The 122,503-nt window shown below is 33.3% G+C and overlaps 8 protein-coding genes across 9 annotated transcripts; 4 read left to right on the top strand and 4 right to left on the bottom strand.

The window, feature by feature from the left end:
• The first annotated feature begins 12,224 nt into the window (after nucleotides 1-12,224).
• Nucleotides 12,225-39,377, top strand: LOC125063619 (protein obstructor-E-like). The gene is made up of 6 exons (XM_047670156.1): nucleotides 12,225-12,328; nucleotides 20,441-20,482; nucleotides 30,196-30,435; nucleotides 32,161-32,349; nucleotides 37,198-37,412; nucleotides 38,700-39,377. Exons 2-6 carry the CDS (start codon nucleotides 20,449-20,451, stop codon nucleotides 38,772-38,774), a joined length of 753 nt encoding a protein of 250 aa, XP_047526112.1. The 5' UTR covers nucleotides 12,225-12,328; nucleotides 20,441-20,448; the 3' UTR covers nucleotides 38,775-39,377.
• A 4,059-nt stretch (nucleotides 39,378-43,436) lies between these two features.
• Nucleotides 43,437-46,997, top strand: LOC125063823 (chymotrypsin-1-like). Its single transcript, XM_047670472.1, has 5 exons — nucleotides 43,437-43,565; nucleotides 44,466-44,625; nucleotides 45,543-45,795; nucleotides 45,877-46,044; nucleotides 46,317-46,997. Exons 1-5 carry the CDS (start codon nucleotides 43,520-43,522, stop codon nucleotides 46,461-46,463), a joined length of 774 nt encoding a protein of 257 aa, XP_047526428.1. The 5' UTR covers nucleotides 43,437-43,519; the 3' UTR covers nucleotides 46,464-46,997.
• A 2,559-nt stretch (nucleotides 46,998-49,556) lies between these two features.
• On the bottom strand, nucleotides 49,557-69,844 carry LOC125063830 (phosrestin-2-like). Its single transcript, XM_047670480.1, has 10 exons — nucleotides 69,804-69,844; nucleotides 67,611-67,775; nucleotides 62,946-63,066; nucleotides 60,303-60,450; nucleotides 58,180-58,327; nucleotides 55,772-55,830; nucleotides 55,317-55,380; nucleotides 53,901-54,009; nucleotides 51,402-51,543; nucleotides 49,557-51,103 (listed from the first exon to the last, which is right to left on the bottom strand). Exons 1-10 carry the CDS (start codon nucleotides 69,833-69,835, stop codon nucleotides 50,685-50,687), a joined length of 1,407 nt encoding a protein of 468 aa, XP_047526436.1. The 5' UTR covers nucleotides 69,836-69,844; the 3' UTR covers nucleotides 49,557-50,684.
• Nucleotides 69,845-77,053: 7,209 nt separating this feature from the next.
• LOC125063820 (chymotrypsin-2-like) lies at nucleotides 77,054-81,498 on the bottom strand. Its single transcript, XM_047670465.1, has 5 exons — nucleotides 81,326-81,498; nucleotides 80,949-81,126; nucleotides 79,398-79,644; nucleotides 78,854-79,012; nucleotides 77,054-77,238 (listed from the first exon to the last, which is right to left on the bottom strand). Exons 1-5 carry the CDS (start codon nucleotides 81,372-81,374, stop codon nucleotides 77,092-77,094), a joined length of 780 nt encoding a protein of 259 aa, XP_047526421.1. The 5' UTR covers nucleotides 81,375-81,498; the 3' UTR covers nucleotides 77,054-77,091.
• A 6,286-nt stretch (nucleotides 81,499-87,784) lies between these two features.
• On the bottom strand, nucleotides 87,785-90,488 carry LOC125063825 (chymotrypsin-1-like). The gene is made up of 5 exons (XM_047670474.1): nucleotides 90,356-90,488; nucleotides 89,789-89,951; nucleotides 89,138-89,387; nucleotides 88,335-88,490; nucleotides 87,785-88,041 (listed from the first exon to the last, which is right to left on the bottom strand). The coding sequence occupies exons 1-5, from the start codon at nucleotides 90,402-90,404 to the stop codon at nucleotides 87,901-87,903; spliced, it is 759 nt and encodes a 252-aa protein (XP_047526430.1). The 5' UTR covers nucleotides 90,405-90,488; the 3' UTR covers nucleotides 87,785-87,900.
• A 3,720-nt stretch (nucleotides 90,489-94,208) lies between these two features.
• LOC125063811 (chymotrypsin-2-like) lies at nucleotides 94,209-106,843 on the top strand. Of its 2 annotated transcripts, none has more exons than XM_047670454.1 (5): nucleotides 94,209-94,281; nucleotides 94,558-94,744; nucleotides 104,893-105,142; nucleotides 106,082-106,243; nucleotides 106,627-106,843. In XM_047670454.1, exons 1-5 carry the CDS (start codon nucleotides 94,224-94,226, stop codon nucleotides 106,780-106,782), a joined length of 813 nt encoding a protein of 270 aa, XP_047526410.1. In that variant the 5' UTR covers nucleotides 94,209-94,223; the 3' UTR covers nucleotides 106,783-106,843. The 2 variants fall into 2 exon arrangements, with proteins under 2 accessions (XP_047526410.1, XP_047526411.1); XM_047670455.1 differs by lacking the exons at nucleotides 94,209-94,281; nucleotides 94,558-94,744 and adding exons at nucleotides 104,049-104,173; nucleotides 104,473-104,659.
• A 1,833-nt stretch (nucleotides 106,844-108,676) lies between these two features.
• Nucleotides 108,677-111,745, bottom strand: LOC125063829 (chymotrypsin-2-like; the record flags this gene model as incomplete). The annotated part of the gene is made up of 4 exons (XM_047670479.1): nucleotides 108,677-108,904; nucleotides 109,545-109,700; nucleotides 110,203-110,452; nucleotides 111,522-111,745. Coding segments are annotated over 4 exons (768 nt in total), but the record flags the coding sequence as incomplete, so codon positions are not given.
• A 5,737-nt stretch (nucleotides 111,746-117,482) lies between these two features.
• Nucleotides 117,483-121,625, top strand: LOC125063815 (chymotrypsin-2-like). The gene is made up of 5 exons (XM_047670460.1): nucleotides 117,483-117,585; nucleotides 118,277-118,451; nucleotides 118,959-119,205; nucleotides 119,960-120,106; nucleotides 121,397-121,625. Exons 1-5 carry the CDS (start codon nucleotides 117,537-117,539, stop codon nucleotides 121,565-121,567), a joined length of 789 nt encoding a protein of 262 aa, XP_047526416.1. The 5' UTR covers nucleotides 117,483-117,536; the 3' UTR covers nucleotides 121,568-121,625.
• The last annotated feature ends 878 nt before the right edge of the window (nucleotides 121,626-122,503 follow it).

The following is a 122,503-nucleotide window of genomic DNA, read 5'->3' as shown; positions in this document are numbered from 1 at the left end:
AGTAGGTTTCTTTGCCTCAAAGGCGCTATAGATTTTTGGGGTCTATGACATGCCGGTTTCCTTTCGATGTTTTCCTTTATCTTCGATAATTGCACGTACAGAAAAGTCCCTTGCATAGTCAATAGTCAATAGTCATGCTTCATAAGCATCAGGCTTGACGTACACAAGTCAGTAGGCCAAAACTGCTTTCAATGTCAAACTATCCAGATACAAACTAGCAAATCACTTAAAAATACTTCAGCAGAATTGGATTTCGAATCTACATAGTATATACTACGTATGGCATGACTCTAAGTAGCAACAAACAGACACAGCGCACGCTTATAACAACTCTTAGCTACACTCTCAAATACATGCGCACATAAACCAATCAACAAACTCACACATTAACACACACTTAATGTCTTATAAGACTTGTGTTTGATTAGTTGTAACACTAATCCTACTTTTTCTCTAAAAACTGTTTTAAACATGTACCATGTACTACTGACTAATTGTTATATAGTTATGTAAGTGCGTACTCCTATTTCACCATGCCTCCTGCTGAAAGAGGACAAGTCTTTTTTTTTTTAATTCAAGTTATTATTATTAATTACTTGATATGTCATGTGGAACATGGTGTAATGGCTGCAGCTCCTTACAAACGTTGTGTAAAAAAATGGCGATTAAAAAGAGTGGCGGAGAGTTTATTGCCAGTTCTTCTCTCCCGTTCTACGCCCTTGATTTGAGAACTGGCAGTAAATGTAAAATAAGAAGCAAATTATGTTACCTATTTGATTAAATGATTTTTTACTTTACTTTACCCACAACACAGGAACTGCTTAGTATTAGGACTAGCGATAGATGAATTTTGTCACAATCCTTTTATCATTAATAAATTTTTTACTATCTATATTATTATAATTGTAGGAACGAAGATAAACTGGAAGGAGGTTTCTGATTAATACCTTTAATCACTAGTTGTTAAGACTTAACGAAATCTTTAGATAGATTCTTATATGAAAAGAATGGATGCTTTGTAGTATTCAGAAATACATTTACAAATTATTAAGGTAGCGAAAATGAGTTGCGAAATTTCAGCCAACACAAAACACAACCATTAGTTTGCCTCATAACAATGGATGGGATTTTACAAGGCCTTAAATATGTCTTTTGCAATATATATTATGTACTTTTTAATTTCGTAGATATACCTAATGGAGAATGCTCCTAATGTTTCCAATTAGGAGCATTCATGAACGATTTCTTGCTACTTATAACAAATTATTTAAAATATAAATTTTTGTTTTACGATACAAGTTTTGGTCTAAGTTCGGATTGTTTTTTAATAATTTTGATGAAAGCAGTAATTTTAATAAAACACTATTTTGACCGGATTGAAGTTATGTATTATTATAAATTTACAACTATTTAACATAATTTTAAATTTATCCGACGTTTCGCGTGCTTTACAGCGTGCGTGGTCACGGTGACTGAAGACAAAAGATGTTGAATGTCAAAAAGTATCACAGCTGCAGAGAAAGTAATTAATAATAAAATTAGCAGTAATTTTACTTTTATTTTTAATGACGATCGAAATTAAAATTGTAATAGTAACTTTTTTATTTACTGTTTTAATTATTGACGTCGTTTTAATGGTAAAAAAAGTCCTTAAAATTATGAAGAATGGTCTAGATCGACACGGAGCTAGCTACCTATCACGATCACTCGTATGTAAATACCTAGGTAACACTGAAGATGTTAAGAAAATGAAAAACGGCTTAATGTAGAAAGTTGGCAATACTTTTATTGTTTTTCGAAGTAATTTCTGTTCCTCTCTACACATCGTCGCATTCGATGGAACCAGTGGGCCCAGTCTTCCTTAGGGGTCTTCTGTGGCATTTTCGTACGCTTTCACCGCATCTTCAGGGCTCGTAAAGCGAATACCTCGAATTTTATCTTTAGTTTTAGGTTCGTAGCAATATTGCGTCGTCTTCGTAGTTTTCTTCACTTTTGACGATGTCAAATACAGCATTTGAGTCACCGCCGTTGAACTTATCTAACATTTGGCGACACCACTCCATGTGAAGGTGTTTCTGGTCGTTGGTTAAAGTATGGGGAATCCATCTGGTACAAAGCTTCCTGACGCCTAAATGTTCGTGTAATAATTTTTGAACTTGACTCATACCAATGCCTAGGCTTGCCTTATCTGCTGATAGGTCTTTTATCTTCCTCTATCATGCGTCGCATAGCACTGATGTTATCTTCAGTAGTCGCTATTAGAGGACGTCCCTCACGTGGATCATAATTGAGATTGCTACGTCCACGCTCAACTCGTTAAACCAATTTTAACGAGATGGGGCCTTCAATAAGAAATGCAAATCGCAGCCTATCATAGCGTTGTTGTTGAGTAAGCCCACAATGAAAGTCATAATAAATAATTGGCCGAAAATTTTGTTTTTGATTTGACAAGAGTTTTTGATTTGCCGTCAATTCACAAAAACAAATGACAAATTAATGCAATATACTACATTAGGTTACCAACGAGTTCTAAAATTGAAATTCAAAAAGTTTTCATTAGTAACATTTCTAACTGGTTCATTATAAACATTTTCAGTGTTACTCACGTACGAACGACCTTGTGAAGGCTCTCAAGGATAAAACGGAACATTGTGTTTGTATTAATTAATTTGTTTAATACTTACTAAAAGGCAAACAACCGCAGCACACAACAATGGATAACTTTAACGCTCTAAAACTAAAGCGTGACCGGTTTTCTCGGAATTTCTTAGCTATTTTCTCGGACAATTTGGATAAATATGAAGATTAATTAAATGCAAATACATAATATGCGTGTTTTAAATAGGTATTATTTGTGTTTGGAGTTTTTTAATGGCTTGACACAGCCAATCACCATGGCAAAAGTTACAATATTTTTGTTGCTTAACATGGTTTGATTCTCTCGTTGAAATTGTTTTGATATTTGCTGATTTTGTGTTTAATGTACTAATTAGTGTGTATAAATAATTATAATCATTTTTAAATCTAATAGGCAAGTAGGTGATCAGCCTCCAGCGCCTGACGCACGCCGTCGACTTTTAGGGTATTAGACGTTTCGGTTTCCTCACGATGTCATCCTTCACTGTTCGAGCAAATGTTAAATGCGCACATAGAAAGAAAGTCCATTGGTGCACAGCTGGGGATCGAACCTACGACCTCAGGTATGAGAGTCGGACACTGAAACCACAAGGCCAACCCTGCTCTGAGTGTATAAATAGTGTTAATAATATTAATCAAACTTTTTCTTCGTTCCTATTTATTTAATCGCCTTTCAAGCAAGGGCTTAAAATGCAAAAACAATGTGTGTACCTCACCTATCTTATATTTAGATTCTTAACTAAACCTGTATTAATCAGTGTTTCCCCAGCATCAAAGAAGCCGTAAATCTATAAATCATACTTATCGTGGAACACTGTGAATTGGGTCAAGGCAGACGCACAATGGCCTATACGCTATAGTTAAAATGGTGGGAAGCTCACACCGAAGTCATTTTTACGAAAGGTTGGTGTGTGGTGCAAGTAATTAAAATAAGATATATATTTTACTATCACAGTAGTAAACCGGCTGGTTATACCTATAATAGGTGCGGGGCAGCTCCAGCAACATCTTACGGATGATTTACGACACTGCTCCGACATCTCAGCAGGGCTTTGTACCTAATAGTTTTTGTTAAACTACTTTTTTCTTATTTTTACTAATTCTACTAACATCGATGTTAAAAAAACTATTGTTACTAACTTACTAATCAATCAATGAATGATTTGTCTGATGAATAAAATTATTATTACTATTATTTATAATCCCAACAGATAGAAAATAATTAAAATAGTAAGTGCGTAATTACCTGAGTTATTCCGGCCGGTGAAGATATTGTATACAATATCTTGTAATGGCCACAGGAGCTTTTGGGCTAGTCGGTGGACTCATCAAGGATCCTCTCTATAGGAAGAGCTAGGAAAATATAAATCGGTGAATATTATGTTTTTAAATTTGTGAGGAAATATTTTCAAGTTTGTTAATCAATTATTATAGGCAAGTAGGTTTATTTATTTACTTATACAAAACAAAAAGTAAGTAAGTTACATAAGTAATTACGCAACCAGCGGCCTTATCGCTAACAAGCGATTTCTTCCAGGCAACCCTAAAATGGATCAATAGAAAAAAAGAAACACCTACAGAGGGTACATGAGATGCATAATTAATTAACAAAAAGATACTAAAAATAACATGCAACTATAACTAAAGTTAAATCTAAAGAAAAGGTATAAATAAGGTATGTATAAACAGACATGTAAAAGCTCAGCTTAAGGTTAATTGACTCACAATTAATATATAAAGTAGTAGCTAATCACGAGGCAGAAAAAGATGATCAAATATATATAATTTTGGTCACTTTGGTGTACCTTTAAGGTAGCATTTCCTCGCTGTATTGCGATACTTATTCGTTGGGCGAAGAAAGCACCAGCTCTGGTGTCTCCGGTACTGCCTTCCAGGCGCCAGCTTACCCCACGGCCCAAGAGTCTCTACTCCAAAGGGAACCATATCAAAGTTAGAGGAATGACTTATATTTCAGCCGCTTATTATTTAAGAATATTATAAATACTTACTGTTGGAGTTGGAATTAAATATTACTGCCATTTGAAGATATGAAATTTCGTATGGTGAAGGAAACTTCACCATTGGTGTACTGTCGGGAACCGAACCCTAGGGGTACAATTGCACGCTTAGCCACTAGCCTGATACTGATACTTCTTCTTCAACCAAGGCCAACTCTAATTTCAGTTTGCTCGCCAAATCCTTTTTTTTTTTTTTTTTTTCGTGGGGAAATGCGTTACGCATACCCTCCCGCGGCACGGTTGACCTTGGTGGGGAAGGGTTATGTGGGACTCGCACAACAGTGCATACCCACTAAAACCCCACGGCGCCACCAGCAATCGCCCGGGGCAGGACACGGTAACAGCGTAGCCTTGTCCGCATCCAGCCACGCGATCAGCCGTTAGTATCACGGTCCTCTACGGCCACAAATGATATGGAATGGACCTTGGCACAGCAAGGGCCTTTCACATCGGCCAATTCACCCTGTTTATAAAGCTGGGGGAGGTCGGGCACGATGCTTGCAGGGATGCGTCAGCATCCCTTCTTTTCGACGCATGAACCCCTGTTCCCCCGCTGGAGCAACTGCGTGCCCAGGATTACACACGGGGTTGCACGGTGCAACGGCGGCGCTGTGGTCTCCTACGGCGACGCGGGTGGGCTGCAGGATCATCAGGTGTGGTGCCGGCTATAACACACGCTGCGTCATACGCAACCGTGCTCGCCAAATCCAATTCAAGCATAGATAAGACACGAAAACACTTAAAAATAGCAGTAACATACTAACTTTTTACACGCTTTATATTAGCTTCACCTGTATGTATGTATGTATGTAACCGACTCCTTCGGACTCGATTTTGACCCACTTCAAACGGACGATGACAATGCAATAATCCGAAAAAAAAAATTAACTAAAAAATCCAAAATTTATAATAGTTTAAAAAAACTAAAACGCCCCACGCTTTTTCACAATAATACCAGTATTTTTTGTTCATTACCATTTTCAGCCTAAATTAGGAATTATTTTTCACTTTTTAGTTTGATGTGCTTTAAAGGCGTGTTTTTTAGTTTTTTTAAACTATTATTTATATTTAGTTAAAGCTTTATCAAAAGAAAATTTGGTCTGACATATCGCTTGTAACTTATGTCCATGTACTTGGTGGACATCGGCGCGGCCTTGTGATGAGCCTGCAGCGTTTAGAAAGGAAGTGAAGGTCCGGTTTCAACCCGCATCCGACGTACAGATTTATAAACTTATATATCTCATACATGTAGGTACCTACTATGGATAATTAGTAATCGTTAAGAGGGTAATACAAATGTGAAATGGGATTCTTGTAAAGATCAATTTGAGTAGTGGGTTTATATTTGAATAGGTACGTATAAAAATTTAAGAAAATTTTAAAAACCTTGGCCAACATCATGAGCAGGGTTGGCCTAGTAGTAGAAGTGGCTTCAGTGTGCGAGTCTCATACCTGATGTCATAGGTTCGATACCCAACTGTGCACCAATGGACTTTCTTTCTATGTGCGCATTTAACATTTGCTTGGTAGGCGAAAGGCGACGGCGTGTGTCAGGCACTGGAGGCTGATCACCTACTTGCCTATTAGATTTAAAAATGATCATAATACAGATTCAGAAATCTGAGGACAAGACCTAAAGAGGTTGTAGTGCCACTGTTTTTTTTTGGCCTTGGCATCAGACGTCCTTAATTGTTGCGTAATCGTTTTTTTTTGTAATAGACAAGTTGTTGTTTTGTGTCTGACACCAACCGTAAACTCTTTGGGTATAAGGCTGCTTACCTTCGTCAGAAAAAAGCCGACTTCAAACATTATTTATTGTCGCCTTATTTGTAAAAATTTATAGAAAAGACAAAAGTTAAAAATGCCTTACATTACATTATCACATTATTGTTTTAGGGCATTAGGATGCCCTGCTTTAGGAAGCAGAAGTGGCAATGGGTGCAACAAATATCGCAAGATGCACAGATAAAAGGTGGACCAAGGAGAAAAAGGAGAAGAGTGCTCTAAAAAAGGTAGAAAGAATAGAAGCGTTAGCGGGAAGCATATAGAGAAAGATATTTGGAAAAGCTGGAGGAAGCACTCGTGAAGAGTTTTCGATGAATGGTGAAGGAAGTAAGGGTAGGATATTAGAGTAACAAGGAAAATATATTTAGCCTAAATCAATCATCTCATTTACAAAAGCAACCCATAACTTCCTTCTTTAAGTGGAATAAAAGGAACACTACAAAGTATCAAGTCGAAAGCTTTGTTTTATGCGTTCCTAGCGATACACCAGTTTGGCAAAGAATATTACATTATACTAAACATAAATTTCATTTTCATATTTACAAAGACAAGGAGTAAACATCTTTTTTTAAACACGACAATCTAAAAATACAATAATCAAACGTTACTAAATATGGTTTTCTTTGTTTTAAAATGAATGATTGCAAGAAAAGTGGCCATTGTCTAGAGATAAATCTAAATAATATCTAGACAAAAAACCAGATGTTAAATATATACTATGAACTATAAATAACCCTGCACCTATGTAATGGAAAAAAGCTTTTACGGCTTAATGCGTCAGCCGATTTCTACCAAATTGATATTAATTTATCTACGGTTGTTTCAAATATTTTCCTCCGTTATCACGGTTAAAACCCTCTTTCTTTATCCGTTCTACCTGTCCTTTACGTATAAAGCTCTATAAAAAAATATTATAATCATGATTTGATGAAATTACCCTTGTGCTGGTCATGGTGCACATTTCTACCACAGTCGTAGATCATAGATCGATAGATCAAGATTTGTTTATTAAATAATTGAATAAATGATACTCCAAATGTGTTGCAGAAAATATTATAGATTTATTCTAACCTTTGTTTTTAAATAATTAATTTTAAAAAAGTCCTAAAAAACATTATTTTTAAATTCTAATTCCTAATTAAACCCGAAAATATGTAACACAATATGCATCTTGTAAAAATTCAAGTGACAAGAGATAAGTTCGGTAGCGGTTGGAGGGATGTTCAAATAAATGAAACCCTTTGTTTGAAGCTAAGTCTCAACTGTCTTAAACAAGTCAAATCGTTTTAAACAAGGGTTTATAAAATTGGGGGTAGTGGGCTTACGTAACTTATTTAAGGGTTCTTAAAACTAAGGGACACAAGGATATAAGGGATGTCAACGAATTTTACATTAACGGAAACGGAAACAGAACCATTTTAGTTAATACTTAATTAGAAGCGCAAATGTTAACAATCATATTACACTTTTTTTCCCCATTTCTTGGCCTAAACGGTTTGTGCGTCAGCCAAAAACAAGTCTTTATAGGTGAGCCATTTTGATAAAATCCCAATCTTACACTTGAAGACAATAAATTGTAAAACGTCAGTTTTGACACAACAGATAATTAACAATATAAATGGAATTATTTCTTTACATACAAGTAAAAAAAACAATAATAATAATAATCTCGTGGCGATACTTATATGGGTCTGGACCTCAGATTGCAACCGTTTCTTTGATATTTTTTTTTAATATACATGTTGGTGACCAAGCTTTAGTCTGAACATAACATTTTTGGATTTAAGACATCCTCACGTTTTCCTTTGTACGAGCAAATGATGCGCAAATAGACAGAAAGTCCTTTGGTCCGGGGTACGTTAAAACCACAACACTTAATTCAAGGTAAACAAATTTATCCTACATTCATGTAATATTAGGAGAGCATAATCACATCGACGACAGACAAACCACAACGCGTTGATTATACAACGGCCACAATTCACAAGATCTGTTTTTGAGCTCTGTGCCTCGTAAATTACAATGAATTTCTATGTAAAATGTGAATCGAAAAACACTATTTAATCAATGACGACCACGGAATTCTTGGTTGAAAAACCTTTATGGAATAGAAGTGTAAAATTATTATGGCTATCTAACTTCAATGTCAGTGAAATCAATAAGTTAGCTGTCAAAAATGTCAATTTTTTTCTAACATCCTTCTAGTAAATCAGAAGATAAATTGTCTGATACGTCACGTCCTGTATTACTAGGCATTGTTATGATGAGGAAATTTTAATTGAAGTTACTCTCACTTGAAACACTTACTAAAGTTATTCTGTATGTGTGTGTCACTGAGTATTAAATATTCCATTCCATTCAAATTTATTTTTAATTTTCTGATTGTAGGTATATTAAATTTTACAATGTTTAAATTACGTGGCACAAGGAACTGTGGAATGAGTACTTATCTGCGGTCTTCCCACAGAAACCCAATCCTATTTCTATATATATCTTATCAAACCTCATATTTCTGTATCATTTTTATACGCTTTCTGTGCCCGCAGATATCATCTGCCAGTTTTCTTTCACCGAACCAGAACGTGCTAGTTGGGCGTCTTTTTTGTGTTAATTAGGTCAGTGGTAAATATTCCGTATCGCGGCACCAGCGATTTTGAGGCTGATTTTTTTTACAGTCTCGTTATGATCTGTAATTATCATAACTAGTATTGTTATGATGGCACATGAAAAAAAAATTCAATTTATTAAAAAAGAATATTAATATACTAATCTAACCTAACCGAACAATATTAATAATAGGTTTTTTGGACAGCTCCGGCGCTGCGGGAAATGCAGTCCTTCCGCCCTTGCGTACCAAAGCACAGGCATTTTTTTCATTTATTACACTCTAGGGGTAAGGCAGACAAGACCACGTGGATAGTGGGGTGCTCTGATTCGGTTTTGGGAACTTTTTGTTTTTTTTTTGGCAAAAAAGGTCATGCGCCATCATAACAACACTAGTTATGGTACTGATAACTAATGACGAAGTCATAAAAAAAATCAGCCTCAAAATCGCTGGTGCCGCGATACGGAATATTTACCGATTAAAGCTAAGCGTTTTACATTATACTCTTCCACATGCAACCTGGATCCTCCAAAGATTTCCTGTGTTTAACGTTACGCGAGAGTGGATGTTAAGATGCGGCGGGTACCTGGTAGTCACCTATTGAACAACGCATGTCGTTTTATATGAATTAAATGAACAAAGCAAGGCAATTAAAACATATGTAAACAGTCAAAGGGACAATAAAATAAATTAGTAATTGAGAGTAATCTATATAAAACAAAGTTGTATGTAAAATAACTCGTAAATAATGAATAATGAATATAATATAAAAAAAACATAATAATAAAATAATATACATTGAAATAAATAACTAACCTTAACATAAACTAAAATATATTATTAAAAGGAGTCCCTTTAGGCAAGGTTCCGAAGATACTGGCAGCGTTCCCCCTTTGAATATATTTTTGTGAGGACAGACAGGTAACACATACGCGTAGTGAATGTGTTTTTAAGTAGGTTAAGAAGTCATTGGTTCTTCGGAGTCTGTCCTTTTCAATTTCCTAGTTATTCGCGCGCCAAGGTTACGACAGGTTTCTCATCTCAATTAAAAAAAAAAAAGTGGTATGTACTAGCAGCAAAACAGCACATTTAGCTTTATTTCTTGTCTCTATAGTTGAATATTTTTACTTACTGATACTAACAAGTCAAAATATAATTTATTTGTATAAGTAAAATGAAAACTAGCGTAACGACATTTACTACTAATGATATAACTGGGAACAACTCTAAAGAGAATAGATGAAAAAATCCCGTAAGAAATAGAATTGATTGCCAAGTTTAGAAGATACAGGAGCTGTATCTATTACACTAAGTTCGGCATAACAATAGCTCACGTTATCATGAAAATGAAAAAGTTAAAAAGATCTAAGCGTACCAACGACGGGAACAAATTTTTATGCTATACAAATTATTATAACATTTTGGCGTATCAGATTTTATTATTTTCTGAGTTAAAGTTATTGAAAAAGGTTTTCAATTTAACGAGTATAGGGAACATTTTTAATGTTGACTTTGCCGCTAGTACAAAAATGATTTTATTATTTTTAATAGTAATGCGAAAAGGCAAGGACGTACTATAATTAGTACAAGGTTGGAGATGTTCGAATTTTTACTTTTTCAATTCTGCTCCTTTTTAAACAATTTTACCTTTTTTATACACATAGACATTATTTAAAATTATGATCCAGCTAATACCTCATTTAAAACTAGTCTTATTTACTAACAATATATTTTACATAAGGAAGTGTCCACCACACTACTAGTGACTTTATTACGGGAAAGACAATCAGTTCTTGTGTACCATTTGTAAGTCTAACGTGCAATAATTCACTATTGGTATTGTTCTTTTCAATCTTCTTACAAGGCCCGTGGTGTCAAGAATTCGTTAACCATCGACACGGACAAGGCTCCAGCAATCTTCTAGATTATTGTGGCGACGTCCTTTACATTAAGGACCCTATAGAGGTCATTATGTGAAAGCACCATTCGCAAAGATGACCTGCAGTTGGATGTTACTTTTTAATTCAATAAAAAATTTTGAACCAATGAAATTGGTAAACCATAGGGACTTATTTTGCATCATTTTAACTAAGTACTCATCTCTTTTTTTATGCATATAAACACAGTTTGACAGACTTTATATAATTTACATAGACAGTTTAATAGACTGCAAAATTATTTTTTCATGAATAAGGAAAAGAACTTAAATGAATTCAAAGTTTCAGCATCTTTGGACTTTTTACTATAATAAATAAAAGCATAAAAATGTAGCTTGGTCTGCTAATGAAACAACAACGCATTGTCAAAATTAGGCAAACAAATTCCAATTATCAAATAATTTATTAAATAATTTGGTTGCAATAACGTTTCATTCTTCTTCTTTTTCGCGACTGAGGCGCAAACTAGCTGCTGTGGTCTCTGGCAGAATGACCAGCGCTGTGGAACATTCTGCTCCTCAGCATAATGCTGAGCCAGGGCCAATTACAAACACAGAACACATGCATTACACACTTGAAACGAACCGAATGGGAAAAGGAAAACAACAATTTCTTTGATAATTGTTATTTTGTGTGTTTATGTGTGTGTATTTTTGTTTCTAATAAATAATATGTCTATGTCTATGAATTTATATTTTTTAAATCTTATTGTATGTACTTAATATAGAATATGAAATTCCATCGAAACTCGTAATGTGCGTAAGCCTTCAAATATAACTAGTAATAAATTCTTATGCGACTTCAAAACCTCAAATGATCATGTTCATTTATTTTTAACATCTGGCAAGGTAGGGGAAAAATCTTATAATTTGTACTTAGTTGGTAATTGCCTAAAAATCATTTTCAATTAGTCAAAAAGTTTCCGCCCCTGGATTGATTAAATGTGTAAATAAATACACATTCACCCATTTTAAACTATAATAAAATATTCAATAAAAATACTTTTACAATAAAATGTTCCCGCTCAATTCATGCGTGAACTTTTCCTCAATGTCACCAACAATGGCAGGATAGTCTATTTTTATTCGGAGAGCTTCTTGAATAATAAAAAGTATTGGTATTCGCGACGCATTGCCTCAAGTCAAATAGACCGCAAAGTTCAACGCACAATAAACCGGTTGATTTGCGGAGGCCAGCGGTCTGTATAAGCCCCAGAGGTTGCAAGGTAAATCCAAATGGTCGGTTAATATGCCAAGTCAAGTGGTAACGCTCACATTCACCTGTGCATGCGACGATTCCCCAGTCTTAGTCAGTGAATCAAGCGTTGCCTACAAAAATTGTGCTGTGTAAGTATCATTTTATTTGTCGAAGATTCTTATTTCTCCGTCGTGCATGTTATGTCATCGTGTGCGGGGTGAAAGTGAGCCTCGTTAGCGATTAAAGATTTTCTTAGATAAGTGGAAAGTTGGTGATGTGACAATTGATTTGATACAGTTTCGATACACGTACTAACGTTTTTAATATACATAATGTCTAACATATTAATGTCAAATTACAAACCCTATATAGAACGATAATTTATATTGAACCTATGTATTTTAAATAGTATCTCTATATAAAAATGTTACTCGAGTGCAAACAACTTTAACATATAAGAATGTCGAGTGCGTCGTACGCTGTAAGCTTAAATATATATATGTAATATGATAAACTGTAATAAATGTTTAATAATTAATTATAATTTTAAATACAACGCGCATAGCAAATCATATAAAACTAGCAGAACCACAAGTTACTTGGCATTGCATATTGCAAAGAATTAATTCTCGCTAGCTTTTGTAGCAGCTTTTCAAGTTAACATATTTTAAGTCTTACTATCTTTAATATAAAAACACTGTGCCGGTGTCTTGCATTGCATTGGCATTTTTTGTATATCATAGAAATAATTAAAGCTTATGTTAGTCATGGATATCTATCTAGTGGCTAAATAATTTGAAATCGTTATATTTTTTGTAGTAAGTTACAAACATACAAACAAACTTAATAGATATAAAAGTTCTCTGAATGATTATTAAAATGCGGTTTGGTAAGCGAAAGTGAGCTACCCTTATCAAGAATACCCACACAATCTTTACGCAGCCCAAACGTTATAAACTAGACGTATTATTCTGTTGTTGTTCGGATAAACACCTGCAGCTGAGTTTCATCATCCGACGTTCGTCTTTCCACAACTGAGCGTTTTTTAAGGGAGACTTTGCCACGCTCCACCACTATGTGGAACCAGCTGCCCACTGAAGTATTTCCGAACCAATTCGGCTTAGGGTCCTTCAAAAAAGAGCATACCAATTCTTAAAAGGCCAGCAACGTACTCGCGAGCCCTCTGAGATGTGGGAGTGTCCACGGGCGGTGGTATCAAAAGATAATCAGCTCAGTGGGTGTTTCCTTTCGAGGATCGACCAACTAAGGTAAAGAAAGGAAGAAGTCAAGGAAAAAAGATGATTTCCTCATTATTTGGTCGGAAAGGTAAATTCGCGACAGTTGTGCTAGAAGGACGGACAGTTACTGCAGACTGGTATGTCAATCGCTGTTTGCCTGTTGTCTTGGAAAAAATTCGACAGCAGCGCCCTCGAAGCAGGATCCTCCTTCACCACGACAATGCTTCAGCGCACTCTTCAAAACGGACTGTTGACTATTTGACTATGGCAGGTGTCGAGATAATGAGTCATCCGTCAGTAATCCATCCATACAGTTTCATTCATTTCACAATCTTGCGACTTTCATTTATTCCCAAGAACTAATGATAAAATTCGAGGTATTCATTTTACGAGCCTAAAGATGCGGTAAAAACGTACGAAAATGCCATAGAAGACACCCCTAAGGAAGAATGGACCCACTGCTTTTCTCAGTGGTTCTTTCGAATGCGATGATGTGTAGAGAGGAACGGAGATTACCTCGAAAAACAATAAAAGTATTGGCAACTTTCTACATTAAGCCGTTTCTCATTTCCTAAACATTTTCAGTGTTACCTAGGTAAGAATAATGTAATAATTAAATTGTACTCTATAACTGTAATAGACATTTATAGTTACGGCAGTATTACATTGGATTGTTATTTATAGATCGACCTTTAAATAACATTGAAATTGGCCTGAATCTAGATTCTAGACCTAGATCCTGTTGTAACTATAAAATCATTTCACGGGTAAAGGCATTCTTCAACTTTTTCCATACATATACATAACGTACATAGCTTTTATTCTCCATTCGCTTCCTGCTAACGCTTCAATTTATTTCTACATTCTTCTATCTATGTTTTTTGGAGCGCTCTCTTCTCCTTCTTCGTTTTGGTCCTTTCCGTATAGTTGTCTGTCCATTATCTATGCATCTCGCTATATTGCTATTAAAAATAGTATATAATAATTGAATATACGGTCTTATTCTGTCGGTCTTGTTTTGTTGAAAGTCTCCGATCTATAAAGCTTTGTGTATCGGAGCACACATTTTTTCTCTATGCCTACAGAGCCACGATTGACGAAGAGTTTCGGAGTATTAATATTAAATAGAGCAATAATAAATGTATCACATTGTCATTAAATAATTATGCTATATATTGCTTGTTATTCTTAGATTGAAATAAATATTAGAGAAGTTCTGTTAGATTAACATACATAATTACGGAAATGAATTAACGAATGTAATCAGGGTTCTTGATTTCAAGTCGTGCGCTTCAACTTATTTTAATTGACAAGACGTGAACTTTCTAACATAATTTAATCTAGCGAACATTACAGATCATATTGTAATTGTGTATTGTATTGATGGGTACGTCAGAAAGCGACATCGTCCACCGTTACTCCATGTGCCCACGGCTAGGACTAACCTTCTGAAAAGGGCACATATGATTCGGTGTATTGGTTTAGTTAATGAACTGCATAGGTTAACGGACCTTTTTCATTCTCAAAACTTTTATTATTTGTTAGTGCCTATACCTAGTGGTTAGTTAATTTTTTTTATTATGTAATTTTGTTTTTCCTGATTGATTTTGTATGTTTGCTTTTTTTGTTTCGTCTGTAAGCTTTTGTTCACTCTTGTCAATTTGGGGTCGCCTGTTAGGGCAGGAGTGTTGTTATAAATAAATAAATAAATAAATATTATCTGAACGGAACCAATAACGTAAAAAACGAGAACGCTATTTAAATGTAATAGGCGTAGTATTAAAACCAAATTTTTCTTTTATATATAACAGGCAGTAAACGGGCAGCCAGTGGCGTAACTATACCATTTGGGGCCCGTGGCAAATTCTTTTGATGGAGCCCTATCAGTAAAAATCGTCAAAGTTTAATAAACTTTGAGATTTTCAGAGTACTCAATTACACGTATATGTACCACTAATGACCATAGGCCTCCTCTTAGGCGAGAGGAAATGGTCTGTAGTCCCCACGCTAGCCCAATATCCCCTAGCTAGCGTATTAGGAGACTTCACATTCATCCATTGAATGTGAAGTCAATAATATATCTTGGGCAGGGGCCCTCTGGTGTCGGGGGCCCGTGGCATTTTGCCAGCCCTGCCACCCTATTGTCACGCCACTGCGGGCAGCCTCACTTGATAGTTAAGTGACTTTCACATTGCCAGAAGGCTCGCAAGTGCGTTGGTACGTTCTTTTCTTGAAGGATATGATTTGGAAACTTCAACATTTATTGAGGTTTTGCAGGTTACTTAAAAGTAACTTTTATAGTCGCTAACCAAAATCTTACATCTTTTTTTGCGTAGTCTAAATGCTCTCAAATTATTCGTTCTTATGTGAATTTATTGAAAAACTATTAATATACTGTAATCAAATATACCAGGTAGAGTTAATTTAGGTCAAATTTATGACCGTCGTTATTCTAATCACATATTTATGTAAATACCTGAATGAACGATTGGGCTTAAACGACGTGATCGAAATTTTTTTGTCCAGAAACATTGCACACTAACAAATCTGTATACCATAATCGTTTCGCTGTTTACAAACCATTACTTAAAAAACCGGTCACGCCCAATTTCTATTGAGACTGGCTATCTACAGAAGATATTACAAAACTCCATGATTCATTGCCCGATTGGCGGCATCAGTAGCATCAGGGTGATCATCACCAGTACTCTATAACCCGCAATGATTTCGATTTGAGTTTAATGTTAATATTGACGGAACAATATCGAAATTGTGGTTTTGGAAGTTACTGAGTCATGGCCCAACCGCTATTACGAATTCATCAAACCCGCCTCACAAAGCTAACTGAATATACAGAATACTACTGAACTCTTAAAACGAATTTGAGATCGTGAGCTTTCTGAGAGATATGAACTGGATGTTTGGCTCCAAGAATTAGTATTTTTCGACGTATTAGCGTTACTAAAAGAATAACTTTACTAACACATTACACGCATTCTCAGCCGGTTCCTGCCCCCCCATCTAATTGTGCATATTTTCGAAAATACAGAATATTTGTAATTTTTCGAGTCGTAAATAATAAATTTTAATAGCACAGAATTAAACTGTGAAAACAAAAATTATTAATTCTAAATACACTTGGACGAAAATATTGTGTCGATATTTCCAAAAGACGATATTTTAATTACTTGTTGACGTGAATTTCATTTTAGAAACGCAGAGAGAATCGTTAATAGAATTATTTCCGTCGAAGCCTATTAAGCTTTGACTAAAATTATGACAACCAATTATCCAGGTTTGAACAATATTTTTATCGTATCCTATAGGTATACAGAAGCTAGGATTTAGAGTCAGCTATAAATTCCTCCTATAAGGTCAGGGATACCTTCTTTTTTTTTTTTAATAAATAATACCTATTCTACTCCCCTGCCATAGTGTCCAGGGACTTTTTCTATCTCTAAACTTCACATCACACGTCTCGCGAAATACGCCCCGGCTACATCTGTAATATTTTTGTTTACAATATTCATGGGCGAGCCGGGACGCAATTTCTCGCGAGACCCGTTCTTTCAGTTTTGTTTGCCTCCTTAATATATTTAAAATTTTTTTCGCAGAACCGTTCCAGGCACGATCTGTGCTTTATTTAAACATGTCCTGTAGGCCGTTACGGTCTACAGGTCGTGACTGGACGATGCGAATATAGGGCAATGTAGGAGCACATGTTCAACTGTTTGATCTTCATTACTACAGGCACATGTTGGGCTTGTCCTAATTTTAAACCTATGCAGGTAATGTGCAAAGGCTCCGTGCCCCAGGGATACCTTACTGTGATTGATCTTAATTACTAAAAACTTAACCCCCTAGTACCACCCGATGTCAGAATCAATTTTAGCTAAGTAAATATATTACATCACTTATATTGTAATCCCAAATTTAATAACAGGCGACTTTGTATTCAGTTCCGTCTCGAAACTGTATTTATAAGTAATTAAATTTGGTGCTCAGAAATGTCTTTCCTTATAAAAAATGAGAAAAAGTTTTTAATTTAATTACAAGTGGAAACGTCCTTTGTAACTTAATATATTAATTAACAGTCTCATTACTTATATATTTAAATAAGGTATTTTGTATATATACAAGATATATAATTAAGGACCTTTGTATTTTTTCGTGTTATTTAGGTACAATTTTTCTGTGTTGGTTCTGTTTAGTTCTCTTAATTTTGCACCGTGTTTTTAATTGGGACTTTTACTTTTAATTTTACCTGATTTTATTTTAATAATTAAATTAAATTCCGTCATCTTTCGCATGTCTTGTTGATAGGCACATACGTTCACCTTAATCGCAAATCAACGTTCAGATCTTCGGTGACAAAAATTATAATTCAAACAGACGTAGGAATGTCTGCCCAGTGCCCCATTTTAATATAGGTTTGGAAACCTTAACGAAACAAGCGAATTAAATTACGCGACTTTGAATCTGTAATTAATGAGTACAGCATGAATCAATGTTTCATCACAGTCGCTAAACGTTGTATTTTCTACAGCCTCATTTGATCTGATGCAAGCTCGTGTGAACAGGTTGTCTGCTTTTGCAATCATTTCACTATTGTTTTATTATTGCACTTGGCTTTCGCGTTTTTTATAGTCATCGGAAGTCATTACTGATGGAAAGTTGTACTTCGATTATGACATTTTCACTTCAGTATTGACATTATTTTTTAAAATCTTATATATAAAATAAATAATAGTATAATTATTTTTATAATTTCTTGTTAGGTTAAGAAAATTTGTACTATATACTTGATTATAAATGAAATAAAATATATATTCTATCTTATATATAAAACTCTCGTGTTACTATGTCCGTTCCCATACTCCTCCAAAACAGCTCAATCGATTCTTATGATTTTTTATGCATATTCAGTGAGTCTGAGAATCAGCTACTAGCTATCTTTCAAACCCCTAAGTGATGAGGGGTATCCACCCCAAAAATATTTTTTTCTCTTTTGGATAATATTTTTTTTATATTATGTGGCATTAAAAAACATACAACAATACAAACCTTAATTTTCACCCCTCTATAATCAACCTCTATTTTTTATTTTAGTAGATAGTTATTTTTATTGGACAAAAATATTTTTCCTAGAAATAATATACATGGAAAAAGAAATAGTTTATTTCAGTTCTTCTCTTCCGTTCTTCACCCTTGATTTGAGAACTGGCAGTAAATGTAAAATTAGAGCACAGATTTAGCTAATTAACGATTCATTTAGTGTTTGCACCTAAATGTTTTAGGTCAAAGTCAACACATTGAATAATTCATGAACTGAACTGTGGGTCAAATACATGACTTAATATATTATTTCAAGCAAATTTGACCTGAGTTGAGGGCTAGTTACATCAGACGTTATGTAAGGTTGCCACGTACAGGCTTAAACATTTACATATATGTTTTGGTTATAAGCAAGTTATATATGTCAAAAATATTGTTATAATTACTTAATAAATCTATATATTGGTTACCAATGAAATATTTGTTGAAGTACAAGGAAAATACTAAAAACGACAAATTAAACTTAAACTAATATAGTCACAGTTCTGATATTATTTAATTACTATATTATAATTACTATACTATATTAGTTAATTAGAAATAAGAAATGTTTTTCATATATTTATATAGATGCCTTGAGAAATAATTTTGATAGCTGCAGTAGATCGTTTTGGTCTGTTTTAAAAAATTTGTATGATGTTTTGAAAAACATATGTAGGTGATACGAAGTTCATCGGGTCATTTGTAATTTCAAAATTAAGAAATTTCAAAAAGCGTTTTAAGAATAATAATCGTATTATTCTAAAAAAATAATAACAGTCAATGAATACTGTAAAAATACAATATATATTATATATATATGCTTTCTTATTATTAAAATTATAAGGAAGTAGTATATTGTTTATGTTAATAATATGGATGCTTATAAAATCGCGTAAGTGCGACGAGGGTGAATTGCCGGCATCATTCTTTAGGAGGTGATATTCGTTGTAATGAATTTTGAAATAAAATTAATATGTCTAAATTATTTTAAGGAAAATGTTATTGTTGCTATGATCACGAAGAAACCATTTTAAAATAATAAAGTTTATGAAGAACCGTGGGAATGTTATATTCTGTGTTATTCTTCAACTTTCTATTGCTTTAACAGAGAAAATAAACTTTGAAATACTATTTCGTTTATACTGAAAGTATATATTTTTAGTTCGATAAAGTTTAATGCTATTCTATTCTATCCTAAGATTGTCTATGTACAGTTAAAACCGAAGGCGTTGGCTGTGAGTTTAAGTAGCCGGCAAGTAATTAATCGAATCTTTCATTGAAGCTAGCGAACAAATTTCCATTCATAACACATACTCCCTTAAAAAACGACGGGTTGCACTCCGGGAGTGCCGGCAGAAGTAAAAACTTGAATATTAACGTTGTGCATTTTTGATATTTTGGAATGGTTAGGAAATAATTTTGCACGAATTGCTTTAATTATCAGTATAAAAGTAGTAGTATAAAACAATATATCATTTATGTGGTAGAATACAATATTTATTTATTGCGCTCTCGTACACAAACATGACAATTTACATGACATTAAATACGCCGCGCCAGCTGTCTACTCTTCATTCGTCTTACGAATTTTCGATCAGGTCATGTCCTGACGCGAGTTTAACATTTTTTACCCATTCCAAAAAAAGTGTACAACGCCGCTAAAGAAGTTTTCACTTCAAAAATTAAGCTCATCTTTTTAAACTGTATTTAAATATTTTTTACTCAAAAACCCGATTCAGCGTTGAGATAAGTCAACATTTAAAGAACCTATTGAAAGAATGGGAGCGGATTTTTCAGCTGTTTACTGTTTATTAAAATTCGATTGTAATCTCACAATTAGTATGAGAGTCTCATATTCATATTTCACGAGTATTATATATACCTAAATACAATCAAATTTAACAAAATTATGCTTTATTGTTTCAGAATACAAAATGGCAGCTTGCAGTTATTGGATAAATATTTTCGGTAAGTGTGAATTTGTATTATTTTTTGCAGAGGTTTCACTTAATATACATGGGAATATGATATTTAGAGGTTTAAGTTATTTCATTTTTTTCGTAAAAACATATTTTGAAGGATTAATATGTTTTCATATAAGTAGCGGACCCGACAGGCGTTGTCCTGCCATGATATTTCAAGCGATACTAAACAAAGTATGAAAGTACCGATTGCAGCACCATCTGCCGGACTGATTTGTGAATCTAAACCACAAAAAAATCATTCAAATCAGTCCAGCCGTTTAAGAGGAGTATATATATATATAATGTAAGCGTTGGAGTATATATATAATATATATATATATATATATATATATATACATATTAATGTAAGCGTTGCTGTGGCTAAGGTTTTAGTTATATTACATAGTAGTAAACTAGAAACGGTAGGAGAACACCAGTCATGGGGACCACCATGCATTTTTGGTGGTAATGTCATTAAATTGTAGATTATTTAAAACGTTGGTACTTTCAACACAGCGCCATCTGTTAAAATTGTGACTATCAAATAATAAACAAATATTTTGCAATAAAATAATATTGCGGGTATAAATTGCTAGGTAAGCTATCCTATCTTTTAAGTTGGATCAAACTACACACGGTGTGCAAATTTGATTGATATCGGTTCGGTAGTTTAGGAGTCCATGCGGACAAACAACGTGACTCGTAATTTATATATATAAAGATTAAGATAATCAAAATCAATGTTATGTGATTGTTAAATTTAGAGTGTAGTCATTAAAAATGTGTCTGTATCATGTTCTAGCTACGAAAGGATACGGATTTTCGAAAACTTTCAATTGTTCTTTCCAATTTATTTTATTAAATTTATACAAACTTGAATAAAATTCCCCAGTTTTATAAATATGTAACGATCGGGCAAAGGTCGTATTATGTAATTGCCCCAGGGATTTATCAATCTACGGAACAACCACTTGATATAATCAGTTTGGTCTTAGAATATTGCCAAAACATAATAAATGGCCTACTTTTTCCAAAAATAGCAGGTTCTTTCCCTGTTTTTTACGTAAAATTGCTTTTAATAATAGCGATCAGCTTACGGCATTAAATAGATTACTAACCTTTCAGCTTCCGGTTTAATCTATGAAGAAGATATATACAATATACATCCGTCATACATATATATTACAAAATTTAAGTAAACGTTTTTTTATGTAATAGGCTCATCTGATGTTAAGTGATACCGCCGTCCATGGACACTAACATTGCCAGAAGGCTCGCAAGTGCATCGCCGGCCTTTTAAGAATTGGTACGCCCTTTTCTTGACTTCATTGAATGACCCTATAATTCACCTTTATGAAGTAATTTTTTTTAACAGTTAAACACACACATACCGACAAGATCGTCACCTTTTTTTAAGCAGTGTTTGCCCAGTGGCTTCAGCGTGCGATTCTCATCCCTGTGTTTGTCGGTTCGATCCCCGGCTGTGCACCAATGGTTTTCTTTCTACGTACGCATTTAACATTCGCTTAAACCGTGAATTATAACATCGTGATGAAATTGTCTAAAAACCATAAAATCTACGGCGTGTGTCAGGCACAGGCTGATCACCTACTTGCCTATTAGATTGAAACAGATCTGAGGCCCAGACCTAATAAAAAAATGTAGCGACACTGATTTATTTATTGTATATAAATATAAAACATAACATATTACATTATATTATAAAGTATAATACATAATAAAAATTAAGTAATTTCATTTAATAAAACACAATTTTGACCGGATTGAAGTTATGTATTATTATAAATTTACAACTATTTGACATAATTTTAAATTTATCCGACGTTTCGCGTGCTTTACAGCGTGCGTGGTCACGGTGACAGTCACCGTTAATAATACATAACTTCAATCCGGTCAAAATTGTGTTTTATTAAATGAATAAAAGTTATGTTAATCAAAGACAATACTATAAGTAATTTCACTTGAAAATTCCATTATGTATTTGAATAAGCCGGTCAAACCTTTCTCATCCATTTCATTTCCGCCAAAACAAGTGCTCTGTTACTGAAATCTAATTAATTTTATGTCGTGAGGCAAATTCAATCATACAATGGACAAATAAAGGGAACGGGTTAGTAAAGGTTAAAATAATTTAGACCATAGTTTGTATAGAAGTACGAATCCAATTGTATAATAACTGCAAAAAGTATTTGTCCAGGGTGCCCCTGACGAGAAAACAGTAAGAAATATATTTATTGCAATTTTTGCAACCACACATTCATATTATATTTTCAGAATTTGTCAGTGAATAAAATTATAATTAAACGTTTTTATGGTAAAATCTGAATGAAAATCAACTAAAAGAAAACTTAACGGATTTATTACATAATCAGTCATTAATAGCTTGACTTATTATTATGACATTATGTTAATGTTTTTATTATATGACATACCAAAAATTTATGACATTTGCATGCCTATTTATATAAGGCTGATTGTGCGGATATAAAAAATAAATAAATAAAATCAACATGACTGCGTTATCGTAGCCGAGAGATTGAAAAGCATTTGACAAGAAGATGCGAATTAAACGTTTAATAACGTTTATGTGTATAATTGATACTTGCATCGATAAAATGATAGTTGGTGGTAAAATCAAATGGAACATTACCTCGATTAGTGTAAAGCGAAGTTAACTTAAAACGATTGGATTTTACGTCGTATCAGATTTTATGACAATCGGATACGTGACGCTTTTACAACGGTGTGATAGTGGCGCTGCCATTATCCTGTATGTGGTAGAGATAAGATCATTGAGAGTAATTCAATAATTCAGGGTAACTTTAGCTATAAAAACATTAAATATTTCATACAAATGCTTGTGAAATTTATATTTTATTATATAACTTGTGTAACATTTATTTCCAATACACAAATATACAGTATTTACCATATTCTTAATGTACATAGTAATATTAATAATCATTAATTAACAAATATAAATAGAAATATATTATGGTATATGGTGCTTTCTTCGCCCAACGAATGAGTATTGCATTACTTAATCGAAATTAAAAAGTTTGGACATATCTATCCAAAACTAAAGTGATTATAATCAATAATACAGGAAAGCTCATACGCACTGGTGAACTAAAAGATCTAATATAGATAATAGATAAAAAAAAAAAAAAAAAAAAAAAGAAGAAGACGCCAAAAAGAGAAAAAATTAAAAACTGTTGTGTTTTTGGAAGGACCGGAACATTTCCAAAAAAAGAGGAAATTCTGGTAACTAAAATAATAAATTAAATTTAAATAATTCGGAGACTCTGGTATTACCAATTTTCCTTTATAGGGCTGAATCCTGGACAATACAGACTAGATGTCTGTATTGTGGAGAAAAGTAGATGGTCTGGAAATGTGGTGTTCGAGGTGGATACTAAGGATTCCCTGGACAGATAAGGAAGCAATCGTATTGATACTAAGATGGTTACAAGTAAGAAATAATATTTCGATACACAAAGTATCCTGAGTATTGGATATGTAACACGAAGAGATCTAGAATCCCTAGAAAAACTGATCGTAACTGGCAGAAAGGACCAGACCTCAAGGCCGCTGGAACGATCAAGTAAAGAACGTTACTCGTCTTACTATCATCTAGGCGCAGGGGCTTGCTGTAGACAGGGGAAAGTGGAGGAAGTTGTGCGGCGCCCCTAACACGACCTTCAGAAATGAAATGAATGAAGAAGAAGATAGTGAGAAAATGCTGCCAGAGTCAAAGGCACACTGCAGGGACCAAATTTTTTAAGATTGTTTTAATAATCTATTTATATAAATTAAATTAAGTAATAATTATTAAATTAATTAATTTATAAATCATTTTTCACAGCGTTATACAAGACATCTTGAATATTACAAATTTAGTTTATAACTTGTCTGTAGATCTTTGAAACTATAATATAGTTTCAATTTAATAAATTTGGCCATTTGTAAAAGTATTTTGTGTGGCTTAGTTTAACTTAATTAATAATGTTTACGGGTATAAAGTTCATTTCTACGGTATAAAGCTTTTTACACAAAGCTATCAAATGAATAGGATTAAAAGTTTTCTACGCGAGTTGCACTCGTTGCATCCGAAGGGCTTAAGGCAGAATGCATTTTATCATTCAACGATTTTCATTGAAAAGTTTTCTTTGAACAGAAAATGCAATCATTTAATTAACGTCTGATCTGAATCAATTGTGTAAGAATAGAGAATTAAAAAGTTGCGCTACAACCTGTTGGTTTGGAATATAATACAAGGTGCTTAATGATTACTTAATATACACGTTTGTAATGTAAAAACATTTATTTTACAATAAATAAATAAATACTTTATTTGCGGGAAAGCGGTACTATTAGAAAAAAAAAGTGGCGGAGAGTTTATTGCCAGTTTTTATCTTCCGTTCTACGCCCTTGATTTGAGAACTGTAAATGTAAAATTAGAAGCATTTAATGTATATTTCATTTTTGACGTTCATATGTGTACACTGCATTGTGTTACCTACGTGAATAAATGATTATTGACTTTGACTTTTGACTTAAGATATAATTATTTGAAAAACCCACACAAGCAGCCACATAAAAATAGGCGTGCAAATGTCAGATAAATTATAATAACGTCATGAAAATAATAAATATTATAATAATAAATAGAATAGAATAATAATAGAATTTTATGTTAATACATATTTAAATCCAGTACAGGTTGTTTGTTTGATAGCTGCAATTTCAAATTCATCAGCAAATTCATCTCCCGGATAACCTGTTATTTGTACCTAATTGTTGTATGCTAATAATATAAAAAAGTTAAAATGTTCGTAGAAAAGGCTTTGGCAATTTAGTTTGCCTATTTTGCAAAAGGCTTGTCTGTATGCTTGTCTGTACAAACGACATAAGATTAACACACTTTAGCGCAAATGTGGATGTTGTGATCACATCCCGTTCAACAGCATTAGTAACTCTGTGCAATCTATGTTTATAAGTGATAAGTGAACGCGATTTTATACATTTTGAAAGGCTTCTTCGCGTCGTGCCTCGATATAAAATTGGCTTTAGCGGATTTTAACTTGAGGTTATATACGTTACTAGTAAACTGTGGAATCTACTCCCGGTGGGGGTCTTCCCTGGGAGATACGACCTCCAATTATTTAAAAAAACTATACTCCTCTCTCAAAGGCAAGCAACGGACCCACAAAAATGGGTTTCCATGGGATGCCATGTTCTTCTTTTATTAGTTATTTCTCTCTCTCTTCAATTGGTAGCTCATGTCTGAGCGAGGTAAACAAGGAAATATCTGGAGCAGACAATCTGTTTCCACAGTTTTCTGTCTCCTTAGTTTTGCAGACGACAAGTCTTTCACTTGATCGGTATCTGGTTGGTGAACGGCCTTGTGATCTTAATCCTTCTCTTACCAACCACGATTAGTTTCTCTAAGCTCTCATCTCTGCTTTAATTACTTAACACAGTTAAAAAGTGTTGGCATAACCTCTCACCCCGGTGTGCGTTCAAATTCATTGGACTTTAATAAATAGCCATAGTTACAACATCGTGTAAACAGTCCTACCAACAAACCGTCGACACGTGTTAGGCGAAATTCTGTTATAAAATTCTGCTGTAATCTATGATAAATTAAGAGTTTTATCGCAATTTGATTATCTGCTTAACGCACAACGGACCAAATAAGCATCTTAGTGCGGAAATAGAGTCCACACCACACTACACTATTAAGTGTGCTGTTTGTATAATCTATTTGTGTTAAGAAAATAGTAGCACCTCGTTGACATTCAGTTTTGCTTCTAGACAAATTTTTAGTTATAGATTAGTCATGTTAGCAAAAATAATATCGCTAAAAGTGCCTATCTTACACCATGCCATAGACTCTTACTCTATTACGTGGTCTCGAAAAGGTGCAAACGGGCTTCCTCACATGGTAATGACGGTCCATAATGGGTATTGGCTTACATAACCCGCAAATGTAGAGGAAAAATACATTGTGAGGAAAGAGTCGTGATGTAATTGTCAACTTTTCCATTTCACGCTTTTACTTTGGCCTTTGAGTGTTAGACAAGCTATTTGTTAATGTTTAATGTTTGTGAACAATGTTCATGTATCGACAAATTAAGTGAGCCGTTTAAAACTTTAATAATTATTTAAGATAATTTAAATATAAATCATTACTTTAGAATTTTAATTATAATAAATCCCATATTGACCTTATAAAAGCCTAGAATAACATTCTAGGCCTTTATAAGGTCATTATAATAACTAAATAAAAACTCACAATAGTCTAGAAGGAGAACAAAAAAAGAACATCAAGGAGTTTCCACTATTGTTTTTGGTTGGAGACGCAGATTATAATCTATGGCAAATACATTCATTTATTTGTTTTTTTGGCGCCATTACATTTCATAACATTGATTACAGCGATGAACTAATTGCCTCAGTTTTTTAAGCGGCACCGCAAATGGGCCTTGTTTAATAAAATCTATCTAAGTGATCTGATTTGAAGTTAGCGAAGCCCAATTAATATTCTCTTAGAGAACGTCTTCCTCCAAAAACATGTTTTGCCTTCGTCTTTATGTAAGTGAATGTTTCGAAATGTTGACAGAGCCGTATAGCTAATGTTATGTACAAATTATATAACATATGAGGCGACGAAGCAACGACAACGAATCAATCAAGCAATAATTATAGTTTGTACAACTAAGACTTCGTTTTTATATACAAATTTAAAACTCTTAATCTACTCGTGGTAGGTACAACAAAAATTTTTACACGCTTTATATTAGCTTCACCTGTATGTATGTATGTATGTAACCGACTCCTTCGGACTCGATTTTGACCCATTTTTAACGGAAAGATTTAATTCAAACTTTGTGCACCTGTCAAAGATCGATGACAATGCAATAATCCGAAAAAAAAATTAACTAAAAAATAAATAATAGTTTGTTCTGCTTTGTGCCATATTTTTCGTCTATCGAGCAACCCACGCTTTTTCACAATAATACCAGTATTTTTTGTTCATTACCATTTTCAGCCTAAATTAGGAATTATTTTTCACTTTTTAGTTTGATGTGCTTTAAAAGCGTGTTTTTTAGTTTTTTTGACTATTATTTATTGTTATTAAGTTTAAATGCCTTATGTTGTACACTATTCTAACAGCGATAAACAATGCTAAGTGGATCAAAAATAGCACAAGTATTTTTTCTCCTTAATACTTAATAGAGATTATAAGTGGCTTTGGGCACTTAACATCTGATGAGCCTCCGGCCTGTTTGTAGCCTTTGCTATAAAGAAACTAGACTTAATCGATTGCTAGTTTGTAATGTAGAAGACAGAAAAGAAAGATTCTTAAAAAATACAAAACTCGAAGACTTTGAGAATTATTTGAATCCTCACCGAACATTAGATTATCAGAGGGTTAGATTAAAAATCGAGAAAAATACTTTTTATATTATAGCCACTTAAGCATGCATTGTCTTCGGAAATTATTAACGAGGAAGTCAGTTATTTAATGAAATTGCAGGAGTCATTAAGCAGAGTGCCACGAATAATTTATTAGATACTGCGTGACCTATCACGGAACATTGCCAATTTAATATATCTACTGTTTTTATTTGGTAATTGGGCCAGCTTTACCCTCGTCCTAAGGGGGCTGATTATTCTAAATTTACTATAAAAGTATATCAGTATGGAAATAACCTCTGAAATTTTAAAGTTGAGACTTTTATATTGCTGTTCTTCAAAGTAATAAAAGAAATTCCGTTTCTACTCTTCTCAAAATTTTCGTCAAATTGGAATTCTTTTTATTGAAATGCTTTGATAAAATTAAAGTCAAAGTAAAAAATCATTTGTTCATAAAGGTAAAGACATTGTACACTTATGAATGTAAAAAAAGAAATATATACATTAAACGCTTCTAACTTTACATTTACTGCCAGATCTCAAATCAAGGGCGTAGAACGGAAGAGAATAACTAACAATTAACTCTCCGCCACTCTTTTTAATCGCCATGTTTTTAGTATTACGCAATGTTTGTAAGGAGCAACCATTACACCATGTTCCACATGACATCTTAAGTAATAAATAATAATAAAATAAATTAAAAACAAAGAGTTGGCCTCTATCAGCAGGACGCATAAATTGTACATAACAAAGAAATTTTTCTATTATCTAAACAAAAGTAAACTAAGTTCGTAAAAATAATTATACATTTATTACAATTTAACTTTTATATATATAAGTTAAATTGTAATAAATATATATATAACTGCTGCTTTACTTCACTTGTCAACCCCAAACTACAGATAATACAAAGGATGGAAAAAATTGAAACACGTATAATATTAATACTGACATTGTTTGAGCTTTCACATTTCTTTGTGGAACAGACTGCTTTTTGAGGTATTTTTGAAATTGGCTTACGGCTCTTTTAAGAAGAGCATACCAATTATTATTTAAAGGCTGGCAACGCACAAACATTGCAAGTATCTATAGCTGGTCGTAGCACTTTAGGTTAAAGCCCGTTTGCCCATTAAAATTAATTAATACAAAATAAATTCAAAGACATACATACTCATGAATAAGTTAATATTTTGTCCTTATGAGAAGGCACACTTTCCATCGGTGTCGTTTACTTTTGTCTTATAACTGATTATATTCTCATACAATTACTGTTCTTCAAATATAATTTAACTTACACATTCAAGTAGAGTTAAAGTGATCTTTTCAATTTATAATTCACTAAATAAATCAAGCCTCAGATATACTGTGTGTCTCTTTATATTAATATAATATTAACTAGCTGACCCGGCAAACGTTGTTTTGCAATGTATATTAATTATTTCTAGGAAACATTTTTTTAGTCCAATAAAAATAACTATCTACTATAATAAAAATAGTGGTTGATCGTAGAGGGGTGAAAAATTAAGGGTTATATGTATTTTTGTATGTTGTATCATAAAAAAATAAAAATAAAAATTTAGGGGTTTAAAAGATAGACAGTAGCCGGTTCTCAGACTTACTGAATATTCATAAAAAATTCATAAGAATCGGTCGACCCATTTCGGAGGAGCATGGGAACGAATTGTGACTCGAGAATTTTATATATTAGATACTAAATACACTTTCATTTTATAAAACTTACAAATCAGGTGTGTGTTAGTTTAATTACTACACACTAAGTCTACGTTCGCTATTATTATTTACAATTACTTCGTGTTCTGCAGTATGGATCACTTTGGATAAAGGCCGGCCTCTGAACTTTCCAATTGGAATATAGATTAAAAGTTGTTTAACAGCTTAGCTAAAGCCATGTATGTATTCGATCATAGATAAAAAAGATCATACTTTCCTATGCATTATACAATTTTGACATTAAATTTGCTTGAGCAGCAAGATTAAAGGCCTGCCTATAGATATAATTTATTCGAGGACTGTTAGTATAGCCGTAACATATTTGTATTATTGCAAAAGCAATATTAAATTTCAGATTATAATACTTTTCGTCTAAAAGTAAAGTAAATCCCTCTGGAAATGGAAAGCTAAAATTTACGGTTTCGTTGATTAGTCATTCTTTAACGATAATAACGTTTGGTAACATCGTTGATGTAAAATCAGTAAGTTAAATGTCAACTGTCATCACGAAATAACCTAACTTAAAATTGTATCTTTTTTCAGCGTTCTGCGTAAGTTTCGCGGTCATCTCTTGCGTGCAAGTAGAAGACCCATGCAAGATTAAGTCCCGCGTTGCTGCAGACGACAAGTACTGTGACAAATATTGGGAGTGCGATGGTGGTCAGCCGGTGCAGTACGACTGCCCTAATGGCCTGGTCTTTGCGGGCAAACACAGAGGTGTGACTGAAGGATGTGACTACCCCTGGAGGTCTAACTACTGCGAATATCCTAAAGTGCAAATAAGTAAGTAAACTTAAAACTCTTAACTAAACAGCGCCGTTTAACTAGCGACCTAAAAGATGTTCAGCCAGTTGATTAAACAGCTAGGCAAATGAAAATCGTTGACGTTTCATTACTTGCCTAGCCTGTTGACTGTTAATTTAAATTTAGTTCCACTTAGCGGCTGGCGTCAAAACTCTTCAAACTATGGAAGAGTTAGTACCAAATATAATGTGAATTTAGCTTTGAGTGACCCAAGCAATTTAATTTATTAAGAAATTATTTTTTATGTCATATGTTTTATTTCTGTCATAGAGTCACTCTATCGTACGATTGGCCTAAGTCCTTTATTAAATGATGATATAAACGCTTACGGCTGTATATGTTTCAGGCTGCTAGTAAAATGCGCAGTTTAGTGAAAATTCAGCTAGTTGGCTGCGGATTATAAATTCGAATAATCTGTATTTGTCTCCTTGGCTGAAATCATCAGACGCTCAGATCTTTCAGAAAATAATACTCTAATTGCCGTTGTTAATAGTTACCTTTTTTTCCTCGATTTTTGTCACCATTCGCATTTTATAATCGCTAAAGATTAGACCTATTTTTTGTATAAGACAGTTTTTGTTATAACAACATCCCAAACAAAAAAATAAAAAAAACATGTGTGTAATTCACACAGGTTATTAGTAAAACCTTCAAAAGTTTTGGTTTTTAGATAGTGAATGTAATTGTATTTTTTATGTTTAATATCAATTTTTATAAAAAGTACAATGATCAAAACAAATTTTATAATTAATACTATGTAAATTAGATTTTTTCACTATCTAAATTTAATGTTAGACAGTGTCTTTGTAATATTTTTTTATTTCAATTTAAATTTTTACCTTTAATGAAAACGTGAAAACTTCTTACTACACTAATTTAAAGTTTATACACTGTACAATGCTTCCTATCTCATTTTCTCCCACGTGAAATCTTATGAATTTATGTGTCTGTCTCTTTTTTCGATCGCATTTTCATTTCATCCACTTTGAAATCACAACGGCGCTTAAGAAGTTTTCACTTCAATATGAAAAATGCAATATTTCGGGTACTTTTAACATTAATTTCAAGATATATTCGTAAAAATATAAATATATTTATGTCAGTTCCAACGCACAGACGTTCCGTATACTTACCTAACTTACGTATACTATCGTGTCCGCTAAGTTCAAGTTTTCTATTAAAAAAAATCGGTTGTCTGTAAAGTTTTACTGACGATAGTTGAACGTGACAACGTCATAAGAAAATACTGATGGAATGGTTCCATTTTTCTAAAGAAAATTTTAATTTGTTTTTGTATGGATTTAGAGAAGGAGGTAAATGGAAATAACAATTGAATTGATCGATTTCAATATAATCGATATATAAGATATATACTTTAGATATATACTTTATATTTACTACTAAAGATGTCGAACACTGCCGAACGCGGACCGGCCGATTGTGTCTCTTTGTCGCTCGTTCCGCGCTCTCGTTTTCACTTCAAGCCTTAAATGGAACGCCTCAGAGGGAACGCCGCGCCGCGAGGTAACGCCGTACGCGTGATGTTTTTTCGTGCGTGCAGCCGGCTCTATCGAATTATAAGTCGTTGTCACGTCAAAAATCTGTTGTTTCTCTAAAGTATTTAACAATTTATTTCATTGCTACACTCCCTTTTCGCTAAACATTATTGGTGCAAGGTTTTGACTAGCTTCAAATACATTTTAGATCCACCGAACGGCGTGGAGCATTGTGATTGGCTGTATGGCATATTCGGGCACGAAACCTCCTGCACAAGATACTGGACTTGCTGGAACGGAACAGCGACTGAACAACTTTGTATTGGTGGCCTCTTGTACAACGAGAACGCTCACTCCTGCGACTGGCCGGAGAATGTAGACGGATGCCAAAAACATCGTAAGTTAAACTATGATGTATGTTTATATTAATTCTGTATTCGTAGACGAAGATTCTTGGCCGAAGATAATGTGAACAGTTCTTAATTATATCTTCAAAGTTCTTTCTCCTTCTTTTATTATTATTTTTAATATCTGATAGTACACGTTAGTGAACACAAGAACAGAGTGTTTACCCCTTAATAGTGTAAATAGTGTTGGACACTTTCTTATGTTAAATATCCTTATTAGTAAATTAGGTTAGACTTAAATTACATATTAGGTTTAAGTTAGGCTTGGTCTTAATTTTCCATGATGACTCAGTATAGAGACGATATAATATTTAAAAAAAAACATTTATTTGTTTATTTTTAAGTCCGGCCCATAACACCTCAAAATGGGCTCAGCGACGATTCTATACGTCGACATAGACAAAGAAATACACGTTTATTTCTTACTCTGAACGCATTTTTAATAAGAGCGGAAATTTATTTGGCAATAGTAGAAGATTTTTAATGAAATCACCAATATTCAGTTGAATACACGTAAAACTAGCTGTTAATTTCCGTCATTCCGTAAAGGTGTAATGAACGTGTTTCATTTGAAAGCTCTATTTCCGATCAATACTCGGTCATACTAGCTCTCACGTACATGAATATATACATTAACTAATCAAACGGAATAACGTGCCCTGGGGAATTTTATGTCTATGAATAAAAAGATCAAATTAAAAGATGGGAGGATCTACCAAAAGGATCGAGAAGGTCTGCCAAGGATAGAGAGAAGTGGAAACAATTGGGGGACAATTATTATTCAACAGACAACCTGACCAAAGTGGTTGCTAATAAATTATTATTTTCGCTATGTAAATTAGATTTAAGAATACTACTGTTAAATAAGAATAGAATATAAGTTAAAAAGGTCAGCGAATTAAAGGCTTTTATTATTATTATTATTATTATATTTACGTAAGTTGCAAATTTAAATACTCACGCTGCCCACTTCCCTGCTCACTAGGCTGAGAGTAAATATAGTATGCATAGTTTTGTCTGATAATTTCGACGCACTTAAGATAAGAATTATTATAGTTCATTTTGATACAAACGTTTAAGTATAATCCTTAATAGGCTGGTTTTATGAACTAAATTAAGTTACAGAGTACGAAATAATGTAATTCGCCCAATAAAGCCTCCAAGACGACATACATAATTGATGAATTATATTTTCGTAAAGGGCCATAATGAATACAAATTTAATATAACTTTCTTGATTAAATCAAATTTTACGTTCCTCATTTTGAGAGCGTCCTTTAGGATTGCGATTCTCTCAATTTAAATTACAAATCAAGTTGCAGTGGCACGCACCACTATGAAGCTTTTGCGCATATTATATGTTGATAAAATATTAATTTATTTTTCCCACATAATTATTATCATAACAGTAACTACTAATACGATAGAACTACATAATAATGACCACCGATAATTCTACAACCATACTACATTTAAATGTGAAATGAAAAAATGAAAGGCGAGGAAATGCTGCCAGCGTTAAAGGTACACTGCCACAGGGAACAAACTTTTTAAATTTGTTTTGTTTTTCTTTCTAATTATTTTTATTACTACTTTGTAGGTTAAGAAAATTGTAAATACACTATACTTGATTGTAAATATGTTTAATAAACATTGAAGCTAATACATTAAAAAACATATATATCTACATACCTAGATATTATAGCTTATAAAATAACAAGCAGCTCTTGTGAACTGTAGAATAACAAAAATGTATAATAACTTGATTTTGTTGAACTTGCAAGAATATTTTCGTTAAACGCGTCGTTAGATGATAATATGATACATATATTATGTCCTTATGACATATAAATAAGCTAAAATTCAGTAATTTCACCAAAAAACTAGTATTAACTATGACTAAACTAAAAGCCAACGACCCATTTACAATATGACTCCATTACTGAAATGGAATTCCTAATGCGTATTGCTAATAATCATAAAACACGAAATCCTTTCAAATAAAGTGGATAAACCTTTCGCATGTATGTTATTAATTTGTCTTAATTAAGTCGTAATTAAGTTTAGAAATAAAGGTGCTCTTTCATGATCAACTTTGATGCTAAAACGAATAATATCGATATTGAGTCTACAGATCAAAACTGCCGTTTTTGAAGTTAAAGTCGGCAAAAACCAACCTAGGAGTTTAGGCACCTCTCATTTGAATTCTTCGCTTATAACAGAATTAACACTACTTATCTTGACATATTCGGTAATGGGCAATAAAAAAAAATCAAATCTAGTTTTACTATTGATGTTACTGGTGATGTTAATTATTTCGACTATGTGTTTGCGTGTTGTTCCCACGAGAATGTAAGTGCGTGCTCCTAATTCACCATGCCTCCTGCTGATAGGGGACAAGTCTTTGTTTTTATTTATGTTCTTATTATTAATTACTTAAAATGTCATGTGGAACATGGTGTAATGGTTGCAGCTCCTTACAAACGTTGTGTAAAAAAAAAAAAAAAAAACATGGCGATTAAAAAGAGTGGCGGAGAGTTTATTGCCAGTTCTTCTCTTCCGTTCTACGCCCTTGATTTGAGAACTGGCAGTAAATGTAAAATTAGAAGCATTAATATTTATTTCTTTAATGACGAATCACAAGTGTACATTGTGTTACCTACGTGAATAACAGATTTTTGAATTTTGAATTTTTCTAGTAGTTTTTATTTTTCATAGGGGCCATCCATAAAGTACGTCACACGTTAATGGGGAGGGAGGGTATCACCGAAGTGTGACATCGTGTGACAAGGGGCATGGGGGGTCAATACTTTTGTGACGTCACATGTTAAAATTTAAAATACTAAAACGCAAAGTTTGGATGTGAATTAAAATTTTTAAAAATTTACGAACTTCATCTAAATTTACATTGATATACAAAAAATATAAATATTTTTATCTTTAATTAATATAATTAATCGTTTATTATTTTCTAACTAGTCGTTTGTTTTTCGGTTTTATGAAATGTTGGACTTTATGTTGATTTTATTAGATTATTATTTAATAAAAATAAGTAAAAAATGAAAATAGCTGTTTTCTCGATTATTTTTAAATACATACATGAATTTAAAAAATGTGTAATGTCACATCAGGAGGGGGGGGGGGGTTATAAAAATGTGACAACCTGTGACAAGGACGGGGGGAGGGGTTCAAAAGTCCTAAAATTCGTGTGACGTACTTTATGGATGGCCCCTAATTTGAATATTTTTATTTTTTGTAACATAATAATTGTCATGTATTTTATAGCTTGTAACATATACTGTAGGTAGATATAGCATTATGTATATTGCGGTGAACTTTAATACATAAATAGAATAAGTTAGAAAGTTTCTAAACAAAACAGCCACTTCCATTCAATAAATGAAAGAATGCTTTTAAGTCCCTAGAGCTTAGGATTTACATACAAATGTTCTAGAAACGACATTCCTTAAAGGGTTTGTGTGCATGTATTTAAATTAAATTTATTTGCATTGGATAAAAGAGATTTGATATATAGTCCGCACGTTTCGCGTTCGTTCACCTGCATACAGAAACTAGTTGAGTAACGTGGGTATATGTATTTTACCTGACAGTTTATATTTATTTACGAGTAACTGAGAAGTTTTTTGTATTATTGAATCTGGTCAAAATAAATCTATTTAGAAGTTGACGTTGAGAATCATTTACTATGAAGAAAATAATGTTAGAGAGACTTCTAAGAGTACACCTTAATAGGTGTTTAGTGCACTTTATATGTTATGAGTTTACTTTTGGCATTAGCGCAAAAATCACAGTTTTCTTTGACTTTGCTTTCTATGTTTCACATTATAATTTTATTAACATTATAAGAGCTTCTTGAAATGCCATAATAACGCCATTATTGTCAAGTTGATTTTTGCAATATTTATATTTTTTAATATAAAGTTCACGTACCTAGTGGTTTATTAGCTGCAATAATATTAACAGCAGTGTTAATCTAAGAGTGTATAAATGAAATCGCTTGAAAATAATGTTTATTTCTTAAAATATTGTATCGTTTTGATTTAATAACATTCTGAGAGAAACCAAACTACATTTTAGGAACAATGCTTTTTCTTACATCTGAAATTCGTAGAAATGTAATATAAATTGAAATGATTATTTTTCCGACCCAAATATCGGCCAATAGAATTGCACCATTCGACGTCACGTGGTACAACCTACATGGTATTATACTGATAATTTTTTGTGAAAATTTTCTCTGGTCGTTGCTTCAAGAAAAGTATTAAGTAGTTGTTTTATTCATTATGAAATTCTTATTTGTTAACTGTACATTTCGTCTCATGGTGCAATTCTATTGGCCGACATTTGGGTCGGAAAAATAATCCCCCGAATACCACACGAGCTTCAAAATTATCGGGCATTTCCCGATAGGTTCGTTGCAAACAATTAATATAGTCGTCATGACGACTATATTTGTTTGCAGGGAACCTTGAGGGAATACTTGTGGTATTATAAGTGAATATTTGCGTTGGTGAAATAAATTATAGTAATTCGAAAGAAAATTTGTCAACATAAATTTATTAAAAAAAAAAATCTTGTTATTATGTCACATAAATTAGTTAATTAAAATATAATTTATTCATGTTGCTAATAAACAATTAAATGAATACTGCCAGATTTCAAATCAAGGACAAGAACGGGCGAGAAGAACATTTTAATACCTACATTTTATTTTTTGCAAAGTTGTTACAAGCTGCAAGCAATTACACTATGTTCCACATGACATAATATATATAAGCCGAGTAAATAATATTTTTAACATTATACTCTCATTCCAGCCCTCTGTAACGAAGATCCTAATGGCAACGTTCCTCTTGGCAAGTCCTGCAACAGGTACTGGCAGTGCCAGGGGGGATACCCTCGCCTGCAGAGGTGTCCCGCAATGTTGGTCTTCGATAGACGCTCGCTGAGGTGCGTGGTACCTCCCACAGAGGAGTGTGACGTCCCCACTACCACTCCTCCTCCACCAGAAGAGATCCAGGAGGAAAGACAGGTTAGTTTCACGGTATTATAAACACTATTCAACTATATTTACAATCTTAGCTGGTACATGGTAAATAAATAAGAAAAACTCGAATGAGTGCGTAAATTCACAGGTATATATATATATACTAGTGGAGCCCACAGACGTTGTCCTGCACGATATTTCAACCTATTAGGATATTAAAGTATGAAAGTACCGACTGCAGCGCCACCTGCCGGGCTGATTTGTGAATCTAAACCATTCCCAGATCCCCTTGAACACACACAAAAAATTTCATCAAAATCGGTCCAGTCGTTTAGGAGGAGTTCAGTCACATACACACGCACACAAGAAATATATATATTAAGATAAATAAATACTTTAGGTATCCCTAAAGTATTTATTTATTTATTAAAGTTCACCACGTTACATAACGCCTTATATACAGTAAATGTTACAAGCTATATTTTCTATAATATATGACAAATAATAAAAACACATAAAAATTTACTAGCAAACAGCGGATTAGCCTAATCAAATAGGCACTTAACAATGTTTTTTTTTAAATTGATAAGCCCACTACCGAATATTCAAGCTCTGGATAGGGAGTGTTAATTCTTTGGTAATAGTGAAGAATTCGAATGAGATGTACCTGAAACTAGGTTGGTTTCTGCAGACGGAATATATTCTGCTGATTTTAAACCCTGGACATCATATTAATCTGCATTTGACCATTTATCAATTTGTATAATAACGTAACACCGGCTAGAGTTCTCCGGTCGTACAGTGACATCATTTTAAGTATCCTAAGTCGCGAAGTTTAGTTTATTACTTAAACCTGGCCTCGAGAGATTCTTCAGTTTGTTCTCAGTTTGAAAAGGCAAGGTATATATTACGAGGCATAATCAATATCAGCGTCCTGTCCATTATCGGAATTAGGGCGCATCAAGGCTACATATAAAAGGCTTCAATGCGATCGATAGACTACAAAGTCTTCAAGAGCCTTTCATTGTCAAGGAGATGATCGGGCAGGATTACGTCTGTAAAGATAAAGAAGTTATATCTTATGTAATGTAATCGTTATGGCCGTTGGCAAACCTTTTTAGTAAATAAATAAACATCATACATATTACTAACTAGGTAACATTTGCTTTTATATTTATTATAAAAGGGTTGTTATTTTCTTCCATATATTATTTTTCGAATTTACGATCTTCACACAAACAAGAAATAAAGAAAGTAAAAGTGGCTAATGTTAGCAATAAACATAGACATATAATTCCATAACAAATACAAGTTTTGAACTTCCTCTTTCAGCAAGTGCCGCACAAATCCCACCGACCGAGCCAAGAGTACCAAGATCCCCAAGGGCGTACGCGACCTCGGAACTAGGATAGGCATTGAATTGTCGAATTAGTAAAACCCCATATTGTATAAACCCACTCAAGCGCAGTTGATCGTCGTTAAATCTACTCGCTAATTGTCAAGTCACGTGTCACGAAAAACAGGTTGGTAACCAATGTTTCAGAAAAAATATTACTGAAACAATATCAATACAGAAAATTTCTTTTACAATGTGAAAGTTCAGGGAAGCCTAGTAAAGTTTCAAAAGGTTAGTCTATCTAATAATTTGGATTTTATGTCTTCTCTTGCTTAAACTCAACAGAAAGTTTCTTGGAATTCAAAGAATGAAGCATATTTTGAAAAAACAAACTTCAAAGTCGTTTCTTTTTCCTTTTTTATAACTTTCCCGTTGGTCCAAAGTTTCGTCTTTAGTTGTCAGGCATTAATTATCGTAGTAAAACATATAACCTAAAGCTAAATATAAGTTAGACCGTAATTACATATTTTGAGGCACTTAATTAGGAGTTCCATTAGATTTAGAATTAAATTTGTATGAGTATCATAGAAATATCAAAGAAATACTCAATGTTCTCCAATGTATGTAGATTAATAAGTTAAATAGTATTAAGGAAATAAAATATTTTGAATAAATATCTTTAATTTTATTAAACTCATTATTTAGTTTTTAAAAGATTCCTCAATGCAAAGTTTAAAAGTGCCTAAAGGGTAAAGTAGTAGTTTTGCGTGCGACTATTAACCCTGAGGTCGTACGTTCAAATCCCGGCACCAAACATTTTTTTCTTAATATGTGCGCAATTAATACCTGCTCGGACCGTTATGGTAATTGTTGAAAGGACTGGTATGTCGTGGCATGTCATGCTCATTGCTCAGTCGCAGAAGAACTTTTCCATAAGAAATAAAAGATATTAAAGAAACGGATTTGAAATAGGGCCAACGCCAACTTCGAGTTGAAACGCCACTTGAATATTATTATTCCGAAGTGAAAGACAATTTTATTTAATAAATAAAGTTTAATCGAAACGTAATTTTTTCTTTATTGAACAAAAATATAACAATAAAATGCTTTTAAATGTAATTATTTATTTCACGTAAGGGGGTAATACCCTTGTAAAAACATCAGGTTTCCCCTTGGGCACAAGGAAAACCTCAAGAGACGATGCCAACTTGTACAATGTACCCCATTACTAATGAGGGGTCCACCAGAGTCTTCCTGAAAAAGAAACCTTGATTGAACCAGAAAAACTATTGAAAACAAAATTTACTACGATGTGTCTTCGTCTATGACTGCTAGATACAGTAAACAGATGCAACACGCCAAATCTCATTTATAATATAAATCATAATAAAAGTGTTTTGATATGGTGTCATGTAAGGGCACAACATTTATTTAGGCGCTAGACGGAACAAGCAACAAGCAGACTGCGTACAAACTTAATCTTCGTAAGTTACACTCGAACTACTGCTTCATCACAAAAGCTGTTCTGGCGAAATTCGTTTGTAACAACTCATAAATTATATCAAGAGAACCACAAGTATTTACAAATTAATCAAAAACTGAAATACCTACATACTGATAAAAAAAATCCAATTTTTTTTTACTTGAAGTTCAGTAAAGACCATTGGACTGTAGAACAACTTAGTAAAACAACTAAAACACAGAGGGCACTTTTCTAAAATGTCAGATTCAGAAATATTAAGTATTAATAATTGTCGTTTGTTTAGTGTTAAAATTCAGTTTTCATTAATTTTTTTCTTTTTTTCAAATGTACATATGTTTTCTTGTTTATCAATGTAATCTGCTTTGGCTTTGTATATTGTCTAAGTGTTTGGTTTTATAATATGTATTATAGCTGTAAGATTACTAATAAATACATAAATAAAGAGTTATATCACTTTGTAATTCAAATTTTTGATCCAACTTTGTGGCAATAAATGGCGTTAGTATTGTGATGAGCTGAAATCACGAATATGAAGTCATTAAGTCATTATTCATTATTATAACTTAATAATTTATTGAAATGTCTTAATAAAACAATGTATACTAGTATCTAGAAAATACAGTTCTAGGCTTAAATAAAGAAACAACTGATATGATAGGTTTTGTTACTTGTACTATTTATATAATATCTTTTACGATATCTAGCAATCAGAACCGTTCGATAATGAAAACTTTGCCAAGCTTTTTATAATGCAAGGATAAAAATAAATACATTTTATTTGGATTTTTATTAGATGTTGGTAAATAGTTGTATTTGATAGCTGGTAACTGACAATATCAGTCTGACATTTCAAAATGGCGACGGTGGTACCAATTTCAGCCGCCGCCGGTCAAGAAAAGTATGCGGCACTGTACAAACATTTATGACGCCACGTTATGGCTACTAGCGCTGTACCCTTACTCTGTAGACCTCAATACCGAAACTAACAATAAAGTAATATAATTGACAAAATTCAATCCAACCTTGTGTTAGAAACAGACGAAGTTAGCTAATGCTATGCATAGATGGCGCACTTATTAATAAAAATAATAATTTTAAATCGCTCTTTTTACTGAGAGTTCATTACTTACTTGGCACGAGCCCTTCCCTTCCTCAGTTAATGTGCAAAGCTGTTTGTCAATGATTGGAAGAAATTCCTCAGAAACGTTAGCAAGCCTTCTATTGCACTCTTCCACAGATATTGTAGTTAAATTATAGACCACTTGAAGGTTTTCAGGAGCTGCCTGTGTCTGAAATGATTCAACAAATACCATCATTGGCTTTGTGTTAAATATTTATTTTAATTGTGTTAGTGAGTTCTCTCATCAATGAAAAATATATGAGTAGTGTTCTTAGAGATCTGTTTAAAAGTCCCAAAATCCAGGAGTGCAACATCTGCCACTTCTAAAACTTTCAGTATTTGGACATTTCAAATGACTTTGCTCTTGCGCCTTCAATATAAATGAAATTACGTATTTTTTATAATAAACCAGTTCTTATAAGAATGCGTTTTGATTGATCGATCTGTAACAGGAATTCCATTTCATTGCGTTGACTAACCACAATCACACAACAGACTGAAACACATTAACACTTTGATCAAATTAAAATATAAATTAGAAAACTTATACGCACATCAGTCTTACCCCATACCGTTAGTTTGCACATTACTCCAGGGCCTATATTACTCGTTGGTAGCTTTATTGGTTGAATGTTAGTATCAAACTTGATAGAACCAAAGATCTTAAGAAGTGAGATGTCATTCTTCATCGTATTTGCATTGAAATTCTCGTGAATGACGATGGAATGTACGCCGTACCAGTTCCCACCAGAAGTGCGTTTTTTTTGTGCCAATCCTTACAAAGATAATGTGTGTTAGGATATTAGGATGACATGAAAAAAAATTATAAAACAAAGCTGTATATTAAACTTTTGTAAACATTGGAAATTGAACGGGCTTTATTATAATTATAAATCAAATATTGTCGAATATCATAATATCTCGAGTATCGAATTGAGTAGGGGAGGTCAGGAAATGATGAATGAGCGATGATGTAATTGTCTGCTAACTCAAGGCACAAGAAATATATTTGAGCACATTTCATACGGTTTTATTCCATATATTAAAGGTTATTTATTTTTAAGCCCGCTTAAGCCTCTCTAAACAGCCCTCAAAGTTCGATAAGCCATTCTATTAAAAGGGCCTAGTTATACAACTTTTAAGGGAAGTTCTCAGTTCCCTTTACTAAAATAATTCACTTTTATTTGATACCTGAAGAGACCAGCACTTAAAATCCATTTCTGAGTTAAGATGGCCATCACAGACATGCACGCGTCCCTGGCCGCGAATAAAACGTCTGAGCGATGCTATAATCGGGGCAGTGCCTTCAGCTGCGTCCTCCCCACCAATCACGCGGGAATCCAGGTCATTATTTGTTTCCCCTTTAAAAAGAGGTGATCTATCGAGACGTGGTTCGTCACTGGTGCAATAAACAGTTGCCGAGGTTGTTTTTTTTATTGAGAAAAAGCTTGCCAACGCTCGGCACACTGGCACATTGGTAAAAACAAAGACAAAATACAATGTTTAGTGTGACAAGCACTTAAAGGCAAAGACTTAAAAATATATAGAGATCATAACCTATTACAACACAACATAACATTACAAAAAAGAATACAATTACTAATCAAAGAAAAAATTCAAATTACAGAAAACTAAACAAAAATCCATTTAATAGTGTGAGGGGAGTAATTATGTAAATCCAGACCTAGCTCGTTTATAAGAATGCTTAATCTGGACATCGGTGAGCTTTGACCAAAACGCGTTCTACGGAAAGGAGGGACAAATGGAATAATGGGATGCCTGGGGTATCGAGATTCTTCGATTCCTGAGGCAATCAGTCAGATTATTGAATATCTTAACTGCAAACCACGAAAATCACCATGCAATACTTTTTTCAACAGACTTTTACAGACCCTGTATGATCAGAAATAGAAGTCTGATGATGCCTCGTGTGGGGAAAAAATTGGGGATTTTTTTTGCATATTTTCTGCATATTAACAGCGACAACTCTTGATGACAGATATAAACGCGAAAAGGAATTTTAACTTTTAATTAAAAATGACTAACGTCTACGATAACTTAAATTTTGCAAAAGAAAACAATTAAAACAAAACTATCGTTTTACGGAAATACTTAATTACATACAACATTTTAATTAGAAAATTTTGTATAAATACCGTCTGAAATCGATACCGAAGCATTCTCAAGACAATCATCACCAGGGGAGCAAAAACATGAAAAAGATCTTCCTATTTTTAGTCCTCATCGGAGTGACTGTGGGTGAGCCAACATATGTTAATTATTATGTATTCTTCACTTTGTTCCTTGTATGTCAATTGCATGAACTTTTAAGGACTCTTTGCGTTAAAAATATGAATTCTTCTTTAAGCCACAGCCAGCATTGGAATACTTGGCGTTGACATATCGAACGACGTTCAGTTTCGCGGTCACTTGGAGGGAAAGGCTAAATTAGCCTCCAAAAAGCTTGGTGTGCTCAGCAAGGCGAGGCGGTACTTCACTCCGGGCCACCGCATGCAACTATATAAAGCGCAAATTCGGCCCCACATGGAGTACTGCTCTCACCTCTGGGCGGGGGCTCCCCAGTACCAGCTCCTTCCACTTGACCGTATACAACGTAGAGCGGTTCGAATCGTCGACGACCAATCCCTCTCCGAGCGGCTTGATCCTTTGGCATTGCGTAGAGATGTGGGGTCACTCTGCATCTTCTACCGCATTTACCATGGAGAGTGTTCAGAGGAGTTGTTCGAATTAATACCTGCAGCTGAGTTTCATCATCGGACGTCGAGACAATACGAAATTCCACCCGTATCACCTCGACGTCCGCCGTTCCACAACTGAGAGTTTTTCAAGGCAGTTTTTGCCGTCACCACCACTATGTGGAACCAGCTGCCCACTGAAGTATTTCCGAACCAATTCGACTGAGGGTCCTTCAAGAAAAGAGCGTACCAATTCTTGAAAGGCTGGCAACGCACTCGTGAGCCCTCTGGCAGGAGAGTGTCCATGGGCGGCGGTATCACTTAACATCAGGTGAGCCTCCTGCCCGTTTGCCCCCCGTTCTATAAAAAAAAAATGAATTGTTGATACACAGTGTATAATGTATATAGCACTAGGTGGCTGACATAATTGCAAAAGTCGGCGTAATGTTTATATTTTTTTAAGGCAAAAGTGATATAGAACCAACAATCCTTCGCGGTCAGGATGCACCCGAAGGATTAGCTAAGTGGGGAGCGTCTATAAGATCCGACTATTGGCAACACATTTGCGGCGCTAGTATCCTAAATGAAAGATGGCTTTTAACTGCTGCTCACTGCATGAACAGGTAAATGGGAAAACGCCATTATCAAACTTAAGCATTACTCTCCTAAGTTCTGGGTCAAGAATCGGCAATTTTAATGCTACAGCAATTGATGTTGGTACTTAATCGCTTGTGGTGTATAGATACAATGAATTCGCATTCCAGATTGCGTTCAAAATAGAAAAAGGAGTAAGGAGTTACCTCAATTTTAATATACAAAATTATTAACAAATTAATTCATACAAATCTATCCTTTACACAAAAATCTGATACAAAATATTCATTAAGAAATATTGATACATTATGTTTAATACAACCAAGGACTAATTACGGAAAACTTAATATTATGTATCAAGGCGCACAAATATTTAATACATTGCCACCCAGATTAAAAGAAATAAAACCTTTTTACAAATTTAAAATCTTTTAAAAGTACATATAATTAACAACATACTTATAAAATAACAAAAATAAAAATAACCATATCCTATATCTGTGTCGTACAATCGTAAAAGTTTAATATGAATTAATGGAATAATTAATGTATTTACAAAACATCAAAAAGGCTATTCTAGCATTTACTTATGTCTGCGAACGAGCGTCTTAGAAATTATTACTATTCATTGTCACATAATGCCTGTTGTAACATCGATGCGACCTACCTGCACTTTTGTAACAAATATGGTACATATTGTTAGAAACTAATATTTTTATTTTATATAGTGTAATTTCAAAAAATTTCATAACACGATGTAGGTACATAACTAACTAACTCTAAATTTTCTCGCTAAGTAAATGTAATTCTTTGAGAAATAAAGTATCTCTGAACCTAAAAAGGAGTAAATTTATTAAAGCAGAAACTCTTGATCTAATATACTGCATATTGTTCTTTGAAATTCATTAAAGTTATTCGTAATTTTGGAAATATACCCCCTTTTCAGTTACTGGCTATATCTACCGACGTTGAGCGTGGTGGTCGGTACCAACCAACTTCGATCGGGAGGTCAAAGATACAACCTTCAGACGTACATACTTCACGAGGATTACGACCCTACGACTCAGGAAAACGACCTGTGTTTATTAAAAACAACTACACCAATCGTTTACAACGATAAAGTTCAACCAGCCGTAATGCCAACCCAGGAAACGCCACCCGGCTCAAACCTCATGTTGACTGGATGGGGAGAAATGGGAGTGAGTTGCAAATTTAATTGTTATTTTTTTTCAATTCCAGGGCAACATAAAATTAAAATGTATTAACGAAACATATTTCAGACCGATGGCGATATTCCGGACAATCTGCAAATGTTAAACTTCACATCTATAGGCACCCAGGAATGCGATCAAAAATACAAGGAATTCTACGGAAAACGTGGAACGTCTTTCCCCATCACTGACAAACAGCTCTGTGTGACTGCCAAGAAAGGAACCGGAGGATGTAAGGTAATAAAGCAGGATTAAAATTAACTAAAGAAAGCTTAATCCTTCTTTTTTGGATGATGAGATAAGATGAATTAAAACGGAAAACGATGACGCGTTCTGTTAAATTGTAATTGGTCAACAGGATCTTAAGTTTAACACGCATTGACACGTGACATGACATTTCATTCCATTTGCCCAATCACAACCAAACGCACCTCTTCATCACTTATTTCCCTTTTCATCGACAGAATATTCTCTGTAGATCAAAATTAAATAGCATTGTTTATTTGCAGGGAGACTCTGGTGGTCCCATCGTCAGAGATTTATCCTTAGTTGGTGTCATGTCTGTTGATGTTGTACCCTGCGGGTATGGTGTACCAGAAGTGTCGACTAATGTGATCAAATACATTCCTTGGATCAAGCTTTATACAGGATTGTAAATTTCATTATTTTAGATAAGCTTTAATGACATCATTAATATAGTGCGTGAGCCTGTTTATACAGCCTATTTTTAATGACATTGTTAAATTACGGTAGGCTGTACTCACGCAGTTTTTGAGCCTTAAAATAACAGAAATTTGTGGATTTAGTACCTACTGATTACATACATCAGCACAATGTTCTAAAAATAGGAGAATATGTTATAATCCTATGGAATGTAATTAAAATAAATCACTAGCGAAATGGCATAGCTTTTTGTCAGTTCTCGGCCTAGATTTAAGAACTGTTATTAAACAAGAGTAATTTAATTTTTTTAAAGTTCACACATGTACAAAAGTTAACAGAATTCTTAAAGTAATAATTGTTTAAATTCAAACAGTTGTTCATATATTGTTTGTGGAGTAAAGCCATTATTATTGTTTAGCGGCCAAAATTAATAATGTATCCTCAATTTATGATTATAACCAATCTTGGACTGATTCATATCTAAAGACCGATCTCCAATCTGCATGCCAATAAACATTTCTGCTATCCGATTGTTTATTTGATAAAAGATTGACAGCAATCTTTTGCGAGATCCTTCCCTCTCGACCGCGTTTCGTTCAATGTTGTGTTCAAGCATACCAAAAGTTTGCTGTTTTTGGAACGAAATAAAATAAGTAAGACTTAGGGTCTGTTTCACAATGTATGGATAAAGAAGCAAATAGCTATGCAACGTTTTTGTTTGTTTTTTTGTTACGAACAAATAAAGTTACAAAATTCTATAGAAAAACATAGAACCTTAACCTTTTTGTTGGTCATTTAATATTACTTGTAACGAAACGGGCTGTCATTTTCTTATGGTATTTTTGTTTCTTAGGTTATCGAGTATTTTAGTACATATTATTACAAATATTAATTTTCTCTGAGTAGTTTGTGTATGTTGTTTTTGTGATTCGAGGTTGGTTCTTTAACTTAAAAAAATGTCTACGCAAAAACGAGAAAGAATTTTTCAATTTCAGCCGGGAAGAAGTTGACCTTCTAACTTCGCTTGTTGCTGACCATAAAAATATATTAGAAAATAAAAAGAGTGACTCAGTCACCTGGCAGGAGACAGAGCAGTGCTGGAAGACGCTGGAGGCGCTGTTTAATAGCACAAGTGGGGTAAACTTTCGCAGTGCTAAAGCTTAAAGAGGGCTACAAGAAAAAAGTCTGCCTTGATACATGCTGAAACATATCGTACAGGAGGTGGTCCTAGTGCTGCTACTCCTCTTACTCCCTATCGAGGAAAAAGTCAAAGACATGATATTGTTGTCTGTCGAAGGAATTGAAAGTCAATTGAAAGGAAGAGCTTCTAAATAAGAGAGAGCAATGGGCATTTAAAGAGGAAGAAAGAGAGCATAAAAGAGAATTATGGGCCATAGAAAAACATATATTGTTAAATAAATTAGAAAAATAATAGATTTTGTGCCTGGAGCGAGGATGTATTGTAATAAAATTTGTATTTTTATTTATATAAAAGCATTGAATTTTTATTTAATTTATCTCAAAAATGTTGTAATTTATAAAATATTATAGGAATAAAGCAAAATAATCACTTATAAGATTACTTCGCACACTTGCATTTCCCACGTTGTCAATTGCGCTTTGATCAATATCATCAGCTGGTTCATCTACTTGTTGCAGTAGTTCAAAATGTTCATCTCGCATATCAATAGCAATATTGTGCAACACTGCACATGCCACTATCACGGCTTGTACACGAGATACTTGAAGCAAAACCTTTTTTGACAAACTGATTTTGGGGAACCGATTTATTCCAAACACCATAATATGTCCTTTCCACCACATTTCTGCTTCGTATTTGAGATTCGTTATAAAGATGTTCTGCTGGAGTCTTGAGGTTTTGAAGTGGAGTTAGTAGGTAGTATCTATAGTAACAAATATTTTTGGTTGTAGCTAATATTTAAAAAAAAGTTACAAAAGTTGATGAAAAGATGAAACCTGCAAGAAGTCATATATGATAGACATCACTTTGTGTAAAAGTGTCTCCAAAGCTTCTTTTGTTAACCTATATCTAAATGTGAATTCGGCGTCATTCAGGCTCTGGATATAATTAATTCTTGTCTTCTTATGTCTTCGCACAGAAGTACGTTGTCTTCTTCCAGCTTCAGAATTACTATCCCAATCGGATAATTGCATTTAAACTTCCAAATCACTATCACTAGAACTGGACGATGACGAAGATGAATAAATTTTCCCAATGAATATTAAGTTAGGTCGCAATCCCAAACCCAAATCATACCAGTTTCACCGATAGCAATCCGAGATTGATTTGGCCAATCGAAGCAACTGTCAAAATGGACAGATAGGTTGTTGGCATGAGTAAACATTCATTTTCATACAGAGGGCAATCTTCAATCTCTTATCCGCCCTCTGAACGATTAGTTGAATAATTAGATTGGTATCTCAGTCCATGTATTGAATATTGGCATGCTTTTCTTTAGAAACAGTTACAGTTTATTCAAATTAGTGCAGACAAGCTTAATTGTTATTAAAAGCTGGCCCTGTATAGATACAGTTTTCTCACTCGTAGTAGTGAATATGTTAAAGCATTTAACTGAACATTATCGCACACTTAGCGTCGTTCTTTCAACGATTACATATTATAAGATAAGTTTTATTTAGATCCGATCAGAAACTAAATACTTTAAACTAAATACTTTAATCAGGTAACTAATAGGGTAATAGATGATTAGGAGAGTTTTATTGATAGATAGTATAACTAAAGTAAATAGATAAAATAATATAAAGGTCTATTTTGATTGCGGCTGTTCTTCATATAATATTTAAAAAAAATACAATTTGTTGTTTATTATTGAGAACCTTAATACATTTTTTTTATATTTACAAATATCTAACTAACTAACTTGCAAAACATTTTAGGTTATATATTTCTTTTTATGTGCCTGATATAAATTAAGTCAATTATTATCAAACATAATATAAGGATTCTTAAAGAAATTTTATAAACAACTACTAAAACGATAGTAACAGTATATTTTTTTTTTGAATGGAATGTAGCTGTTGGCCTTAAGGGCCTTTACAGCTCAGCTCGGGCTGTTTTGGCGAGCGTAGCTCGGCCAGAATGGGCGTTTTTCCCGCGACTAGCGCAAGGGCGTCTCCTGCGAGACTCGAACCTCGGCTTGGGCCGTCACGGGGTGGTCAATCAGGCGATTATTTATATATGACGTAAAATATGTATGAACATAATCTATTGAGACTTTCTAAGCGCAAGATTTTAACTTAGGACTGAATTCTTAATATAATTTAATAAGCGAAGAAGTTTCGACGATTTTTATCTGTATTGATTCCAAATAATAATTCTCTTATTCAAATTTTTTTACTATACTATAATACAATACAATATCAATTTCTAAGTATATATATAAATGAAAAGTATTTATATATATACAGTACCTACAGTTTTGTGATTTTAGGCTAAATTGTAGATAATTGTTGATAAAATTATCTAATAAACCATAATATCTAAGTTACGCTTTTAATAACTTTGGTTAACGAATGTTTTGTTAAGTTGCTATTCAAACTATTTCTTTGTACTTTCTACAGGTGTGGAAAATTTACGATTCGAAATTTTTAAGATGTTTGCCATATTTGAACTTGTTTTTCAGTTTAAGTCCAATACTATATACAAATTTTAAAGGACGCAACCCCGTAAATCGGTTCCCAAATTGCAAAATTTATGCGCCGTGTATAAAAAAAACGACTACAATATTTTTCTTAAATCTACAATACTTATTATACTAAAATAACTTAAGCCTATGATTGACTTTCGTTTCGTCTTTCAAATTTTTCAAAAGCTTTGGATCAATATAATTTTTCTATATAGTTTTCAATATTTTAAACATTGAATGGAATGAGTTCTTTTAGAAGTGAATCAAAATCGAATTTTGTTACCCAGTAGAACAATAAAATTTTGTCGCATTAAACAGCACAATATATTAACTGCTTCTATCAATACAACAGACAGCTTTTTTCAAATTCTCTGCAAAACTACCTTTCATTTGTGATTTGGACCTCATTACACGACTTAAACTAATTCAGTACATTCGATTCAACTTTAATTATTTCATCGGATCACGTATCTGGGCCGGGATATTTATCTATGAAATCTAATTCTTCATTATTAAATTTGACAATCGACGTTTCTCACTATCCAGTCACATTTTGGTCTTTTGATTCTCAATATTTACCAGCACATCCGCAATGCATCTAGTATTATCTGGCGATGGTTCATCCTCTTCATGAATTATTTCTTTGTTGCTGTTCTGGTTGTATTTTGCTTCTGTTTTCTCTTCTTTACCTTTTAGAATCATTTTATGGGCTGCTTCTTCTGTTACGCTATCATTTGGGGTTTCATTGATGCAGGAGTGGGTTAGAGTGAACGGTAGTTTGACGAAAACATCACCCGTTTCGCCCATTTCGCTAAGTGATAACTTAACTTTCACATAGTAGGACACGTGAATAGCGAACTCGTTAAGCTCATCTTTAGATTCGGGGTTACATAGAACAGTTGATGCTAGAGTTGCGCCAGGTTTTGTATATGAATCCTGGAGTGCTATCCAATTGTTGATGACTCCTGTAATGTGTAAACTGATATCATCATCATAATATCAAGATATTGTCTAGTTTGTATCTGATACAATACTTAAATGGTAGCAGATTAATGTAGGTCAATTTATTTGTTAATTATTAACTCATTTTCAGGTTTTAATCAATAAATAATATTTTTTTTATTAAAAAGCTCATCAAAAACGGTATGGAAGGTATGAAAGCAGTGCTGTATTAGGATATTATCACTCATCTATCCTTAAACGACCTTCGCCGACTTCATCCGAGCCAACCACATGAAGTCGCGTTGTATTAGAGCAACTTACCTCTGTGAGGTTTCAGTAAATACAAATTATTTTGGGTTTTCCCAGGAAGAATAAATTGGCCAGATTCTTCTAGGAATGCCACTATATTTTTGAACTTCCCATTTGAGTACATGCAAACGTCCATATGCTGTATGACTAGGATCTGAAACTAATTGGTTAGAAAACTCAGTAGAGGGAATAAGCTTCAACGAAATTTAAAAAACTTATTATTCATTCTTTTTTTATTATTATTATTTTGTGTGTTTCTGTGTGTATGTTTCGTTAGTAATAAATTTTATGTCTATGTCTTTGTATATTACTATATAGAACCAACACTCGCACTATACAAAACCTAATAATTAGGATTGCACAATAAATAAAAATGAATTAGCAGTCAAATTTCATTTACTTTATCTCACCCCGTCGGTAAATACAATGGAAAGTAAATATCAATCGCTTGTTTGTTAAAGTTTCCTATTTTGTAAACAAACTTAATTGCTTAAACGATTCGTGTTGACGGGCATTAAGACTTATCTTTGACGTTCTTGATATATTTGACGGCCTTATAGGGTAACACGGCCAAAACTTTTGTCAAAATATGCATATTACTAAATGATAGATTGTTGGAATAAACGTATAGTAGACCATTAGTGTAAGTATCTAATTGATTGATTTTTCCTTACACCATGACAGATTTGGTATTATTTAGTCTGGCTATAAACACTGGCTGTTACAATTAAAAATAAACAAAATGTTACATTTGAATTTGGAATCTGTCGTTTCTATATGAGTTTTCTCATTTTGGCACCAAACATTGTACAATATTTTGCGATATTAAAATGGAGTGGGGTGATAAAGAGAACCGAACCGCTGTGATTGCATTACACAAAGTAGGTATGGAGCCAAATGCAATTTATTGTTTATGCGTATTACGCTTGTGAAGTATTTGTGTACCGTGATATTAATAGGTACAATGAGACCTCTTCTGTTTGTCACAGAAAAAGATCCGGCCGTCCACATAGTGTTCGTATGAAAAAGGTGGTCAAAGCAGTAAGGGAAAGAATTCCAAGAAATCCTATCCGAAAGCCAAAGAATTTATCTCGGGAGATGAAGATAGCACCATGTCGCATATTTTAAAAGATGATTTAGAACTTTAAGCCTATAAGAGACGTACTGGTCATTTCTTAACTGATAATTATTTAAAAAAGAATAGGATTGTCAAATCGAAACAAGTTGTTGCGGTACGCAAAGGGAGGTCACAGAAAAAATTTGAGCAACATTTTAACAAACAAAATTACCGTATTTATGCTCAAAGCTCTAAGGAAGCTTCCCAATTCGTCGACAAAGTGCAAAGTGGGCACTATCCGACTTCAGTTATGGTTTGGTGGGGTATAGCTATGAAGGACTTACTGAGTCATACTTTTGTGAGAACGGTATCAAAACATAGGCATAAGTGTATCAAGATACCATTCTTGAGAAGATAGTGAAGCCCCTTAACAACACCATGTTCAATAAGCAAGGATCATCCTTCCAGCAAGACTCAGCTTTGGGTCATAAAACTCGGTCTACGCAGTCTTGGTTGGAAACGAACGTTTCGGACTTTATCAGAACTGAAGACTGGTCGTCGTCTATTCCCGATCTTAATCCGCTGGATTATGTTAGTTTTAGAGAGTACGGCTTGCTCTAAACGCCATGATAATTTGGAGTCCCTAAAAAAATCCGTAGGATTGCCATTTTGACCGTGAATTTATGAATGAAATATGAAATTATTTACAAAAAATTAAATATGTAACGGTTTGATGAATGTAATATTTTTTAGCGTAAATACAATTTGACAGAATGGCACTGTTTTTAAGTGACGTTTACGTTCTACGATGAGTGAATGTTTTTTTTTATTATGAACTAAATAAATAATATTAAAATAACTCATTATTACTTAAACAGTTTAGTCATTTTGTATGATATAAAGTAGAAAGCCACGCAACCTTGTCTTGCAAATGAAACTCTTTATGAAGTGCATAAAGCCTTCATGACTCAGAGGTCTAGATTCTTTAGCTAATCAATACGTTGAAAGTTGAACGCATCTAACGCTGAACAATAATTTCAGTTTGCAACGCACAACGTTCATTAAAAGGAAAGTCTTAAAAAAATTGATGATTTTATAGCTTTAGTGTACGCTAGTTCAACAAATAATAAAAGAATACTAACCTACCCGGTGATAACTAAAGAATGGTCATACAAAAGTATAATTCAAGAAACCTTAAAGCTTACTGATGATCTTATCCTAAATAAACAAGGCTAGGTAAATATTATTTAATATTTTTTAAAATAGCAGTAATAATAAATAATAAGCCTTTATCCACATCTTATTGACACACATTATATAAAATTAAATATATATACAATTTTATTACTCTTATTACTTCATATTTTTCAACCCTATTTAATTTCTAGCCGTCGTCATCTAATTTTATTAATAAAATAGAAAAGCAGCTTAAAATTATAAATGTGTAAATAAACCTTTATCCGTCTCATAACTGTTGGCGAGTGGTTTGTGATCAGTACGCTGACATTTAATTTTTCGCCGTGGAAATATGTCGCCTTGTCGAGCCACGCTTCCAGTTTCGCCCTGGAAACATTGGAATATTACAATATTTCAGTTCTAGGTGTCATGCATTTACCGAACACGACATAATGTCGCTTAGAAATCAACGTGCCGCCCCAATTGATTTTACTTTATTTAAACACTCAATCTTACGGCGAAACAAGTAAAGAAGATCACCTACTTGTTAATAAAAAAGAAAAATGGTCAAGAAATAGATTCAGAAAAACAAGGTCAAAAGTTGAAAAATATACACAGTGAGACTACTTACTACTTTTTGATTGATTTCAAAACGGGCAGCACTTCTGACCCCACAAATTTTAGACCCATATCTGTGCTGTGAGTAAAATCTTTGAAAAAATTATTCTTGACCAATTATTGATACATTTTAGTAATAATAAACTTATGCATAGCCAGCATGGTTTTACAAGAGGTCGCTCCACAGCCGGTGCTGGCATTTAATTAATTTCCAAGATTTTAAATTCTTGGGAAAATTCTCGTAATGCCATTGGAGTTTTTTGCGATTTATAAAAGGCTTTTGACCGTGTCCATCACGAAATCCTTATCAAAAAACTTCAACACTATGGCATTGGCGAAAAAGCACCAAATCTTATGGAATCATACCTGAGCGATAGAATTCAAAAGGTAAATGTAAATGGAGCTATATCACAGGGATTCTCTGTTACTATGAGAGTACCGCAAGGCTCCAATATAGAGAACTAAACTATCCGAAAATTATAAGTAAAATGTTATTTTGAAAGACAAGTAAGAACCAAGAAAGATTTTTTTATAAAATAGGAGGTAAATGGGCAGGAGGCTCTATTATTGTTTGTATAATTGCTTTTGGTCACTTGATTGTCTTTAATATGTGATTCTCTAAAACACATTACATTTGTGTGGTAATTTTTCAAATAAATAGTTTAATGGAGTAACAATCACGACTTTTTTTATAATAATATGGTAGTATTACTAAACTGTTATGAGAGAAAGTCACATTTAAAATAAACTAATGTCTAATGCATAAAAATGTGCCTAAATTATCACGTTTTTCAATAATAATAATTCGTCAGTTGACACGTTTACGAGCCAAGGCTCTTCAGTAATATAAGCATAGCAATTCAATTTAAAAATAATATCCTCTATTATTTGAAGCATCCCGTTGACTCAGAAATTGTCTTAGTTAAATTAATGTATTAATATATACTTTTTATATGAATAAGGTTAGATTTAAAGTGACAATCGATGTATGATCCTATGAATATAATAATTACTTAAGTCTTTCGTAACTTCACTATCCACATATATGACGTAATATATGACGTATTAATATTCACCTGCCGTGAGAAAGTAGAAAAGGCTTTTCGATCGTGACGCGAGGTGGCGGTGGGTCCTCGAACTCTGAAAATATTTTGAAATTATTCACTGGAGAATTCGTTATGAACTTCTTTGATGAATTCCTCATTAGCTAATGAACCATGTATTTGTATTTCTTATACCTTAAAAGTATGAATTTTAGAAGGAGAAGATTTAGAGTAGGTACCTATAGATATTAAAGTTTTCTTTACTTTCTTCATACTCTTCAATGGGACATGACTAATTAAATTAATTAAGTTTACATAAATCTAACCCGCCGTTAACATGTCATCCCACCAAATGTCGAGTTCCATGTTTGCCTAAGTGACTGCCTTTTATGGCTGACTACCCTCCACTTATAAAAAAGTTACGTTAATTTAAATTAAAGCTTGTGAAGTCCATTGAATGTGTTTGTCGGAGTTGAATCTCAACTTACCGATTTCCTCTTTCTGTCGACTGCTTTGGTCCGGTTGCAATTTTGTTTTTCCTTTAAGTCTGTAAAAGTGCAGAACATTTTTAATTAAGTTTTAAATGTTTATATGTTCAAAGATACTCTTAGAGAGCATACAAAGAAAAGTCAGTTAAATGAAAACAGATTTAATGTTATTCAATACATATTTAATCATTTTTAAAAAGTTTATTTTAGTACAAGAACTAAGTAAGATTGACGACTCAATGGTCTAGTGGTTAGTACCCCTGACTGCGAATCCATGGGTCCCGGGTACGATCCCCGGCTGAGACGAACATCGATGTGATGAGCATTTGGTGATGTGCTTAGGTCTTGGGTGTTTAAATATGTATTAAATGTCTATCTATCTATAATATGTATGTATATCCGTTGCCTAGTACCCATAACACAAGCTTCACCAGCTTAGCATGGGACTAGGTCAATTGGTGTGAATTGTCTTAAAAAAAAAAGTCTTTATAAATACAGTGTAAACTCTTTATAACGAATTTCAAGGGACAGAGCATTACTTTTTTGTTATAGAGAGTTTTACGGAGAAGAGAAAAAAACCAAATATAACCAATTACAATAATATCTAATTTTATTACTATCAATAGGTAAAATATTCTAAATACATATTCTGTTAACTTTGCCTGACGTAATACACGATATTTGACGATGGTGCGTTTAGTAACTGAGACCAAACTGAGAACTGCGGGTACCTCGGCATAGTCAAAGTCGCCTCGGTATAATTTTTGTGATTAAAAATAGAATAAGTGGATAAAAAAGTTCAATAAAGGAATTATGAAAAGCTAAGCTATCGCCTACAATATAATATATAATGTAGAAGCAAGCAAAGATATATGTTTATACTTAGATATTGCATTAAGCGGAAGGAGAATACATAGGAGTGGAGCAAAGATGAGAAATGTTGCAAAAACGGGAATATCACCTTATTGTAAAATTATGTGTGACAGTCTGACTTTTTTTGAGAAAAGCGATCATCATCATAATATGTCTATCTTTTCAGCGTTACTCGCAGAAACCATAATATTAAAACTATAATGCATTATTTTTGATTAATTTGATAATAATAAACGGTTAGATCAAAAGTTCAGTCACAAAAGTTTTTTTTTTCAATATTACTTTTCGTACTTTTTAAAACTTTGTGCCACGTGCCACTTGAAGCTGAGTTATAAACGGTAATATTATGAAAAGAAGACCCTAAGGCCCTTTCTCCACTGCTCCGGTCCGGCAAACGTTAATTACCGATCCGATTTAGAAACTCACAACAGTACTTACTACTACGTATTTCTTGACTACTCCGACATTCGGTTTTTAACGATCCGATTTGCTAGATCTTAACGCGATATTTTATCGGTCTGTAGTGATCGACAGTGATGCCAACTTGGGTGTTTTCCCCTCAAATTTAGGGGGAAACAAGATGTCCAAGGGTTTTTTCAGTGGGTACATTTATTTAGGGGAATTTTGATTCTATACAATTTATATTAAGCTTCAAACGCAATCAACAAACTAAACCAAATATAAACGCCAAGCCTGGCTACAGCTTAAATATCGAAAAACAATAATTTAATACGAACGAATAATGGCTAAATAATGTATGAAAAGAAAATAACGAAAAGGCAAAAAATTGTCTGCGAAGAAACGTTAAGAAAAACTGAATTCGAAGAAAGAAGAAATAAATAAAAAATAAGAATCGTTTCATCTCATTGTTATTATAATTAGCCGAGGTATTTTAATAATAATGCGTTACGTCCGTTGGGACGGGGTGCCTTATACTGATCGATTATTGTCGGATATAGTGGAGAGTGGATATTTTTCTCATGACTCATTCCGGTTTCCGACGCCGGACCGGAGCAGTGGAGAAAGGGCCTTAGTCCGAATTTCAAAGTAACGAAGAAACGTGACTCCATACAATAAAATGTATTGTATTTTTATTCAATCTATTTAAAAACATGGCGTTACCATTTTTCTACAATGTATCTTATCGTGTCACAAATTGAACGGGGCCATTTTAGGCTAACATCATGGCATTTGATGTTTATATTGATGCATGTCTTACAGTATAGCGTACGCTCTCATCTTAAATTACTTAGTGAAAAATACCCAGCGTACAGACGGTGGCAAAAATATTTTAAACAGCCGTCGGTGTGTCGCATCTTCATCTATTAATGTTTAGAACATCCACGTGCTCACGTGTACAACGTAGTACATAACAATGTATGTCAATTTTCTTTAGGTTATATTATTTTTGTTCTGGTGGTGGCTTTTAATACACCGATAATTTTAACATCTGATCTATACCTGTATACTTGATGTCTGTTTCGTTGCCTTGCAAAATAAAATAATCAAATGTGATTTTGGACAATATAGTATACCCGATTACGTTGTGATGTGCCAGCGCGCTCTGGGCGTGTGCGGTGTGGGGAGGCAAAACAGGTGGCTGGGGTCTACCTTGACCTTGAAACACTCGTATTCCCATACGGACTGTATTACGATGGGAAATTTTGTCATGTTTTTGATTAGCTGAAAATAAAATCGTATTAAAGTGCGTGGCCATGCATGGAATGGAATTTATTATAACATTTTTGACTCTGTAAATGTTTATAATTTTTTTTTTTGAGGTTATACTTCTTTTGGCGCGATGGAGAAAAATGATAAGAGTGAATTTTACGATGCGCGCGCACACCGACACCTAAATTCTGCATCGTTAAGTTAGTTCTAGGTGGCATGAAAGTCGATGGTAACAGTACAATTAAACAGTGTGAATAAATAAATATGTTTTATTATTTATTAGTATATCTATATATATTGAATATTAGTGATAAAACTGATTTGAATAAACGCTTTTGAGTGCATTTATAGATTTGAGATTAATTGTCGGTATGTATAATTTTAATTATTGCTTCTGTTGATTCCAAATTTGTTGTTCCAAAGAAGTATAACTTCTCACGCGTGTACATAAGTACACACACTCTTTTTTTAATTATATATCCTACCCATCAATACAAAACTAATTCAACAGTTCAAAATCAATCCTCTTTTCTAATTCGAAATATTTTTGTGATAATAGAGCCTTTATTAAAAACGCTATAACACCTATACCTAGTCATTTACATTTGAACTCATAATTATAATTAATATGTAGTAAAATTGTCTATTAGTGATTTGGACATAAATTATATACCTAAATGGGAGTAGAACGGAAAATATTTTTTTGAAGAATTAACTAAATTAAATTAAATTATCCATTAATATTCTTTATCAACTGAATTTTGTAAACAGTTCATAATATTCGTTTTATGTCACCTAGATTTTGTATTTTAGAATTTAAGGCTTTTGTTCGGCAGAGATGAAAGAGCCTCTGGGATTTTATTAAAGAAGAGTATCCCTTTTCCCAAAAAAGAATTACTAACTTTAGATAGACTAGTACGGGGAAATTGCAGCCTGCGTTTGTTCCGTGTATTAACATTGTGCGTATGTTCTATTCTAGTAAAATTATCACTATTTTTGTATACATGCATAATATTTACATAAATATATTGCGAGGGAAATGTAAGTATATTAATTTCCTTAAATTTATCTCTAAGAGATTCCCTACATTTTAAATTATAGATTGCACGAATAGCCCTCTTCTGCAGGATGAAAATAGTTTCGACATCAGCAGCATGACCCCATAATAATAAGCCATAAGTCATTAAGCTATGAAAGTAACTAAAATAAACAAGTCTAGCTGTATCGACATCAGCTGTTAAGGCCGATTTACATTATCTTAGTGTTTAGGAGAGTGCTTTAGTACAACTTGAAAGGCAAGTTCTTTAGCGTAGCGTTTACTAAAGCAAGTAGCGTTTACAACTAAAGTACTATCCTAAAGCTCTCTCCTAAACACTAAGATAATGTAAATCGGCCTTTACTGAGCGAATTTTTTTAACCGCGTAGGCTGCAGAACTAAGTCTCTTCGCCAATCCGTTAATATGAGGGGACCACAGAAGATTTGAATCCATGGTGATTCCGAGAAATACAGTTGTATCATCCAGATTTAATTCCTCACCGTTTATAATTAGTCTAGTATCCATTTTGCACAAAATTTAATGCATTTTGTCTTTTTTGCATTAAGTAGAAGGTTATTCATACTAAACCAATGGACAATCGAAGATAGAGCATTGTTCTCATCGTCAAAATTTGTTATTTGTCGTTTGATTTTAAAAATCAAGGACGTGTCATCAGCAAACAAAACTATCTGATGTTTTCTCTCTACCATGAAAGGTAGATCATTTATATAAATGTTTCGTTGATATGTTTGTTTCGTTGTCGAATAAAAAGAGTGGCAGACAGTGTTTTGGCAGTTCTTTTAGAATGGCCTTTGATTTGAGAACTGGTAAATCAAAATTTAGAATAAATAATTTTATAGACATAAGTGTTAAATATTACCTCCATTGTAATTTTAATCATAATAAACAGTTCAAAGAAAAAAAAAACAAATTATTAATAATAATCTTACCTATATAAGCCCGAACTTCGTATGAGGTCCCCATATGGGGACCGTGGTATTGCTTAGTTGGCACTAATTGGATGCTAGGTGGCATTAGGTGGCTTAATTCCAAGTGGAACGGAAACGCATTGTCTCCTAAACGATTTATAAGTTCCTCCTGAGAAATATCACTTCAATATTAGAATCAATCGTGAGTAAAATGATAATTACATACATACATTTTCAACTTAGTTATCCATTATATAAACATTTCAAATGGAAAGAAAAATAAATGGAGGAAAAAAGTGGGTAGTGCAAACGTGTATTTGTACAAAAATAAAATAGTATTTCGGTTTGAACTTTATTACTTACGGTTCCAGTGATGAACTAGTATCCCACAGAACATTAATCGCTATTTTCTTAAATAATATCCTTTATTTAACTACATTGTATAATAACTTAAAGATTAATAATCACTTAATTAATTACCTTCACTTGAACTATTAATTTTTCACTGTCACCTTATTATGGAGGATCTTAAAAAGTCTTTAAGGGATGTATCCGAGATAGTGTCAAAATGGAAGAGTTTCAGTTTCAGCAGCGCCTTAATTCAACACAGAATAGGTCTCCCTCGCTGGAACAAACTCCACTACTAGGGAGTTTAAAACATTTCAAAGTTCTGTTCTCTTCTACCTGGCTCAAATGGCGATTCTATTAAGAGTGCATCATCCTGCTCATCAGCAGGAGATGCGCTGTAGGCGAAAGTGTCTGTTGCTGCATGGAGTTAATGAAGCAAAGGATGAAAGTATCCGTCCTGTTAAAGTGTCCTAATGTAACGGAGCAGTGCCTTACCCGTTGTCATCGAGTGGGAATAAGATCCAATGAGAAGCCTAGGCCTATATTAATAAAGCTTCGTGAGCATGCATAAGTGATATTTTAAGGATCTGAACTGCCAAAACTAGCCTAAAAGGCACAGGCATAACCTTATCTGAGTTCCTAGCTAAATCAAGGCAATTTCTATGACCTTCAAATCTACGTTTAATCAAGTCTCAATGATCTCCCGCAAGCCATACAATCTACTTAATATGAGCTGGCAAAGATAGTTGACTGGAATAAAAATTTTGGTTCCCTCTACAACTAAAACCTCACTGGCACAATATCTCCTCCTGCCATTGTTGGACTACGATTCTTGCTCCTCCGATTTAAACAAGGAATTGTTAAATAAATGGGATCGTCTCCAAAATTTCTGTATCCACTTTATATTCGGTCTAAAAAAGTACGACCATATCTCTGCATTCCGTAAGCGACTAGGTTGCGTACCCATTCATCAGCGACGTTATGCTCACGTTCTCTCTTTTATTGCATCCTGTTCAACCATAAAACTCCTTCCTATCTCAAAAACTATTTTAAATTTTTGGGATATAGCTATATCTTGCTGGGCTATAGCTTACGGTCTTCCGAAAACTATATCCTTGAAATGCCATCTCATAACTCCTCTTTTCTTGGCGAATCCTTTAATTTCTCTGCAGTTAGGCTATGGAATTCACTTCCCGTCCCTATTCGCTTAGCTCCTTATCTATCTTCCTTTAAATTTCTACTCTACAAATATCACTTGTCCACGTCGTATTCCTAACTCAAACTTATTAATTGAAAAAATTTTACTAAACATTTCCTTAATAGTTTTAAATTCCAATTTAACTACCATTTTATGAAAACATTCATTGCGCATGTAAGAAAAAATTATGTATTATGTTTATTAATTATTTATAAATTATTTATTATTTATATGAGTGAAACTTATTTTAATTCCTTTCAAAATTTTAAATTAAATATATAGAAACCAAACTTGGTTGAGACACGCGTTTAGACGCTGTTTATATATTTTCCAATATCTAATGAAGAAATTGAGGTGTTACAAGATCAACTAGTTTCTCGAAAATTTAAATAAATAAAAAAAATGTAAATTCTTCCAGTTAATTTTTCAAACAAACTTTAACATTCAACCTTGGCCTTGGCCTGGACGTTTTCGGGGTAATAGGGGTTATTTTAAAACATTTTGGAAAATCGAGTAGCCTTTTTTCATCGTTTTTCTATAGAAAAGAACGATTTATCAACCGATGTCAATGGATAAAACATTTCAATCCTGTACTAATTAGTTTGAAATACGCTACGATTTCCTTTAATACGTAGATTAAAAGACGAGTAGAAAAAGTTTCGGGCTCCGTTTAAATTGATTGATCGTAGCCTCCATATTACATTAATAATTGACATCCTTATTTTTTACTTTTCAGTATAGATTTTTTGGAGTTAGTTCTTTGACTGTTTAAATAAAACGTCAATATCACCAGCAGAGTTTTAACTATATTTAAAAAATTAAAGATAAAATTTGTTAAGCAATCAAAAACGCTTATTTTTATACTACCAATGTTTTTTTTTTAATTTACATAAATCCATTACACATAAAAAACTTCCCTAGGTTAATTTTGACCGGAGAAAAATGTCATCTTTTTGAAGTAAAATTTAAATCTGATTTTCTTACATCTTTACACATTGTTTTGTGCCAATAAAACTACATCAAAAGTGCAAAGTAGTGTGCTAAAGATAATTGTTATTGTTATTTGACTAGACTACCAACAATTCAGGACTACTACTACTAAAAAGGAAAGCAATTACCTGAAATGCTGAAGTCGGTTGCTTGTCGTGATTGCAATCCACAGGCCAGATCTGAGTGAGACTCATTATTGCTTCATTCCAAGATTTGATTCCCATTACTTCTTCGTCGTCGCGACCGTATCTGTTGATTAATAACACAGGGGAACTATATAATATATATATAATTATATATATATATTTATATGTATACAGTATACACCTATCAGACATATTTTTGTACTAGTCACATTTAAACTTCAGATCAATCAAGCTGTTTTTTTTAGATTTTTGTGTAACATTATCCACGACGAAAAATATCTATGAAAATGTGATATTTCAAGATTATAATAATTATATATAAAAATTATACAACTAATTTATTAATTTGAATCACTTTATGATTGAAAACAAATGGCGTTTCTTTTAACTTATTTGGAGAAGCATGGTGTCCGCAGGATGTACACGAATAGTGCATTTACAGAAATACATGCGCATTTTTTATAATTTTTTTTCAAATGTATATTCCAAATTTTAACCACACCTCACCCTTATGAAACACATTAAATTACAATTTTAATTAAATATAACAGGACAAACGGACATGAGGCTCATCTGATGTTAAGTGATGCCGCCGCCCATGGACACTCACACCACCAGAATGCTGGCAAGTGCGTTGCCTGCCTTTTCTAGAAAGACCCTATGTCGAAATTGTTCGGAAATATTTCAGTGGGCAGCCGATTCCACATAGTCGGGATACGCGGCAAAAACTGCCTCTAGAATCGCTCAGTTGTGGTACGACGGACGTCGAGGTGATATGCTATAGATGCTATACGTATATAGTATACTGCCTTGACGTCCGATAGTGAAACTCAGCTGCAGGTATTAATCCGAACAACTCCTCTGAACACTCTTAAGGGTAAAGGAGGAGTTTTTAACCCATGAAACCCACTTTTCTATTTGCTCTTAACATTAGCTCATACTGCGAAGGAAACTGACATCTTTAAGTATTTATGAAGATATTAATATTTTACACCTTACCAAAGAGGGAAGAATATATGAAGAAGTGAAAACTTTGTCTTTGTTTAGCAGTCGATTTTTTTTTAAATTTTAAGTATTAATTGTCGGTTGTTTAAGGTTTAATTAATGTTTTTTTGTGTCTTTGTCTACTAATGTATGTAATTATTTTTTCTGTTTCATTTATTTTGTTTAATGTAATCTGTTTTGGCTTTGTGTATTATCTACGTGTTTTCTTCTATAATTTGGAAATGTGCTGTAAGATTATAAATAGATAAATAAATATTCAACTCAGTACGAACGTAGGTAAGTAGATAAACAGAACGTAGATAAGCAGAAACAGTAGATAAACCACTCCTTATATGGAAATTGTATTCGTGTTTACAACAAACTCCCAAGCGAAATTAGAGAATTATCACTAAATAAATTCAAAGCCCTCGTTAAACGAAAATTAATCAACAAAGCTTTTTATAAATTTGAGGACTACTTAAATGATCCTAATCCTTGGGATTGATTTGCTCCAGTTCAATCAATTTGTATGACAATACTTGGCGATTAAAAAGAGTGGCGGAAAGTTTCTTGCCAGTTCTTCTTACCCGCTCTACGCCCTTGACTTGCGAACTGGTAGTAAATGTAAATTTACAATCAATTTAACTTCTTTCTGACAATACATAAGTGTACTAATTGTTTACCTACATGAATAAATATATTTTGAGTTTGAGTTTGTAGGCAAAAAGCTTTTGGTTTCTGTTATGAATTCTACAAAATGTGTTAGGTATACGTTAGAAAGTTAATCTATTTGCTCACTGCGAAAAACACCTTTAAAAGGTTTTTGCGGTATTAATGTGTATGTATTATTTATAATTGTGTAAATGCACGTCACTAAAACACATTCACTGAGTGTTATTTAATCTACCGACTAGTTTCCTCAATAAGTGGATTACACAGCTTTTATACTCAAGTACAACCCTAATTTTCCGACTAAAGATGGAAATTTTAATTTATTTCTTATAATTAATCACATAACTAATCGATGGTTCGTTTTGATTAGGACGCATTGGTATTTTAGTATTGACATTTTGTATGAAGAAAACAAATCTAATTATCAATTTTAAAATATTGAACCGCCCTAATGAACCGATCGCATGACATCTAAATTGGAAAATAGGTCCTTCAAACGGGAAATTGCTGAGGGAACTCGAGCCTTCTTGTCTCTTGCCAAAGCTGTCCAAAGGAATTTCTGTCAGCCCTCCATTCCACCACTGCACAGGGAGGATGAGTCACTGGTCCATACCGCGTAGGAGAAGGCCGATCTTCTAGGCGGGCTCTTTGCGTCGAACTCCGCTTTGGATGACCAAGGGAAGGAACCACCGACATTAGTGCGGTGTGATAATGCCTGAAGTTATATTCCGGCATCGTGCTATCCGCAAAGCTTTATCCTCCTTGGACATCCATAAGTCGAGCGGGCCTGAAGGCATCCCCCCCAATTGTGCTGCGTACTTGTCCTAACGCGCCTTTTCTGGTACCTGTACTTGCTCGGCACTGTCCCGAAGTGCTGGAAGACCGCTTCGATATATCCGATCCCTACCGCATCTCCTACCGCATGCGATTGCCATGGAGAGTGTTCAGAGGAGTTGTTCAAACTAAAACCTGCAGCTGAGTTTCATCATCGGACGTCAAGGCAGACTGAGTGATTCTTAAGGCAATTTCTGCCGCGCACCACCACGGACACTTTGTGGAACCAGCTGCCCACTGAAGTATTTCCAAACCAATTCGACTTAGGCCTCTTCAAGAAAAGAGCGTACCAATTCTTAAAAGGCCGGCAGTGCGCTTGCGAGCCTTCTGGTAGTGCGAGTGTCCATGGGCGGCGCTATTACTTAATGTCAGATGAGCCTCCTGCCCGTCTGCCTTCTGTATCATAAAAAAAATCTAAGTTCATTAATCTGTAGCCGGTGGGACATTAATTAATAAAGCAACACTTCGCTTTATTTTCTCAAATTAATACCTTATTTTTCGTAATAAGCCACAAATATGGAATAAGACTGTTTCCAGACTTGGCCCCTAACGAATTTTTCCTGAGAACAGAATCTCAAAAGAATGGTCGCTGGACAGAAATTTTTCTCTGATGAAGAGGTAATGGTCGAAACTGAGCCTTTTTTGAGGCTAAAGATAAATAGTACCTACTATAAAAATGGTATCGGAAAATTGTATGACCGTTATAATCGATGTATCGCTCTCGAAAACTATTGAATAATTACATCAAATTTTATTAAAAGAAAAGATTTTTTCGATTAGCATACGCACTTTTCAGTCCACCTAATAGATAGTGGGCAATAGTGATAACCGAGAGACTTTGACGTTACCCCTGTAAGCGCTCACGCAGGGTTGTAGTTGTCCCTCTGCCATTCTTCTGCGATTCTGTACTCACTTTTCGAACTCTCACAGCGGATTTCGCAACGAGTTCGAAAAGTGAGTTACAGAATCGCAAGGCTGATGTTACAATAAGCTGACCGCCTTTTGATTTTAGAGGCTTTTTACGCTGACTTATAGTTCCCTAAAAAGCGAACTTCAATCGACTTTTTATTAAAGTTTATTCAACATTCGTTTTTGTTAAGAAAATATCTGGGTTGTATGCCTATCATAACAGCTTAAATAAATATACATTTATCAATTTCAGAATTCATTCCCTACCATAAATTTTAGTTATGTATTTATAACTTTGTCTAAGTTTAAACTTAAATATTTGTCACAAATTAACTCGTCGCAAAGGTTTCAGCGATATCATAAATAGGTATCAATATAAAAAGAAAACCAGATTGTGTAAACTTATTGTTTCATATATCAGCAATATTCAGTTTTTGCTTATTCCTGTGAAACTGAACGCAACCACTTAACATTATGTAGTCTATATCTGTCAGTGTAGTCTGTGATAATAATTGTATCGTCCCTGTCTGTATTAAGAATTATAGCGGCCCGCATCATTGTCTAACTCAGCTGTTTTATTTATTTCTTTTTACTAACTTCCTCTCTAAAATAGTTTGTAACAATTCCTACATTATCACGTCCGCTTTTACTATTTTTACTTATTAGTTAAGTGGTCAACTAACGGCTTCCTAAGCCCCCTTTAACTCGCAAAAAAGTACTATTAATAATTAAATATTATAGGATGAAAGAAAGTTTACTAAATGTCTTAACTATTTGTTATTTTTTAACGAACGATTCTTAGTATGGCTTTAAACTAAGGAGCCATTGAACCTTTAAAATTCACTGTTAAATTATATGTATGACAATTTGGGAATTATAATGTTAATCTTGCTCAAAGGAGATCCTTACAAATGCGAAATTAGTTGTAGGCAGTTGAATTGAGTAAAATTTTACCCATTTGATGATTTTACACATTTTACTCCATAAAGTTTTAAGAGGCGACCGCGCCCGTGTGTTACGAATGTGTTTACACAGAAAACTTCAAGACACGGAAGTCTTTAATAGAACTAACTGCTAAATTTATTTTTATTTAATTGTTTAATTCAGAAAACAGGGTTCCATAACAATGTAAGCTAAAGCGTTATCTTTGTATTTCTTTATCCAGGTCGCTCCTGGCACCTGCGACCTCTGGTAATTCCAGAATAATGAAGGTGTTTCATTTCATATAAAATATTTGGTTAAACTTACCTAAAGGTCAGCGTAACTTGTGCGATTAGCTTCTTGTTTTCCAAATTGCCCGACTCCACGTGTAGAACGCCCTGTATTTTATCGATACTCCCTTTTTCCACCACAAAGTCACGTGACTCCAGGTACATTGTCAGCTTGTAGTTGGGCGATGACCTTTTGAACATCCTGTAAACAGTTAAATTAATAAAATTAATCTACGTTTAGAAGAAATAAATAGACGGCTTTGAGTGTTTCATAAATAAAACAACAAAAACTAAACGGTTGCATACAATGCAATACGAAATGTGTCCATGGTTACGCACTTTTTGACTATAAAGCAATAATATACACCAAACCTTTGTCGTGGTAAAATGGACCCAACTAAAAAAATAGAGTAGTTGAATAGGAAATAACCTTTAATTATTACTGCAGCGGACGGGGCGGGACGGCGACGCGGCATGATTTCTCGAGCATTTTGAAACAAGCTCTTTGAGCTTCCTTCCTATTCGCATTGGGAATGGCTCAAATCATACATCCAGTCCATACAGTCCAATGTTTGTACTTGCAGACAAAGCTGGCGTCACGTCGGGCGCGACGTCTCCCTTCTCGCTATCTGTTTGACTACTACAACGAATACCCATATACAACACAACGTGTAGCGTCAAGCTCACGCCCCGTTCGCGCCCTGTCTCGCCGTGCTTTTCTTGTATTACCGTTGGGCGCGACGGTGACGTGACGCGAAGGCTAATGGTCAAGCGCCGAGCGCGACGGCTCTGTGTGACATTTCCTATATTAAATAGAACATTACAATTCGCATCGCGTCGCCGTCCCGCCCCGTCCGCTGTTTGACCAAAACTTAAGATATTTCAATATATTAGTAGTAATATCATATATAATATCTAGTAATTGTAAAATGGTTAAATACAGAACAGTAACCTCCAGGTCCAGGTTTAAAATCAGAGGAGTTCAGGTGCCTGCCTCATTCAAATTCTTCACAATTTTTGCAAAATAAACACTTATTCAGAGCATGACATATTAACTGTTAAGTGCCTATCTGATACCTAATCCGTTGTTTTGCTAGTAATTTGTATTTAACTATTTATTTTATGATATAATATGTATATTTTAATTTTTTGTAACGTGTAATGCACGTTCGAGATGTTGATTTTTTTTATATAATAAGTCTAAAATACTTTTTACTCATTAGAAATTTTAAAGGAGATTTATACCTTCCGTTCTGTTACCGTTCGTTCGATTTCTGTATCTGTTTCTTGATTTAGTTCTTATGTCCAAAGCCGCAAAGAACTTGAATGATTTTAGATAAATATTTAATTACCACTGTTTGAATACACAAATTATTAGTACCATGTATTGATGCTATATACATTTTTGTCAATGGTCAATATTATAATAATTAAGAGAGAAATGTGTTTTCATTTTTAATCATATTAATAATAATTACATTATACTTAAGAGTCAAATTATCATCATTTAAATTATAGCGCCATTGACATTGGGCATATAGTGTGATCGCACGGACCAATAATTTTAAAGTAATTACCTACTGAAAATACCAAAGCTAGTTTAAATACTACTACTAGGACCACACAGTAACTATTATCTTCTTCTAAAATATGATTATATATCCACGTACATTGAACTTAGTAGAAGTTAGCACTCTTAAAACAGCGATGCCCCCTCAGTAAAATAATTTAAACAAAAAATAGAATATACTGTACTTAATAAGGTTTCACAATAAATTATTTATTGGAAAACTCGACTGAAGAAATCGTCCATTTTATTGGGGTAAGGAAGCCACTCCTTTGTGGGCCTTGAGATTTTTTTTTAGAACCAAAACGGTCAGGAGACATATATTAAATGATACCTATGGAAACTCTGAATGCCAAAGGTATCGCGAGTGCGTTGCCGACCTTTAATTATGTTTTAATAATGTTTACATAATAGCTCTTTTGGTAAGTGTATTGTTATGTTATAATAAATATTGTATTAATATTAAGTTTTGACTCATTCCTATTGTATTATATTTTAGTATCGCACTCTTTACTTTTTGGCAATTATTTTTTATTTGTTTTCTTTTATTTCCCTGGAAAAAATTGCTTAATAGCAATAAGGTGGTCGATTGCACTATGTTTTTTTACGTTTTCACTATTATATGTATAAGTAAATAAAGTCTAAGAAAATAAGACAGCATACCTTTCGGAGATCAAAGCGTTGTCTGAAGTCATCTTACGGTCAACCTGTAACAAAAAAATACAGTTATTATAAAAAAATACTGACAACACATTGCGCTTCCGCACACAATGCTATGTGAATTTTATTTTAACAGAGTTCCCTTTATGTTAAAAGTATTGTTGCATCTAAGTACTGGAAGACCATCCTGAAATCTCTTCCTACTATAAACCGGCTGGCCAGTTAGGGGTTGGATTGGTCTTCTATTCACATTGGGAAACACATTTCCTACCTCTTACCCTACAAATTCTTATAGAAGTTAAGTATTACTGACCACAAACTAGTTTAAAAGTTATATATATTAATAAATTAAATATTTAGCTAAAATTTTTAACCACAGACTAATAGAAGTAACCAAAATTATGACGATTAAACAACTATAAGTTTATGACACCTGTATCTTTATTTAAAAAAAACGACGGGTTGCACTCCGGGAGTGCCGACAGAAGTGAAAACTTGAATGTTAACGTTGTGCATTTTTGATATTTTGGAATGGTTAGGAAATAATTTTGCACGAATTGCTTTAATTATCAGTATAAAAGTACTATAATTTATGTGGTAGAATACAATATTTATTTATTGCGCTATCGTACACAAACATGACAATTTATATTACATTAAATACGCCGCGCCAGCTGTCTACTCTCCATCCGTCTTATGAAACCTACACAAAATAATTAAAATTTGTATTAAATATTTTTTATTCGCGTCAGTCTCCAAATCGTTTATAATAAAGCTTTAGATGTTTCGAAAAAATAAACCTTAATGTATTGACTTCAATTTCACGTCTTCCGAATTTGTCCTAACGCGAGTTTAACATTTTTTACCCAATCCAAAAAGTGTACAGCGCCGCTAAAGAAGTTTCCACTCCAATAAAAAAAAATAACTCTCTTCATAGTAGCTTATCATTTTAAAAATTAAGTTAAATTTTATTTAATAATTATACATTATTTTGGCTTTAACCTTTTTTCTATCGTTATTTACGACTTCTGGGAGAGGAAGGATTCTGATAGAGTTTAGTTAATATAATAGTTTTAGAATAAAGCTAAATAGTAATATGTTTGTACTGTATGTAATAGGAATATGTTATCCCTTAGATAATTTCCATATTTTTTAGTTAATAGTTAAATGATTTTTTATTTTAAATCTGTGTTGACTTATCAGAATCTAGAACTAAGTATATATTACGTACATATACCTACACAAGATTGACGATTTGTGTATTTCAATTTCCATTCGAAGTATTTTTTATAGATATGTAATAAAACTAAAATCTAGTGCCTCAACTAAATCTCAATAGATTTAAACAAAAGTCAGTAGAGTATGTATCAGATAATCTACAGCAACAGTTCCCCATTACTCGACTTTATCTATAACAACATAATCTACCCGAAAGTAAAAATAAAATATTCTCAAAATTTCAATCAATTTCCTAAAAAGTGTCAAAACACATCACAATAATTATAATATACCTATAATACTTCACCTTGACCCAAAATCGTATTTAAAATTGAAATTACCTCTAAAGCTTTTCAACAAACAGCGTCCGAATATGCAGGTCACAAAATCTACAAGCACATTATAAACAAAACGCAATAATTTTAAAAACGGACAGTTAGATTTCCGCGGAGTTTCGAACTTGAAGGTTGTATTTTAGGTGCGGGTGCGAGACGTGCACCCTGTTCCTCGTCTTAAAAGCATCTGATGGATTATAAAGCCCGGCCATATAATCAACAGTCACCCATAAAGGGTACGCAACAAGTTCAAGATACAGGAAGCATTTTACAGCTTTTCACGATATTATATGAGCGAGGTAATTCATCTCTTATTTTCTCTATCTATATCTCTATCTATTATTTTCAATGAACAAGTGAAGTTCTATTTTTCACCTCAAATTATATAATCTTCATAGTATATTGAGTAGCTGAATTTTAATTACTATATAATATTCGATGTTACAATATAGTAATTTAAAAGTACAAATACGACGGAAGAGCAGCTTTTTGAACTAATTCATAAATAATGAGTATTATCATATTATTCCTGAGACCATAAACATTACGATCTAGCCTAACTTAAGACTAATAGGTAATTTAAGTCAAACCTTATTTACTAAAAAATATATTAAACATTAGAAAATATCCAATAACACTACTTATCGTACAGTCTCTATTTAGGAGGACACTCTGTTCTTTTGTTCTATTTTTTCACATACCACTGTTTTATACTAACACTAATTTACTAATTCTAATGGTTTTGTCCTTTCCAATATTCTCACTAGGCCCGTGGTGTCAAGAAGTTGAATAGCATTGACGTTCACGCGATAGTGAAGCCTTTGTTCGTGGGCTACTAAAATCTGCATTCGTAAAAACTTTGAACGATGAGAAAAAACACACTATTTTGTGACGGTAAGCCTCGAGACTTGATCCAAAGATCCTTTGTCAATACTATGTGTGTAAATTTATCTTTATTAAAGCTATATATTTTCTATTTTATTTCGAATTTTGTAAGTCAAGATGCAAAACATGCATCATAATTATTTTCATTACTGATAATATTCTAACATAATCTAATACATAAAATTCTCGTGTCACAATGTTCGTTCCCATACTCCTCCGAAACGGCTCGACCGATTCTTTAGATTTTTTTTTTCATCGTCAGTAAGTCTGAGAATCGGACAACATCTATTTTTCATCCTTCTTATTGATAAGGGTACCCCCTAAATTTTTAATTATAGACAAAACTTTTTGTTTTTATGATACAGCATACAAAAATACATATAACCCTTAATTGTCACCCCTCTACGATCAAGCCCTATTTTTTTTGTAGATAGTTATTTTTATAGAACAAAAAAAAAATGTTTTCTAGAAATAATATAATATATATGGCAAAACAACGTTTGCCGGGTCAGCTAGTTTCTTTATAAAAAAGTTTACACCCGTGGTTTCACCAGCAACATGGACATACAATAGTCACTTAGGACGTGACGTAGGAATACGCGTATAGTTCGTTAGTTAGAGACTATTATTTTGTCGCGAAGTTATTAATAAGATAAAGTTATTGAAATTTAATTAAATCAATTTTGCTTACTTGAATAAGGATTTAATAAAAAACCTTCTCAAAAATGTTTTTAGAACAATGATTAATTGATTACAATATTATGAGGATAAATAAATATTTTTCGACACTGACAACAAACAGATGAGATTTGAATTAGTCATTTGCTGAGTACAGACAAAACAATATCAGTAAATACAATTAATATTGAAACCTGGATGCAATCCAGGTTATGTAATTACCATTCAGCCTCAGATTTATGAATATTAAAATGGAAAAGTTGAATCATTGCATCTATAGTGGTACAAATAAAAACTTACTTATGGTTCCACATAGTGATGGTGCGCGGAAAATTAAAAAAACGCTCAGCTGTGAAAAAATATTTAGTTGTGATTAGTTTATTATTTTCAAAATATAATATGATCTTCGTATTGTTTTATTTAATGGACATTTTATACTGCTCCAACCGAAAGTACTTGCGAAAGAAAAAAGATTCTTCCCAAGATTGGTACGCGAAGCCATTGAAATCAAAAAACACCCCAATTTCAAAAGAGAAGACGGCATAAAATTGTCAAACACCTAGGATCCAATAATATCCAAATTAAAATCTCAAGATAAGCAATACAGATAATACAACTTTTTCTACAGCTGTGATACTTTTCGACATTCAACACCTTGTCTTCAGTCACCGTGACCACGCACGCTGTAAAGACGAGAAACGTTGGTTAAATTTAAAATTATGAAAAATAATTGTAAATACATAACTTCAATCCGGTAAAAAATTGTTTTATTATCAAATGAAAGAATGCTTTTAACTCCCTAGATCTTGGGATTTACGTAAAAAAGTTCTAGATATTCCTTACAGGTTTTGTGTGCATGTACCTATTTAAATTAAATTGAGTTTGAATTGGATAAAAGAGATTTGATATTAGGTACTAATATTGATAAGGCGTTTCGCGTTCGTTCGCCTGCATACAGAGTCTAGTTAAGTAACGTGGTTGCACACAGTCAATGACTACCTGGAAGATAAAAATGCTTGGCAATAGTTCTAATTATGTATGAATATGTGTGTAATGGTGAATGTGGTAAATCACAGAACAGATTTTTTTTTTTTTTTTACTTATGTAACTTTAATGACGTTGTGGTTTATGACATTTTCCTTTGAATAATTGTAATGTAAAGGGAGGGCAAAACTAGCTGAGTTTCTTGCCCGTTCTTCTCAGAACAAGGCCTCCTGGTAGTTTTGCGAACGGATGGCGTAGTCCTGCTCTTTCGTGAATTTTGTAAACGTTGTTGACATTCATAAGCATGCTCTAAGAAGCATCTAAATTGAATAAACGTATTTTGATTTGATTTGATTTGATTTGATTTGATGCATGTATTTTTCTTTACAATTAAGTACCTGACAATTAAAGTTTTTATTTTGTATTTTTGAATCTGGTGAAAATAAATCTATTTAGATGTTGATGTTTGAAAGACTCGTAAGAGTACCCCTTAGGGCGTTTAAGTTTATATTTCAAGGCCTGTTTGGCATTAGCGCAAAAATCACCGATTTCTCTGACTATGCTTTGTGCGAATGTTTTACATTAAATTTACCACTCATCCTTTAGTGTTCCCAGCAATTGCGCTCAGAAAGAGACTTCTACTTCAAGTTGATGGATGTTTATAAGAGCTTGTTGCCATAATAACGCCATTATTGTGAAGTTGATATTTTGCAATATTTATATTTTTTAATATAAAGTTCACGTACCTAGTGGTTTATTAGCTGCAATAATATTGACAGCAGTGTTAATCTAAGCGTGTATAAACGAAATTGCTCGAAAATAATCTTAACTTTAAAAAATATATCGTTTTTATTTAATAACGTACGCGACCTCGGACCTAGGATAGGCATTGATATGACGAATAAGTAAAACCCCATATTTTATAAACTCACTCACGCGCAGTTGAAATACTGATCGTCGTTAAATCTGCCGGTTGCCAAGTCACGTGCCACTACCAACAGGTTGGTAACCCACGTTTCAGAAAAATATTACTGAAACAAATATCAATAGAGAACATTTCTTTTAGAATGTGAAAGTTCAGGGAAGCCTAGTAAAGTTTCAAAAGGATATTTTATGTTTTAATTTGGGTTTCGTGACTTCTCTTGCGCAAACTCAGCAGAAATTTTCATAGAATTCAAAGAATAAAGCATATTTTCAATAAACAAACTTCAGAGAAATTAATGGTTTCTTTTAATAAGTTTACCGTTGGTTCCAAAGTTTCGTCATTAGTTGTCATGCATTAAATTTCGTAGTAACATTTTATAATGTAAGATAATTATGATATATTTTGTCTCATTAAAAGAGGCACTTTTAATTTAACAATTAGGAGTTCCATTAGATTTAGGATTCAATTTGTATGATACTTCAAAGAAATACTCAATGTTCTCTAGATTTATTTATAAGTTAAATAGTATTAAGGAAATAAAATATTTTGAATAAATATTAATTTTTCTATTAAACTTATTATTGAGTTTGTAAAAGATTCCTCAATGCAAAGTTTAAAAGTGCCAAAAGGGTAAAGTAGTAGTTTTGCGTGCGACTATTAACCCTGAGGTCGTACGTTCAAATCCCGGCATCTACAATTTTTTCTTTCTATACAATTAATCCTGCTCGGATGGAGAAGGTAATTGTTGAAAGGACTGGTATGTGATGGCATGGCAATCGACGACATTACTCAGTCGCAAAAGTAGGTATGACTTTGCCATAAGAAATAAATATATTAAAGAAACGGATGCAAACTAATATCTTTTAGGGTTGTTACGCCACTGGACTATTATTATCATCCAAAAGGATGTGTGTGATTTATAATATAAATCATAATAAAAGCGTTTTGATTAGGTGTCACAACATTTATTTAGGCGCTAGACGGAACAACACTTCATTTCAGTCTGCATACAAACTTAATCTTCGTAAGTTATCACTTGACTAAGTTACAATCTATACTACTGCTCCATCACAAAACTTGCTTCGGCAAAATTCGTTTGTTCAAGGATGAGCACTTCAGACCATTAATTATATCGAGAGATTTACCACAAGATTTCAAATGAATCAAAAACTGATAAAAATGTTTTTATCTTGAAGTTCAGTAAGGACCATTGGTCTGTAGAACAACTTAGTGAAACAACTTAAACACAGAGGGCACTTTTCTAAAATGTTTGATTCAATAACGGAATTGATTAACGCTCTCTCTTTAGTTTTACTTTGAAATATTAAGAATTAATTGCCGATAAAATGCAGTTTTCTTTAATTTTTATCTTTTTGTCAAATGTACATAATATATGTTTTCTGTTTCATATATTTTGTTTATCACTGTAATCAGTTTTGACTTCGTATATTGTCTAAGTGTTTTGTCAATAAATATATAAATAAAGAATTATATATCACTTTGAGATATTTCAAATGTTAGATTCAACTTTGTGGCAATAAATGGCGTTAGTATTGTGATGAGCCAAAATCACAAATATTAAATTAATATTTGTCAACGGTCTGTCGCTGACGATTATTGTCAAACATTCAAAATCACAAGTTATATGTAATAATAATAGTACATATAATATGATTTTATGATTAAACACACAAGTGAACTTAGCGATATTTGTGTACCGGTAGCAGGTAACCTTTTAATTTCCGTTCCGTTTTTTCTGTGTTAGTACGAGAAGGAAACTACTTCACAAAACATACGAACGATGACAATACTTCCATGGAGTCTCTTCCTGGGATTCTGATGCCGAAAATAGCCTAACTCCTTCCTCATCTTCTCTAGAAATACATGATATCGAAACAAATTTACTTTCGCCACAAGCTGCACGTCTACCCCTACACCATCGCCAGTTACTGAAATAGTATAATAGCAAAATCACGAATCTTCGACACCACAGTTGCTTAAAGAGGTACAAATGAATGATTATCTGCTATAATTCATTCGTTTTCTGATGTCAATTCTATAATGTAATATTAAAGAAAATTTAAATTATAAATGTATATTTTCTTATTTCATGAATCGAAATATTTCCTTTCGAAGAGATTGCTTAGTTAATGTAAGGGGTGTAATGCCACTGGACAATTGTTATTAGTATTGGAAGACAATAGCATTTTGAGTTAAATAAACTTCAATTATAACGTAAATTTTTATTTACACAACAAAACTATAACTATTCATTTGAAATGTAATTATTTATCCATTTCACGTAACTGTATACTCTTGTTAAAACATCAGGTCTTCCTTTAGCACAAGGAACACCCCAAGAGACGATGCCAATTTGTACACCATCACTAATGAGGGGTCCACCAGAGTCTCCCTGCAGAAGAAACCTCGATTAAAGTAAGAGCGTCGCTGTCATAGATATTAGTATTGCCAGTAAATAAAAATTAACCATTATAAGGGGAATAATTTCGTGAAGGAAGTCATGCTGGCTAACTTAATAATTTATTGAAATGTCTTAATAAAACAATGTATACTAGTATCTAGAAAATACAGTTCTAGGCTTAAATAAATGTAACACAAACTTAGAAATAACTGATATGATAGGTTTGTTACATGTACTATTTATATAATATCTTGTAAGCATTAAGATATCTAGCAATCAGAACCGTTCGGTAATGAAAACTTTGCCAAGCTTTTTATAATGCAAGGATAAAAATAAATACATTTTATTTGGATTTTTATTAGATGTTGATAAATAGTTGTATTTTTAATAGCTGGTAACTGACAATATCAGTCTGACATTTCAAAATGGCGACGGTGGTAACACCGAGCAAGAAAAGTATGTGGCACTGTAAAGTGTATAGTGCTTTTCATGAAAGAAGTCCCGCGGCGATTTTTGGAACTAAATTTGACAGGTCGGCAATGTTGTCATTCGTCGATGTTATCTAGTTCGTTTGTTGTGGTAGATTTTTGTGAATTTTTAACTAGCTTAGTGCATTTTAAAGATTGATTACAATGCCAAAAGTTGTAAAAAGTTCGGCTCGAGAAATGATATTAAAGGTGAAAGAGTTTTGTGAAGCGGAACATAAGAATCAAGGTGTTTTAATACCACTAAACAAAGTTCGGAAGAGAGTTACCGCCATAACAGGTACTTTTTAGAGTTGCCATTTAATAATTTTTTGCTGTATTGATGGGACTTTTATGATATAAATTCGTTTTTGCGACAAAATTTAACAAATACATAACGTGATGAAACTAGGTAACTTAAATTAAAACATATATTACATATTACATAAGCATTATAAACTTAAAGTTATTATTTTTTTTAATTGTTCATAATTTAATTGCAGGTGTGTCAGAGAAAACTGTAACAAGAATTACAAACGAAGGTATTGTAACAACAGCGGCGTGTACTTCGAAAAAAATTGTAACCCAACAATTATGCAATAAAACTCTGAATAAAAAATTGTATTGCTTTTCTTTACCCTATTTTCTCATCTTTTCCCTGTAAGTAGATAGAACACCGCTAATATAAGTACATAAAAATATACTTTTTACATAACATAAATATTGTTTCGTCGAAGTATGCAGAAAATAATATTATTTGATAAATTACATCTGCTAAATGTATATAAAATAGGTAAATTTTTTACTCATAAATGGCAACATTACGGCATGCGATTGCAGCGCAGCGTCTGGGGGACTTCTTTCATGAAAAGCACTATACCTACAAACATTTATGTCGGCACGCTATGGCTATTAGCGCTGTACCTTTACTCTGTAGCCCTCAATAACGAAACCAACAATAAAGTAAAAAATACTGGCATAAAGTTAAAACTATTTCCATAATATAAAAAAAAAAGTAAAAATTGACAAAATTCAATTCAACCTTGTTTTAGAAACATACGAAGTTAGTTAGCTAATTCTATGCATAGATGGCGCAATTAATAATTTTAAATCACTTTTTTTACTGAGAGGTCATTACTTACTTGACACGAGCCCATTCCTTCCTTATTTAATGTGCAAAGTTGTTTGTCAATGATTGGAAGAAATTTCTCAGATACGTTATCAAGCCTGTTATTGCACTCTTCCACAGATATTGTAGTTAAATTATAGACCACTTGAAGGTTTTCAGGAAATGTCTGTGACTGAAATCATTCAACAAATACTGACATTGGTTTGGAGTTTTAGGAGTTTTGTGTTAAATATTTATTTTAATTGTTTTAGTGAGTTCTCTCATCAGTGAAAAATATATGTGTAGTGTATAAGAGAGTAATCCGTTTAAACGTCTCCCAACATCCAGGAGTACAACATTCGCCACTTCTAAAATTTAAGATAAATTAAATTACGCATTTTTTATAATAAACCATATCTTATAAGAATACGTTTTGTTTGATCGATCTGTAACCGGAATTCCATTTCATTGCTTTGACTAACCACAATCAATTGAAACGTATCGTCATTTCGATACCTTTAAAAATATTATACACTCTTTGTTCAAATTAAAATATAAATTACAAAACTTATACGCACATCAGTCTTACCCCATCCCGTAAGTTTGCACATTACTCCAGGGCCTATATTACTCGTTGGTAGCTTTATTGGTTGAATGTTAGTATCAAACTCTATAGAACTAAAGATCTTTAGAAGTGAGATGTCATTCTTCAATGTATTTGCATTGAAATTCTCGTGAATGACGATGGAATGTACGCCGTACCAGTTCCCACCAGAAGTGCGTTTGTTTGTGCCAACCCTTACAAAGATATTGTGTGTTGGGACTCTAAAAAAACAAAATACTCTATGTGACATTTTAAATTATTACACTATGGTAAATTAAGTGTTGTCAATCAGTGAGAAAACTGAATGCTTTATATTCAAATATAAAGTATTTACAATAATTTAACCCAGGTAAGTAGTAATAATAATAGTAAAAATATATTATTAAAAGGAGTCCCTTTAGGCAACGTTCCGAAGATACTGGCAGCGTTCCGCCTTACGTATCTATATATATGTATTTCGGGTCTAAGCATATTGCTACGCGGACTATGAATAGTCCATACACATTTCAATAAAACTTCTTAAACGGATATGAACGCGAATTTATTTGCATAACTCGAAGTTGAAGATTAGCAAGAGGGATATAGGGGTTTGACAAATAATATTTGATATTGGCAACATTTCAATAGACTATTTCATCTTATGATTATAATAAAAAGATATTGCCAACTAATTACATTTTTTGTTAACTATTGAAATGTGCGATTTAAACGCCATCATGCACAAATTATGTCTGATATAAATTAAAGATATAAATTATGTCTATATATATATCTCATCATGCACAAAGATAAACTGGAGTAAGGAAAAGACAATATTAGTCACGCCACTATTCTCAAATGTGATTCTTATATAAAGTCAGGAAACAGAAAATTTCGTTATTGAAGACGCTAAATCAAACATTAATAACAAAAAACAAAAGTATTCGATGCCATTAGTCCCTTAAACAAATATGGCAATGGGCATATAGAAAAATGCACAGATGAACTTTTAAGACTCTAGCGAAATTACCAAGGGGAAGGAGGAGAAGAGGGTGCCCCAAAAAAGGCAGAAGAAATAGAAGCGTTAACAGAAAGCGAATGGAGAAAGAAACATGGAAATTTGGAAAAAGCCGGCGTTTACCCGTAAAGGGGTTTCGATTATTATTCAAAAATTCAATCAATGATCAAAACAAAGCTGTATATTATACTTTTGTAAAGATTGAAATTAAACAGGCTTTATTATTATTATCAATCAAACATTGTCGAAGATCATATCTCGAGTATGGGAGGTCAAAAAATCTACTTAACGCTGAGCGATGCTAGAATAGTCTGCCAACACAAGATAGCCCACGAAATATATTTGAGCACATTTCATACGGTTTTATTCCATATATCAAAGGTAATTTATTTTTACCTAAGCCCGCTTAAGCCTCTCTAAACAGCCCTCAAAGTTCGATAAGCCATTCTATTAAAAGGGCCTAGTTATACAACTTTTAAGGCAAGTTCCCAGTTCCTTTTACTAAAATAATTCAGTTTTATTTGTTACCCGAAGGTGCAATGACCAGCGCTTAAAATCCAGTTCTGAGTTAATATGGAGCCACCACAGACATGCACGCGTCCCTGGCCGCGAATAAAACGTCTGAGCGATGCTATAAAGGGTGCAGAGCCTTCAGCTGCGTCCTCCCCACCAATTACGCGGGAATCCAGGTCATTATTTGTTTCTCCTTTAGAAAGAGGTCATCTATTAATAATTATTTTTCCGACGACGAGATATGACGAACCCTTCTGTGGTGCAAAAACCCGTTGCCGAGGTGATTTCTCTAACTCTGCGCTCTATTACTTCACATTTTTAAATAATCAACGAAGTGTATCCAGGATATAAAAATAAATTAAACACACAAAATACACAATTTTAATACATACCTCTCGCCTCCCATAGCAAAAATAAAAATATAACTAGTGCTTTAAACATGGCCTGACAGTGAAGTATTATCTATTTAGAAAGTTGAAACGTATTAAAATATTATTTTAAATTACTTGTCCACAAGGGCCAACAAAAGATACGATTTCTATTTGAAATATGTTTGGTTAAAAAGTAACTAACATTTCCTATATATATCTACACACAAAAACAACGATCAGATCTGTTCTGAAATATGCATAACAAACTCCATTTCACGTTAATACAAAACAAATTTACTTTTTATTACAAACCAAATCAATTTGTTTTCTTATTTTATAATTTAACCATAGAATAAGAAAAATGCTTCTACGTAATTACTTTTTAAAAAAGCAATTTTGTCCTTTATGTAAATTACAATATTGTATTAGAAAGTTTAATTAAAATAAGATTATTTAAATGACAAATATATTTCTCGCACACATTATTTAGTGTCTGCACGTGCCTGCACACACACACACAAACAATGCGTGTGTGTTCATTACAATTAATGATATAGGTATTACTAAAAGGCTTCTAATGTAAATCAGTTACCCGGATTTCGAAGTCTCCGAGGTCTCTATTTGTCTAAACAAAAATGTAAGACAATCGATTTAGCGCCTTAAATGAATGAGCGTACCTAATGAAACTACTAATATACGTATTAAAATAATTCACGCCGTTGTTCTTGATTCCATACGAACTATCGGATGTATTCGGCCATAACTGTTATTATTAATATATTAAAACTACCGCTTTTATCCATTATCATTTCAAACATAAGTATTATTTGTGTTTATTAGTAGTACCTATCTATTATATTGACTTATATAATATATGACAGATTGTATTGACAAATATTAGGAGTAAAAGAACGAAATTATTGATAATAGCTAAATGCATTTTATGATTTGCTACATTCATAGTATAATTCGCTTAGTCTTAGTATATAATATGTACTCTTTTATATTTAAAAAAATTAAATTGAGAACGCAGCTACTCCCTTTTCATTACTTCCCCATATAGGGGGGAAACCAACTTACGGACCATATTATGCAGTTACCGCATGGAAATAATATAGTCTAAAATAATTTATATGACATCTTATCAAACTTATTTTACGACTTTTTCCGAACTATATATGTATTATCTGATTGCGGTAAAAGGTGCTCACTATTAGCTAGAAAATAGGTTGCTAAAGAAAATTAAAATAATTTAGAGAAAAGTACGTTTTCATGATTTAGATCCGAAATATGTAATTTAGACGTTAGATTTATTTTTGTATCATCCTTGGTGGTCTTTGTTAATAATAATAATAATATAGCCTTTAAATTCCGAAACTCTGTCACTTTATATATCTGAACTTTAATATATTTTCACTCCAGTATATCTCGGAGTTCGGTTTGCCTCTTGGCAAAGGCCTCCTCTAACCCTTTCCACTGTTCTCTATCTTTTGCGACTCTTCTCCAGTTGTAGCCTGCTGTTAGTTTCAGTTCGTCCTCCCATCTCTTGCGTGGTCGACCTCTTCTTCGTTTTCCATCTCTAGGGTACCATTCCGTCACTATTTTGCTCCATTTTTCATGAGAGCTCCGTAGCATATGACCCGTCCATCTCCATTTCATTTGGTCAATCTTAGTGAGAATGTCTGTCACACCTGTTCTAGCTCTTATGTCTGCGTTTATTTGTTTATCTAATTTTCTTATGCTCAGCTTGCTTCTTTCCATGGCTCTTTGGCAGTGTGATAGCATATCCCTGTGCTGGTTAGATAGTGCCCAAGTTTCGCAGCCATAGGTAAGGCAGGGTAGGATACATGTGTTAAAGACTTTTCTCTTTATTTTCTTGCTGAAATCTGTTGTTTTCATGATCTCCCTCAGTGACCAATATCTTTTCCATCCATTAGCTATTCTTCTTTTGATCTCTTTGGTGGTTATATCAGTTAGAGAGATAATTTGCCCCAGATAAATGTACTCTTCAACATATTCTAGAGGTTGATTATTAAGTTTTATTTCGTATGGGATTGAATTTGATAGTAGCTTTGTTTTGCTTGTGTTCATTTCCAGGCCTACTTTCTCACTTTCGTTGTTTAAGTCTTGTATCATTTCTTCAAGTTTATGAGGGTTCTCTTCGAACAATACAATGTCGTCTGCAAATCGAAGATGATGTAGTTTTCTCCCATCTATATTTAGTCCAAATTCATTCCATTCTAGTTTTCGGAATATGTTTTCAAGCACAGCAGAAAATAGCTTTGGAGATAATGGGTCCCCTTGTCTGACACCTCTTTCGATTTTAAATGTCTTTCCGAGTGTTTCCATTTGTATTCTTGCATTGCAGTTAGCATATATTTGTTTTATGATGTTTATATAGGCCCCGGATACTCCTTGGTTTTCTAAGCTTTCCCATATCACTTCATGTTTGATGCTGTCAAAAGCTTTGGTGTAATCTATAAAAGCCATATACACTGTTTTGTTATATTCACTGTATTTTTCTATGATTTGTTTGACTGTGTGTATATGATCTATCGTTGCGAAGTTTTTCCTAAATCCAGCCTGTTCCATTGGTTGGCTCTCGTCTAATGTGGTGCTTAATCGATCTAATAATATCTTGGAGAAAACCTTATATATGTTTGACATCAGGCTTATTGGTCTATAGTTGGATAAGTCTTCCTTTGAGCCTTTTTTGTATATAAGAATTATGTGCGAGGTTTGCCATTGTTCAGGAATCTGTTCTGATGTTAGGATGTCGTTGAAGATTTTCGTCAGAATGGGCACCAGTTCTTTTAGGGTTCCTTTCAGTAATCCGTTCGTGATCTTGTCTGGACCTGGTGCCTTATCTGACTTTTGGCTTAATATAGCTTTCCTGACTTCACTTTGTAATATATCTGGTTCTAAGTTTGGAGGGTATATGGTCGTTTTGTAGTTGTTGCACTGTTCGTTTCCTGCGATAGCTGGGTTGGAGTATAGATTTCTGTAAAAATCTGATGCTGTCTTTACTATACTTTTGCGGTTCGTGATGTTAATTGGATTTCTTTTGAGATTAGGTACCCAAGGAGTCGCTTCACGAAGTTCTTTAAAAGCTTTTTTAGTTCCGCCTGATTCAATTATGTGTTTTTCGAGTGTTTGTATTCTCCTTGTTTTCCTGTCCTTGCGTATGCCCTTCCTTATTCCCTTACTTATTTCGGCTATTTCTCTCAGATTCTGTTTGCCGTTTTTGTTCGCAATTAGACTTTTTCTTTTATTTATAAGCTGCATGGTAGAATCACTCAAAATAAATTTTTGTTTCTTATCTTTTCTAGTATTAGCATAGCGAAGTTGATTTTGAAATCTGGTGTATTTGTTTCTTATGTCAAGTCCTTCTGTTACTTCGATTTCTCTGGTCTGAGTTGCTAGTGGGTATGATGTTGTTTCGTTAGTTTCCGCGATATGGGTTCTGCTATGCAAGTTAATGTGCTTTCTACGGATCTTAGGATGCGTCATTTTGAGCAATGTTTAACCATGCGATGGTTAGTATTGAAATTTAACCTAGAAATGACTGTGGTGTCTGTAAATAGTAAATAAATATAATCTATTTCATTTCTGTACTTTCCACCAGGGGAGACCCATGTCCACTTGTTGTTTTTATTCTTCTTGAAGATGCTGTTCATAATTGTAAGATTATGTTCTAGAAGGAGATCTATTGATCGTTGGCCATTGATACTTCTTTTTCCGTAGCCGAATTCTCCCAATATGTATTCGTCATCGTTTTGTCTAGCGCCTACTTGGGCATTGAAATCCCCCATCAGGATAATAATATTGTTAGAGTAGTCATATATGATTTGAGATAGTGAATTATAAAAGGATGTATGTTCTAGTTCATCAGCTTGTTCAGTTGGTGCGTAGACTTGGATGATTGACCATATTTTTTTGAAGCTGGGTATTTTTAAATGCAGTATGGCTATTCTTTCCGTCATACCGATGAAATCTTCTATGGAGTTTTTTAAGTGGGTTTTAACTAAAAAACCAACTCCTCTTTGGCCTCCGATTTCGCCTTTATGGAACATTATATAATCTTCATGTTCTTCGATTGAATTTCCTGGTGTGCGCACTTCACTTAGTCCCAATACGTCCCATTTAAGGTCTTTAAGCGCAACTTCAAGCTCAGATAGTGATTCAGGAGTTCTTAAAGTCCTAGTATTAAGCTTTGCTATATATATATATTATGTTTTTTTGTTAAAGGGTGGTGGTCTGGTCTTCCCGCGGCGACCAACCGTGGTGGGAAGGCTTCTTGATTAGGTTGTTTTAGAATGTGTTTCTTCCATATTTGTTTTGCTTTTCCGGTTTTACTTGTTGTTGTTTTTGTTTTGATAGGTTGCTCGCGTATGTTTGTTAGTTTTTTGAAATGTCGGAGGTCGAAAACGATCTATCTCTTCCTATATATTGTGGTATGTTTGGTTGTAATTTTTCTTTTTGTCCTACATATGGTGGTCTTTGTTAGTAGTAGGTTATTAATTACTCAACAAATAATATAATGTAATAATATAGTGTATAATTATCACATAACATTAATAATGTTTAATAAAGTTTTTAAAACTCTTATAGCGACTGTAAAATAATAAAAAAAGGGCTTAATAAGTTAGAGCAACTCACAATAAATTCTATTTAAAATTTCAGTTTCCACTTCTTAGCAATAGATGGCGTTAGTATTGTGATGATCTAAAATCACAAATATGAAATTAATATCTGTCAATTGTCTATCGCTGTCTGATGACAAACAGTCAAAACGTCAAGTTACCTACGACTGGGTCATAAACATCACTAGGTTTCCAAACATCCATGTACTTTTATCCATATTACAAGTGCACAATTAACGTGTAACGTGTATTTAACCAAATAAACGCAACTTTCAGCTGTGTAATAGTTTAGTTTAGTATAAATTTTTAAAACCAATCAGAAAATGGTCCTTATTTTCTATTCTTAATATCATTAAATATAGATATATGTTTTTAAACACAAGGAACAAGCGGAAGTAAGTGGCGAATACTTGGCCAGTTCTCGCCCTCTCTACGACCTAGATTTGAGAATTTTAAAGTAAATTTAAATCACGCATTACAAATAAGAATAATTACATTTATATTTTTGTATTGATACAATCTGTTACTTTAACTTCTTTTCATCGGTTTGGTGACACATCAGTAGCCAGGGCTTTTGACCCGGCAAGTCAATGGTTGACCTGATTGAAAAACCTCCCTTTAGGTTGTGGGAACAACTTAGGTTTTCCTCTGAAGTTTGAAATTATTTAATTAGTAATTAAATATAAATTGAATTGTAATTTGTTTTTAAATTAAAAGAAATATACATAATTAAAATGTTATCGAAGAAATTTATTAGCAATATTAATTACAAGCTGAAACCTAAATTATTTCGATAACATTATACAATTTAATAAATATATCATTATTTTCTCTTCATTCTTATTTTAATTTTTTGATAATCGAATCAGTTTGAATATAATGATAACGATATGGTGCTGAAAGGGGGGGGGGGGTCACATTATTTTAGCCCTCACTGTAACCACGGATAAACAAAAGAAAGGAGCCTAACCTCCGATTTCTGTGTAAAAGCCACGCCCATTTCTTTACGGCGTACAGAAATAGTCCATTGGTGCAGACCGGGGTTCGAACCTACACCCTCAAGGATGTGATGCAAGCTTAAGCCTAATCCTGCTTGTGGATTTAAGTGAATACTAAATCTATTTTGTACATAATTTCGTCGCATGTTTGCTGATAGCAAAATAGAGCCAAAGTAATTAAAATAATAAAAAAAACGACCTCGCTTCTGTGTTTTTTTCGATTGCGATTCTATGTACGCTGGTGAAGGTATTTGAAATGTGTGTTAAAAAAGAAAGTGTACTAAATTAAAAATCACTTTATTTGACGCAAAATCAATTATATTTTGTACTTACATTCTAAAGGCTATAAACATACATACAACTCATATAGTTGAGTTATACTATTAATTTTGTTTAACCTCGTACATAAAATAATTCTATGAACACTAGATGTTTATTCGGGTTATATGTTTATTGTTTATTAAACAAAATAAGGGTAGAATCTAAATAAGTTGTTGCAATTGGTTAGACGGTAGTAAATGTGAACTTCGACAAAGATTTTTAATTCTTGTGGATGAGAAACTTGAATGAGACTATGAGATTGTACGTTCGAGACAAGTCCAGTGTCGACGAGCTCCCATTCCCTGCTTGATATCGCAGCTCAATAGTTTTCTCGACTCCTAGAGAAACAGCGACCCTTTCGCGTATGGTAGTAAAATACTGTGATTTAAATAGGATTTTGAGAAGATTAATATATATAGCAAAAGGTTTACTGGGAATTGTATAAAAATAACTTTTAATGTTATAATGTTTAATAGTTTTATATTATTTAATTACATTTTGGTATATGTATGTTTAGTAATCGATTAATAAACAGCGCAATAGCCGTGCCAAGAATATAACTGCACAACACTTGCTTCATTAATTATGATAATGCTATAGTGCTTGAAACTTTGGTATGGAAATATGATTTAATTTATTGTATATGCTCATTAATCCAGTCATAGTATGCTGGTACATATACGAATACATCTGGAAAGCCACGAGCACACGGTATTCCCCAGGATACTATGCCCACTTGTTTTCCATTCCTGACTAGAGGTCCGCCAGAGTCACCCTGAAATGTTTTAAATACAGTATTCGAACACCTTAACGATTTAATAATAGTATGCCATATATAACTACGATTATGGCATTATTAAAACGTAATAATACAGTATGTTTCTTCGATGAATTTTATTTAACAATAAGGTAACCTTGGGTGTTAGAGATGCTGGTTTACACACAACATTTACCTACATAGCATGTGTTAATTTGCTCATAGAACGAAAAAAAACACTTCATCTTCGTGAGTGCGTGGCCAGTCTCAATAAAGATAGGCTGTAGCCCGCATTATACCAGTCTACTTACGTTACATGCGCCTTCTGATTCTCTATTCAATGTGCACATTTGGGTTTTTTCAATAGGTGTAAGATCTCTTGTCTGTGCCAGTTTCTCTGAGCATCGCCTATTACTCAATACCGTTACATTTAACACTTGAAGATTGTCCGGTACTGTTCTTTGGTTCTGAAAAATATGTTATTCACTATAAAACCTTTTGGTTCATGCTTTTTTGCGTTTTTTGGAAGACTCGGTTTGCTCACTAACGCGGCGTATGTTTTCATGCAACCAATCGTACACCTTTTATTAAAAAATTAAGAATTGGAAACTTAAGTTTGCTACGTATATAAGACAAATTCCAAAAAAATACTAATAGTCTTTATTTTTAACACACAAAAAAATTCAACATTTACAATCTTCTCTAATCTAATCAGTAATAATGATAATTAAAACTTAGTTTCAGAATATTAAAAACAAAACTATAATAATTTCCTTAAATATCTTTTCAGAAATTAATGTGAAGTTATAAAGTAGTAATAAACATAAAAAGAAAATACAACAAATTTAAAAAGTTTGGTCCCTGTGGCAGTGTACCTTTAACGCTGGCAGCATTTCCTCGCTGTATTGCGAGACTTATTCTTTGAGCCAGGAAAGTGCCAGCTCTGGGGTCATCGGTACTATCTACTAGGCGCCAACTTAAATTTTTAATTAGCGTCTGTGCACTTGAACCCCACGGCCCAAGAGGCTCTACTCCAAAGAGAACAAAATCGAAGTTGGAGGAAAGACTCTTATATTTTTAAACATTTGTTTTGTATATATTTATATGTACTTACATCTGTGAATCCCCACCCTGTCAATACACACCTAGATCCAGGTCTAATTTTAGGTCTCGAAGCTAACCTTATCGGTTTTACCCTATCATTGAAGTTAAATTCGCCTTTTATTTGACACAGTGATATGTCATTCTGGAGACGCTCAGCTACAAAATTCTCGTGAATTATAATTTTATTTATCTCATAATGATCTCCTCCAGATGAAAGTTTGTTTGTTCCTACCACTGCGGCTATCTGGTCTGATTCTAGGCTACAATTATAAAGAAAAAAATGTGCGTCAACGAGTAAATATTTTCAAGCATCTCGATAACACTGGAATTTTAGAAAAATATTACTTAATTTCGTAAATAGAAATACAGCCATTTATTATTGTTTCAGAAAACTTCTCGCTTCATATAACGGCAAATTACAGGCAATTAACTTAAATGAATGAAAACAAAACCAGCTGGGTCCACTTTTAAACTTTTATCATTAGAGGCGTTTATTGTCTTTGTTGGAACTTTGATTAAAAATTCAATTATTTGACAACATTTAACGTATAACCTAGATTAGGTAATAGGTAATTGGTAATAAACAGATAATAAGCTCTCAATGGAGATAGCTGTTATCTCGATGTACCCATCCAAGAATATTTGTCCTATGCCTACGTACCCATTGGTACAATGTGCGGCGGTGAGAATCCAATTTTCGCTTATAATAGAGCCCGCACAGAAGTGATCTTCTGATCCGTCGGTGCTCCTTAATGACACTTGGTATGGAGCCAATGAGTCGGAGGCATCCTTACCGCCTACAATTCTCGATTCCTGCGCGTCACCTGTGGTAATTGTTTTAAAAAATTTCGAAATCCATTTTGAAGTATTAAAAATTCATATGTAGGTATACATATTTATAGTGGGAACTAAGGAATATATTTTTTAAATTTTAATTCCAATTAAGAAATAAAAATGAAAACAAATTTAAACTAGTTGGTCCCTGTGGCAGTCTACCTTTAACATTAAAATACGGCGGATAAACAGATCCTAAATTGAATTCCCGGAATCATTATCAATTAGGTTTGATGGCACAGTCTGAGGCAGATACTTTTTTAATACATTAATATGTTTACTTGAGATTCATTACAAGACATAATTGTCTTATACATAGTCATCAAGGTTACTTTAAATAATTACCCCAATTATTATTTCTAGATTAAAACGTCAACAAAAATTACATACATACCTTGAACAATCCATGATATGACAAACAATTTGACGATATTCAAAAACATTATTATTTAATTTCAATAATCAAATTTCAACTACCGATATGTCACACCCGATGCATTACTTTTGAGAAAGAGGACATTCAGAGTGCATATATATACATATTTATACTACATGTATCTATTATATGTTATTTCCTTCTTTATAGATCAATTGTTAGCACAATTCACGTACAGTGCTCGTAATTATGTGAAAAGGAACATTGTGAGAGAAATATATTTATATATTTTTATTCAACTTCGTTTCATTAAAAGAAAAACAAATAACATAAAAATTATAAGGGATGCAACTTACAGGCAATCCTAGTTATGAAAAATCTAAATAAGATATATTAGGGGAAAGTGCAAAAAGTGCATAACAAAATCAAAAATTACCAAACCAACCTACTCTAAAATACAAAGCAGCCTAATTCACAACTTAATGGCGGAGATCATAAACAAATTGCCTAAAAAACATGAGCTGTGAGATGGAATTTCGTAAGAAGTTTTTTAGTTAGAAGGACCTAAGAATTTGAAATGATCTTTAAGGAGGAAGGAAGTTTGGGATTGAAAAGAATTGAGTATAAACCCCACATGGAGTACTGTTCTCACCTCTGGGTGGGAGCTCTCCAGTACCAGTTCGTTCCGCTTGACCGTATTCAACGAAGAGCGATTCGCATCGTCAACGACCAGTCACTTTCGGTGCGGCTTGATCCCTTGGCGTTGCGTAGAGATGTGGGGTCTCTCTGCATCATCTACCGCATTTACCATGGAGATGTGTTTAGAGGAATTGTTCGGTCTAATAAAGTCAGCTGAGTTTCAGAGAAAAAACCATCCGTATCACCTCGGCAATCTGTTCTGCTTCTGATGTTGTACCTCCATACATCTTGGACTGAATATGACTTTCTTAGACATCCTACGAGTGGAATTTAGTATTAACGAATTTCAAATGCATTAGTAACTTCTCCAAACCATGTAAGGTAGAAGGCACAGAAAAACCCGACCATGTTAGCAGCTTATTTCAGCCTGCGTAACTTTAGCTTTTTTTGTGTGTCTGTTTCCTAAGTATTTTTTCTTAATAGGCTAAGTTAACGCCTATCTAAGACATACAAAAGTCGGGATACAAACGCACGACGCCAAGATTGACCGTCGCGTGCCTACTTTAGAACTTTAGAAGGCAACAGGCTAACACTGGTCAGAGTCAAAAGGATGTCATATTTTTTTTAACAATAGGATACATATATTATATGCAATGAAAATAATAAATAAAACTGCTCCAAAAACAATAAGAACTGAATTGAACATTGTTTTAAGTTAATTTCCATTATAAAGAAATGTCTTGACATCATACAACGTTGGTACATTGTTAATCGGCTGATTCGTGAGATGAACCAAACAATACCTAATGTATATCTAGTCGAGTTTACAAGCCATTTGCCTACCATGTCCATCATAAGGTCTCAGTTAAAATCCGGATAAGGCCAAAAAGCTATACGTCAACTGTGACTAAAAACGTCTAAGTTATTAAACACTTCCAAAAACTTAAGTAATGCTGGAGTAGGTATTTGTCAGAGACGGAAACACATGAAAACTGATTAATAATCACTAGACCATATTATTGCATCTTTTAATATTGATGTAACCTAGTCTCTAGCACGTAGACACATGTATACAATTCTACATTTTAGGAATTAAATTGTTTCACCTAAACTAAACATACAACTTGAATGAGTTAATTTTAAAACATAAAGACGTGAAGGCCAGAATTAATGAAGACTTTCTTACTATGATTATCATTAATTGAATACACGTGTATACATGTGAATATTGTCCATATTCTACAAAAATACCGAAATACTTAAATTCGACTTGCTATATGATGTGTTCACAAGCGTTCCACCGAAAAAGAAATTAGCGTTTTTTCTCACATGTATTCGATACAAACGAAAACACTAAACACAAATCTATTTCTAAGATTTTTATATATAATGTATTTCTAAGGTAAAGAACGATCAAACATTAAAAATGAAACGTGTCTATTAATACGTAATTTGGTGTGCTTATAGGCTAGACATACACTCCAGGATCCATCTACAACTTCTAATATCGACGGCGATACCAATCCCGAAGTTTTTGCATCCAAGTTCGTGTTGACTCACAAAATTGTTCTCACATCTTGGTGGGAGCTTCCCAGTACTAGTTCCCGCACTGCGTTAATCAATAATAATAAAAAAAATCAGTGGCGCTTCAACCTTTTGAGGTACAGATATCTGATGCCCAGATAGATATATGTTATACCGACGTATCTGTTTCATGATCATTTGTAAATCTCGTATGCCTGACACACGCTGTCGACTTTTTGGGTCTAGGGCAAGACTTTTTTCCTTCACCGTTAAATGCCTATGTGCGCATTATGCAGAAAAAGTCCATTGGTGCACTGCCGAGGTACGAACCTACGACCTCAGGTATGAGATTTGCACGCTGAAGCCACTAGGCCAATACTTATGCTATAACTCTAGATAGCTCTAAATTAGCTGTATTCACTACTGCCGACCTTGGATTTTCACAATAATTAGAAACAGACGCCGACATGTTAGGTAATGCTAAGCAATTTGCATATGATATTGATAAAATAATAGCTTTTTTCAACGTCTTTAATTACTATTCTTAATTATCCATAGCTAACTTGACGAATATCCAATTATTGTAAAAACGCTTTACTTACTTTGAAAATCGCAATTGCATAATATGACTTAAAATAAATATTACCAAATTATTGAGTCAGTTATATTGATGGATATTGGTACTAGACTTTTTCCTACTTAAAAGTTTCCGCCATCATGTGTACAATCTCGGCACGTCGTATATTTCGCGCAGGGACTCCACTCCGCTAATGAATACTGTCTCCTATTTTAGCCCACTAGAGCAAGCAAGAGTCTTTGCGGGCTAAAGTATAGGTTAAGCGTAGGCAATCCACTTGAGATTTTACCAGAGATATCACCTTCTTCATAATCATGATAATAATAGTAAAGGCTTGATTCATTTTTATATCGTTAATTTATATTTCAAATGTTGTTGTATCTTTAGTCTACTTATAGATAAATATTGGTAGTAAAATGTTAGTCGTAAAGTAGTTAGTTAGAGTTAGTGGTAATCTATTCTCGAAGACGAAGCCATACTAGATCTATTTTACATTAATTTAACCCTTTATGATTCCAATTAAAAAATTTATCAGAACTTTGTAATTTAAATAATTATTATCACTAACACCTTTCAAATACAATTAAAATACTAATTGCTATGGAAAAATCCAAGAAAGTTAATTAATTTGTTCAAGTAATGTTTATCACGTGGAAAACTTTGTACATTTAAAAATCGTCGGCTGGGTTATGTATTCTAACACTATTCTAAGCAAATCCCGGCCAGTCCGCGTCATCCACGTCCTAGGCTTGGACCTGCTGCCGCCACGCTCATGCGCATTACCTACAGCTGCAGGTGATACAGGGCAAAAGGTGAACATTCTGCGCCTCAAAACAGGTTCCACCTAGTTCTTTTTTTTTCTTTTTAAAGAGAAGACAGAGGCTGGGAATTTCATTCCCTTTGAAATTAGCGTTTACTTCCTTTAATTCTTCAAAATCTTGAAATTTCAATAAGTAACAAACATACAAGTTATACAAAATCGTTTAGATATTTCTAAACGTTTTAATAAGTACCAAAACTAATTATTTGTTTAAAGATAATTTCCGTGCTTACAAAATAAGTATATCTTTGCTAATTTATTCATATTAAATTTAGTATAAATAGGCCGCTGAAAATAAGAAATGTTATACCGAGGACAGGACGGCAATGAACAATATGTTTCTTCATTTTGGAATATTACTTCTTTTGTCCCAAGGACTCTTTGGTAAGATAAACTTCATTTAATTATATCTTTTTTTATACGCAATATTGTCTAGATTTTGTCTCACGAACAGTCATCCTTAGCGCTGTCTCGTCAATAATTATTGTCCCTTATATAAGTCGCTATCCAAAAGAAAGCGCTTAATTGTGAGGAAAATTGTTCGTGGCATCGTTTGATTTTCTCAGAAGATATCATAGTTTTAAAATAATCGCAATAAAATAATTGAAACTCAGATTGACGCGTTTACATGTAGCCCAATAAAGTGAAGTATGTTCACAGGCGAAGTAGAGGTTTCGGAAGCTGTAGATGGAGACAGCCGAATAATAGGTGGCCAAGATGCCACTCCAGGCATGGCTAAGTACCAAGTTTCAATTCGTATTCATGTAGGAGAGAAAGAAGGGCACACTTGCGGAGGATCTATTTTGAATCAACAGTACGTCTTAACTGCCGCGCATTGCATTGTTGGGTAAAATTTTTCATTCCTATTTATATTTTATTTCGTTGTATGTGGTAGCTAAAATATATTTTCCCCTCCTTGCTTGCTCACACCGAGTCGTGGTGTGGCAGATGTCGACAAAGCCGTTTCCATTTACATCTATTTTAATCATTTAAAATGTGTAAAAGTTATCATTTCGTGTGGAACGTAGAACTTTATTGGTATGTTATTGATATTCTTGAAATCACTTATAGGAAACAACCTAACGAGTTGTCTGTAGTAGTTGGCAGTCACCAGATCAAATCAGGTGGCCAGCGTTATAAGATTAAGAAATTGGTGCCTCATGAGAGATTTTCAAAGGGTAAAGGGAAGAATGACATAGGCGTTGTACAAGTCGAAGACAACATCGAATACAACAACAATGTTCAACCAATTTTGTTGTGCAAACGAATGCCACCCTTTGGAAAGAAATCTCTTTTGACCGGTTGGGGACAAATAGACGTCGTGAGTATATTAATTTTGTCATATTCTTCCAACAAGAGACAACTCTTATTTCTCCGGGAATTGTCAGTGAAAACGTAAAAAAATATGGAACACAAACGCCTTTTGGCCTAGTCACCATATATATCAAATTTAAATTTAATAATAATAAAAAGCGATACAAACCTGACCGTTTGAAGAGCGTGCTGATGATTTAAATGAGAAATAACGGTGATGTGTGAGGGTTGCCAGCATAAACCAGAGATGTACTTATAATAAGAGTTAGTAAACTAGGGTTCAATTTTTCTAATTTCAACACATGCATAATTAAGTTTATTTGTATTTCATATTTCTTCCATACTTATAATAAATGTTGATTAATTTTACAGAAAAAGAACCTTTTTCCAAACAATCTTTAAATGTTGTACTTCCAAATTATAAGTAATAACGAGTGCAATCAAAAATTGTATAAAAACGCGGCTTATCGGGGGGGTTTGCCCTTGGATAATGGACAATTATGTGCTACGCGCCCGAACAACCAGGGCATGTGCCATGTAAGTAATGTAACACATAATTATCCTTACTACAACATATTTTCATAAGTATCTGATTGCCCTCCTTGTAACATATGTGATGTTTGGGAGCAAAAATAAAACAAATCAAATGTGAGTTTTAAAAATATTCTTTTTTGATAATATTTTTAGTTTCAACGTATTTCAAAAGTGTTAATGAAGTGCAGATGAAGACATGTGCTAGGAACAGAAGACCAATCACCTACATGCTTGTTGTTATTCTTTAATTCTTATTAAATTTCTCTCGCAGGGTGATTCCGGTGGGCCCCTAGTTTTTGAGGGTAGGAAATATCGTCAAGTAGGAGTCGTGTCCTGGGGAGTTGTTCCCTGCGGCGAAGACTATCCCGATGTATTTGCTTCAGTCCCTGGTCACTACGATTGGATACAGAGCAAAATTAAGTAATTAAATTCATAAATATTCAACATTGTAACATCGGATCTAATTAAATATCATTTGAAATAAAAATATATTTTATTCTATCCAAAGTTTTCTTGATACAATTATATCTAACACCTACGAGCATAGCCCAGTCGATTCTTTTCGACTTAACATTTATTCTAGGTAGAAATTTTAAGTCCAAACTTAAAATGGCAACAAACAACGTTCAGTTCTGTTGACATATGCATAACAAACTCCATTTCACGTTGATATAAAACAAATTTACTCTTGATTGCAAATTAAATCAATTTGTGCTCTTATTTTATAATTTAATCATAGAATATCAAAAATGCTTTTACGTAATTACTTTATGTAAAAGCAATTTTGTCAGTTACAATAATGTATTACAAAGTTTAATTAAAATTAGATTTATCCATTTAAATATCCCACACACATTTTTGTAGTGTTAATGTCCTGTTGTTCATTACAATGACATATATTATGTATAGGTATTATTAGGTAGGTCACTTATGTAAAACAGCTAATGGATACCAGTTACCCCGATTTCGAAGTCTCCGAGGTTCTGTTTGTCTAAACCAAAATGTATAACAATCGATTTGCACTTTAAGCGAATGAGCGTAATGTTATTTTTTTTTTTAATCTTATATTAAAATTATTCATAGAAACAGCCTCTGCAAATGGGGCTATCTGTCGCGCCTAGGACAAATTTTTTACTTATATATTTGTATGTGGCGGAATATTGATAACTATTTATTAATTTTTAATAAATAATTATTAAATTATAAATTATTGATAATAGCGAAATGCATTTTGTGATTTGCTGTTTTCATATAATTAGCTTAGTAATGGATATTATACTCTTTTACATTGAAAAATAAATAAATGGAGAATATAGCGGAGAAACCAACTTACGGGATTATATTATGAAGTTACCGCATACGCCGGAAATGATTTAGACTAAAATAATTTATTTGACAACTATTTTACGCCTTTTTTCGATCTACATAATATTATCTAATTGGGGTATAAGGAGCTCACAACTAGCTACAAAACAGCTTGCTAAAGACAATTTAAATAATTTAGATAAAGTATGTTTTCATAATTTATTTATTTACACTAAATTGTGTATGTTGTAAGATGTAAAATGAGTTTTAGTAATACTATGGAATGATTCAATTTTTTACTTACGTTTAATGATATCAAGGATTTCTACTTATCAGCAACGCCATCCCACCATAGGCAGTGTTTTCGTAAATTGATTTTATACCAACATTGTTGGTATATTACTTTAATTGTCTTTGTTAGTAGTAGGTAATTAATTACACAACAAATAATAACGTATAACAGTGAAGGTGCAACCAACAATTGATTTTATCTGTAAAATATTTCAAATTTCAGTTTACATTTCTTGGCAATAGATGGCGTTAGTATTGGGAAGAGCTAAAATAACAAATGTGAAATTAATGTGTCGCTCACTGATGACCAACAGTCAAAATGTCAAGTTACATGTAAAAAATGATTTATGATTTAAAACAAGTGAACTTAGTTATATTAATGTCCCGATCGTGGGTATCCTATTAAACTCACCGCACTAACACTACTACACAACATTGCTGTTTTTTTTCCTGTCGGATTAGTTGTGAAAGAATTTGCTATGGTGTAAAAATCAACTTTTACTACTGTTACTTTCAATACTTTAATTATAAAACCACCAATCTGAAAATGACCCCTTATTTTGAATACAGTGTATTCATGAGTGATGAGACCAATAATTGTCTAACTAACCGAGCAAATATATAAGCAATACAATGATTTTCATTTGTATATTGTTTTATTTTGTAATGTAGTCAAATGTAAGATAAATTTTTATCATTATCATTTAATCATTTTTTCTTGATAATTAATGTTACATATTTTCGTTGTCATAAATAATTAGTAATTTTGTTTAAAACAGTGTTGGGTAAAACCTTGATTATTATTAATCGAAATGATATGACACTGAACAAAATTTTAGAATATTCGTTATTATTTAGTTTCGATTTATAGAAACTGTCAGCAAACTTATCAGTTATGTCCAAAATTTTATAGACTAAACATATGAATTTTATATATATGGAACTCACTTTTCCAATAAAAGGCAAAAGAAAGAGGGAGGGGGGGGTTAGCAATGCATAAAAGAATTTTGTGCACTGTTCAAAATCTTTCATAATAGTATAACAAACATAACAAATGAGTCAATCTACTTTGTGTTGTATTTTATGTGTGGAAATTATGATTTATTATGCACGAGTTGCATACAATCATACTATTGCGATGTTTCTTTTCCAACAAAAGCGTAACAAAACGGCAATGTCACATCTACTTGCGTCACTTGTCAATGAGAATTAAAACAAATAAATAAAAAACGTGTGGCACTCGGGGACTGCCACGGTAAAGCTATTGCATAGTATTTTTTATCAACTTATGCAGTTCTAATTATTTATTTATTTTTTATTTATGCAGTATTTGTTTTTCTTTGATATTAATTCAAGTTTTTTCTTTGATATTATTTCAATCTACCACTCTACCAGACTCAGATCAAAACGCCTATATAGTCTATCTCACTCTAATGGGCTGCACCGGCCGCGCTTACGCTACGTCACCGATCTCGTCAGAGAGATGGGAATGCCCTGTATGCGTTCTGTCCCACTCTAACGCCTATTTGCCGCACCTATATTACGTCATCGTGTGTTAGGGTTTTTTCGTTACGGAATTTCTTGATTCGGTCGCCGCGCTCAAAGCCCGCGATAAAATCTATGCAATAGCTTAAAATAATTATTGTGACCAAACGGCTTGTCTTCAAATTTTGCAAATTTCAAATTCAAATTTTGAAATCATCGAACACTCCTAATTTATCGAACGACAGGAAAGACGGATACAGGGATGGATTGTTGACAAAGCAACAAACGATAACCTGAACAATGACCCAAAAGCTTGACCTGAATTTTAACAAACACAGAATATGCAAATAAATTATTGAAGATATTTCTTGAACTCGTTCCCCTACCGATTCAAATCAAACTGCAGTCGTAGAAATGAGTGTCAAATGATTACTTTAATAATTAATTTAATTAATTAATATTTATTGTCCGGATGGGATGTCGTTGGCCCCTTGGAGGATGGGGCGGGATTTGGTATGGTATGGTACTTGTGTTGACACGTTATCTCCGTCTCACCTCCCTCGGACAAGAAAAAGAGCTGGGGCGGCCGCAGAGCAGGCGGAAAATAATAAAATAATAAACTGGTGACCCCAGAGCTGGTGATTTCCTCGATCAACGAATAAGAGTCGATATATACAGCGAGTAAATGCTACCAGCGTTAAAGATACGGTGCCCCAGGGACCATTTTAAATTTGCTTTTTATATTTTGATTATTATTATACTATGTAGGTTAAGAATTCTAACTAATTAACATCACATATGTATAACATACGATCTGAAGTAAATGTAAAATAACTAACTAAAATAACTAATAATAATAATGACTATTGAGTGATTATTATTATCGACTATTGAATAGTTGTTCATTTATTGATTTAACAACATTGACATATCAATTAAACGACTAGTATTAACGGTTTTGCACTCATTTAACTTTGATTTTATTAAATTATAATGGCAATGGCAGCTGACACTAACACAATTGCTTCGACATACATAACATTAGTTGTTATTTGTACCATTTTATTTATATATTGAGATTAAGCTGCTCGTTTTTAAAACAATACTTAAACTAGTATTATACTAATTCATCAAGACAAAGCGCCACCATCACGATACATAGATTAATACTTTATCTTCTTCATATTAGACGATTTGTTCTTACAAATCGGTTTGTAGCAAGATTGGATACGGAGCTAAGCCGTCGGTTTTATCTTCAGGTGATTTTAGATCTCGCATCTCCTTATTTATTTTTCCGTTTAAAAATGTTAAACAACAATTCAAAAAAAAATAATGCAGTATGACAAGTGGCGGCCCCTTCTACACTTTGTATTTGTATTTATTTTGTAAAAAAAAAAAAAAATTCTCTATCTGATTTATTGACACAATCTTTAATTAATGCAATAACCGAACTTGTAATTTTATTTTGATATTCATTGGAGATCTGGAATAATATTATATTTTAGAACTATATATTCATCAAAAAAAATATTTACATAAAGAAATAAACATTTTTTATTTCTATTTTCTTACTAAAATATGCTCACGATAAATTCATTGATCTCAATATTGTTGCCATTGTAATCTAATAAGGAATTTTAATTATTAATTAGATTACAATGGCAACAATATTGAGAATTGGTATTTTATGTAGTTTGCAATTTTTATTTAAACAATTTACCTTATAAAACCATTTCTTTTGCTATATTATGTTTCACTTTTTAGAAAATCCGGGCCACAACAATTTATTTATTTATATAGAAAAATTTCTTTTTTTGCTGAAAATGCATCATTTTTAAATTATTTATTCAAAATAATAAATAATTCCTAATATAATAAATAAATCCTCACGTAAATATCTCCCTAATAATATGTAACACTTATGTAATTTAAAAAAAAACTTAAGAAAAAAAATATTGGTTGTTTGTAAAGTAGGTTTACGATCGAGATGTTTACGTGATAACGTCTTATTGTTGATATAAGTTTTTGGGAAGTAAGGAATTAATGAAGATAACAATTTTTTCAAATTTTAAATTACATCTATCGTTTTATTCACACTTTTGATGATAAATTTCGGGTGTAAAATGACAAGTTTACTTATTCGACTATGATATACATTTTTCTTCATACATTCACGGAATGACTGGCAGCGCTCGAGATGAGACGGGAGATCGGTCCGTCTCTCTCTCGTTATACCTGCGATCGCGCTCGTGAGGTTTTGGTGTGACACAAGTTTCTGAACATGTCACCCGACTAAAACGATTTTAAAGACGTTATCACGTCAAAATAAGTTATTGTTTTTACAAAAATCTTTAAATGAGTGTACTGTAAAATTTGGTATTTTCAAATAACGTCACTTTTCTATTTAACCGACGATATGTACATTGTACAATTCTACATTTTAGGAATCAAATTGTTTCACCTAAACTAAACATACAACTTTAATGAGTTCATTTTAATCATTAATTGAATACACGTGTGGACAATCTAATATATAAAATTCTCGTGTCACAATGTTCGTTCCCATACTCCTCCGAAACGGCTCGATCGATTCTTATAAAATTTTTTATGCATATTCAGTAAGTCTGAGAATCGGTTAAGGGTGGTCCCACACCTAAATTTTAATTTTTATTTGTTATCAAAACTTTTTGCTTTTATTTTTTTATGATACAACATACAAAAATACATAAAACCCTTAACCGTCACCGCTCTACAATACCCCTGTTTTTTTATCAATCATTAAAAAATCTAGAACTAAAACAATGATTCCTACAAATAATATACATGGCAAAACAACGTTTGACGGGTCAGCTAGTATTCTAGAAAAATACGGAAATAACGTTTATTTTAAATTTTAAAAGCTCGTTTTATGTTGAATAAAGCAAATTCGCATTGCTATACGATGTCTTTCTTTACAAGCGTTTCGCCGAAAAAGAAATTAGCGTTTTTTCTCACAATGTATTAAACGAAAACACAAATCCATTTCTAAGATATTTTTATATAAAAAGAGATTTTTGACATAGGTTCTTTCAGGTAAAGAATGACAATATCATTTTCATTAAAAGCTGCCGGCATCAAACATTAAAAGTGAAACGGGTAAATTACTATGTAACTTGGTGTGTTTATTGGCCAGACATATTCACTCCAGGGTCAATCTGCAACTTCCAAAATCAACAAAGTCAAAATCATTTATTCATTTAGGTAACACAGTGTAAACTTATGAACGTCAACAGCGATACCGATCCCGACGTTTTTGCATCCAAGTTCGTGTTGACTCACAGAATTGTTCTCACATCTTGGTGGGAGCTTCCCAGTACTAGTTCCCGCACTCCTTAACTCCCAATAAAAATAAAATAAATCAATGGTGCTACAATCCTTTGAGGCACGAGCCTCAGATTTCTGTGTCTGTTTCATTGTCAATCTAACAGGCTAGTGGGTGATCTATGCCTGAAACGCGCTGTAAACTTTTTGGTTCTAGGGCAAGCCTTCCAAGTTAAATGCGAACATAGAAAGAAAGTCCATTTGTGCAGAGCCGGGGATCGAACCTATGACCTCAGGGATGAGATTGGCACGCTGAAGCCAAGGCTGCTGCTGTACCTCTCAATAGCGATTCCAATAATGGAGTTAATGATAATTGGCTGTATTCAATACCGCCGACCTTGGCTTTTATAATAATTACTTTTACAATAATTAAAAACAGACGACGCCGACATGTTAGGTAATGCTAAGCAATTTGCATACGATATGAAGAAAATAATAGCTTTTTTCAATCTCTTTAATTACTAATTCTTAATTATCCTTAGCGAACTTGACGAATATCTAATTATTGTAAAAACCCTTTCAAATGATAAAATTGTCAAAATCTATATTTTTATTACTTTTTGTATTTTAAAAGAACATTTAGTTACTATTTCCTTAACGAGCAGTTTACATATTTTCCTAATCTCCGTTCGCGCCGTTCTGTCAAACGTCAATCTATGACAATAGTTGCCGAGCCGAGCTGGAAGTTCAAGTTATAAATGGAAGAATGATGAAACATTTTTCCAAGTTTGCGATGCAACCGACATTTAAAGAACTACATTGCAAATCGCCATGGCATAACATGGCTAAAAATAAATATTACCAAATTATTGAGTCAGTTATTATAATGGATATTGGTACTAGAGAGTAGATGACGGCGTTTTTTATGTTCTTTTTTTCTTACTTAAAAGTTTCCGCACTTTACGTAGAATCTCGGCACGTCGTATATTTCGCGCAGGGACTCCACTGCGCTAATGAATACTGTCTCCTATTTTAGCCCGCTAGAGCAAGCAAGAGTCTTTGCGGGCTATGGTATACTTTAAGCGTAGGTGGACTAAAGAGCCCTCAGATGTGGTAGTAGGCAATCCACTTAAGATCTTACCAGAAATATCACCTTCTTCATAATAAAGCCTTGATTCATTTTTATATCGTTAATTTATATTTCAAATGTTATTGTATCTTTAGTCTACTTATAATGATGATTCCAATTAAAAATTAATGAGAACTTTGTAATTTAAATAATTATTATCACTAACACCTTTCAAATACAATTAAAATACTAATTGCTATGGAAAAATCCAAGAAAGGTAATTAATTTGTTCAAGTAATGTTTATCACGTGGAAAAGTTTGTACATTTAAAAATCGTCGGCTGGGTTATGTATTCTAACACTATTCTAAGCAAATCCCGGTCAGTCCGCGACCCGCGTCATCCGGACGACGCTCATGCGCATTACCTACAGCTACAGGTGATACAGGGCAAAAGGTGAACATTCTGCGCCTCAAAACAGGTTCCATCTAGTTCCTCCTAGGGAAGCCCGTTGCTCAATATCCGATACCGCTGATATTGACAGTGATCGCCACATGATTGTTGCCGAATTATGCCTTAACTTAAAATGTAAGTTTATTAATTTACCTACCTATTTTCTGTACTTTTTCTGTTTTTAAATTAAAATCTGAGAAGACAGAGGCTGGACATTTCATTCCTGTGTAATTAGCGTTTTCTTCCTTTCTTTCATAAAAATCTTGAAATCCCAATAAGTAACAAACATACAAGTCATACAAAATCGTTTAGATATTTCTAAACGTTGCAATAAGTACCAATACTAATTATGTTTTTTAAGGCAATTTCCGTACTTACCAAAAAAGTATGTTTTTGTGTAAGTTTTTCATATAAAGTTTAGTATAAATAGGCCACTGAAAATAAGAAATGTTACATCGAGGACAGGACTGCAATAAACATGTTTCTTCATTTTGGAATAATACTTCTTTTGTCCCAAGGACTATTTGGTAAGATAAACTTCATTTAATAATATCTTTTTTTCTACGCAATATTGTGTAGATTTTGTCTCACGAACAGTCATCCTTACGCTGTCTCGTCAATAATTGTCCCTTATATAAATCCCTATCCAATAGAATACGCTTTTCTCATCACATTAATTTTGCACAAAAGTGTTCGTAGCATCGTTTGATTTGCTCAGAAGATATCATAGCTTTAAAATAATTCCGCAACAAAATAATTGCAATTTAGATAAACGCGCACGAACCGCGCTGAACATGTAGCCCAATAAAATAAAGTATGTTCACAGGCGAAGTGGATGTTTCGGAAGCTATAGATGGAGACAGCCGAATAATAGGTGGCCAAAATGCCTCTCCAGGCATGGCTAAGTACCAAGTTTCAATTCGTGTTAAAAAAGGAAATCAAGAAATTAACAATTGCGGAGGGTCTATTATAAATCAACAGTACGTCTTAACTGCCGCCCATTGCATTGCTGGGTGAGTAAAATTTTACATTCCTATTTAAATTTCATTTCGTTATATTCGATAGCTAAAATATTTCACATGTACTTGCTTCCTCACACCGAGACGTGATGATCCCGAACCTGGTGTGGCAAATTAGGACAAGCCGTTTCCGTTTACTTCTACTTTAATAATTTAAAATGTGTTTAAGGTAACATTTCAAGTGGAACGACGAACTTTAATGATGATATACTTATAATAACTTATAGGTGGCGTCCCAACGCTATGTCTATAGTAGTTGGCAGTCACCAGATCAAATCAGGTGGCCAGCGTTACAAGATTAAGAGATTGGTGCCTCATGAGCAGTTTTCAAAGGTCACAGCGAAGAATGACGTAGGCGTCATACAAGTCGAAGGCAGCATCCAATACAACAACAATGTTCAACCAATTGGGTTGTCCAACCGTCAGATACCCGCTGGAACGAAATGTCTTTTGACCGGTTGGGGATACGTAAACAAAGTGAGTAGGTATTTAAATTTTGTCATATTCTTCCAACGAGAAATTACTATTGTATCTCCGGTAATAACCGGTGAAAAAGTCAAGAAATATGGAACTCAAAAGCCTTTTGGCCTAGTGACCATATACATTGTTTTAAAATAGATTTTCGCTGTTCGCCTTAAGGGCCTTTACAGCACAGCTCGAGCTGTTTTGGCGAGCGTAGCTCGACCGGAATGGACTTTTACCCACAATTAGAGTGCAGGAGCGTCTCCTGAGAGACTCGGACTTCAGCTCGGGCCGTTGCGGGTCAGTCAATCGCCTGAAGGGCAGGACGGAAGGAATCCCTGGGAATAATTGTGAACGATATTCGAGAACTTTCTGTAGGAGTGGCACTGGGTAGTAGATATTCTATACTTTTTGCACAATTTCAAAACGTACGTGCTCTTTATCCCTCCCGAACATCACTCCGTCCTTGTCGTACTGCATTTAAGAATATTTAGTCTAGCTTCCAGAAGGTTCTGGGCTTCCTTCTCTTTCGTGTATTAGTCCGTCTTTGTCCGACACCTAGAAAGGATACTTCTAGAATGTTCCTTTATCGAAGGGATATAACCGGTCCTAAAAGCGCCTGAATACGGGTTGGTACAGTCCTCAGAACTGTACCAGATAACTATGCTGGCTCTGAAATAGCCTGAAAATGCCACCATCGCAATGATCATTTTGGGAATCTGAAAACGAGGGTAACATTATGTAAATTTCAATTTTCTAGTATGTGTCCGTGCCTATCTTCTAGCTGGCAGTAAACTTCTCTAAATTGTTTCTAAAATCGAGAAAACAATTAGTTCAACCCGTCTTCGTAACAATATTTCAGATTTATATTCATCATTAACAATAAAAGGAGTTACAAAATGACCTTCATGACACGCATTATTTTAACACTTTTAATACAATGTTTGATTACAGGAAAAGACAATTTCTCCGAACAATCTTCAAATGTTGTTCTTCAATACTATAAGTATTAGCGATTGCAATAGACAACTGTCACGCACGTCTGCTAAGAAATTTTTACCCGTGGATAATGGACAAATCTGTGCTAGGCGCCCGACCCACCAAGGCACATGTCAAGTAAGTAAAGTAACAATAAAACTGTGATGAAAAATGACTCGGAGGACATTACAGCTACTCCATGGAGACCTTTCGCCGAGTCGTTTTAGAAACCTTGCTGTGTGTGATCTTGTCTAGCGCCTTCTTATTTCTCATAATATTCTCGCATGTAACGTGTTTCAGAGCTAAAATGAAATAAATCAAATGTGAATTTTAAATGTATTCTTTTGAGATAAAATTTAAATTTCAACGTATTTCAAAAATTGCTGATGTCAACAGAGCGAGAGTCGGGATTATTAAGATCCGAAAATCGACGAAAAAAGTGTTTTAGGAATAGAAGACCGATCACCTACAAACTACGCGTTTGTTTTTATACTTTAATTGTTATTTGACTTCTCTTACAGGGTGATTCCGGTGGGCCCCTCGTTATTAAAGAAGGTAACGATTTTTTGCAAATAGGAATCGTGTCTTGGGCAATAACTCCTTGCGGCGAAAAGTTTCCTGATATATTTGCTTCAGTCAGTGGCAACTACAATTGGATACAGAGCAAAATTAAGTAATTAAATTGATAAATATTCAATATTGTAACATCTGCTCTAAATATAATCAGTTGAAATAAAAGTATATTTTATTGTATCTTAAAATTACATCCAACCCCTTATTTAAAAAATCGATTTAAAAACGTATCCCTACTTCGCACAGGAGCACCTATGAGCCGTAAATAGTAAGAGAAATTAAGAAATTATTTTTGACTTGTCCAGCCTTAGCAATTATTATAGGTTGAAATTTTAAGTCTAAATTAAAAATGGCCACTAAATTATTATAAATATCAATACAATATATTATAATAATCAATTATTTGTAATAATACGTTCCCATATTTTAAATTGACGAAACAACTCGTTTAACTTAACAGAGCATTGATTCAATATACGTATATAATATTAATTATAAATAATTAATAATACGGAAGCACTGATTTTACCAGTCTTCTAATGGAATTCGAAACTATATCTATTGACAAGTGCAAGCAAAACAAGGGTAGAGGATATCGATTCGTGACGGAAGAGACCGTTCGGAGCATCCAAACAATCAAAGCAAATAAAAAAAATAAAAAAAGTTTTACTTTAATAAAATAACCGTTAAGTTAATTGTTACTTGTTGTATCAACGAAAACGTGGAATTTAAATAAATCGAAGGTAACAATACAAATAAAAAACAAATATGAAAGCGTGTTTAGAACGAAGGTTTCTTAATTTTGCGAGTTTGCTTTTTGATGCGGTGATGACCAAATCTCTTCACACCTCACCACCACCAGTCGCCCGAGAACTAGGTCATATGTATTATATGATACCATAACGAAAATATTATATTTATATATCCAATTTAATATATATATTTTGTCACAGTGGTTGCCTGGAAGAGATCGCTCGAAAGCCATATATAGCCATAAGGCCGCCCTACTTTTTATTTAATTTTGTCAATTTTATTATGTTTTTACAACGAAGTATAATTAAATAAAAATAAATTAATTAATGTTAGGTCTGAACAGGATAAGAAACAGTTATATTACTGTTCGTGGCATTTACTACTTGGCGTGGCACTATTATAGTTTTTTATCATATTATTCGGCTGGGAAGAATGTGATAAATAGAGACTGTATAGTGTATACTGTATAGCATAGACGATTGAACATTCTCGATACTATATCGCACTTACCTTACATTCGGTCACATTAAATAAATTTTACTACGAACTTATCTATATATACTATATATACTTTTATTAGCAATTGTATTATTGTCACGGGAATAGCAGGCTTGCTTTTGACACGGTTAGTGTTCTTTCAAGTAAAAAATACTAATTGTCGTTTTACTGTGATAAAAGGCGAGTAAATTCATTTTTTTTTTGGTCTTTGGTGAGTTTGACACCATTATAGGCGAAATTTTAATATTTTTCTACTTTCACACACACTATCATAAATATACGCAGAAGTCGGAAGCCGCCACTGTAGCCACTTTTTAAAACTATATCTGGCCTTTCTAAGAGATTCTCTAATATATACATTCCAGCCAGCTTTTTTTAGACCTTCGAAGGGGTCCCTTTCCCTCCTCACTTGCAGTCCCGTTCCTCCATAGAAGCGATAAGGCCGATACTATGTCAGAGTACATTTTATCACTAAGAACAAAATGATTTGGGTTCTTACAAAGCCGATCCGCATATTTAACAGACTCAGATGGAAAATCAATTAATCTAAGTCCCTTATGACTTTCAGATGTATACAGAGCTATCTGGTCTGGTGTTCAAAATAAAGTAGTTTGGGGAGATAGCTCTTTTCACCCACTGGATCAATGAATGTAAATATGTCAACGTAAAATTGATACCACATTTTTGTTTCGTATTTTCTCAAAAAGTAAGAGAATTTTAATAAAAAATATAATGCATTAAACAATATATTAGACAACAAAAACCACACAATAGTTAACAAAGTTAAAATAAAACTCATGACAACTTTAAAATAAATACTTCTGGTTTAGGTCAGATTCACATTTTCCCACGTATCCAGTCTACGTAAGCGTATACTTTTGTGAATACATCATCATAGCCTTGACCACACGGTATTCCAAAAGAAACCACTCCTATTAATGTTCCGTTAATTACCAATGGACCTCCCGAGTCGCCCTGTAAACAGTTTAAGTAATTACTCAATTAAGTCACTTTAAGTAATTACATAAAATTACAAGGTAAAAATCTAAAATGAAAGTTTTTTTAATATAAAACAAGGAAAGCACTGATATTAAGTGATGCCACCAATGGATACACACTGATGGAGCTGGTACTGTCCTCAGTCCTCAGTCCCGCCCAGCGGTAAGAATTTAGAGGAGAGAATTTGAATTAAAAAAAAAATATAATGAAAGTTAAAACTGCCTCCAATGGAAGATCAATAAGTTGTAACTTTATTATCTTTATACAAGTCGGAGAAATGACAATGACAGCTGACAGTAACGCCATTGCTCCGACATCACACGGTTTAAAAAATCTTAAAGATTTTAATTCATCTCTTTCTCTTCGTTCTCTCTTGTCTTCATTACTGAAATATATTTAACTAAGAACCAATAAAACTAATGAAAAACTGTTTTTATGTTATTTTATGACTATCACCTTCCATAGATATAGCCAAACATTCAAGGAACTTTTATTTATAGCTAATAAGCAATATAAAATTTGTTCAAAACAAAATAACAAATGTCAATATTATTTTGGAGTCTATGTCTTATTTCTAGATTCGTTATTGTTTTGAATTTTTATATAATATACTTACTGGGCATCCTCCTGTTCCTCTGCCAGCGTATGCGCAGACTTGCCTTTCACCAATCGGTAGGATCGTTTTGAAATCTCTCAAGTTTCGATTGCATTTCTTCAGAGTTTGAGTTGTAAGTATCGCTTTTTGGAGATTATCAGGAGCTCTCCTGGCTTCCTATTATAATCAAACGTCTATTATATGTTATAAAATTATCTACATTGGAAGAATTTGGTTGTCTAAAAAAAATATTTAAATATATTCTTCTCGACTAGAGTTGGACCAGTCTGTCATTTTACGGCGATCAAATATACGTGACTAAAATGTTGAACCATTATTCGCTTTTCTCTTAAATTTCTAGTCTTCATTTGTTTTCTTTATTGGCAAGCAGGTGATAGACTTTTAAAAGTTACAACTTATTAACCGCTATACTAATAAACCACTCATAACACAAAATTAGTCTAGTTCTCACAACTTTTACGCTGTTTGTTAATTTGTTTTTAAACAAATTGGTAGAAATAATAGTTTAGTTAAAAGAGTGCAATTTGGATTTCATGTACAGGCGATATAGGGCGAAGATATCGTATGTTTATCGTTTTTTTTTTTTGTAAGATGTATTAAGTATTGAAAATTATTTGAGATGTTATTTCCCTTCAAATACTAAAAAAAGTATACGTACGAAATTAGTATAGCCCCATCCCGTGAGCAAAGCTTTTTTTCCAGCTTTGACATCGCTCGAAGGCAATTTTATTGGTTGAATTTTCTCACCATAAGTAATGTTCGTAGACACTTTACATATGCCTATATCATTTTTCACGGTTTCCCTTGAGAAGTTTTCATGTGAGATGCACTTTTGAAGTTCGTAACGTTGACCATCATTAGAAAGTGAATTCGTTCCTACGACTATTGTCAAATTTTCAGTGGGAACTCTGAAAATATTATGTACTGTATTAATTATTCAATTTATTATACATTGTCTTTGGTTTAGGCGAAAAGGCGTTTATACATTTTGAATTAAATTTCGTAAGTTATAAACGCGAACTATTCAACAGTCCTGTTCAGTAATAGATATTTTTATTATTACTTAAATCATACTTCGATATTCTGCTATTAAATAATATAAAGAAGTTTATTTAATTATAAATACATTAAATTTATTTATTGGTAAGGTAACAGGGGTTATTTAAAACAGATAAAAATCTTGCTTACAAAAACCTAAAAGTAATAAAAAATGGCCTAACATTGCGGAATATGGTTGGTAGATCGTTAATGTAAACGTTAAACAGCGTAGGACCCAATTAAGGACCTTGTGGGACCCTAGATGTTATTGAATTAACAAAATCAAAATAATTCTGCACAACATTAATATATCCTGAATAATCTTCTAATTTTAACGCTAACAAAGAATGGGAAACCTTGTCAAACGCTTTGCTAGGATCACAATAAACAACATCAATCTGGTTTTTGTTATCAATACAAATGAAAATATCAGTAAAATCCAATACATTAGTAGCAGTCGAGTGACGTGAGACAAAACCACGTGGGTAGACAGTATACATTTTTTAAATTGTCGTAAGCAAATGAGGAATTTAAAGACTTTGGCGAAGGTAAAATCGATATCGAGCAATAGTTGCTAACAAGAGTGGCCTCACCTTCCTTGAAAGGGGAAAGAAGAAGAAGAGTATACATAAAGGCTATAAGTACATAATATTATGTCTTTGTCACAGATTCGATTACTATTTTCAAAGTTGTGGTCACTATCAACTCAACAATCTCACTATCAACCAACTCAACTCAACGATCGATTCAGCCCACTACTGACAAATTGACTTTGACACATTGACACCTTACAACCTGTATGTTGTCTATGATATTGCGTGGTGTTGCCAATCTAATAAAACAAAAAAATATCATGTTATCTTATTATATATTATAACATGATATTCTTATTTATATCATTTGTATAAATAATATTAAAATTAAAACTATTATACTAACTCGTCAATACAATGCGCCGCGGTTACAATCCACTGGTCACTTATAATGGATCCTCCGCATATATGAAGATTATTTCCTAACAAGTCGGTTTGAAGTGAGATTTGATATGGAGCCAATGCGTCGATAGCGTCATCACCACCCACAATCCGCCCGCTGATTTTAGATCTGGCATCTCCTGTTTTAATATAATAACTCCATATTTGACAGAAATATGGTTGTGACAAAATTCATCTATCGCTATCCCTGTGTGTGTGTGTGTGTGGTAACTAGATAACAATTACTCCATGGTGCATGTTTCAAACAATTTTTTAAGATAAAGTAGTCTTAGTGTTATAACTAATCAAACATAAGTCGTATAAGACATATTATTAAGTATGCCTGAATGTATAAGTATGTGAGTGTAGCTGAGTTGTTATACGTGTGCACTGTGTATATAATAATAATAATATGAAGTGTATGTTATTATTATATCTAGAGAAGAAAAAAAAGTAATACAATACAGACGAAATATTTTAACCGGATATAATATATTATTAAAGAAATACAACTAATCCCAAAGATACCATTTAACCAGTACTTACATATTATCTCCAAGAATTACTTGCTAGAATCCCTGGCAACTTGTGCAACGTTTCAGTCGGTTTCATAGTTGTTTAAAGAACGGTTCGGTCGCAATAAATACTAAACCCTCTTATCACAAAAATAGGCACTATCGTCAGTCGTAGAGATATGAAGACCATTAGTATAGGAATAATGAGAGGATTGATAACAATTACTTTGCCTTTAAATAAAACCACAAATAATCCCAAAGATACCATTTAACTGGTACTTACATATTATCTCCAAGAATTACTTGCTAGAATCCCTGGCAACTTGTGCAAAGTTTCAGTCGGTTTCACAGTTGTTTAAAGAACGGTTCGGTGGCAATAAATACTAAACCCTCTTATCACAAAAATAGGCACTATTGTCAGTCGTAGAGATATGAAGACCATTAGTATAGGAATAATGAGAGGATTGGTAACAATTACTTTGCCTTTAAATAAAACCACAAATAGTTCATACACACAGAAACTCAATAAACAATATATGATTGAGGGCGTAATTAGATAAGTTAAATTGGCTAAAATCTAATTAATTTCAAATGCATCTGAACTAATGTTTTATCAAAACCACAGCGAATTGCAAAATAATTTCAAAACAAATGTAATTGTCAAAAATATTATTGATCCCTTAACAAAATGTATAAAATAAATGTTCTTCTATAATAAAAATAGAACTCACCGCAACTGCTCAGTGCAAGGAAAAGAAATGTTACAAACAGGCTATTCATAATGAATCTAAAAGATAACACAGAAGAAACCTTATTTATACTCAAGACAAAACTTTAATTTACATTAAAAACCGATATTTAAGCATAAATATTACACTACTTAGTTAGACAATATAATTTTACCTGACTTATTTATATAAATACAACAAAAGTACGTATAGATTTAATGTAAAAAGTAAAATAAATCAGTGGTGCTACAACCTTTTTAGGCCTGGGACTCAGATTTATGTATCCGATTCATCTAATAGGCTTGGGTCTAAGGCAAGCCGGTTTCCTCACGACGCTTTCCTTTACCGTTCGAGCGAATGTTAAATGTGCACATAGAAAGGTCCAAGTCCATTGGTGCAAAGCCGGGGATCGAACCAACGACTTCAGGGAAGAGAGTAGCCCGTTGAAGCCATTAGGCCAAGACTGCTGCACGACATCACATGAAAACGGCTCGACCGATTTGTCTGATTTTTTTTTTGTTGTGTTTGTAATTGTCAGGAGAAGGTTCTTATAAAAGAAAAAAAGAAAAAAATTGCGCGGAAAATTAGAAAATTCAAGAATACTTAACCACCATACAATTCGAACTTTTTGGTGTAACCTTATGGCGTTTGACATAACACAACATTGACAGAATGCGTGCTGCAAATATCGTCAGAGGATGTAAGAATAATGAATATCGTTCAAAATAAATGCTTCGATCGGAGTTATTATATTGATAATATAATAATATGCGAGCCAGAAAAACAAACAAAGAATGTTGTATAACATAAAGCATTAGAATAATAAACACTTTGTTTCTGAAATATTTTTTAATTCATTATACCAATTTGAAATCAATATTCATAGTTAAGACAGGACAACGTCTGTCGGGTCCGCTAGTTTAATATATATATTAAAATCAGTGCACTGGGATGAACTCTCGGCCCTAAATAATCTAGCCCATCACTTACATAGGAGTAATATTTGCCAGCCATTAAAAATAAAACGCGGGTGCTACTAATAAACTCCGACCGCCGAAGCTGATGCACGGGCAATTCAAACCTTCGTTTGGTTTCGCAAACCTTCAGTTTAGGTTTAAGAACTACTTTAAGGAATCAATTGTAGTTTCACTTCTCTCTCACTAAAGTCTTCATAGGTTGGGCTATGAATCACTGGAACTACGGAGAGAGCACTCGGATCTATAATCTGCACTAATTGTTTTCAGGGTTAGAACAGACTGCTTGTGGCTGCTTTCGGAATTGCTTACACTAAAGTGTTTCAGATCCCGGAGGCAGACCCTGCTTTCTGAAAGGAACTCACGAGTTGTCACCAATTCCTCTAATGATTTCGCTGCATATCCGTTCTGCACCAGAACCGGATATATTTGTGATAGATTTGGAAAGACTGTGAGATGAATTTAAGTTGTTTTTATTTTTTAAGTAGACATACAATTTATTAGTAGATTAAGTTAGTATTTATGTTAGTCTATATATATTATAATTATTGTGTAGCATCTGGTTATGTTTAATACAACAAAATTTAATAAATAAATAGGCATTTTATAAAAAATTGTTTTACAGATCTCAAATTCAAAATTCAAAAAATCATTTATTCACGTAGGTAACACAATGTACACTTGTGATTCGTCATTAAAGATATAAATATTAATGCTTCTAATTTTACATTTACTGCCAGTTCTCAAATCAAGGGCGTAGAACGGAAGAGAAGAACTGGCAATAAACTCTCCGCCACTCTTTTTAATCGCCATGTTTTTTTTTTTTTTTACACAAGGGTTGTAAGGAGCTGCAACCATTACACCATGTTCCACATGACATTTTAAGTAATTAATAATAAGAACATAAATAAAAACAAAGACTTGTCCCCTATCAGCAGGAGGCATGGTGAAATAGGAGCACGCACTTACATTCTCGTGGGAACAACACGCAAACATATCATATCTCATATCATATTATAGGTAAAATTTTCGGGTTATTGTTTTAATTTTTTAAGGAAAAATGTATATTTTGGTCATTTTAGACATGATGATAGCCGAATTTTGTAAGCGAAGATAGAAAAATCAGAACTAGAACCAATACGTTTTGGATCGACAACAGCCTTCCTTAGACTGGTCGAGGGTTTCTACTTGTTTAAGGGAACTTCTTTCTATCTGTGATCTGTGGTACCTTCCACAGGTAGAAATTGTTAAGGCTATATGGTAAGTGATTTTCCTTAATAAAATCGTATTATTCATTGATGTTTTTTAAGAAGCCAACACGTTAACCACTAAACCGTGGCGATTGTCTATTACAATCAAAAACTATCAATAAGAATTTATTTTAATGGCAACTCTGCGAGCAAAATTGGGGTGATTAAACATTAATTGACTTGTAAATTTGTACGAAATACATAATTACAATGTTATCGGTGACTTTTATAGCTAATATAATTACAATAAATTATTTTGATAGCAATATGGAAGTACCTAGACAATATAGTTAAAAGTATAAATGATTTACCACAAGCCCCAAGGCAGCCACGTTGGCCTGGTAAATAAACTTCTGATTATTAGCTCAATCTTTTTTTGTACAGAATTGTTTGGCCACAATCCCGTTTGATGTTAAGTGCGATGCGGCCTATCGGAGGGCACGCCTATACAGGAGAGGCCTTATTTAGCCGCTGCTTGAATGAACCTAATGTTATAATGTATTGAAGATTAGATTGAAGGGAAAGTTCCACTCCATTGCTGTTACAAGAAACGAGAATCCAAATCGTGTAGTGCACTGGGTATAACAACAAAGAAAGCTACAATGGGCAATATAATAGACAATTTACACAATGTATCACAAATAACGGTTCGGTTGGCCATTAATACACAATTATAACTTAAAAAATGAGCCCTGAGTACATACCTCGTTTTGATCAATTCTTAACATGAAGAAAGGCACACAATTGTCCGTCGTAAAGATAAAATTATTATGGGAATAATGAGAGAGAGAAAAAAAATATATTTTGAACATTCATTATCATGAGTTTATATATTCCTTGTTTCATATATATCAACATAGTTGATAAAGTTTTTAAAATATACTTTTAGATTAAGTGATACTGTTGTCTTGTACGGAGTGAGTACAATAATTTTGTACTCTTATTTATAAAGAGCTGTGGCTCATCCCTGAGGTCGTAGATTCGATCCCATACTATGCACCAATGGAGTTTCTTTCTATGTGCGCATTTAAAATTCGCTGGAACAGTGAAGGGAAACCTCGTGAGGAAACCGGCTTGCCATAACCCCAAAAAGTCGACGGCGTGTGTCAGGCACAGGAGGCTGTTGTTTGCCCAATAGATTGTCAAATAATCATGAAACATATACCCCAGTCTGAGGTCTGAAGCCCAGACCTAAAATGCTTGTAGCGCCACAGATATTTTTTATTGTTTATTTATGCCTAAATAATTATGCGAGACAATGTTAACTGAGGTTCTTGAAACATTCAAGCGTGTCCTTTATTGAGGTCACGTTTTATTGTATCGGATTAGTACATACAATAACAATTATTCAAGTGGCTACGATTGTCAGATTATACAGTAGCTGACCCTTCAGACAATAGGCTATGTTGTACGTCACTCCACGGGGCTTATAGCTAACATAGATCTGGAGTGGTTGTGTGAGGAGATGATAAATGTTAATTTCCAGAAGCACATGATGTGTTATACAACAATAATAAAGTATTGTAACGTGTATTTTTCTAAAAATATGTAATGCTTCTTATTTTTTACTTAATATACTTATAGCATCTGTCACAAGAGATAGGGGCTTTCAAGTGAAAAGAACAAGGTTTTTTATTAAATATCATACTATTTAAAAAAAAATTAATCAAGATTTTATATCGATTTTGACGTGATAACGTCTTTAAAATCGTTTTAGTCGGGTGACATGTTCAGAAACTTGTGTCACACCAAAACCTCACGAGCGCGATCGCAGGTATAACGAGAGAGAGACGGACCGATCTCCCGTCTCATCTCGAGCGCTGCCAGTCATTCCGTGAATGTATGAAGAAAAATGTATATCATAGTCGAATAAGTAAACTTGTCATTTTACACCCGAAATTTATCATCAAAAGTGTGAATAAAACGATAGATGTAATTTAAAATTTGAAAAAATTGTTACCTTCATTAATTCCTTACTTCCCAAAAACTTATATCACCAATAAGACGTTATCACGTAAACATCTCGATCGTAAACCTACTTTACAAACAACCAATTTTTTTTTATTGACCAACCGAAGGCGGTTTATTTAAACAAATCGACTTGAGGCTTGATACAAAATTAGTTAGATTTCTAGTTTTTTTTCACGCCCTTGATCTTTTAGTTTAAATACTCAACTCATTTATATCAATCCCTTGCAAACCAAAGAAATATATTTCTTTTCATAAACGCAACATAAGATAAACATCTCTATCATTTAAAAATTATTCTCTTCCGGCAACAATTTTCTAACATTATAAATTAATATATATGTTTTAAAGATATTTGTTAACCTATTCAACATACAGCATAATAAACTAAGAAGGGTTTTATATGTCGTTTAACCACTCCAACTTGAGTAGGGTATTTTGGTTTATAACAAGTGTCGACCCGATTGATAACAAGAAAACAACTATATAAGGCCAATAATTTATTAAATCATTATTATCAGTATACATTTTGTAATATTATTACGATGTTCCTAAAACGGCTAATTTTATTTCTTGCGTTTTGTGCAGTGCAAGGCAAGTTTTGAATTGAATGTATTAAAAAAAAGCCAAGATCGTGTATTATAATTAATACCATTATTTTCTGAGACGTAAAAAAATCGTTCGAATCAAATTTGATTGAAAAGGGGTTCAAGTATAAAAAATTAGGCTTACGTTACAGTGTAGCAATTGATAAAGAATCACCCTATAGCTTTGGACATTTGTTTAACAAAGCTCAGCCTTGCGATTCTGAAACTCACTTTTCGAACTCTCACAGCGGTTTTCGCAGCGGCGGTCGCGCTCAAATCAGTGGTGAAGCAGTCATTTTACGATTTGGCATTCTGATAAACAATAAACTACAAGCTCCCTCCGCTTCTCAAGACGTAATGTGAAATTGCTTAACAGAATACCATGAGATTCCAAAAATGACGTGAGTGACGAAGGGAGCGTTGTTAGTGCGTGGTGAACTCACGGATTAACAGATTCGCACGGCTGATATTTAGAATAAAAATTAAAGACAAAATAGGCTGTTGTTTTGCCTGTATGTTCGATGGCATGGGAAGTGTAATAATAATGTTTTCATAACGATCTTGCTTAAGATGGTGTAAACCTATTTTACTGTGACATTTCCTAGCAAAAGCCTCTCAGTTGAAAATGGGAGCTAATGTTAGGCAATCTTAGTTATCATTGTAAAAATGTACTACACTAATAACAGTTTAATTTACAGGTGCAAATCTTCGGTTTTACCCTGAACATATAACTAGAATTGTCGGAGGTAAAGATGTACCTGATGGTGGAATACCATATCAGGTTTCGTTGAGGAGTATATACGGCTCTCACTTTTGTGGAGGTTCTATATTAGATAAAAGGTGGATTTTGACAGCTGCTCACTGTACTGTTGGGTATGGTACTCTTTTTTTCTTATTATATTAATCTACAATAGATAGTCTCACAAGCTCTGTATATATACTAGATATGCATCTCCAAATCAAATAAATGAATAAGGTTCTCCTCGACGTAAGAGAAGGAGAGAACATTGAAAATATAGTTCTACAATTGACATTATTACAGTAAAATAACTGGGACACGGCCCGATCATTTGAAGCAGTTTAGACTATTTTCGACCCCCTATAACTTCGTTGTGTATAAAATTAGAAACCTAAATTTTCAGTTACCAAGCAAGCATTGTATAAACACAATATACTTTAAATTTCGTTCAGTTTGAACCAGTAGATTAACTTTATGTAGTAAAAATTGTGATTCTTGCCTTACACTTAGACGTGTGCTATATGTATACATATTTAAAAGTATATAAACCCGATCGTAGACACACAAATGAGATGACCTAATTATAAACAATTATATCTGTATTGAATTGAGTAATTCTAAAGAAAATTGCCAATTTACAGTTCATCAACAAGCAGCGTGAAAGTTGTGGTCGGTACAAACAGTCTTGTCGATGGTGGAGAGAATTACTCGGTGGAGAAAATTGTTGTCCACGAAGGTTATGATGGTGGTTTGATCTTCAACGACATTAGCCTCGTAAAGGTCACGAAGGATATCGTGTTCGGTGACAGAGTAAAACCTATATCACTTCCGGCATTGAATACAGAAGCTGACGCAGAACTACTTTTAACGGGATGGGGAAGATTATCAGTAAGTGTAACATAAAGTGTGTGTGAGTAGTTTTGGCCCAGTGTCTTCAGCGAGCGACTCTCATCCCTGAGGTCGTAGGTTCGATCCCCGGCTGTGCACCAATAGATTCTTTCTATGTGCGCATTTAACATTCGCTCGAACGGTGAAGAAAAAACCTCGTGAACCGGCTTGCCTCAGACCCAAGTCGACGGCGTGCGTCAGGCATAGGAGGCTGATCACCTAGTTGCTTATTAGATTGACTAATGATCATAAAACAGATACAGAAATCTAAGGCTCAAACTGAAAAGGTTATAGCGTATTATAATTATGTAGTATGTATACGCTGTCAATAGCTTAAATCGTCGGAATTTAAGTTATCGACAGCGTTCTCTCTCTCTCTAACATAGCATTCATTTAGCTTCGAATTTTAATAAACATATAACTACGAGTATGTAGCATTAAATCATTTGTAATAACCCTCTGACCCAGGAACTACATAAATATTGATTCGTTTAATTATTATGATATTTATGGGCACAGTTTTTCACGTCGGAGATTTTGTTAAGGTACAGAGGCCTTAGGTCTTTCGGCGGTTAGTCGTGTCTCATGATTCTCATCTACACTTATATTTTAAACAGAAAACATTTAACGTTTATTTGTTTGCTTTGAATACACTCCAGAACTACTGGAATTGGATTCTTTCACCATTAGAATCCTACATTGTCTCTGAGGAACATTGGCTGTATAGTATATATTATGAATCAATGATTTTCAGTACCCCGGTAATTTGCCCGATACGCTACAAATGATTAATGTAACAGCCTTGAGTGTGGATGAATGCCAGAGGCTATTCAGTGGGATTAATCCTGTATTTGAGTCCCAAATTTGCTCTCTTACAAAAGCGGGAGAAGGAGCGTGTCACGTAAGTATTTTAAAACGACAAAGAACTAGTAATTTCATAAAATCGTTATTATTTATTTAACCCTGGCTAAAACTATTAAAGTATTATTCTGATTATATTGCTAATGTAAGATTCGGTAAAACATCGATATGGCATATATAAAAAAATTAACCACGGTCACTTAATCAAGAGCTTCGCAACTTATCCAACCTGTAATGTATTTGTCTACTCCTAACGTTTTACCAAAACTAAACTAATATTTGTTGCTGTATCATTAAGTGGCTATACGTTTTGCTGTTTATTTACCTGACTTGGATAGCACCATATAGATAAAATTATAAATATATAATTATTGTGCGAAATTATAATAGTAGAAGTAAATTTAAAAATAAGTATAAAACATAGAATATTTCTCGCACCAAAAATTAATTTGAATAATTGCCTGTCAGCTCTCATTGTATTTAGAGGATTATACAATTCACAATAGCATTTGTAAGCAGCCTGCACAGAGATAACAGGATTATAATCCTATAGGATACGTATAAGGGTTGAATAATGTGTTAATTGTTAGAAAGAGAAATTCAGAGTAGAATAAATATTGAAAAAATAAAACATGATAAGAATTCCTTTGCATGCAAGCCTTTTTAACACACAATTGAAAAGGGTACCAGTTCGCCATTTCTATTTCTTTAATACCTCTGCTTTGGAGGAGCATGTCAGTCTCGCAATGCTCTGGTAATGCCCAAAAAGAACCCTTGAATTCTTTAGTATTTTTGTACTGAATGCTGTGCTCATTCTTCTGCGCTCAAAGTGACGCGCTGTAGAGACGCGATCCATAAAGTGATGTGCCACTATGTAATTGTAAACTTCATTTATTTTATAACAGAGCTACGCCATAACTTTTGCACCACCTCATGCAAAGCTATAAAGCTAATTTTCAAAAAAATCTGATTAATTGCACCGTTTCAACTAAAGTATTCATTTGTCTTTTTTCATCACAGCGTTAATACAATTTGACAGAAAGAGGCGAAAGAGTACCTACTGCAGAACGACTACTTAAAGAGTAATCCCTTAAGGATTGCTGTAAGACTTCTTTAGTTTAGAAACCCCTTCCAGGCTTAACCAAGCTTGTGGCTAAAGCGTTATGGATGGATAGAACTAAATTGATGTTGCACACAAAAACAACGGGATTGCTATCACTGTCCATATTGGAATTTATAGAGTACGGGTGCAGTGTATACTCCTCTCAAATCATGTGCTAGCTCTGTGTGTCTTGCAATAAGCAAGTTTTATTCAGTTGACATCTTTCAGGGTGATTCTGGAGGTCCTCTGGTTGAGGAAGATCGGGTCGTGGGCATCGTCTCCTGGGGCATGCCATGCGCCAGGGGATACCCTGATGTCTACACTAGGGTTTACTCTTTCCTAGAATGGATACAGGCCAATATAAATGATGAAGAAAATGAGAAGTCAAAGACAAAATAACCAGTCACATCACATTATTGTACTGTGTGTTTTATATACAATATAAATTATTTATCAATGGTGTTTTTATTTTTTTAAATTTAAACTTGATAAACCTAAACTTACATGAAAGGAAGTCAGGGCGACGTTTCGTTCAGTAGTCTACCGATACTCTCATTTTGCAACATCAAGTTATAAACAGACAGCTGGTTTCCTTATTTTCCTTCACCAATGTAATGTTAATCTGGTACAGCGCACCACCTCTGTACTAACTAAAATCTTTAAAAAGCTCAACTAAGGTTACAGATATTACAATAAAAAGTAGTAGTAGTAGTAAAAGTAGTAATAGTAGTAATAGTAGTAAAAGTAGCAGTCGATATGGTGCTAAGTTACATTTTATTATAATACATTCTGTGATATGAATATGTAATTAAAACGTTTTACATAATGTATAGTGTATAATATGTAATGAAATGACATTTCATTAATTTGAATTTGGCGCGCTTCGCCTTATTTTTATTTTTTTATGTTATATTATTTATTTGATTTTATATGTTTTCTGAGGAAGTGGGTAGGCGACGCATCGGAGTGACGCGATGGAGCGGCGGATGACGTTCAGATTATTTTGTGCTTTTTATTGTTATAAGAGAAACTTGTAGAGAGATAGATTGAAGGATATAATTGAGGAGGATATCACTGAACTTTAAATGCATTTCTTTGTATTTTCAGGTGAAATTTAAGAATAATTGTCAAAGTTAAACAGAAATTGTTGTAACATATTGTAAAGGTTGTAAAGGCGTGATAAATAAAACAAAACTTTGTATATTCAGAGAAACAATTTGTGGTTTATTTTGAAAATTCTCAATAATATATCTTATATATACGTGTACCTACCTCAAATTTAACTACTTATATTTTGTTATTTGAATGAACTATGTTATTTATTGCTTAGTCATA

This window comes from Pieris napi, chromosome 3, assembly GCF_905475465.1.
Source record: "Pieris napi chromosome 3, ilPieNapi1.2, whole genome shotgun sequence".
NCBI lineage: Eukaryota > Metazoa > Arthropoda > Insecta > Lepidoptera > Pieridae > Pieris > Pieris napi.
The sequence above is the reverse complement of the archived record's forward strand: the minus strand, read 5'-3'. Positions and strand labels throughout refer to the sequence as shown.

Coding starts and splice junctions, on each gene's coding strand:
- LOC125063823 (XM_047670472.1), top strand. CDS start 43,520: ATGAAAAAGATCTTCCTATTTTTAGTCCTCATCGGAGTGACTGTGG. Junction 44,626..45,542: donor GCTGCTCACTGCATGAACAG/GTAAATGGGAAA, acceptor CCCCCTTTTCAG/TTACTGGCTATATCTACCGA. Junction 46,045..46,316: donor AAGGAACCGGAGGATGTAAG/GTAATAAAGCAG, acceptor GTTTATTTGCAG/GGAGACTCTGGTGGTCCCAT.
- LOC125063815 (XM_047670460.1), top strand. CDS start 117,537: ATGTTCCTAAAACGGCTAATTTTATTTCTTGCGTTTTGTGCAGTGCAA. Junction 118,452..118,958: donor GCTGCTCACTGTACTGTTGG/GTATGGTACTCT, acceptor GCCAATTTACAG/TTCATCAACAAGCAGCGTGA. Junction 119,206..119,959: donor CGGGATGGGGAAGATTATCA/GTAAGTGTAACA, acceptor AATGATTTTCAG/TACCCCGGTAATTTGCCCGA.
- LOC125063830 (XM_047670480.1), bottom strand. CDS start 69,835: ATGACTTCAGACAACGCTTTGATCTCCGAAAG. Junction 58,328..60,302: donor CGAAGTTCGGGCTTATATAG/GTAAGATTATTA, acceptor TTTTATTTTCAG/CTAATCAAAAACATGACAAA. Junction 55,831..58,179: donor GCACATCACAACGTAATCGG/GTATACTATATT, acceptor GCACTTTTACAG/ACTTAAAGGAAAAACAAAAT.
- LOC125063820 (XM_047670465.1), bottom strand. CDS start 81,374: ATGTTTAAAGCACTAGTTATATTTTTATTTTTGCTATGGGAGGCGAGA. Junction 81,127..81,325: donor TTTGCTATGGGAGGCGAGAG/GTATGTATTAAA, acceptor CTCTTTCTAAAG/GAGAAACAAATAATGACCTG. Junction 79,013..79,397: donor CGGGATGGGGTAAGACTGAT/GTGCGTATAAGT, acceptor GAATGATTTCAG/TCACAGACATTTCCTGAAAA.
- LOC125063825 (XM_047670474.1), bottom strand. CDS start 90,404: ATGTTTTTGAATATCGTCAAATTGTTTGTCATATCATGGATTGTTCAA. Junction 89,952..90,355: donor CATATCATGGATTGTTCAAG/GTATGTATGTAA, acceptor CAATTACCACAG/GTGACGCGCAGGAATCGAGA. Junction 88,491..89,137: donor CAGGGTGGGGATTCACAGAT/GTAAGTACATAT, acceptor CATATTTTTCAG/AACCAAAGAACAGTACCGGA.
- LOC125063811 (XM_047670454.1), top strand. CDS start 94,224: ATGAACAATATGTTTCTTCATTTTGGAATATTACTTCTTTTGTCCCAA. Junction 94,282..94,557: donor TTTGTCCCAAGGACTCTTTG/GTAAGATAAACT, acceptor GTATGTTCACAG/GCGAAGTAGAGGTTTCGGAA. Junction 94,745..104,892: donor GCCGCGCATTGCATTGTTGG/GTAAAATTTTTC, acceptor AATAACTTATAG/GTGGCGTCCCAACGCTATGT.
- LOC125063619 (XM_047670156.1), top strand. CDS start 20,449: ATGGCAGCTTGCAGTTATTGGATAAATATTTTCG. Junction 30,436..32,160: donor ATATCCTAAAGTGCAAATAA/GTAAGTAAACTT, acceptor AATACATTTTAG/ATCCACCGAACGGCGTGGAG. Junction 32,350..37,197: donor AGACGGATGCCAAAAACATC/GTAAGTTAAACT, acceptor CTCTCATTCCAG/CCCTCTGTAACGAAGATCCT.